The 130,755-nt window shown below is 41.5% G+C and overlaps 5 protein-coding genes across 6 annotated transcripts in view; 2 read left to right on the top strand and 3 right to left on the bottom strand.

The window, feature by feature from the left end:
- Positions 1 to 15,313: 15,313 nt before the first annotated feature.
- On the top strand, positions 15,314 to 22,478 carry LOC143280162 (ankyrin repeat domain-containing protein 66-like). Its single transcript, XM_076584746.1, has 4 exons — positions 15,314 to 15,409; positions 17,402 to 17,604; positions 18,515 to 18,743; positions 20,141 to 22,478. The coding sequence occupies exons 2-4, from the start codon at positions 17,454 to 17,456 to the stop codon at positions 20,232 to 20,234; spliced, it is 474 nt and encodes a 157-aa protein (XP_076440861.1). The 5' UTR covers positions 15,314 to 15,409; positions 17,402 to 17,453; the 3' UTR covers positions 20,235 to 22,478.
- A 3,050-nt stretch (positions 22,479 to 25,528) lies between these two features.
- Positions 25,529 to 34,627, bottom strand: LOC143280161 (squalene monooxygenase-like). Its single transcript, XM_076584745.1, has 8 exons — positions 34,185 to 34,627; positions 32,832 to 33,054; positions 32,199 to 32,376; positions 31,689 to 31,785; positions 30,753 to 31,038; positions 29,416 to 29,751; positions 29,097 to 29,184; positions 25,529 to 27,445 (listed from the first exon to the last, which is right to left on the bottom strand). Exons 1-8 carry the CDS (start codon positions 34,314 to 34,316, stop codon positions 27,253 to 27,255), a joined length of 1,533 nt encoding a protein of 510 aa, XP_076440860.1. The 5' UTR covers positions 34,317 to 34,627; the 3' UTR covers positions 25,529 to 27,252.
- Positions 34,628 to 34,853: 226 nt separating this feature from the next.
- Positions 34,854 to 65,358, top strand: LOC143280160 (uridine-cytidine kinase-like 1). Of its 2 annotated transcripts, XR_013054998.1 has the most exons (14): positions 34,854 to 34,933; positions 41,315 to 41,574; positions 42,155 to 42,261; positions 43,925 to 44,095; positions 45,733 to 45,804; positions 46,548 to 46,799; positions 49,389 to 49,507; positions 50,474 to 50,567; positions 51,894 to 51,956; positions 52,358 to 52,480; positions 53,815 to 53,980; positions 55,071 to 55,169; positions 56,867 to 57,192; positions 63,290 to 65,358. XR_013054998.1 is itself a non-coding variant. In XM_076584744.1 (13 exons), exons 1-13 carry the CDS (start codon positions 34,884 to 34,886, stop codon positions 56,917 to 56,919), a joined length of 1,629 nt encoding a protein of 542 aa, XP_076440859.1. In that variant the 5' UTR covers positions 34,854 to 34,883; the 3' UTR covers positions 56,920 to 57,701. The 2 variants fall into 2 exon arrangements, 1 of the variants encoding a protein (XP_076440859.1); XM_076584744.1 differs by lacking the exon at positions 63,290 to 65,358 and having other exon boundaries at positions 56,867 to 57,701.
- A 9-nt stretch (positions 65,359 to 65,367) lies between these two features.
- On the bottom strand, positions 65,368 to 81,883 carry LOC143280394 (serine/threonine-protein kinase mos-like). The gene is made up of 5 exons (XM_076585027.1): positions 81,615 to 81,883; positions 79,111 to 79,272; positions 72,098 to 72,297; positions 68,652 to 68,770; positions 65,368 to 68,237 (listed from the first exon to the last, which is right to left on the bottom strand). Exons 1-5 carry the CDS (start codon positions 81,881 to 81,883, stop codon positions 68,016 to 68,018), a joined length of 972 nt encoding a protein of 323 aa, XP_076441142.1. The 3' UTR covers positions 65,368 to 68,015.
- Positions 81,884 to 113,806: 31,923 nt separating this feature from the next.
- LOC143280393 (uncharacterized) overlaps positions 113,807 to 130,755 on the bottom strand; it is a 17,814-nt gene continuing 865 nt past the window's right edge. Inside the window, exons 2-3 of the mRNA XM_076585026.1 lie at positions 127,568 to 127,682; positions 113,807 to 116,016 (exon numbers count right to left, since the gene is read on the bottom strand). Of these exons, the coding sequence (XP_076441141.1) occupies positions 114,675 to 116,016; positions 127,568 to 127,682 (1,457 nt within the window). The 3' untranslated portion in view covers positions 113,807 to 114,674. The remainder of the gene's footprint in view (positions 116,017 to 127,567; positions 127,683 to 130,755) is intronic.

Genomic DNA, 130,755 nt, shown 5'->3' with positions numbered 1-130,755 from the left:
AGCCACAAATTATCCTAGGGGTCATTCCTACCAGGGGAAGGGAGGAGGGGGGGGTGTAGTTTGAGGCTGTTACACCGGTAACCAGTGGTTGTGCCAGGGCCAGTGCTGTTTGTGACAACGAATGGAAACAGATGTCTACGAAAACAAATGGCTGTACTATTTTCTTTCTTGTTCCCTCACCAGGGGATTGTTTGTGTTTCTGCTGTTTGCTGATTTTTTACCTGGTATGGATATGGCTGTTGACAGGGCAACAGAGCAGCAGCTGAATCATTTTTTCTCAGCAAAGTCGCCATGTCTTATTCCTGTCTAAACCACACACTTGGTATGGTCATTGTAAATGACTGAGCCTAGCATGGCACTAAATGCTATTCATGTTGTGTTAGTTAATGAAATATCTAATGTTTCCGTGTGCCCCCATGGGGTTTCCTGAAATAAACACGTCTTGTCTTGTCTTGTCTTGTCTTGTTGTGTTTCATAGTGTGCAAATGGTAAAAATTGAATGAAAAGGTTACTGCAGTGATATCAAATAGTGTGCAAATGGAAACAATTGAATGAAAAGGTTACTGCAATGATATAAACTGCCTTGAGCTCAGTATATTTTGTTATAGATGATTATGGTTTGTCTCGATGTTATGCCAGCATTAAAACCATTATGACAAGTTCATTTTCAGACAGTTTGGAGCACCTGCTGACTTTCTTGTTGTAAGCTGCTTCGTTGTTTCATGACAAACATGGTGTACTGAACACAGGATGTGGTGATGAGTCACACACTCAGGTGATGGCCAGAGCCAATCGCGTGCGTGCTTACTCTGAACATGCACTGAGCAGACCAATCAGCTGATTCATTTGATTGAACAGGAAAGGATGTGACTTTACTGTCCGTCAATTTTTTTTCTATACTGATATCTCTTGGGATGTGAGTATTCCCCCTCGCTCCCACCCCCACCTCCCTCCCCCCAGAAAAAAGTGTTTCTGAAATAAAATTTTTAAAATCTAAAAAGAGTTTATAATCATTATGCAAAGAAAGATATTTATATAGTGCTACATCTTGTGCAGCGACAAATAAAAAAAATTGTTCACACCAGCCATTCACCCCCATGTGTCAGATGAACGACAAACTTTAATATACATGTAAATGGAAAACTGTAGAAACTCGATAAGATGGAGGGAAGTGAAAGGAGAGCCATTTTTGAAAGAGGGAGATTTTAAGGCCAGGCTTTATAAAGAGTTGTGTGCAGAGATATGACAAAGCAAAATAGGGAGATTGTATCCAAATGTATAGTCCAGAGATGGAGAAAGAATAGCGGCCAGCTGTGGAGTGTTTGAATCTGGCAAGAGAGATACAGGGTGGATCTGAAGCTGATTGTAGAGAGCGGGACAGGGTATAGAGGTGAAGGTAGATTTGTGAATACATTTATAACACAAAGTGCTGATCTTGTATTTTACTCTGTGGGGAGTTCACAGGGGTTGACATCACTGTTACTGCTGTCAGTATTCATTGCCAGGAAGGCTGTTTGTGGCCAGTTGATTCAGTCTTTATCTTGTTAACACTGGGATGGGCACCAGCTGTCCATTCTGCAGTTTAATTTGCCAGTATGGCCTTTCATATTTAATTCATGTGTGGCTTTGAACTATTTTGTATCATTTGTAATCTGGGGGTGATCATTGAAGCAGAAGGGCTGACATTCTCAGCACAGTATGGTCTCATTTGCCTTTGGGAGCTGAATAGTGAAGATGATATGTCATGAAATGTATTGCTTTGAAGGGTGTTTTTTTTCCAGATGTGACAAGAGTTGTGTGTTTAACACGGTTGATTTTTAAAATTTTACTTGAGCAGTCCTGATATAGCCCTGTGCAGTCAGCTGCACTGTAAGTAACACTGTCAAATGTCAGATGTATGTGGCCAGTGATGAGACAGTGAAGAAAAGTGCAAAAATACTTTGTGTGGCAAGAGGGAAACTAGAAGGGCCGGAATGATTTCTCTTTGTGACCAGTGTGTTATGAAATTAAAATGGTGATTTGAAATGAAAAAAAAGTGTTTATATTGTGTGAACAACACGTGCAGAAATTGAATGTACAGTGTATGAACCAACATGCACAGAAATTGAATGCACACTAACCTTCATCAGCTGGTTAAAAAAATGGACAGGGTGAAGAAATTTGCCAGAGTAAAATTAAAGTTGCTCCACGACTAAAGTGGTTTTTCCTCGTGGTTCATCTGGTTGATGTGTTTAGATGTTAAAAATATGTGCAACAAGATTTTGTAATGAAACATTACAGGAACAAATGAAAGATCTCTGATATGATTGATCATCTCAAATGGCCCACTCTCTAACAGTGACAGGAAACGGCAAGATGCTGTACAAACTGCAGCATGTCAAAGTCAACATACCTTCCTTGAGGCAGAAACTCATCCCCCCATCGCTGGGACAATGACGAGCCCACCAAGAACAGCTGTCCCAGATCTACTGCAGGACACAGTACAGACAAGCAGGGTCTCTCCCAAGAAGAACTCGGGACTGAAATGCCCTGCCTCAGACAGCTGTGGAGGCCAGTACTACTGACGCCTTTGTGTCAAGGGTGTCTTGGTGGCTGCCAGATGCTAACAACTGACTTTCCTCCTTTCTTTTTTATTTTCATTTCATTTTTGACTCACTTGTGTAAACAAAGTGAGTCTATGTTTTAACCCGGTGTTCGGTTGTCTGTGTGTGTGTCTGTGTGTCCGTGGTAAACTTTAACATTGACATTTTCTCTGCAAATACTTTGTCAGTTGACACCAAATTTGGAATAAAAATAGGAAAATTCAGTTATTTCCAGTCATCTTGTTTAAAACAATATTGCGCTTCTGGGATGGGCACAAAAAAATAAAGAATGAAGCCTAATTATATGCAAACTGCATTTACTGTTATATTTATATTTTTTGTATTCTCTAAACTTGGCACTTTCATCTGATATTCTGACCCAACAGCTAGAGCAGTCATTATTATCATTTTTTGTTCAAACAGGAACTTCTTTTGCTAAGCATGGAAGTTTTATTTATTTTGCAAACGTTTTGGTGCAGATAGTAAAAAAGGGAAATTACTCTGTAATTAATGCTAGGGGAGTTAATTTGCTTTAAACTGATCTTTCTTCTCTTAAACATTACATTTTGAAATTATACTAAATACATAAAAAGCTTGGATTTTTTTTTTTAAGCGTATCACAAGTGAGTCTTGAAGGCCTTGCCTCTCTTGTATTTAATACATCAGTTGCTGGAAGCATCCAAGAGGAGTTAAGTAATCTATTATTTTAAATTCTTAGTATAGGAATCATTGATCAAAGTAAATGACAGGCTGGAGCTGTCAGTTCGGATTTTAACGCTGGGGAGGGCTTCGCTAGCCGGAGTGGTCTAGCCTAGATACTGCGAAATAAAGTCCTTTCTTTTTTTCTTTTCTTTTTTAGGAATAGGGCCAGGGATACAATTAGGGCTTCTTTCTGCAGATTCCCCCATTAGCGACAGAATAGTCAAGAAATGATTGTGATCACTCCATGGAAGGGAGGAAGAAATTCACTAGATTCATCCAGGTCTGTCGGTTGTGTGTCAAGCCCTCTGGGTCTTTGCAAATGGCTTTGCCTTCCATTTTTTCGGTATAGTTAGTCCAATGTCTTTACAGTCTATCCCTGTGGCTCAGTAAAATAAGTTTTACATGATTTTGATATCCTAAATAGGAGATGATGCGTATATTATAGTTCTTAAGCCCACAAAGAGTACTGTGTGAATACCCAGTTTTCTGAACACTGATTTTCAGCTTTTGGCCAGATAAGAGTTGCTGTGATGACGTGCTGATTTTCATGATGGTCAGACCTTCCTGCATCAGGAAGTCATACTTTTGTCAGGTGTTTATTAGCTCTGTGTCGCACTTTAACTACATAAATGAGTCCATTAACTGTATTCTATCAAGAGTTCTTAATTAACAAACAAATGGAGAAAGTCTGTCACCACCACCCCCCACACCCCCTGCAGCCCCCCTCCTCCCCTCCCCCCCCACCCCCCTCCAAAAAAAAAAAAAAAAAAGAAGAAAAACTCTGGGTTGTGATATAACACTTTTGATAAGAAATGTCAACATGTTTGACCATAGGTTCTTCTTCAGAGACTTGTTCACAAGCCTGCAGTTTTTTGTTTGTTTTGTTTTCTTTTATTGTTGTTGTTTTTACAGAGTTCCTGTCTTTGTTTTATAGAATCAGCATGTCAGCTTTTGTTTTATAGCCAGTTCATAATTATTTATTTTGTTGCATACTGCTTCTGTGTGTGTGGAATGTTGCACAGATCTGTGTGTAGCATGCAATAGATATGAAATTTATAATTGTATTGTGGTTTGTAAAAATGAATTGCTGATGGTGGAGCTCAACATTCATATACTTGTATATATGTACAGTTGTACACAGTTGTTGTTTGTTTGTTGTTGTTGTTTTTATTCCAAGAATGTTGTATTGTTAATCATTATGTTTGTTTGTTTGTTGTTGTTGTTTTTAATTCCAAGGATGTTGTATTGTTCATCATTATATTTTGAGATTTAGACCAATCTGGGGATGATAAAGTAAGCGGAAGGGCTGTTGTCCTTGTCCTCAAACAACCAAGTCTTGTTTGCCTTCAGGAGTTAAATTGTTACGATAATATGTTATGAACTGTGTTATGTTTTTTCATGGTTGGTTTTGTTTTTGTTTTTTTCTCTTTTCATGTCTGACAGAGTTTTGTATTAAAAGCAGTTGAATTATGTATTCATTTGGGTGGTCCTGATATAGCTGTGTGTGTAAGCTTTACTATAAGCAGCAATGTCAAGGTCAAGTTGTTCATTGGTCAGTTAAATTATGAGGTATAGTCCAGTGTGACTGGGTGGGGTTTTTTTTTTGTTTTTTGTTTTAACTTGCTTCACGTTCATTTTGTGAATAGATGGTTAATCAAATAGAACACAGGCATGCAACACACACACACACACACACACACACACACACACACACACACACACACACACACACACACACACACACACACAAGTATTACCCTTTGAAGAACAGATGAAATTTGCATCAGCAGAATATATCTTGAGAAGTACAACAGTTCAAAATTCAAATATTGCCAAGATCAGTTTAAAATCAAACCTTCATTTCCTTTAAAGAGCACATGCACAGTCTATTCACTCCCTCACAATTATATAGGTACTTATACCTCTAGCATATTTAAAACATCAGGAATGAACCCAAATCAAACTGCCCCTCAGTTATCATACACGACAATACCTAAATGGGAGATGAACAATGCAACATTTGACATTGATTACCTAGATTTAAAGAAAGCTGAAGGCCCTGTTTTTGTTAAATCTCGCATTCAAGAAAATTATCCAAATCACCATTTATAATTCCGTCATTAAAAATAGAGAATCACTATCATAATTATCGGTAAACATTTTTCCATATTCACAGCAGAACTTATGGCTATATTGATGGGATTAAATCATGTACTAGATCTTCCCATTACCATATTTCAAGTTTTATTTTGTGTCGATTCAAAATCTGTATTACAAGCATTAAAATCTTTTGATTTGAAGACAAGATTAGAACTCATAACAGAAATTCATTATATAATTCATGTTTTGACCATCCGTGGTGCAAAGATTAACTTTTGTTGGATCGTGGGAAATGAGCGAGTGGATCGTTGTGCAAAAAAAGGCACAATGAACATTTACAGTGACTTTGAAATTTCGTATTCTATATTCATTACAAAAAGGTTATTATCTACTGGAGAAAACGTGCTGGAACCTTGTCAGTAAACTAAAACTGGAGTCTGACCCTGACAGAGAAAATACTGACATTAGCTCGCGCAGAACTTATCGCATGTTTTCTTTTAAAACAAAAGGACATCACAGTAGCAGAAGGCTCACCAGTCTAATATACAGACTATGACTAGATGCCATGAAAACAAAACATACTTCTAATGTGACTTGCATTTGCAGCAATTAAATTGCCCTGTGCATATCATCCATAGATGTGAACAGTTAAAACCATATTTACCTGTGTCCTTTCCAAAATCTGCAGTTCCATCTGCTTCCATTAGAAATGTCTTGTATGATAATCAACATGTGTTTGAAATAGGTCAGAGTTTAATTTGATGCCCAACTGGCTCTTTGTTGTAATTCTACTAGTTGACTAGTTAGTTTAGTTTATTTCGTTTATATTCTTCTTTAAAAAAAAAAAAAGAGAAAAAAAAGCTAATTGAGGAGAGAGGAACAGAGAAAGTTGTGAGGATTTAAGGCATGGGTAGGGTGATGGATTTTCGTTTGAAATCAGAAATGTGGATGGACTTTAAGGAAAAGAATAAACACACACTCTTATGTAAGTGTAATGCTCATTTATTACTGTGTGTAAGTGAAATGCTCATTTATCAGTTATAGTACTAATAAATTTTGCTTCTGGTTTGGTTTTTTTGTTTTTTTCTATTTATTTTGTTTTAGTTTTGTGCAGATTAGAGTTATGATTTTTATTCCTTCATGATTATAAACAAATCTATGCAGGACAAGACTATATTAATTGACAATTACTGAATATCTTGGCTGTCTAAAAGAAGACAGAAAATTGGTTGGATTTATTATGAAAGCTTGTTTAATCAAAGCAAAACAATACAATTTTTTTTTTTTTACCATGACTCTAAGCACCAAAGATGTATGGATGGGACATATTGTTTCACCTTCTTCGTTTTTTTGTTTAAACTCAAATGGCATATATTCATTGTTCCACAGAAATTATGAAATTTATGAACAGAATTGTTGATCATTCCCCTGTGAGGATTGCAGGGGATCTTTCGGTTTAAACAGCATCCCCACCTGCTGGAAATTCTGTGCTTGAAATCTCCTCTTCCTCTTTTCTATCACTTCGTGTCTGGCTTTTTCCTTTTCTTTCTGTCGTTTCTTCCCATTTCAGTTTCTGTGTCGCTGATCCATTCCCTTCTTTTTTCTTCTAGAAAGCCTTTGGTATATTTTATATATATATATTTATATACGTGGGGGGGGGGGGGGGGGGGGGTGGTGTTGGTCTTTATCAGGACTTCATATATCTTGGCATTCTTACTACATTGTATTCTTTTTGGCACCTGGGACATATGAGGTGCCAGTTGGCAATTTCTTGGTTTTGTATACCTGATATTATTTGTTATTGCCTTTTGTAACATTATCTTTTAAGTTCAGGCTAATTTTTTTAATCTTCCGTTTTAAAAAATTGATGAAATGGTCAACGCCAGAGGCATGTTCTAGGGTTATTATGCATGAATTTAACTGTACTTGTGCCTGATTTTCTTTTCCATGTGTTTGTTGTTGTTTATTTAGGTTCCACATGACTGGCATTGACAGTTTCTTAAGCCCTGATATGGCTTTGTGTGGTCTGTATTGTGTTGTATAACCCTTTCGTCATAACAGATTTCTCTGCGTAAAATTTGGGCTGCTCTCCCCTGGGAGAACACATCGCAGCAGTGAGATTGCCACCCTTTTATACGTTTTTTTTTTTCTGCCTGCTTGTGTTTGTTTTCCTGTCAAAGCAGGTTTATTTCTACAGAATTTTGTTGTCATGGGTTCTTTTACATGCACTAAGTGCATCCTGTACATGGGACCTCAGTTTATTGTCTCATCCAAATAACTAGCGTCCAGATGTCCAAAGTCCCAGTGGAGGGGGAAAAAATATTGGTGACTGTGGGATGCGAACCAGTGCACTCAGATTCTCTTGCTTCCAAGGCAGACACGTTACCAGTGGGTCAACATTCCACTTGGCTGGGCTGGCAGCAACAAGGATAAACATCAGGAATATTTCTTACTGTTCTTGTTTTAGAATAGTTTTTATCGTTAATTAGTAGGTCATTCAGAATTGTCTTGGATAGATGAACTGACTGTGTAATGGATTAGGAAGGCCAGGTCAGTACAGTACTCCTCTGTCAGAATGTGAAGCATGTGCTATGGTGTTGTATTGATTGAAACCAAGAGCTTTAACAATTGGTGTTTCTCAACATTTGATGGCCTTATTGAAGCAGCCTACCTCTCAAAGCTCTTCCTTTTCTTTTTTTCTTTATAAGATAGTTGATGTTTTTTCTGAATTTTTTTTCTTCTTCCTTTTTTTTGGTGTTTTTCTTCTTCTTTCTTTCTTTTTGCTACTCTTGAAAATTAGAGCATTAGGAGAGAAAAGTGCAGTTCAATCTATATTTTCTGTCAGTATTTGGAAGTATGTATGCCTGTTTTAACCCTCTAGCATTCACATGTGTTACTGAGAAACTCTTCCATCTATTAAAAAATTTCCATACTTTTAAAAAGTTCATTCGGTTCCTCAAGTACACACAGTGCCAAAGAGTTACTGTGGAGCATTCATATTTAGCTGAAGTTACACACTAAAATTTGCCCACCATTGTCATATCAGCAACATTTTATCTGTGGCTGGTGTGGTTGTGTTAATGTTGTTATCATCATTGTCATAATTATTTCAGTTGTTGTTTTATAATTATCATCCTCATAGGTTAGGAGATGCCATGACAGAACAGTTACGCATTGAATTTCTGATCCAGTGTTCACAATGGTCAGGGTTCAAGGTCCTGTTTTGGCATGGTGTTGTGTCTTTGGGAAAGCCACTTTTCTTTGATTTTCCTCACTCCACCCAGCTGTGAATGGGTACCAGAATTTGGTTGAAGAAAGAGAGGATTGGGCCCCACCTTCCTATGCCTAGCCCTATGACACAGTTGATGTGAATTCACTAGCACTGTCCCAACAGCTTTAAAAGGCTGTGTGACGTTTAACCTTTAACTTTGAAGTCATTTATCGAGCTAGTGTTGAAAATGTTGGTAGAAGAGGGAGAAGGAGGGAAAAAAAAACCCTGTGAGCACTTTCACAATAAAGGAGCACCTCATCCAGCTAATGCCAGAAAGCTTGCCTCTGATTGATTGATTGATTTAAATTGCTCTGTCACTGATCATCTGTGATGTCATGCTGATCTGGCAGATTGTCCTTCAGTAGATAGAGTCTCCCGTCGGACCAACGGATGAGTAGGCAGGCAGGTTTATCTGTCTGTGTGTGTCCTCATATGGGAGAAGAGGCCGATTCTGGATGTCCAGCACTTCCCACAGGTGTTGCAAGGGAAAACGTCTCCAGAAGCTGAGCCCTGCTTCCTTCGCTCACATTTCTCCTTAATGGCCAGCGTTCTCTTGTTTTCAAACGTCTTTATGCCACTAGAGCACAGCATCCTTCAGCGAGAGCGGTCAAGGGCATCAGTTTCCCAGGAAGCGATGTCTGTGTCACAGGCTTTGAGGTTTGTCTTCAAGGTGTCCTTGAAGTGCTTGCAGGGTCTTCCAAGTTCGCGGTGGCCTTCCTTCAGCTGGCCATACAAGAGCATCTTTGGGATCCTGCTATCTGTCATGCAGACAACGTGTCCTGTCCAGCGTAGCTGGCACTGGATCAGCAGGCTTTCGATGCTGGGCAGGCCACTCCTCTCTAGTGACCTGGACGTTGGAGACCCTGTCTTGCCACTTTATGCTGAGGAACTTTCGTACGCATCTCTGGTGAAACTGATGTCAAGCTGATCTGGCAGATTGTCCTTCAGTAGAACATGATTGGTAAAAGCAGCGCCATACCACCTCCCTCAGCTGCAGTCTGTATCCAAGCCAAGTCAGATTTTGCATGGTAGCAACATTTGAAAATCCTGGCATGGTCCATTGCTCATGTATTTTGACTTTTCAAGCTTGTGGAATTGTGTGATGATTGATCAGAATCTGTTTCAGACAGTATTATCTCTTTCTGCAGGGAAATGAATTGTATTATTTGGTGGAGGACTATGGTCGTGCGGTGATTTGATTGGTCAATTGAAGAGGACCACAAAAGGCTTTGTGGATGTGCAACAAGGAGAGACTGGGTAGTTCTCTATGTATCAGCAACAAATGTCTTCTTTATAAAAGTGATATGGTATCCTTTATTGGTTCTTTTTTTTTTTTTTTTATATTGAGGACCTCAGAAATTTAAATTGCTTTTTCTTCTTCTTCTTCTTCTTCTTCCTCAGCTCTGTGAAGAGTCATTGGGGCACCAGACAGAAAAACTGTTCACCAGATTCCTCCAGGTCTGTTGGTTGTGTGTCAAAGCCTGGGTCTCTGTAAATGTTTGTCCTGTCTGTTCTGCAGTGTTGTTGGTCCATTGTTGTTGTTTTACTGTCTCCCTACCTCATCAGTTCCTTCATGGATCATTTCAGCAAGATCATTGGATCTTGTTATGTTGCCATAACAACATAGCTTTTTTTTTTCTTTACTGATGTCAGCACACCTTCATAAGGTCCAGTGTTCTACTTGATGGTTAGGCGCACTTATTCAATGGTGATGTTTATCAGTGTATTGGATGTTTTAGTATCTTGCAACATCGCCTCATTTCCATGGCTTGCATTTTTCGTGCAATGTGTCTTAGGGCAATTCTTCTTCTTCTTCTGCGTTCGTGGGCTGCAACTCCCATGTTCACTCGTAAGTACACAAGTGGGATTTTACGTGTATGACCGTTTTTACCCCGCCATGTAGGCAGCCATACTCCACTTTCAGGGGTGTGCATGCTGGGTATGTTCTTGTTTCCATAACCCACCGAACGCTGACATGGATTACAGGATCTTTAACGTGCGTATTTGATCTTCTGCTTGCATATACACACGAAGGGGGTTCAGGCACTAGCAGGTCTGCACATATGTTGACCTGGGAGATCGTAAAAATCTCCACCCTTGACCCACCAGGTGCTGTCACCGTGATTCGAACCCAGGACCCTCAGATTGAAAGTCCAACGCTTTAACCACTTGGCTGTTGTGCCTGTCGGGGCAATTCAAATCTGACAGAGCCCACCCCTCTCATCTCCAGACTGGATTTACTTGTCGGGGTTTCTGCCCCATGTGTGGCAGGTGGTTCTGGGTTATATGGTTACCAGTAGTTGGGAAACTCTGACCTGGTTCCTCGTTACAGACACTTCATTTCGGGGTCTGTAGTTTATGTTGAGAGAAAGTTTGGTGGCTTTAATCTTTTAAATGCATTCAGTCAAGATATTTGTCTTGGTTAAGCCTACACATTTATTTTTTTTTATGTTTGTGCACATATATGTAGTAACCCCTCTTCACGCCTTCCCTTCCAATCCATACACGTGCACCAAATGTTATTTAGACTAGAATGATACATGGTAAATATACTGATGGGAATGCACACACCTGTTGACTGGAGATTCAGCAGTATGTATAACAGCTATACATCATTTTAATCAAAACGAACTTTGTAAGTAGCCAGTCTGGTAGTTCTGTACCATTAGATCTTCTCATGTAAGATTTGTAGAAGAGAATTACTCTCACACATGTGCATGCATGCACACAAAAACATGTATACAGTTCACTTTGTTTTTGTTAGTGATTGTTTTGTTTTGTGAATTTTTTTGTGTTTTTGTTTTTGTTTTTTGGGAGGGGAGGGGGGGTTGCAGAATCAAATGTATCATTGAATGTTACCTTTTTTTTCAAATTGTATTAATCTTTTTATGTGTTTTTATGATTTTTTTTTTAGGGGGTGGGGAGGGTCTTCATATACAAAATTGATTCAGTAATTTGTAATTTTCTGCATGTAAATTATTTACTGTTGTATTTGGTAAATAAATATATAGTCACCAATATAAGTGTACCTATGTATATATTAATTAACCTATCAAGGTGATGTGAGGGTACTGTATAAGAAATATTGAATTCATTATTACCTAGTTCATTATAATTTACCTTAATGGTTATTTTAGAAGCATGCAATGATAACTTAAGCAGAAGTACAAATATGATTTGGGATTAAGAATATTCAAATTGATTATCTACAATTTTGTTGTTTTCAGTTCACGTAATTGTATATGAAACTATGTCATAGAAATGTTCATAATTATGTATGTAATGTATGTTTCAAAAGAGATAATCAAGATGACATACTGTTCTCAGAGAAGATTATATTTCTGTCAAATAACTTTCAAGTTTATTCTTTATCTTTTTAATTATGCGCAGAACACAACAAAGTATTTTTAATACCAAAGAAAAAAGGCACAGACTGGTTTTGATATTATATTTCAAAGAAAAAAAACATCAAGATGATTATGATTATCATGAAAAGCCAGTTTTAATGGTGATGAGATATTGAAGATGTTGTTATGGGAGGCAGCTAACATTATCAATTCAGTGGTGCATCCATCGCATGTGTGATGACATTTCTGTCACATTCCCATTCATCGTTTTTTTTCTTCTGTTTGACATTATACAGACTTCACTAACTGTTAAGGACCACTCCATAAAAGTAAGGACTCTTTCTTCAGATCAGCCCAGTTTCAACCCAAAAGGAAGGTATGTAACTGCTAAAGTTGCGTGCCTTCGAATATTTAGCCTTTGCCAAGCTGAGTTCTGACCCCATGAGCCCGTAAATATTTCAGAGCGCCCTCTCATAGGGTACAACTCCAGATAAGTCTTGTTTAATCAGTCAAGTATGTTTTCATGAAATGTTCTAAAAATAAAAAAATAAATAAACAAAAAACCGAGTGACCATTAAAGTATGCAGCATGCATTGGGTCTACAACTGGCAACTTTGACAAAAATAAAATGTTATAAAAAAATTTTAAAAAAAAAAACACAAAAAAAAACTGACCTCACTGAATACATGCATGGCTGTTTTTGGCAAATGTGCACCATTAACACTATAACAGCTTGAAAAAATGTGTTTTGAAAAAAAAAAAGTTTTGTTTAAAGTTTTTTTGTTTTTGTCTTTTACTTCTTCTTCTTCTGCGTTCGTGGGCTTCAACTCCCACGTTCACTCGTATATACGCGAGTGGTCTTTTTACGTGTATGACCGTTTTTACCCCGCCATGTAGGCAGCCTTACTCCGTTTTCGGGGGTGTGCATGCTGGGTATGTTCTTGTTTCCATAACCCACCGAACGCTGACATGGATTACAGGATCTTTAACGTGCTTATTTGATCTTATGCTTGTGCATACACACGAAGGGGGTTCAGGAACTGGCAGGTCTGCACATATGTTGACCTGGGAGATTGTAAAAATCTCCACCCTTTACCCACCAGGCGCCGTCACCGTGATTTGAACCCGAGACCCTCAGATCGAAAGTCCAACGCTTTAACCATTCGGCTATGGTGCCCGTCAATTGTCTTTTACAATTCATAAGTTTATAAATGACAGCTATATGTGTTTTTCCAGTATAACAAATGGAAGTGCATGTGCAAGAAAAGCACCTCTGGTTTTGACAGAGTGGTGCCCATTGCATCGGCTGCGTCCACCACTTGTGTCTCTTTGAGAGTCGGCATCACTTCACACCATGCCTCCATTGGCTGAAAACTGGGCATGCAAGTTCTCCAAGTGGTCCTTAACTTTTTGTGAACCCTGTATGCGTAATGTTCAACAACGGAGTGTGCTCTTGACACAGGACAGTAGCTTAGAGTTAGGATTAGAAAATGTGATTGATAAAGTAGTGCACATGTATGACTTTTTTTTCTTTTCTTTTTTTCTTTTTTTAAGGGAGATAGTAGTGGTGCATGTAGTTGTAGTAAGTGAATAAACAGAATCAGTTCATGCTGGAAATATTTTGATGATTTGTTTATAATAAATTGTTGAAGAAATGCAAATGTGTTTTTTTAAGAATGATCTGGACTGAAGAACATGCACATGTGGAACACGTTCCCTCTTCCCCATCGTCCCCCCTCTCCCTCTCTCTGTCTCTCTTCTTGTCCTTCTTCTTTCTTTCTTCTTTCTTTGAACCATAGCACTGTTTTACTTTTTTTGTTGTTGAGTATTTTGACTTTTACATGCATTGTAATGTGATGTTTATATTTGATATATATATATATATATATAAAAGAATAATGTTCACATACCCTTTCCTAAGGGGCCTAGTCCTGTACATGAATAAATCATCTGGAATCTCTCTCTCTTCTCTTTCTATGATGTTTCTCTCTCCCTCCTCTCTCTCTCTATGCTGCCTGCCCTCTCTCCCCTTTCTCTTCCTCTCTCTCTCTCTTACTTTCCTCCCCCTTCACCACTCTCTCTTCCCTCAATTGCTCACCCTTTCTATTTCCCTCTACCCTCTCCTCCCTCTCTCTCTATCCCTCCCTCTCCTCCCCACTCCCTCTCGCTCACCCTTTCTCTCTCTCTCTCTCTCTCTCTCTCTCATCCCTCCCTCCCCCTCTTTCTCCTCACATTTCTTGCACACCTTTTCTATCTCTCCCTCTCTCACTTTCTCTCCTCATTTCACTCTCTCCCCCTCTCTGCCCCACTCTCTCGCAGGGTGCCAGGACAGCACCGATCTTACATTCAGAAAAAAAAAAGAGGTTGAGTCCCATGCTATATAATATAATATAATATAGGCAGACGGCCAAGGTGTATGAGGTGCGGGGGTTGGGGGGGGGGCGATGTTGAGAGGAATACGGTGTGGGGAGAGGTGTATCGAGGGAGTGAGGATAAACGATTTAGTTATGTTTTCGACTTTGAATTGACATCAGGTCGTGGACTGAGGACGGGCTCCAAGCAGTGAACTTGGACCTGTTGTTGTGTGGGCGGACAGACCACAGTGCATCTTTCTGGATGTTGATTCACTCGTTAGTGTCTCTGTCGTGTCTCGCTCAGTTTTGTGGAGTCCAACACAGAGGGAATGTTTGAGTGGGACGGTACGCGGTGGGAGGGGAAAATTGAAAGAGTGTGGGGAGTGGTGGTGAATGCACGAGTGTATGTGTGTGTGTGTGTGTGACTCACGCGCGCGCGCCCTGGGTGGTCGAGGTGTTGATCAATTTAAAACTGATAATTAATTCAGTACTTGGTGGTCGAGGTGTTGATCAATTTAAAACTGATAATTAATTCAGTACTTTTTTGTTTTGATCAGTCACTGTTCTTGTTATCTGTTCTCCCACGTCATTAATGGCTGAAATTAAGGTATTGATTTCAAATATTTCTTGTTTCAGTGTTCAGTGTTTGTACGTGCAGTGTTCAATGCACTCTGTCTGTCTGTCTGTGCGCCCCGGCGCGTGCGTGCATATGTGTATGTTAATGATTGTGTGTGTGTGTGTGTGTGTGTGTGCAGTTCAAGAACAACAAAAAAAAGTCATATACCTACTTCTCCACACTGAGCATACAAAAGATCTGTACTACGGAGGGATCGAACATGTCCCGACCTGTCACAGCAATCGCGTGACACGCGAACAGGTATCGCTGGCCCACCACGCAGTGAGAGTCGACTGTTTTCTATCAATAGCGTTGCCTTCACCCAAAACACACATATACAGGTCTACGTCGCGTTCACTCACACTTCGCACAAGCGACAACCTTTCACACTCGCGGCCATAGTGGTTGCGAGGGAAGCGAAGCTTGCTGTTAGAAAGGTATGGTTTGACATTCATTTTATTGCTTTCTGTTACCCAGTACGTCCAAGGTCGATTCTGGATGCATTAAAGTGTTCTTTTTGCTATTCATTACACGAACAACATCAGTTTCCTAAAGATTCTTGTATTGTGGTTGGATGTTTTTGCTTCAGGCGTTTCGTATAACTACTGGGTAGTGTGTCTTGTTGGTTGTTGCTATCGATGTCTGTTAGATAGATTTTCATATCGTTTTACATGTTTCGTATTATCACATGGCTTCAGTGCGTTCGTGGGATCGTGATTCATTGATCAGTTACTGGAAACAGCGGATCGGGAGCCAATATACCGATTATCAGTGTGGATCGATCGAATCGAACCTGCATGGCTGACTGTTTCGTACGTGCAGTATTGTTTTGCTGTAAGTTGTTTTGCTGTTGTTTGGGGATGGCTTTTAGTGCAGTCATGTTCTTGATAGAGATGTTTTCTGACAGGGGTTTAGAACTGACGACAGTTCTAGCGGGGTCTTTGTCTTTGCGCTTCTTTTCAAACGAAAAAAACTGACAGGGGATTTGCTGTTGTTTTGGGGCGGTTTTGTGTGTGTGTGTGTGTGTGGTGTTTTGATAGCAGTGTATCCGTGTGGGGGGTTGGGGTTGGGGTGGATGGCGATTGGGGGTGGGGGAGTGAGGTGGAGTGGATCGAGGGGGGTATAAGTCGAGATGTGTGTGTGTGCGTACCGTGTGTATGTGTGTGTGTGTGTGTGTGTGTTTGCCGGTGTGCTCGTTCCCCAGCGCCTTTTAATGTGCGGGTGCGTGACTGAGCTTTAGCGTATGTGTGTACGTGTGTGTGTGTGTGTACGTGCATGTGTGTGTGTGTGTTTGTGCCAAGGTGTGTGTGCGTGTGTGTGTGCCAAGGTGTGTGTGCGTGTATGCCATGGTGTGTGTGTGTGTGTGTGTAGATCAAGGAAATTACTAGTGTGACTAGCAAACAGATATATAGGGACTCTGATGTAACCAGCAAGAAACACATCGGGAACCAGAAAGAAAAGTCGCCTGCAGGCTGTAATTATAATTATAGCCGTGCCAGCTGAGAAGACAAACAATGTCTGACGTCAGAGTGTAAAGAGTGAATCATGTAAAGAGAGCTGGTTCCTTAGAGTTAGCCGGCTCTTCAGTTCACTGTCGTATTCGCTCTTTGCAGAGATTGACCTCTCCACGCCACCTCACCCCCCTCTCTCTCTCTATCTGTCTATAATACGCACACACACACACACAGATATATATATATATATATATATATATATATATATATATATATATATATATAATTATATGTGTGTGTGTATTATAGATATAGCTGTGATGTGCTATTATCCACTATCGTGTCTGTGTTGTTCCGTATGAGGCGCTTAGAACTTAGAGCCGATGACATGTCATCAGTGGGGAGCAGTTTGTGCCATATCATTACTATGCATCATACCAACCATCAAATCATCGTGTATCACAGACTTCACCACACGCATTTCTCTACGGATAATAAAGGTATTCTGATTCTGATACTGATTCTGGAGTGGAGTGATGGCCTAGAAAGCGAGAGAATCTGAGCGCGCTGGTTCGAATCACGGCTCAGCCGTCAATATTCTCTCTCCCCCCCCCCCCCCCCCCCCCTAGACTAGACCTTGAGTGGTGATCTGGACGCTAGTCATTCGGATGAGACGATAAACCGAGGTCCCGTGTGCAGCATGCATTTAGCGCACGTAAAAGAACCCATGGCAACAAAAGGGTTGTTCCTGGCAAAATTCTGTAGAAAAATCTACTTCGATAGGAAAAAAACAAATAAAACTGCACGCAGAAAAAAAAAAAAAGAGGGTGGCGCTGTAGTGTAGCAACGCGCTCTCCCTGGGGAAAGCAACCCAGAGAAATCACACAGAGAAATCTGTTGTGATAAAAAGAAATACAAAATACGAAATTCTGATCATCACCATTATCATCACAATCATCACCATCATCATTACAGTCAGACAGACCACCAGCACCACAGTCAGTCAGGGAGGACGGGAGGAGTGAGGATGTCCGGAACGGGGCTGGAGATCCATGATGCTGCCTCCACGGGGGATTACGACTCCCTGGAGGAGCTCATCAAGACGGGCAAGTACGACCTCAACCTAAAGGACGTCGACTCCGGCAATCGCACCGCTCTCCACTGGGCCTGCCAGAAAGGTCTGTACGTGACGTATGTAGGAGCCTGGGGGGAGGGGGGGTGTTGGGGGGTGGATGGGGGAACCGGGGCGGGATCATTGCTGAGCGTGCGTGCGTGTTTGGCGACGGTCCCGGCCGGGGAAGGCCGAGAGTCGCATCGTATGCATGCAAATAACAGAGAAAAACAACAACAACAAACAGCAATATCAAGAAGAAAAAAGTGAACGGAGTATGTATTTGTTGCGATGAAACCAAACGGTTTCATCTGCTGTTTACCCTTTCTTTTTTTTTTTTCTTTGTGTGTGTGTGTGTGTGTTTTCGTGTGTGTGTGTGTGTGTGTGTGTTTTCGTGTTTGTGTGTGTGTGTGTGTGTTTTCGTGTGTGTGTGTGTGTGTGTGTGTTTCCTGTTTACACTAGTTTGCGTAGCTAGCTCGTTACCGAGCGCTTCAATTTTTGTGGTATTTGCGGAACTTGTTCTCTAAGAACAAACAAACAAAAAGCAACAACAACAACAAAAAAACAACAACAGTTGAATGATTCCTCGCATACCCTTGATAAGCTTCTTTCTTTCTTTTTCTGTGTTTATTTACAAGTTTATTTGTTTGTTTAATTCTTTCTTTCTTTCTCTATAAATGTATTTCTTTATATATCTCTTTATTTACTGGCTTTCTAATGGTAACCGTGGAACTTATTCGTTAGAAAAAAAAAGTGAAAAATAAATCAACCTCTCATACACGTTTTCTTTCATCTATTCATTTATTCATTCACTTTATTTACTTTAATTAGTGATTTTTTTTTCAAATCAGTTGGTTTTTTTGTTGTTGTTGTTGTTTTAACTACAGGCTAAGCGGTGGAACGCATCCACTGGCTAGCTATTGTATTCATTCATTCATTCATTCGTTCGTTCGTTCGTTCGTTGTTCAACCACAAAGGCTACGTGGAGTGCATACGCCTGCTGCTGGAGAACGGTGCCAAGGGCACAGCACGTACCACCACAGGATGGACCCCGGCGCATTGTGCGGCAGAGAGTAACCGGGTCCCTGCCCTGAGGGCGCTGCACGCGGCGCACGTGCCCGTTGACCTGAAGGACAAGTACGGAGACACACCCAGACGTCTGGCCACCATCTACGGCCACGTGGACAGCGTCCGATACTTGCTGCAGTCAGTATTGTATATTGTATTGTATCGTATATTATCGTATCGCATAATCTCGTATCGTATTGTATTGTATTGCATTGTATTGTATTGTATCGTATTGTATTGTGTCACTCTTTTTTTTGTCACAACAGATTTAATAATCATTTCTCTGTGTGAAATTCGCGCTTCTCTCCCCAGGGAGAGCATTACAAAACTGCATGTAGGCCTATACCTATTCACCTGTTCTGAATTAGATTGAACAAGACATACCTCTATCACCGAGTGAAATTCGGGCTTCTGTCCCCAGGGAAAGCATTACAAAGCTGCATGTAGGCCTGTACCTGTTCACCTATTTTGAATTAGACTGAGCAAGACATACCTATATCAATGAAATTCGGGCCTCTGTCCCCAGGGAGAGCATTACAAAACTGCATGTAGGTCTATACCTATTCACCTATTTTGAATTAGATTGAGCAAGACATACCTCTATCACTGAGTGAAATTCGGGCTTCTCTCCCCAGGGAGAGCATTATTAAAACTGCATGTAGGTCTATATCTATTAACCTATTCAGAATTAGATTGAGCAAGACATAGGCCTACTTCTATCAGTGAAATTATGGCTTCTCTCCCCAGGGCGAGCATTACAAAACTTCATGTAGGCCTATACCTGTTTACCTATTCACAATGAGATTGAGCAAGACATACCTCTATCAGTGTATTTTGCTTTCCACAGACTGCCATTCTTAGTCCGTCATGTGGACGGATTCCCCAGTTCAGTAAAGCTGAGACTGAAAGTCTTTCAAAGCACGTACAGATGTCAGTTCCATTCTGCTACCGTCTTATTGATTATAATGTGCTTCTGGAACTTTTGCTGGCTGTGTGTGTGTGGTGTGGTGTGTGTGTGTGTGTGTGTGTGTGTGTGTGTGTGTGTGTGTGTGCGTGCGTGCGCGCGCGCGCGCGTGCGTTCACGTATATCAGTGTATCTGTTTACACGTTTGTATTTGTGTATGCACACGCTTGCGTGTGAATGGTATGCCATACGTGAATGCATGTATAGGCTACTCTTATGTTTGTCAGTACAACTTTTATTGAAAACACCATCAGCTCTTTATTGTCTGGGGGATGTGAGCGTTGGTCTTTATTTTTATTATTATCATTGCTATTATCATTATCTACTAACAATTATTGACAAGGACATCAGTTCGTTTTTAGGGCGGAATCAGAGTTGGCAGAGAGACGATGGATATCATTATTGATATCTACCAAAAAATATTGACAAGAGGACATTCGTTTGCAGCCCAGCCCCGGGGCGGAATTAGAGTTGGCAGAGAGACGAAGGATACTATAATATCATCATTATTATTGTTATCATTATTATTATCTACCAGTTATCATTGACAACAGAGGACATTCGTTTGCAGGGCAGAATCAGAGTTGGCGGAGAGACGGAGGAAGAATGGCATCACCGAGGAGGAGGAGGAGGAATACAGCGATGACGACAAGGACGCATTATGACGTCATTTCCCCCAGACGTTGACGTCATAGCACTGATAGCGCCATCGCTTCATGGAGGTTGTATTGGGGAGAGAAGAAGCAAACACTGTGATATGTAAAAATGTGTAATAATCACTAATTGTTTGCGCCAGTCCTCAGACGCCAATGCGTTACTTTAGTTGTTTAAGTATTTATGTATTACGTGTATAGCACCCTCCCCCCCACTCCCCTACCACCACCACTCCCATCAGGGTGTACAGTCACTGTCAGCTGTAGCTCTCTGTTCACATACATCAGCCCAGTTTGTAGAAGTCATTTGTATTACGATCAAGTATAATAATTGCTTCAGTTGAAAATAATGTTTGACTGAATTTTATATTCCATTTTATTTTAATACATGTAACACACACACACACACACACACACACACACACACACACACACACACACACACACAAATATGTGTGTGTATATATATATATATATATATATATATATATATATATATATATATCGCAGTCCACTACTACGGGCAATGCTTTGTGCTATGTTGAGGGACTGCTATGCTAACCAAAGTATATAGCAATAAAAAGTGGATCCATGCATTTAATCACTGTTCAAATTAATCATTATCATTGATTTCAAAGACAGTCACACCACATCGGTGCTGGGTTGCGGGTTGTAAGGGGGGTGGGGAGAAAAGGAGTATTTCGTTGCCTTGAAAATAGGAGGGGGGCTTGGGGGGGGGGGGAGCTAGGGATCTTGACATACATCCATCATATGAGGAAAATGTAGTTATGAATAATAGAAAACAAGACCTAAACACAAAAAGGTGTGGGGGTAATGTTGTTTTTTTTCTTTTTTCTTTCTTTCTGTGCTATGCAGTGCTCATTGATGCTATTGATTACTGACTACTATCCTGAGACTTCGGCATGCTCATGGTATTTCCACCACCTACATATTATAGCTTTGCCTGCCCTTTATCTGAGAATACTGACATGCATGGGCAAACACACACACACACACACACACACACGGCACACGAACCACGTTATTATTTCACAGGGTTTGATTACGGTCGGATTAGTTGTGCAATAAACACAGGTGTGGTTTGTCAAACACTTTAGTAGAAACATTTCCATATTTGTGTGTGTTGATTTTTTTTTCTTCTTTTTTTTTTTCTTCTATTGATGATGAAATATGCAAGATATTCGTTTGGCCCGTTCATTTTTACTGGTGTGGTAGTCGGTTAGTTGCTTTCGAATTTTTTATCTAGATTTTGCATAACCATATTATTATTATTATTATTATACGGATGAATAGACCGCTGGAGAGTTCCGCGGCCTTAGATCTTGCGCATGCGCATCAGTCTAACTTTTGCTCGAAATCGCGAGCAATGCCAAAGGCGATCGACTCGGACACAGAAAAGAGCAGCAAACATGTGTTGTCCTCCATTAATTTTCTTCAGCTGACAGCATCCATTACCACAACCAAATTCTGTACAAAGGAGTGCCTTGTGTGCGCAATGAAAGACAAAAATGAAGCAAAAAGTCGAAAAAAAAAAGAGCCTGGTGTTTCGCACGTTCTACCCCTCACGAGGCCAACAGGACTGCTGCAGCTGTTCAGAAGAGGCAGGCCAGAAAGTCACGGGCAAACAAGCTCCCTGACAATGATATGCCTGTCTTTGTCTGCCCGAACTGTCAGCGAACATTTCGTGCGCAGATTGGACTATTCAGCCATCTGCGCACTCACAGATAGATTCATGAGCATCCTTCCCCCCACCCCACCACCACCCTCCCCCCATCCCCCATCTGGATGGTCATCATCGATCTCGATGGACACACCACCACCACCCCTCACGATCGCCTTTACTGCTCGCACGTTTGGAGAGCCAATCAGCTTCGAGAGCACAGATCATGTGACGCGCCTCTTTTAAGTCATGTAACCACGGAATTCTCCGGCGGTCTGTCTGGTGTATTTTCTTTCATTCTTTGCGGTTCTGTGTAGTCAGTCGCACTAATCGGTTTTCATCAGCCACATGCAGTTTTCAGCGTCATGTGACACTCGTCACATGATAAAATTATATTTGGGCATGCGCGCAAGCTAGTGACATGGACGAAGAAAGGACTTAATCCGAAGTGCCAAACTGTACAGCAATTTTAGTGTCAGTATTTGTGACATTTACGAACACTTGCGCTTAGCTAACCGTTTGGAGTGGAATATAGATCTATATAACTCTCACCCATGAACTGTTTGTCAGGGGTTTTTTTTTTTTTACCCTTTTTTGTTGTTTGTTTGTTTTGTTTTTTGTTTGTTGTTTTTTAAGAGGGTGGGGGTGGGGGGAGGTTTGGGGTACTGGATTTCTGTCTATGGTGTGGAAAGAGAGAGAATTAAAAAGCCAAAAGTGTATGCTGCATAGCTCGTTCATGACAGAGTATATATACTGTGTGCAAAATGTCAATCTTTTCTGTTGTATCGTTGTAGGTTATACCTTTAATATATTAATCTTCCGATAAAAAAAAAAAAATCCCCTCTCTCCCTCCCTCTCCACTTCTCTCCGGTCTCCCTCCCAGCTCCCTCTCTTTCACTCTCTCAAGTTCCCCTTCTCTCTCTATCCCTCCTCTCTTTCTCCGTGTGTCTCTTTAGGGGATAGGGTGGGGATGAAAGGAAAGGCGACAAACAACACTATATATATATATATATATATATATATATAGTGGAATGATGTTGCTTTTCTTTGTTTGCTTGTTTTTCGTTTCCACATGTGTTGCTTTTTTTTTACTGATGCGATTTTTAAAGATAATTAAACTTTTAAGGAATAAAACCATGCATTTAATTTTTAGCGTTGATTCCTTGTAGTTTTTCGTTTGATTTGAAGAGTGAATATCTTTTGAAAGTTTCTGGGCTTAATTAAACCAGTTGTGAATCTGAATTCGTTGAGGCTAACAGTGGATAACATACATAGAGAGAAGAGAGAGAGAGAGAGAGATTGACACTATCTCCATTTCTTCCTTTTTTTCCCACGTGGACCGCACTCTTGAGAGAGAGAGAGAGAGAGAGAGAGAGGGGGAGAGAGAGATCGAGTATTGAAACCACCGCGGCTATCAACCATTTTTCATTTGGTCCTGTAATGATTGTTCCGGTGTGTGTGTGTGTGTGTGTGTGTGTGTGTGCGTTAGCGTGAATGCAGGCGCGAGCGTGCGTGCGTGTGTGTTATGCGTGTGTGTGTGTGTGTGCGCGCGCGTGTGTCAATTAGTGTATGTGCGTGCGTCAGTGCGCGCGCGCGTGTGTGTGTACGAGTGTGTGTGTGTGTGTGTGTGGGTGTGTGTGTGTGTTAGCGTGCACTTTGAATACAGGCACGCACGTAGTGTGTGTGTGTGTGTGTGTGTACAATGAGTGATCGGGATGACATGAGTAAATTAGGACCCAGGGCTGGTGAATCGTACCACCAGTCCAATATTGCATACTTTTTGTGGTGCAGTGACACATTCTCTGCAAAAAAAAAAAAGCCAACTGAACAGCATATGTTGCCATCTCATCTTCCATCAGTTACAGGAACTATAATGTTCCTCATTTGTTTTTATTGCAATGTTAAAGTTTCCGATAATTCACACCACATTTGTCGCAATTAAAAGCACAGGTCACACCGCAGAATTCTAAGCATGATCTGTTAGGAAAAAAACAACAACAAAAAACAACAAAAAAACCCACACACACCAAAAATAAAACATTGAAAGTGCTTACCCTTATACTTTTTGCAATATTCCCGACATTTTGTGGTGTGGTCTGTGGGCCAGTATGTACAAGTGAACTGAGTTACCAGATCATGCAAGGGACGGCCAAAGGCACAATTTAGGAGAAGGTATAGGGTTGGTAGGCCTAACTGCGAACGATCCTGTCGAAGTGACAAGCTCAACGTGTGTATTGTAAACACATTATAGGTCGTATGATCGTCAAATGTGTGTGTGTAGGGGTGGGGGCACATGCATAATTATCTGTAGTATATATGCACATATTTAAGCAAGTATAAACACACACACCGGCAGACCGTGCACACGCTTACACACACACTGACAAACACACACACACACACATACACACACACACACACATGCATTTCCCCTTTCATCCTCTCCTCCTAAATCACCTTCCACATCCCCCACGTATCTTGTCACGGTAGTACACCTTTCCTTCCCTGATGTTCAAGCATGCAGGCACGATCGAGACAGTCACAACTTAATTAACACGTGTAATGAAGTAGCGAATGATAATAATAATAAAAATAATAATAGTAGTAATGATAATGATAATAACAGGCCCAAGCAATGAGCCGATCACAGAGGCAAGGCAAGAAGTTTATTTCATGTGCCTCCTCAGGCTCTTAGGCCAAAGTTCGCACCACCGACGCCCCTCCAGTGTCCACAACCTGACTTCATTTTGAAGTCCAAGGAAACAAACTCGTCCGTCTTTCCATCCGCCCCATTCCTTTCTCCTCCCTACACCCCCCACGTCCTTCCCCACACATCCCCCCCCCCCCCCCAACCCCCTCCCTCTCTCCTGTATTCAAAACCATTGCATGCCAAGGGATTGAATGACAGAACTACTATGTCACATCTGTGCACAGGTACATGTACACAAATTAATTTATAGGTGTAGACACACGCAGGACGCAAATTGGTACACAGACACATATCACTCGCTTAATTCACTTCCCATGTGTTCGATGCCAAAGAATAAGGCACACTTGCTTTCATGTACATGCATGCCTGTACAGGTGTACACATGTGTGCACATGTGCACACACACAAATGACCCCCCACCAAACACAGATCAAACACACACACACACACACACATACAAATGACCCTTGAGTCTTGTCCACAGCATAGTCCTGAGGATAGATAGACACATGATACAAAGTGCAGCCATAAAGATTTGGGGACGAGTTCAACCTTTGAAAAAAGCAAGAAAAAAATAACAGCTAAAAAAAACAAAAACAAACTATCTTTGGAAGTAAAGAACTTCCATTCATTATTCTAGAGTAGAAATAAAATTTTAATGTATGTTGACCAGTTTATTTGTTTTCTTTTAAATCATCTTAGATGAACAGACTATAAATAAATAAATGAACACACATGTAAGTGAATAGATCTCTCAGGCTTTTAAATTTGTGAGATAAGATTAAATGTTCAGTATAGCAAGCTATCAACTAGTACACATGTACCCCTTAGGTAAGACAGGCTGGAGAGAAAGAGACAGACAGGATGAGGACAACCATCCAAAATAGAACACTGAAACAACGCATTTCAGTCAACAGAACATTTACTCACAATTCAATGTTCATGTGAAAATACTGAATGAATTTCTTTTTCTTTCTCAAACCTTCACAGTGAAAATTTAGCAGTTTTTCTTTATACAATCAAGCACTTACAGTGACAGATGAAATGAAAAAAAGAAAACTTCATAGTTACTGTATTTGAATGGACTTCAGATGAACACACACCATTCTATTACTAGACACACAAACACTGTCCTTAAAATATTTTAAATGTAGTAGCAAAAAACAAAGAGTTAACACCAGTCCATGAGACAAACCTAAAATAAATCATAATATATCACTTGTATCAAAAGACCCTGAGAAACATCAAAATAAACACAAAGTGATAAACAAATCCAAAAGAGAATAAATCTGAGATAAATGAGGGAATAGAAATATGTTTGTGTACAGACAGGACATGTCTAAATCATCTGCTCCATACTAACATGAAACCTATTATAATATTCTAAAACTGGCAAATGTAAATAAAGTGTTATGATCACAAGGGGAAAAAAAAAGAAGAGAGAAACCAGTATTTCGAAAAAAAAACAAAAAAAACTCAGACAAAGTTATATATAATTTTCATGATTCTTTCCAAACATTTTAATTAATTTTTCAACACACATATAAGAGAAAAAACACATAAAAAACAAACAGTTTTTACCACATTCTTTTTCCTTGGAATGATGAAATGATCAATAGGAAATGTAAACAGGGATACAAGTTCAGATAAAAACATATCCTTGTTGGAATGACCAACACCCTGACAAAAGATAAACACACACACACACACACACAGACAGATATATATATATATATATATATATATATATATATATATATATATATATATATTCATGGCAACACAGTCCTCTGCCTATGTAAACTTCACACTGGGTACAAGCAGCTGTGTTCATAAAAAAAAAAGAATTTGCAACCCCTGCAGGCAAGATGGTGAGTTATCAATCATTCAAGCATCAAAGACTTGTGAGAAGCTAAATTCTAATGCATTCAATAGTGTGTCTGCATAAAACACAGTGTATACATATTAACATCCTCCAGTAACAATTAGCAACAGCTGATGATATAAAAATCAATATTATATTTCATAAACAAATCCAGTATTTTAGATCAAGACACTTTCCACAAATTCTCATTGTATTTTAGATAAAGTAAATCAGTCATAGGCACGATTCCAAAAAATCAATCTTTTTGCCTCGTAAGGGTTGTGGAGGATACAATAACAATATGTACACATTGAATCACAACTTCATTTCAGCAACATAAAATGAAACAAGCACAAAAAACACATTTCATATTTCCACAATTTCTCACTGTATGTTAGATCAAATATAAATCACACACACACACACGCACACACACACACACACACACATACACACACTATCTGCAACAAAAACGTTAAACAGTTACAACCCAAACACCTTCAAATGAAAAAGACCCCCCCTCCCCCCCTAAAAAAACAACAACAAACAAACAAACAACAAAACAAGATCAACCCCCAAAACAAAAAAAGACCACACCTTAAATCTCACTTTCCCAAATGCATAAGGCAGCTCACAAAAGCTGAGCTGTGAATCATTAAAGTCCACACCGCGCCACAGAAAGAGAGTAGTGTGTAACTAAAGAGCATACAATTGAAACACAAAAAAACTGTGCCCTCTTCAACCAATCATGGCCAAGCTCACAAAAATGAACCAATCACAGCAGCAGAGACTTGACCTCGGTCCAGATGAGAGGCACAATGACTTGAAGGGCGGAGGCGAAGATCATGAAGGAACGATAGACAGCTCGGTGCACGCCCCACACCCTTTCACTCCTCACCACAGAGAAGACGGCGTACAGCGCCACAGCGAAGAAGTGACCAATCAGAATGTGAGGCTTCGGGGACAGGCTGTAAAAGTCAGAACGACAGTCATCAGCATTATCAGGCTGCACAGAGGAACAAAACCAATCAGGCATTATCAGGCTGCACAGAGGAACAAAACCAATCAGGCATTATCAGGCTGCACAGAGGAACAAAACCAATCAGGCATTATCAGGTTGCACAGAGGAACAAAACCAATCAGGCATTATCAGGCTGCACAGAGGAACAAAACCAATCAGGCATTATCAGGCTGCACAGAGGAACAAAACCAATCAGGCATTATCAGGCTGCACAGAGGAACAAAACCAATCACGCTGCGACATGAAAAGCAATGTACTCTCTAACAGACATAAAATTGTTATTTGATTACACATACTATAATGTGACCCACTAGTGCTGACTCCAGCTGGGGTCTTACTGTTGTCCTATGCAAAATACTACTCTGCCCAAGGAAATAAATAAAAAGAAGCAACGACTAGTGACCTTCCTTACTATATTACCTCCCTTCTGCATGCCTCTGCAGTGCCCTCTTTTCTTGCAGCCATCTTCTACTCCTGCAAGCTGTGCATCCAAGCTGCTTTTTTTTTTCCAACTGTTTTTCCTATCAGCTATATCAGACTGTACAGAGGAATAAAATCAATCATGCTGCAACACCACAGGATCAGATTGAGACTTTCTGTTTCATTCAGAAATTGCTGCATCACCTCCATTGTTATTCATAAAACAGAAAAAGTGCCACTTTCCAAATCTTTCTTTAGTCTGATTTCAGCCTATAGTCTGAAGAATCTCATGCCTGATATTCACAAAAAGCAACACACTCTGTAACAGATCGATAGAATTTTCAATCCCTCTGACACATGGTCTGACTTGGCACTGGACTGACTGGTTGGAAAGGAAAGATAAACCTCTCTCTCTCATCACCATCCAGTCCCAGGTGAAGTGATGGTCTAGTGATAATGCACCCGACTTGGAAGCGACTGTCCATGGATTTGATTCCAAGGCATGAGCTGAGAATTTTACTCACCCAGCCACCAGACCTTGTATGGTGATCTTGGTGATAATCATTTGGATGAGACAATGAACTGAGGAACTGTGTGCTGCCTGTATTTAGCAGCCCAAATTTCACACAGAGAAATTTAATGTACTGTGACAAAACGTAATACAATACAATCCATTATAACATCTAAATGAAATGGAAGAGAAACTGAAAGTATTCCAATTCATTCACAACAAGGTGTTTCATGATATGAATGTGATTGTGCTACTTGTCTATTGTGAAACAAAAATTACAGAATCAAAGTATATATAAAATCATTACAATAATCATACTGTTGGGCTTATAAAACCACAAGTCACCAAACATCTATGTTGATCTACTGATACATTTGTTTTACAACACCTTCTGAATTTGACTGATTAAATTGGATACTTAAATAGCAACTGTCCTCAATCAGAGACCTAGCTCTAGGTGCTTTTCGGGGTCATTTGCACAACATGCAAACTACCTGACTAGAGCTAAGTGCCTACAGTAACAATTTCTTTTATGTGGTCCTATCATATCTCTGGATTCCTGTTTCAGCAGTGAGTTTTCTCTGTTACATTTGATTGCTTATTTCTGTCATTATACAATAGTTTTATAAAACATTTTCAAAAAGTATATAAATATATATGTACTTACACAGACAGAAGGCCAATTGGGCCCGACACACACTGGCCTCCGAGTTTGAAGTAATCAAAACAGGCTCTCTTCAGACTTTGCAGGTGCTCTGGAATAATAAAACATCCTTAGTTTCAATACCAGTTTCAAGGAGGCGTAAAAGAGTGTGGACTGATCCACTGATGCCAAACCACACCTACGTTAAATAATAAAATGAAAAAGAAGCAGATGCCTAATCTATGCATTAACTGGTCAGGCCTTGAGAGTCTACCATAGGTATGTATGAAACAGCCTAAAATTAGTTGTAGGTTTTACAAACAAACAAAAAGCAACTGTTTACCATTGTTTGCTGCAAATAGTTCGTATAGCGCCTGGGCCAAAACATTCACCACGAAGGAGTGGTTGTTCTTCCGACGCAGGTGGAACACACGCAGGGCGCCCAACACCTCTTCGTAGTGCCTCAGGTCAGCAATGGGTCGGAGTAGCTCCCTCCAGATGGCCACGTCATTAAGAGCCACGCTCATCCCCCCTCCAGTCAATGGGTGTCTCATGTTGAAGGCATCGCCCAGCACCAGCACACCGGGCCGTTCCATTGGACTAGGGGGGAGGAAGCTGTTGGGCATGCTGCGCACACGCCCCTTCTCTATGCTGTCTTGGAAGGGGTTCTTTATGTGGTCTGCAACAACAACAGTCAGTTTACATAAAATTATTATATTGTCGCGAATGGAGTTCTTTACGTGGTCTGCAGCAATGATGGTCAGTTTACATCTTATGTTGTCATGAATGGGCTTTTTTATGTAGTCTGCAGCAATGATGGTCAGTTTACATCTTATGTTGTCATGAATGGGCTTTTTTATGTGGTCTGCAACAACAATGGTCAGTTTACATCTTATGGTGTCGTGAATGGGGTTCTTTATGTGGTCTGCAGCAATGATGGTCAGTTTACATCTTATGCTGGGGTGAATAGGATTCTTTATGTGATATTACAGTTTACAACTTAATCAAACATACTGATTAGGTCATGTTCATGGTAATGAGGGACATTATGTGATCTGCTGCAAGGATACTAAAATACATGTGTTATGATGGATTGAATTTTTTCCTTCTTTTTGATGTGACCTGCAACAAAAATGTTTAAGTTTATTTACATCTTGCACTTCAAAATAGGTGGGGTTTAAATATTGGATCTCTTACAAAGATGTTTTTCTTTTTATGCTGTCCTGGAAAGGATTCTTTATATGATCTGTAATACAGATGGTTTAGTTTTAATTACATTATGAGAGTCCATTTTTCTTACCAAATTATACCATGCAGTGGTATATTCTTTTCCTCTTTAGAATTTTTTTTTTTACTGTTTTTTTACCAAAGATAAATCATGCAATGAAGTTAACAGTGTTCGGCAATGCTTTAGTTGTCATCTACATTTTGTTTTATTCCTGTATCTATCACATAAATTTCATGATGTTTTATTAATTGACACAATTTTGCTCGTGACATGAAAAAATACTTCAATTCCAAAGTAATGATTGATTTTTATGTCGGAAACAAAAATGACTCAGAAGTAATGGGGAACCCTTCAACCACCAAGGATGTGGAAGAAATAGCTTAAATTGTTTTGTCTTTTTTATCTAAAAGTTGAAAAAAGGTGACATATTAAAGAATATCTCACTGGCATACCTGGAAGCTGAGGGAGCACATGTTCCAGCAGATGACCCTTCAGATCACGAGGCATCTGACCACGGATGTCCACCAGCACTCGCGTGTCACTGGATGATATCTGGTAGATCAGCACTGGGCTAGCTGATGATAGGACCAGTTCTGCGTGGTTGGCTTTCACCTGTGGGCAGTTGTGCATGAGCGCCCCCACAAAATGGGAGGTCACTCTGACTGGTTCCTTGACCAACTCCTTGCGGAATTTAGAGAAGCATCCATCCACTACGATGGTCAGCGGTGCAAAAACGTCCTGAAATAATAAAGGTATAATCTCATGAAAGTCAGGAAACAAAACCAAAAACCTATACTGCATGCTCTTACAACAGTTAAGAAACCAAAAGAAAAATATATATGATATATTCATGGAATGAAAAAAAAAACCCCTGTTTGGTATGCTCTTATGACAGTCACCAAATGACATAAACATCTTGTAGGCTCTTACTACACTAACAAAACAACAATTAAATCTATATGGTATGCTCTTACAACAGTTACAAAAAAAAGAGAGAGAGAAAAAAGTATGCTCTTACTATAGTCTCGAAACAATGATTGACATCAATGTGGTACCATGCTCTTACAACAGTCACAAAACAACAACAAAAATCAATATAGTATGCTCTTACAACAGTCATGAAAGAAAAAAAATAGTATGCTCTTACAACTGTCTTTAAAGGGCAACAAAAATCTATGTGGTAAGCTCTTACAAAAGTCACAAATAAACAACAGAAATCTATAGGGTATGCCTTCCTATGCCAAACCATAGACACAGCATGACAGTGAATATAACTTCACTGTCCTTTTGGCCATAAAAGACTATGGGACATTTAACTTTTTAACTGTCAAGAGAGAACACAGGAGTGAAGAAGACAGACAGGCCAGAGACAATAAAATCTAAATTACCTGCTTCTTTTCATTGTCCTTCTGTCTGTACTGCACTCCTACGACAACACCATTGTCTTCAATCAGCTGTGTTGCTGTTCCCTCTATGTAGTGAATGCTGCAAGCAACAGAACAGAAAAAAAACATGTTGCAGTTACATGTTATGTATATATCATATTATATGTAAGATAGTCTGTCAGACTATGACCATCAGAACAGCTGAGGAGGCAAATGCTGTACCAAGTATATCATATAGAACTTGATTATAGTGGAGAGTCTTGCCCGAACCTATGCGCATAAGAATTCTTCTATCTACAGCCAATGAAGAGTCTTAACTGAGTCTTGAATATAGTAACAGAAATCTACTTTCACTAGATACAAGATATTATGTTCAAATCAATACTGCTCTACAGCTCCTTAAGTGAACAACAAAAAAGGTCTGGACTTTACTTTTTTCTCTTGTCTGTCTGGTTCTTTCTTTTTTTTCTTGCCTGTCTGGACCTTACTTTTTCTTGTTTGTCTGGAACTTACTTCTTTTCTTGCCTGGCTGCATGTCTCAGGGCCATGATGAACCTTCCATGATGGAATGCTCGTCCTACTTTCTGCTCCTTAGCTGTTTCTGGGTAAGGTATATGTACTTGTGTGCTGGACTCCAAGTTGTGGATGACGTATCCCTTGACCATGTGAGCATCAAACCCTTCCACACAATCTGGTTGAGTAATACAGAAATACTGAAAACATACAATAATGTAAGCACATGTACAATGCAGGAACAGCTTAACACATGCACACACACACAGACACACTCAGACACACACACACACAAGTACACATGCACACATACATATGTACATACATAAACACACACCTCCACACACAAAATGTCAACTTTTTTTGAACAAGTGGCTTGTATCCAGCCATCATAAAGTAGAACAGCCAGTGATGAAAACTTCAAAACACGTAATAAAATGATACAATTCATCAACATGCACTTTTTGACACTCAGTTTGAAAAATTACAAACTGATTCCATCAAAGACACCAGAATTTTGAAACTACTCTTCATTCAGCCTTCCTCATTCAAAGCCACACGCAGCAGTTATAAACTTCAGTTCAATACAATACGAAAATTAAGATGTACAATATAATGTGACACAACACTAACCTTTCATTCCTAGTCTCTCCAAAACATCCAGTCCTCCAGGCTGCAGCAGTTCTCCCACAATTCTGTCTGGCTCTTTCAGGTCTCGCTCAATCACCGTCACTCGCCGCCCATCACGAGCCAGCACCGTAGCTAAAGCTGAGCCAGCAACACCAGAGCCAATGATGACAATCTCTGGATCGCTGTCCTTGAACTCTTTGCTTGGGGCTTTGAGCTTGTGTAAGATCTGTGAAAAATATCATACTGAATTATATAATGAACAGTAAATTATATTTTTGAATTTCAGTACACATTTGTAGTATTTCTAAAGCTGCTGTGACAGTTGAACTTTTCCATTCTGAGGACAGTTTAACCCCGGCCTTGACTACTTATCCTTGGTGAAATGAGATAAGTGTACGTGGTTTTTCTAAAGCTACTATAACAACGGAACATCCATTCTGAGGACAGCTACTTTTCCTTGGTGAAATGAGATAAGTGTACGTGGTGTTTCTAAAGCTACTATAACAATGGAACATCCATTCTGAGGACAGTTTAACCCTTTCACTGCTGAACCTTGTTGAAGTGAGACCAGTGTGGAGCAGTGTGGCACGAGTTTGAAAAGATAGCCACTAACTTTTTCTGTACTTATCAATCCCAAAAAGTCCAGATAAAGAAAGATGACTGACATATACTGACTGTGACCTGTATTGCTTCAGTTCCAGTTTATCTCAGTGAGGTGACCACCCTTCACTTACAAGCAAACTCATCAGCAGCAGACAAGGGTTAATGGATTCAGTTACAGTGGAAATTAGGATTGATTAGTTGGTTGACTGATTGAATGAATGGTTGCTTAATTGGTTGATAACTGCATTGGTTCATTACTGCACTCTGATATAATCATTCTACAAAAATCGAACCAGTTGATGGGTAAGGCGTACAAATTTCCATTTTTAATTTGTATGCATTATACTGTGTGTTTTTTTAATCACCATTCTAATTTTCTGGTTTTGTAAATATATATTTCTTAAAGGTTTCTGTGCATCAGTCGTTTCAGTGTTATGCAATTTGCGTCAGAATTAAACATATAACGTCAGTTGCCATATACCCCTTTCATAATCGAGCATGAATTTAGGACTGAAATAACTCTCTCACAAGGAAAACCTTTTTTAAAAAATTCAGTAATATTTTCTGTCACGCAAAAGTTAAACGTTTATTTTATTTATTTATTTATTTTTCACGATTATCCATTCAAGATTGTTTTCAAGCATCACATGCATCAATAGCAAGCCTGTTGCAATAAGAACAAAAATGTCTTTTGTTTGATTATTGAATAAAAAGTCTTTCATCACACGTCCTTAGAATCAAGAAAAAATTTACCTTTCTTTTTCTATAGTAGCTGATCATGTAGAAGGTGCCTATAATGCATGCGCCAAGTGCTGCAAAAGTTGACAGTTGCCATGGCACTCCAGTCAAGATCTTTTCACCAAACCTGATGATTTTACTGTGCATTTTCTTTGGAGACACAAAACACTGCACAGAAAGATGAAGAATCTGAAACGATAGAAAGGGGTAGCAGGTTACACAATCCTCACAATCGAATGATTTTGTCTGCTGTAGTTTCGCTTTCCACTCCCTTTGGTGGGGTGACACAGTCTTTGAATCAATTCAAACAAATAAAAAGCAGTTTAGCTTCAGAGCAATATGGGTAGATCACAATGTGATTTCTCCCTTTTATTAAGTGTTCGATCACGCTTGCCCGCTGGACACCGATTCGTTTTTAAAGGGCCACCTTTCATAATCTCGTGCAAATCTTCAGCCTATCACCTCATGGTTCGTCTGCTGATTGCTGTAAACCAATCAAATTGGTACAAACAGTGAGTCCGGCGATCTTTAAGTTCTAAAAAATATTTCAAAATATATTATTATCTGTTTTTCAGATATCAAAATTTAAACGGCTTTATATAAAAATATTCAAATTGAACAATTTTGACAAAGAAAGATCTGAGAAATCTATTTTTGCACTGTTCACTGCAGAGTCGTCTGCTCACAAAAATAAAGGCTCACATCACTGGGAAAATGACGGACAGCGTTTTCAAGTTTAGCACCAACAGTTCGGCCTCTGACAGGTATGACTTATTATTTTTTTTAAATTAGTACACGGAAACTATCTTTATTGTGTGTTTAATCAGTCCAGTGTGTATGTTGTGAAATCCGATTTAGGCTGTGTTTTTTTTCTCTCCATCTGTGCTCCACATGGCATATTCATATTGCATCGCACGTGAAATGATTCATGCTGCCGCTGTGTGTGAATGCCACACTGTCTCAGTGATATTTGGCAGATAGGTATTTATTTGTTGTTTTAACTTCGAACTTATATCAGCCACACTTTACCGTGCAACGTTTAAGCTGTTCTCTCACACTGTCGCTGTTGTCTGAACAGTTCTTTGTTCGGCGCTGCCCCAGCCGCGCAGTTGCAAGTGCCTTGCGGCATTAGTAAGTGGGTCATCTAAAGAGGATACTCGTAAAAATTACAATTTATCACAATTAGTTTTTCAAAACGTTATCGAATGAATGGAAAACAATGAAGAAAACTACATGTAACTAAGTTACCAGTCCAGTGCAGTTTTCAAACGGGTATCTGAGAACCAGAGAAAAAATTAAATACAAATTTGTTGAAAGAAATCTAAACAGTTTTTAACAAGGGTGAGATGCAGTATTATGTATCAAACGAATTGCTAGTTTGTATCACAAAGTCCCATTTTATCTGAATTGATCAGTTCTAGAAAGAAATCTGGGGACTGTTACAGACCTGCCTGTTAGGAAAATACCTTTTTTTTCAAACTTTTTTTTTTTTTTTAAATTCATTTTTGCATTTACATTTTTTACATAAATAACAGAATACATTTACACAACAAGAATATATGCATCATGAATATATCAACTGTGTATTCAACATTTTATGTATTAATGTTGTAGATGAATAGATAGGTAAATAAATGAATAAAGATAAATAAATTAGGGATGGAAGAGAAATCTCAGAGAGAGAGAGGGGGGGGGGGATATATCGCAGATATATATATCAGGGATCGTGCTAGACTTTTTCAAAACGCGTGCAGCTTACGCAAAGTCGGCAAAAAAACGCGTAAGTCAGAGTCAGAATTGCGTCAGACCTATGACACTAAATCAAAGGTTTACTCATCTATTTTCGCCGCTCACGTCGGCGCTGAAATTCACCGCAAGCCCTGACAATCAGTTCGTTGCACTGGCTCAGTGCTGGACCTTCCATTGCAATGCGCAACAGCGTGTCCACATGCGCATCTGTCAGTCTTGATCGGTCAGCAGTTTTGATCATATTTTGCCAGCTGAAACCTCTCTCACAAGGAACAGAGCTGACAGGGACTGTCAATGCAATGTTCGCCAGCACAGCAAAATCATGATATGCTGCGTCATAATCCATGATGACGACTTTGCAGGGTTTCTCGAAACTGGTCACGCCCTGTAATGACGCCACTCTGTTCCAAAACTCGTCAGCTAAGCAGTGTTGTGTGCGCGCGTACTCTGTTAATTGGCTGTAGCTGTTGAGAGTCACGTAGGCATCTCGCAGTGCTCCGCATGCACAGACACTTTGTCTTGTACCGTCTGATTCAGTATCGCAAACCTAGCTGCCAAGTCAGTCCTAAAGTTGCATTGATATGGTTGGAGTAAAAGTTGTTTTGCGTAAGTGTTACGCGTGAGCGCTGTGAAAATGCGTCAGCGAAAATCAAAATGCGTCAAATATGCGAAAAATATGCGTTAACGCGATCCCTGTATATATATACATACATATACATATAGTATACGCATACATATACACACGTATACATCTGTCTCTATATTCGTACATTAAAAAATATATTTTGGTGTTATCATGAAAACAAAAGGAAATAAGCAATTTAGTATGCAAGCAGGTGTATTACTGTTGTCACATAATTCAATGTGTTTTACGTAAGTATCAGAATTCAAGTCTTGTATTGCTTAATAATTAAACCTTCTCGACAGTTTCGTTTCAAGATGTCAAAGCATGTAAAATGACCCATGTGTGCTGCACCACATCTGCAGTATAAAAAAAAATAATAATAAAAAAACAAAAACAAAAAAAAACAACAAAAGGAGCAGATGCCTGATCCTTGCATTAACCCACTGCATTGGTCAGGCATTCTAGAAAACCATTTAAAATGTATAGAATTTTCAACATCCAGATCTACATGCACATATATGCTTGATAATAATAATAATAATAATAATAATACATAGTTTTTCTACGTCGCGATAACCAGCACCAATGCTGCTCAAAGTGCCTTACATCATAGTTGACTATAAACATGCCTTAAAAAAACATATCAACCGCTACCTGACAATGGAAAACATCCAGTGTGTTCATATGAATGCAAAAGCACACTAAAGATTATAAAAGCTATGAAATGAATAAGGCTTAGATTAAAACAAAATGCATTTTATAGAACACACACACACGCACACACACATGCTCACACAGAGATATATAAATGTCCCTCCCTTACAGACACACACACACTGACATTAAATATCAACTGCATTAAAAACAAAATTGCATAAGAATTAAAATATTTCTTATTTTTTAACATAGAATTCTGTTCAGACACGCTAACATGCCTACACACTTACACACGCGTACCAGAGCATTGTAACCTAACAAACACATGCACGCATGCATGCACACACACACACACACACACACACACACACACACACACACACACACACGCCCATTAAAAATAACCAGATAGAAAAAATGACATCACATCTAAGACCGAAATTACATAAAATACACAATCGACAATGCATTAAAACAGGTCTGTAAAAATACTAGCACAAAGATACTTGCCAACAAGCATACCTTGGTTTAACCATTCCGCCCAGAACAAAAATGCTTACGGAAAAGGTAAGTTTTCAGATCTGACTTAAAGGAGTGTAGATCAGAGGAATTTCTAAGAGATGAAGTTAGAGAGTTCCACACTTTGGGAACCTGAGCTCTGAAAGACCTATTTCCAGCGCATTTCAGATTAGTCCTTGGAACTTTAACTAGTTTAAGCAGCTTTTCAGAACTGGATCTTAATGTTCTGTGCGGTTCATATGTTTCCAATACAGAGGAGAGATACAATGGAAGACACTTGTCAGAATGTTTGAAGGCGAGTGTTGCTAACTTATAGTGAATGCGGGACTCAATTGGAAGCCAGTGTAACTGATTCAGCAGAGGTGTAACATGATCAGATTTCTTTTTGGCGAGAACCAGTCGTGCAGCATTGTTCTGGATTTTCTGTAGTTGATGGAGGAAGATGGTAAACCTGCAAGAGTGGAATTGCAGTAATCCAGTCTGGACAGGACAAATAAGGAAACCAACTGAGCCATATTTTTCTTTGTTATGTAGGGTCTGACTGAGGCTAGCCTTCGGAGATGAAAATTACATGAGCGACACAAGATTGATTGTAAACAATAATTAAGCAGTTGACTGCTTATAAGATGTCAGCTGACGCCCTGTAAAAAGTGTTGCCACAGCGCCTGTAAGACGTCCACTGACGTCTTGCATGTATTTCAATTTTTCCATCATCAGAGTTTGGTACAATGAACATTAACAGACTCTGAATGGTTAGTTTAATGTGTCTGGATTATAAAGATACTATTTAAGTGAGCATGCATTAGATGGAAGACCCCTTTTTCTCTCAATAATGATTTGCTTATTGGAACCACTTGGAGCATGCGTGTAAAAGGAGGTTTGCCTCACATGCCAAAAAGGCGTCTGATTCTTTAAGTGAAGACAGTGCTCCCAGTCAGTGGATTTACACAAGCTGTGCTGATCGTGTATGAATATGACGATGAGAGATGGATTTTGTCTTATGGTTGGTTCCAACTTGAAGGTGATGGCAATGACAGTGACGAAACTGACAGCAACATTCGACACTTTCTTCAGTCCATCTGTCCAGTCCGACATCATTTCTGATCGACTGACCATGACTGACAGTGAAGGTGTGGGACTTTATGTAATTTGAGAAGAGGGGAGGAGAGATAGAGGAGTGATGTAAGACAATAGGTCAAAGGCCAGACAGAAGGCAGGGAGGGGGCGTGGTACCTGCCTGTCACTTTGCTGTCTTTTCACAGTGATCAACGATTTTCTCAAAATTCGGGTTGACAGATGATAGACGTGAATCACATGGTTGTTGTTGTTGTTTTTTTTTTGGGGGGGGGGGGGTGTTTTTTTTTGTTGTTGTTGCTTTTTCACACTTTTTGTCACTGATCAGTTCACTAAGTTTTGTTGTTGTTTTTATAGAGGAGACAAATCAGATGCACAACAGACACTGGATCAGTTGCTACCAGGAGGAGTGGAAAATCATCAAAGTGTTCTCTCTTCTAAAGGGGGCACTGTTAGGTGTAAGAAAAGTTTGATGGCTTACGTGCAGAGAATATGATTGATTTTTTATCTTGACCAAACCCACGTATGTCGTTGCTGGAACAGTTATTCACTTACATGACTACAAGTGTTGTGACTGTTATCATAAAAGTATTTGCTGTTTTATTTTGCAGGTGTATATCAGACAGTAAGCATGCATTTCCAGCTGTATTTTGAGGTGGAAATAGACTTTTTTAAATGCCTGAAAATTAATATCTTCGCTTTCAGCTGCCTAAATAGTTATCTGGGTTCAAAATATAGATTGGGACATAAGCCCGGATTTAAAATCGGCATTCATTTTTATTCACAAGAATGTTTACTTTTGTTCTGTATCAGTGTATCTCCTATAGTTTTTGTGCTAGAATTTAAAAAAAAATAAAACATGTACCCCTGAATCCTCAGTATCCTCTGGCAAGGATGAGCTTTTTAAATTATTTTTTATAGTTTTTTTTTTGTTTGTTTTTTTATACAAAATTCTCTGGCACTGAACTGGTTAATATGTCCCAGTCTCTCACCCATGGAAAACCAAACTGATAAAACTCTATAAACATGTTATATTGGCCTCACAAACTCCTGATGAGTCGTTGAGGCCAGTATAACATGTATATAGTTGTTTGTTGTTGTTGAAAAGAATAAAGGTCCCATACATACAATACATATCTACTGTGTCCAGGGCTTGGCATAAGGTGGGGTCCAATCCTCTTTTTTCTGGTGTTTTAACCTTCTCCACATGAAGAAAGGAACCCATTCACACATGAGTGAATTCAGGAAAATCAGAGTTAAGTGCCCTTCCCAAGGACACAACACCAGGCTGAAAGGGGCCTGATCACTAGTGATCACTGGATCGAAGTCCAGTGCCAGACCGACTTGACCACAGCACCTCTCTAACATAGAACTCTGTTATTGTGTTTACCATAACCTGCATCTAAATATCAGTACCTGTAGATCTGTTTAGTTCTTTTCTGATAATTTTGATGTTAAGTGTTGTAAGTACTTAAATTTATAAGACAGCAAGTTTTTCTGTAAGAGAGAGAAATGCATTCACATTTTTTTCTGGAAACCCCCAATCACTGTACAGCAGATCCTTTACTCTGGTGAAATTAGCTACCATATCTAAGAAGACACAGACATGGACTAGGAAGAAACATGAACCTGAAAGTCAATAATTCTCCGTTTCAGCTCAGTGCTCAGAGTGCTGTGTATCTTTTGAACATCGATTTTCTGATCTCTGTCCCAAACTAAGCAACCTGCCCCCACTAGGTTGTTTTCATAGTTGCCTGTCACTGTCACTATCAGTGTCAGTATAAAAACCATCACCAAAAATTGTATGTCACATCAGGTGATGGCTGTGAGTTAAGTGGTTCAAAGCATCTGTCAAAACAACCTTTCCTTCAGTCTGCATCAGTGTGAGTCACTGATGGTCCACATGGCACTGTCAAGTGCATTATTTGTTTTGAATGATACAGTTTCCTAGAGGTGCTTGGCAGAATGAGGCGTTGGATTTCTGATTCAGTGTTTACCAGTGATCAGAGTTTTTAGGCTGCATTTTGGCAAGATGTTGTGTCCTACTCCATGGTAAAGACACTCTACTGTGATTTTCCTCACTCCCAGGAGCTATGCCGGTGGGAGTTTATGCTCCTGGTAGGGCTGCCCAAGCCAGGCCAGTAAAAGCAGAAAAAGTGTGATTCACTGGTCCTCTGGTTGGAGATAGGGCACACGGCTAACAGTCCAGTTCCATTAAAAAGCTTTGTTACGGAAATAGCAGCATCTTCATTGCTGCTCTACATTCCAGAAGGCATAATGGGCAGCAAGTAACCAGGGTGGTAATGAGTACCTCACTACGGTTGGGGAAGGTTAAAACAGCGGAAGGAGAGGATTAGGCCCCACCTTCCAGTGCTAAGCGCTAGTCACTGTGGAAACAAATTCACTGCTGTAATTGCTATAAAAGGCTACTGGACATTTAACCCTTTCAACCCCTTTTGATACATTTTCCAGAACTGACAAAGAAGTGGTTAATCATTGATACTGTATTACTATGTTCCAGTGGCAGTGGGGAAGATGTAGCCAATGATCGTGACACCCCTTCACCGCACATGGGAGGAGAGCAGGGGTTGATTTCCCCCACTATCAAGGCTGTGCCCCCCAAGAGTCCTGCCAAGTCTGGCAGCATCAAGAAAAAAGGCTACGCTGGCACCGTCACAAAAGCAACACGTGTTGTGCACACTGCTAAACGCACATTGTACACAGCGGGTCGCCCACCCTGGTACGACTCACATGGACAGCTGAAAAATGCATTTGTTATTGGTAAGTTTTCTTTAAGAGGTGTCAAAGCATGTGGACTGATCCAAAAATGCTGCGCTAGATCTGCTGTTTAAAAAAAAAAAAAGGGGGGGGGGGGGGGAACAGATCAGATGCTTGACCTTCGCATAAACCCAGGCCTTGAGATCAGTGGGAAAACAAAGATCATATTGTAGTCTTTGGCTGAAGTTTGCCCTGTGTTAAAAAAAGAAATATTTGTTAGCATAACATTAGTGAAATAAAAAATTTCATGAAACTGTTACTGCTTGTTTAAAAGTCAGGTTTCTGATGTATATGCTCAGCATCAGTTTTGGGAACAATTATCTCTAACAAAGTGTATTTACGTTAATTTTTTTTTTTTCTTTTTTTTCTTGTGTGTGTGTGTGTGAAGGGACATCGGTGGGGGGTCCTGAGAAGCTGAAAAGTGAAATGTAATATATACATGTATATGTACATAAAATATTGTCAGTGTTTTAGCTTCAATTATTATGAGTTATATGGCTTAAATCTCCATTCATGTAACATTTGATTTAGTTTATCCTGTGATAGACTACAGAAAAAAGAGTTGTTTGTTATTAATGTGCAGGTATATGTGGGGGCAGTGCCTCTGGAAAAACAACTGTGGCCAAGAAGATAATTGAAGCGCTGGATGTGCCATGGGTCAGCTTGCTAAGCATGGACTCTTTTTATAAGGTATAATTGAGAGAATGATACATACACACACAAAAAGCATGCATATGCATGCACACACACTACACATGCTCACACACACGCGTGTACATTCATTCATTCATTCACTTAGTTATTCATTCATTCATTTATTCTTTCAAATATATGTGAAATATTAAAAAAGGCAACAGTATCTGCTATTTTAGCCAGCAGATAGTGTTTCAGTGTATAGCTTTTTCAGTTCGAACTGTAAAGCCCCCACCTTGGCATGTATGCATATTTACTTTGGTGTGCCTCAGGTGTATGTCTGATAAAAGCGAAGTGGAAATGGCATCGCTGTGTCAACAAATGTGTGTGTGTTAAGGACAGTCCATGGGAAAGCTGTCAAAAGGGAAGAGGTGTTGAAAGAAAATGTTATTCAGAAAGCACAGTTGTGTGTGTGTGCAGAAGTTTTGCCACATCTGGAGTACACACACACACACACACACACACACACACACACACACACACAGAAAACACAACACCAACACACACACACACACACACACACACACACACACACACATATATATATATACCCCCCACACACACACCCTCACACCCCCCGCCCCCCATACAGTGAGTCACAGAGGTAAGTGGCAATCAGGTTTTACACTGACGCCCATCTCAAGTGATACAGTTTATAGGGATAAACATTCCAGGAAACTGGGGACAGGGGACATATCTATCACCACATTGACATCACCAGAACAACACATTGTGATTGACAACTGGAATACTTATTTTTATATTGGGTGCAATTATTATCAAGGGCTAAATCATCCGCCCGTGGGGATGCCGTTGGTCTTTCAGTATAAATAGCATCCCCGCCTTCTGGAAATTCTGTGATAGAAATTTCCTTTGTTCTATCACTCTTTGTTTCTGCCTTTTTTCTTTCTTCGCTGTTGTCTCCTTTTTCTGCCTTCCCAGCCCATTCCCCTTTCTTTTTTCAAGCAAGCCTTGACATTTTTTTTTCTCTTTTCCACAGTCTATGATGTACTGTCTGTGCTGTTTTACTCTGGCGATTAGGTATTAAGGTGTAAACAGTGGGATGGGCACTAGCTGCCCATTCTTCAGTGTTATTTGCCTGTATGGCCTTTTTGATGCATTTTTTGTTTGGCTTTGAAATTGAAATATTGTTTTTTTTCCTTTTTTACGATTTTTTGTAACATGGGGATGATAAATTAAGTGGATTGGCTGGCGTCCTCAGCATGGCCTAGTCTTATTTGCCATAAGGAGCTAGATGGTTGGGATACTGTGTTATGAACTGTGTTTTGTGGGTTCATCTGTATGTTTTTTGTAGATGTGACAGTGTTGTGTTGGTGCGGTTAAGCATTTGTATGTTTTGACAGTCCTGATAAGGCCCTATTTGGTGTCATATACTGTACCATGTCAAACTGATGCAAACTAGGCCTATGGTTTGCTCTGTTTTTTGGTCAGCTCTTCTATAAGCAACAAAAACAAAATGAAACAAAGGGCTGAATCATATGCAGAAACACATCAAAATGCTCTCAAAGTGTTGAGTGTGTATGTGTGGTTTGATGGGCACAGATATTTATCTGCTGTATATTTTCCCATTCGGTGAGTTGAAGAGGTATGTTACTGTGTAACGTGCAGCAACTTAGACCTCATTGGGTTTTTTTTCCAGGTATTAAATGAGGAGCAGCACGAGAGAGCGGCGTGCAATGAGTACAACTTTGACCACCCTGATGCCTTTGACATTCCCCTGCTGGCGGCCACACTGCAGCGTCTGAAGGAAGGGAAGAACATCGATGTGCCTATCTACAACTTCTCCACACATGCCAGGGAACCGCACATGGTTGGTGTTATAATAATCATGACAGTTTATGGCATTTTGGGGCGTCATGATAACTAGAACAGCAGTCTCTGGTATTTGGGGGTGACATGATGACCATGACAGCAGAGTTTGGTATTTTGGAGTGTCACAAGGATAGGAGTCTGTGGTATTTTGGGGCTCCATGATGATTATCATAGCAGTTTGTGGTATTTTTGGGTGTCATGATGACATAACAGCAGTTTGGTATTTTGGGGCAACATGATGACCATGACAGCAGGCAGTGTTATTTTGGGGCATGACGACCATGACAGCAGACTTTGGTATTTTGGGGCATGACGACCATGACAGCAGACTTTGGTATTTCGGGGCATGATGACCATGACAGCAGGCTTTGGTATTTCGGGGCATGACGACCACGACAGCAGGCTTTGGTATTTTGGGGCATGACGACCATGACAGCAGTCTTTGGTATTTTGGGGCATGATGACAATGACAGCAGGCAGTGTTATTTTGGGGCATGACGACCATGACAGCAGTCTTTGGTATTTTGGGGCATGACGACCATGACAGCAGTCTTTGGTATTTTGGGGCGACATGATGACCATGACAGCAGGCAGTGTTATTTTGTGGCATGATGACCATGACAGCAGGCAATGGTATTTGGGGGCATCATGATGATAGCCATCTGTGTCATTTTGGGGCATCACGATGACCATGATGAGTCTGTGTTATTTTAGGGCATTACGATGACCATGGCAGCAGTCTGGTATTTCAGGGTGTCATGATGGCCATGATAGTAAGTAGTCTGTGATGTTTCAGGATGTCACAATGACTGTGATGGCAGTCTGTGGTATTTCAGGGTGTCAGGATAAAGAAGACAGCAGTCTGCGGTATTACCTTATACCTCTGAAAAAGTTTGGTTGCCTATTAGGTGGGATAAAAATGGTCTTACATGTAAAAGCCTTACCTGTACTTGTATACAAGTGAACATGGGAGTTGCTGCCCATAAACTCAGAAGGATTAGTACTACTAGTGATGATGTTGTGTCAGGCCCAGGAATAATGTATTTTGTGTTTGACATTGTTGTTCATATGTGTTCATGGGGGTTCACATGAGCAAGCTTGCTGGGTTGTTTCAGGATACCTTGTGTAAAATACAGGTGATAATGGTGAAAAAGCAAAATTAGTGTGCAAAGTCACTTTTCCTAAATGGGTATAGTCAGTTTTCCTTTCTTTCCTGGCCCATAATCGGTGAATATGGTATATGTTTTCATTCTTTGTTAGGTATAGATGATAGAACATAACTTCAGTTTTTCCAGAGATAAGTTCATTAGTTCTGTGCACACAACAACAGCAGGTTCTTGCACTTTCTGTGTATACTTTAAATTCTTGATGATGCATGGTTGTGAACACTCTTTACATTTAGTTTCTTCTTGCCATTACGGAAAAAAGGTGTTACATTTTACTAAGAAGAGGGTGTGGGGAAGGTGTGTTCTGTTTTTGTTGTGCCTTCATGCTGCTGCTTTTTAGTCTTTGATGTGTTGACCCAGTGTGTGTGTGTTTGTGTGTGTGTGTGTGTGTGAGAGAGAGAGATTTTTTTTTTTGTTGTTTTGTACTTGTTTTTAAGAAATGCTGAGGATATCTTTGCTATGTTTTCAGAAAACAATTTACGGCGCAAATGTGGTCGTGTTTGAAGGCATCATGGCCTTCACAAGCAAGGACTTGTTGAAGGTGAGGTCATTCGCTCCACCACTCTTCCCCCTCCCCCTCCTCACACTCCCATTCAGATTCTGTTTGATGCATAATTTTCATCATGAAACATGTGTATTCCTGGTTTGCCTACTCACCTCTTCCCTTGGTTAGTTTTCTATATGAAAAAAAAACAACAACAAAAAACATAAGATTATTGTGAAATAAGTCTTGGCTTGGTGATCACCTTGAAAGCTAGAGAAAATTTGAATTACAGTTTATAAAAAATACTGTCCTTTGAAAATGCACTTCAGTATCTCCTATACTTTTCTTAACATTTTGGTAAGCCCAGGACTGCTATGATTTAGGTGAGGTTGATAGATAAAAAATTTAAAAAAAAAGAAGAAAAAAGTATTTACCATGTGGCAGTGTTTTTTGTTTTTTTTCAATATTAATGTTCTTGGGTGGGGGAAGAGTTTATGGATAAATGTATAGAAAAGGTCAAATACATATTCTGATTCATTTAAGTTATTGCACTGATGGAGAACATAACGTATAATGGAGTTAACCAGCAAAAGATTATCTGGATTTATCTGTACTTGAAGGGGAAAAATGGAATTTTTCTGTTACTGATTGTAGACTTTGAAGAAAAACACCATTTTTTTTTGTTCTTTTTTGGTTGTTTAGAGAATTATTTCTTTGAAGACTTTTGTTTGTTATTCTTTTCTTTTGTTTTTATACTTATTTGGTTGTTTAGTGAATTACTTTTTGTTGTTGTTGTGCAGCAAATGGACCTCAAAGTGTTCGTGGACACAGATTCAGATGTGCGCCTGGCCCGTCGTCTGAAGCGTGACATCTCAGAGCGGGGTCGTGACCTGGAGGGGGTGTTGAAGCAGTACAACAAGTTTGTGAAGCCATCATTCGAGCACTACATTGAGCCAACGATGAGTTGCGCTGACATCATTGTGCCCCGGGGAGGGGAGAATGACGTGGCCATCAACCTCATCGTGCTGCATGTGCACACACAGCTCCTGGCTGTGAGTCCTTGTTGTTTGCTTTGGTGATGTTTGGCGTGACTTTGTTCAAGCATGTGTGTGTGTGTGCGTGTGTGTGATATGGCTCTGTGCGGTCAGCTGGACTATAAGTAACAATATTCATTGTCATTTGTCAACTCAAGTCTTGGAAAAGTCATGGAAAAATAAGAGAACCATTTCCAGGGCTGGAACAGTCTTTGGAAAACCTGTTTTGCCCTTCAAGGTCAAGAAAAAGTCTTGGAATTTTAATGAAACTATTTACCAGTACCGTTCAACTAGCAGTAAAATCAAAAATACAAAATATGGTGAAAATTGATCATCTATTCTGGGATATCTGCTGAACTGTGGGAACCCTGTTGTGATGTGTTCCTGTGTGGTCATCTTTGGTACTGCTTTTACAACTCGGTTTAACCCCTTTCCTTGAAAACAAGTGTCTAAAAAATTCCCTGCATCACAATTAATTCCAGGATTTCCAGTCCATTTTACTTTTATTAGGTGCCTGTGGCACAGTATTATACCAGGGCTTGATGAGAAAACTGGCCTAGCTGTGTGTTGGCACTCAGCCAACAGATACCATGCCCCCACCCCCCTCTCCCGTCCCCTGCTGGTGTCGAGTCTGACTGTCCACCCCCCTCCTTGCCCCACTTCCATTTCCTCAACACATGTAGAATAGACAGTGATTGTGCAGGCAGCTGATTCATGTTCGCTGTCACTTCACTCCTGGCCTGCTAAAGACACAGGCTGATAGTCTCAGGCACAAAACTTACATCACTGTTACTTTCACTTGTGTCATGAAGTGGGTTGTGACTTATTATCATAATCTATCTGCACCGGAATCATCACCCTCACCACTACATATGGTTTCTTCCCCACTGTCCATAACTTTCTGTATTTCCTGAGCCACTTCTGATATAAGGCTGTAAACCTTTGAAAAATGAGCAGAGAAGGATCTTTGCTAGATAACACCATTGACCGGCCATGTCAGCAAGTGACTTCAAAATTTTCCACTGCTTATGAGTCATACAGTATAGACTGTACAAGACCAAGGGATGTAAACAATCTTCAAACATTCTAGAAGACAGAGAGAAACTAAGTAATTTCCCTTTAACTATCTGTGAACTGCTGGTGAACATAGGATGTGAGAGATGCATCTTGTAGACGCATCATAGTGCAACAAAAGGGACGCGAGTCTCACATCCCAAGGCAGGGAATGGGTTAAGTGCATGTATTTATGTGTGTGTGAGTGTGCATATGCATTTATACTCTTATATATGAGTGTGTGTGAATGTTGTGTGAGCATCTGTGTGCAAAATAAATGAATTTTTAAACACTTTTTGTGTGATGACTTTGTTGATGTAGCTTTTATTGATTGAAGTTTTATCTGACTGCTGCAAGTGGACTTGAGTACAGACACTATAAAACATCTTTGGTTTTGTAAAGATAAAACATAGCATTTTGTGTGCCTTTGTTTTCATGGTTAATGGTACATGTTACAAGAGTGGCAAGTGCAGTTCCAAAGCTCAATAATAAGAGAGAAAACCAAACTGTATATTAGAAAAGAAAAAAAAGATGCTGTTTCCAGGTTTTGAAAAAAAGAAAGAAATAAAAAAGAAAGAAACAAAAACAAACCGCATTACTATTTTTAGGGTACTTTTTTTTTTTTTTTAGAAGTTCTCACCAACTACCAGCTATTCTGATTCACACACGAAGATTTGCAGGCACCCTGAAGGAGACATGCGTACAATTAAAAGAATATATAAAATGCTTGAGACAGAATGAGAATTTGTATTTGATGTATTTCTTTTTTTATGACATGATTTCGCTGTGTAAAAGGATAAGATAAACCAGATGCTGAACACCAGTCCTTATCTTGATCCTCCTTGGGAGTTCTACAATTTCGAGTAATGTCATTCTGTGATTTTGTTATGTCATTTTTTCGCACCACTTTATCTTTGATGTTAATTCTCAGTCAAATTTCATTGGTTACTTTGTCATACTGATCACACTGCCAACATGAGATCTTTTGTTATTATGGCATAATGTACTCATGACATTCCTGCATGTCTGTCAGGAATCGAGGATGATGACATGATGTGCCATGTTGATGGACATGCATGTGTTTTTGGAAGCACACATGCGATTGCATTTGTCACAAGCTCAGTAAGCAATGTGACATTTTATTACTCTTTGTCACAGCAGATTTTTCTGTGTAAAATTTGGGTTGCTCTTCCCAGGAGAGCATGTTGCTACAGTGCAGTGCCACCCATTGTTTCTTCCATTGTTCTTTTTTCGGCCTGCAAGTGCATTTGTTTTCCTATCAAAGTGGATTTTTCCACAAATTTTTGCTAGGGACAACCCTTTTGCTGACATTGGTTTTTATAAGGCACTAGGTGCATGCTGCACATGGGACCTCAGTTTATCGTCTCACTTGAATGACCAGCTTCCAAACCAGCGCTCAAGGTCTAGTGGAGGGGGAGTAAATACTGGCGAGTGTGGGATTCAATCCTGTGTGCCCAGATTCTCTTACTTTCTTGGGCGATGCGTTTCCACTAGAATACCAGTCCACTTGACCTGATGTGTGGTGTGCTGCAGAGAGGTTTCAAGCTGCGTAACAAGCTGGCCAATGTGGAATACAAGGACGCCCCCATGCCCAACTCTCTGCACGTGTTGGAGAAAACACCCCAGGTGCATGGCCTGCATACCTTTATCAGGTGAGGAAGGAAAACACCTGAAGTTTAATTTTTGTGAACTGGGTGGCTTTCGTTTTTGGTTATGTGTAAAGAACCATAACAGGGTCATTTAAAAGACCATGTTTAAACTTTTGTGTGTTGAAATGAGACTATGAAATAACCTGGTTCTGATTATGTGTGTGTTTCTGGGTCTGTTGTCTTTTATACATGGATTTATACAGTCAGGTTTTAGGATAGTTGCTGAGTGGATAATTTCTTGTCATTTGTTGAAAAAGAAAAAAAAAAGGTTGGTGGGGGAGGGTTCACTTAAGTTATGTTTAGTGCAGACTTTGTTTTTGAGCAAATATTTAGAGCCTTCTGTGTTTTGTTGGGCTAAAGTAACATGATTTGATTAGACAAGGACACAGCTGTTCTGCTCAGTTTTCTTAATTAAGAACTGGTTGTAATTTTAGACATTGCTTGTAGTCGAGGAGATGCCCCTTCATTAACTTAATCATTTATAGTTTAACTCTCTCCATACGAACGGCGAAAGAGACGACGTTAACAGCGTTTCACCCCAATTACCATCATCAAAATATTGCAAGCGGAAGGCTCTTATACTGAAGAGGTGAATGTTGACAAAGAATACCACAATTCTGATGACGGAAGCTAAAGGTTGGGTCATTCAGACACCCACTGGACATCCGAGGGGTCTGTGTAGAGGAGAAGAGAGGACTGGCCGTACTGAGTGAGTTAAACCGTAGGTCCTTTTTTCCCCCAGACCATTTTGGTGTACTTGTGTGTGTAATTGATGTGTGAGAGTTGTCAGTGATGTTACTCTGTTTTCAAATAGGATTGTTAGCAACTTTTTAATCTTAATAATATTAATTTTATTCATGTGATTTATTCATACCACATGTATTGTTAAACTTGCTTAGAGCAGAAGGGTAAGTGGTGCATAAATGCACATTATGCTGATATGTATTATCATGTGTTGTGTTGTTTCAGAAACCAAGAAACAAACAGGGATGAATTCATATTCTACTCTAAAAGGCTGATGCGTCTGCTGTTTGAATGTGCCATGTCTTTGTTGCCTTTTAAGGTGTGTACAACAGTATGTGTGTCTTTTAAGATGTGTACAACAGTGTTTGTATCTTTTAAGGTCTCTAGAACAGTGTGTGCATCTTTTAAGGTGTGTACAACAGTGTGTGTATCTTTTGAGGTGTGTACAATATATGCATCTTTTAATGTGCATACAACTGTATTTGTGCCTTTTAAGGTGTGTACAACAGTGTTTGCATCTTTTAAGGTGTGTACAAGATCTTGTGTTTGTGTCTTTTAAGGTGTGTACAACAATAAGTGTGTCTGTTCATGTTCTTTTTCCATTCTGTTCTGTCTTTTGTTGTTTGTAAAGAAAATAAGCATTGCAGTTATTCATTGTGTGCCTGTTTCAAAATGTTGAAAAAAAAAAAAGACAAACACAAGTGGAATGCACTCATATATACTCCCAGTACTGTCATCCAGTTCTTTCATTTCCCACTGAAGCAGATCAGTGAGCTGTGAACACATGTAAAATGCTGATCCAGCTAATGATAACATCTGCCTAGAAAATATGCAGACAACATGGTTCAAACGACACGTCAGATTGTTTTCCTTCACCACCCTCTAGTCATGTGGTGGTTTGGGTACTGGTGTTTTAACACGATAAACAAAGGTTAAAAGAAATCTGACATAATCAGAAAGTTATCAGTGACCATGGCTACACACAACAGTATTTGTATATGTATTTCTTTTTATCACAACAGATTTCTCTGTGTGAAATTTGGGCTGCTCTCCCCAGAGAGAGCACGTCGCCATACTACAGTGCCACCCTTTTTTTTTTTTTTTTTTTTCCTGTGTGCAGTTTTATTTGTTTTTCCTATTGAAGTGGATTTTTCTACAGAATTTTGCCAGGAACAACCCTTTTGTTGCTGTGGGTTCTTTTACGTGCGCTAAGTGCATGCTGCACACGGGACCTCGGTTTATCGTCTCATCCGAATGACTAGCGTCCAGACCACCACTCAAGGTCCAGTGGAGGGGGAAAAAATTTCGGGGGCTGTGCCATGATTCGAACCAGTGCGCACAGATTCTCTCGCTTCCTAGGCGGACGTGTTACCTCTGGGCCATCACTCCACCAATCAGCATATTGCATTGGTGTTTGAACAGAAGTGAAGTCAGAATAGTTAATTCAAAATTGTCAGTGTGCAAGAATAATTGTTTAGACTGTCACATTGGGAATACAGTGTGTAATTTTTTTTTCTTTTTAAACAAAGTTGGAATGGTTGATGCTTATTATTACATGTTGTCACAAAGTATGTGATGGATTTATGTACGGTGGATTCATGTATTTACTTTGAATTTAACTAAAGCAGGGTGTTATTTTTGACAGGCTGTGAATGCTGAAACACCTCAGGGATATGAATATTCAGGGAAGAAGTTGTCAGACATTAAGGTGAGTGAAGTGATGCTGGAAGGATTTCAGTGTGAGAGATTTTATATACACATATCGTCAAACCATGAGCAGAACTCCTCTTGAAGAATTCAAGCTTGCATAAAGATACAATATACAAAATATTTTATTGTTTCTAGAGGAGATATTGTACATTTGACAAAAATGCAACATATGTATTACCTCCACAGAACAGCACAAAGTCTGTGTTCTCACATTCCAGCAAGAAAACGCATTCATAGTATGCCCATCACAGCATAAGTCATATAAGCCATGTCGTGTTATGTCCAGTGATCAAGACTGCATAGAGCAGAAAATAAAGAGATATAAACAGATTACATATGAAATTTAAAAAACACCTTTATTATTATGATGATGATGTATGTGTGTGTGTGACGGTGCAGATAGCAGGCGTGTCGATCCTGAGGGCAGGGGAGACAATGGAGCAGGCTCTGCGTGAGGTGAGCAAGGATGTCAGCATCGGGAAAATCCTCATCCAGACCAACCTTGACACTGGGGAACCTGAGGTCAGTGTGCCCTGTGTGTGTGTGTGTGAGTGAAAATGTGTGTGTGTGTGAGTGTATCTCTGCGTGTGTGTGTTGGGGAGGAGGGGCACGCTGTAGCCCTGTGGTTACACCAACTAGGAAATGGAAGATTGTGGGTTCTAGTTGCCTGACTGGGAAATGGAAGATTGTGGGTTCTAGTTGCCCGACTGGGAAATGGAAGATTGTGGGTTCTAGTTGCAGTTGTTTTGTTGTTGTTGTTGTTGATTTTGTTGTTTTTTTGTTGTTGTTTTTTGTGTTAAATCCCACTCTCCATCAGATCTTGGGTGGAACAGCCCAAATGTGATAACATTGTTTATATGGAGCAGGGCAGAGGTTAAGCAGTTTTTAAGCAAAACAGGCCTATTATGGTGCATTAAAAAACATCTTTTTTTATTCAGTTATTACATTATACAAAGAACAGAAGCCCATACAACGGATAAAGAAAAAAAAGACATGCGCATGCTATGTTGAGAGTATCAACTTAGATGTTGTCTTAGACGCATATGTACATTATTGGTTTATTATGATTTTTTCCTGAGCATTTAAGTGCACACACACACATATATACACCCATCCACAAAAACATCAACAATACCATTGTGATGCATTTGAAGATAAACAGACTTTGGTGCACTTTTGAGACAAATGATCTAAATTTGAAGAATGTGTATGTGTTTGTACTGTAATGGCCAACTTTGCTTTGTAAACATAAAGAACAGGAAAAAGTAAGTTCATTTCAAATTTACTTCACTGTTAACTTTACACAGCCAGAGCGATTAACTTACCCTTTACACAGTTGTAAGCTTTTCTCTTTATACAGCAGTTAACTGACCTTGTTCACAGTTGTAAACTGTTGTATTTACACGATGGTAAATTACCATTCACACAGCTGTTAACTGTATTCTTTACACAGCTGAAGCCATTAACTGACACTCCAAGCTGTAAACATTGTTTCTGTTCACAGGTGTGTTAATTCAGTTCAGTAATTCAAAATACTTTATTGACTGCTTCAACCAAAAAAGGAAATTATCTTTTGGCTCAAAATGCCCACCAGCAAAGATCAAAGAGAAAACAGAATGAGTAACTGACCCACCCTTCCCTGATCACCATGCACACATCAATTATGTAAAAAGAAAGACATTCAGGTAAGATAATATTACATTTTAAGATAAAGTGTAACAACTGTGTGTGTGCATGTGTCTGTCTTTGTGTGCATGTGTGTGTGCATGTGCGTGAGTGTGTGTGCGTGTGCATGTGTTAACTCTTTGTTAATGGTAATCCTGTGCACAGCTGTGAATGTTGTTCCCTGCCCACAGCTGCATTACCTGCGCCTGCCCAAGGACATCAAGGACTACCACATCTTCCTGATGGACGCCACTGTGGCCACGGGGGCCGCGGCCATGATGGCCATCCGCGTGCTGCTGGATCACGATGTTCCCGAGGAGAACATCACTCTCTGCTCCCTGCTCATGGCCGAGTCTGGTGAGGGGGGTTGTGATGGGGGAAGGGAGGATTATAGGGTTGAGGGGAACTCGGGGTGCTGGGAGCAGGGCGTTGAGGGTATGGGCTGGAGTTGTGAAGGTGGGGGAACAGGCTAGTTGTGAAGGTGGGGGAAGAGGCTAGTTGTGAAGGTGGGGGAAGAGGCTGGAGGGTTAAGGAGAAGGGGGTGTTGGGAGCAGGGGGGTTGAGAGTATGGAGTTGTGAAGGGGATGGTAGTGGGGGTGTGGGTGGTGGAACCACGCCCAGCAGCATTGGTGTCAACGCATGGTTTACTCTCTGTGACCAAACATCTGTTTGGCAAATATCTGTCACTGAGCATAGAATAGGCTTGGCACTGAAAGGGTTGAGTATTCATTTTTCATGTTGTTGCTGTTGGCAAGCTCTGGGATGTCCCTCCCACCCCCCACTCGTCCCCCCCCCCTACCCCCACACCCCCCCCCCACACACACCCAAGACACTCTTTTTCAGTTCCTGAAATAATGAATTTAAACTTGATTTTATTTTTACATGGAAAGAAACATGTGGGTAAATTAGTCATTTTATGGGTGTTATTTTTTTTTGTTTTGTTTTTGTTTTTTTTTCAAAAAGTTTAACTCTTTCAGCACCATAAGTGACTTTAGTTGACCAGGCAGTTCACCACCACTGGCGACTTTAGTGGACATCAAGGGGTCATCTTAAAGACTTGATCACATTGTAACAAAGCTTGACAGCTGCAGCAAACTTCCCCTGCATAATAGAACAATGACTAACCTTCACCCCCTGACCAAGTTTGAAATGAACAAGTCCATTGTATTATTTTGACATGAAGTTGTGTGACTAAGAGCATTGAACTAAGAGCATCGAGTCTATTTGGTGCTTGGAAGTGTTTTTCACACAGAACCTTGATGGTAAAAGAGTTAATTTGATTCTAATTTTACCTGGACAGAGCAAGACGTGGGTGATTGGTCTTTTTAACATTATTTAAATTCCCTTTAACATTTTCAACTGGAACTGACAGGTATGCAGCGCTGAAATGGCCCCTTTGTGGTCATCTTGGCTTAAAATGGCATCATTTGATTTGATTTTTTGGCAGGTGTGCACTCAGTGGCGTATGCCTTCCCCAAGGTGAAGATAGTGACCACTGCTGTGGACAAAGAGGTCAATGAGAAATTCCACATTCTCCCCGGCATAGGTGAGTGATCTGCCATTCTTTTTCATCTCTCTCAAAACTTTTAAAAAAAAAAATTTTTTTTTTAGGAGAAATCAGTGGATGCCTAAAAGTTCTGCAAGTGAGCAGGATAGATTCAGCATCCCTGGAAGGTTCTTTCTTTTTTCTTTTTTTTTTCTTTTTTTTTCTCTCTCTCAAAACCTCGTTTTAGGAGAAATCAGTGGATGCCTAAAAGTTCTGCAAGTGAGCAGGATAGATTCAGCATCCCTGGAAGGTTCTTTCTTTTTTCTTTTTTTTTTCTTTTTTTTTCTCTCTCAAAACTTTGTGTTCTCTGTGTTTGCTTATGTTGTGTTGTTTGTGTGTGCTTGTGTGTATGTTGTGTTGCGTTTGATGTGTGTGTGTGTATAGTTGGTGGCTTTTTGAAAAAAAAAACATTTAAGCAATATATTTGTGGATTTGCATGAAAGAACTTAGAAGAGATTTGAACTTTTTTCACATTTATATTAAATATCATGTTCTCTATGTGTGTATGTTTCGTTTCTTTTAAACCAAGATGTATCCAGGTGCTGTGGCAGAATCGGTTAGGCATTTGACTTGTGATCCAGTGTTCAACAGAGATCAGGGTTAGAGGCTCCTTTGCAGTATGGTTGTGTTCCTGGTTTGGTGCATATCTGTTATGCATGTGTGGGTGTATGTGTGAATGTGTGTCTTTATGTTTTACATTTATTTGCTTATTTATCATCATTGTTGTCTTATTTATTTATTTATTATTATTATTATTTTATTATTATTATTATTACTACTACCTCTTTTTAAATTACAATAATTATTTATTTATTTATTTATGTAAGCTTATCTATTATTTATTCACCTTTTTTTTTTTCTCAAGGCCTGACTAAGCGCGTTGGGTTACGCTGCTGGTCAGGCATCTGCTTGGCAGATGAGGTGTAGCGTATATGGATTTGTCCGAACGCAGTGATGCCTCCTTGAGCTACTGAAACTGAAACTGATACTGTGTTCCTGGGAAAGGCATTCTACGCTGATTTTCCCCACTCCACCCCGGTGTGAATGGGTACCTGATTTTGGTGAGGGAAGGTTGAAACGGTGGAAGTAGAGGATTGGGTCTCACCTGCCACACAGTAGATATGAATTCACTGCCCTAATTGCCGTGGAAGGCCATGGGACCATTAACCTTTTTTAACTTAATTTATTGACATGCATGAAGAGACTAGAATTGAATAAAAAAATAAAAATAAAAAAAAACTGATAAAAGAACATTGCATAGTTAACAAATCCACTAATGTTCTTTAGATGGGATCCTTAAGGTTTTAGAGCAGGATCATGTGCAGATACATTGTGATTATTAGACAGTACCAAAAAAAGAAAAAGAAAAGAAGGAATGTAGGGATTGTTTGGTGTCATATACTGTACCATGTCAAACTGATGCAAACTAGGCCTATTGGTTTGCTCTGCTTGGCCAAATTTCGCGCGGCTAACAGTGAAAAGACGGGCCCGCCCGCTCTCAGCCAATCAAACGTCTCTAAAAACTATAAGCGCTGAATCATTTCCTTTGGCCAAGGCGGATTGATTAATTCTCATTGTGTAAAGATGATCACACATGTGTGTATATATGTTTGTGTGTGTGTGTGTGTGTGTGCAGTGTTTGAATTTCGCTACGCTCATAATAATACTGACTGATGCTATTGATGTGTGTGTTGCAGGAAACTTTGGGGACCGGTTCTTTGGCACAGACTTCACAGAGAGTGTGGCATAACCCTTCTTGCTGATTTCCCCTTTTGCTGACCAAACAATTCATTGCCTTGGCCCCTTCACTTCATGGTGACCGACTGATCTCAGGAGATGCTTTGCATGGGACACAGGCAGCTGCACTCTGCAAAGAAAGCTACAGCCCGCAGCCTTTCTGTACCCAGTTCCAAAGAAATTAAATTCTGCAAGAAAAAAGGAACCAATGCTGACCTCCACCTGCTGTGGACCTTCCTGCCAGGTTGATCAACAGCAGAGACTCTTCAACTCTTGCCACTGCCAGGTTTGACCAGACAGAATTGTTCCGTTCACTGCCGTTTTCTGTTCAGGTTTGAGTTTTGAAAAACACTCACTTCAACCACACTGCATCACTGAGAGTCTAACACCATAGCACTGAGTTTGAAAACCTGTAATTAGTGTATATTGCTCGGTGGGATTATACCAGTTTTTAAATAAGCACTTGTGTGATTTGAACTGATGGAAATGTTATGGGACGCTAGGTTGAACAATACCAGTTTTGAAATAAGCATGTGTTATTTGAGCTGAAGAGACTGGTGTAAATAATATTGGGTGCATAGCAGTCAGTGCACATGCTTGGGTACTGATAAAAGTGAGGGAAATTTTGCTTGTTTTTATTTTGTTATACTGTGATGAAAGATCTGATGTAGGACCAAGGGAACACCTTGGAGCAACAAGGGAATATGTTGTGTCTGTGTTGAAAGGACAACCATTTTTTGTTCAGTAGAACATGATCTTACAAAGTTGAATTTGCTTTTTTGATACAGACAAAATAAAAAAACAAACACATGTAGATTTAATTGGTTTATGTTTATAAGGTGTTTTTGTTTTGTTCTGTTTGTTTTTTTTCATTATATATATATATATAATATATATATCATATAATTAGTAATTATTTATGAAGGTTTTTTTCATTTTCTCTTGCTGAAAAGTTTTTTTCATTCTCATTCGTATCATCAGTATTGCTTTTCCCTTCCAAGCAGAAAAAAGCAAAAGATTTTGGCTGAGGTTAGTTTTGGTTTTCATTACAGAGGTTACTGGTATGTGGTGGGGGTGGATGGGATTCTAGTTTTTGTTTCAGGTGTTTTTTTGTTTTCATTTGTTTTGTTTTTTGGTTTTTTTTTGGTTTTGGTTTTGGTGTGTGCGTGTTTACTTTTGTGATTCTTTCCCCACTTGGCTGGAAGCACAGGTAAATGGAGCAGGATATACAATACGAAGAAGGTATAAGCACATCTTGTCAGCAGAGTGAAGGTAGTTTTACCCTAATCCTGGACTTAAAGGTTACATCAGCATGTTAATCAGCATCCTGTGGTGCTTATGGTTGCTGTTGATTCTCTGTTGTTTTTTTTAGAGATCTGACTGCTGACATGACGAATGATTGCAGAACGAAATGTGCGTTAAATATATACCAAGGAAAAATGTGCGTTAAATGTAGACCAAGGAACAGTTGTCTAAAATTAAATATTGTGCATGTAAAAGTATGGTTTAACTCTTTCCATATGAACGGCGAAAGAGACGACGTTAACAGCGTTTCACCCCAGTTACCATCATCAAAATATTGCAAGCGGAAGGCTCTTATACTGAAGACGTGAATGTTGACAAAGAATATCACAATTCTGACGACGGAAACTAAGGGTTGGGTCATTCAGACACCCACTGGACATCCGAGGGGTCTGTGTAGAGGAGAAGAGAGGACTGGCCGTACTGAGTGAGTTAAAAAAACAAAAAACATTAACAGTTTGTGGTATGTATGATGATTAGTATGCTCATTAATCACTTAAAGATCTATCTTGGACTGATCATACGAAGTACTCAAGTAAACGTCTCTCAAATAGAATACTTCAACTAGCAAAAATCAAAAAGATCCTTAATGTCCATTCACGAAAGCTCTTCTTCTGTGCACATATTCTGCCAGTAATCGATTATGCGTCAACTTTATGGGACAGCTGTAGCCTCTTAAACTTGAAGTTTATTCACCGTATGTATAAAAGAGCACTGAAAATAGTATTGTTAAAACCGAACTCCCTGACCCCAATGGACTATAAACAACTTAATATATTATCCTTTCACAACAGGCTGTACTTCAACATAGCTGTTTGCATGCATAATGTTTATGTATGGAAATGCTCCAAAAAAGATTGCAGACACTTTTAAAACTAATGAACACAGACACGACCACATGCTCTGCATACCCAGACCAAGAAACAACCTTTACAAATCCAGCTTTCTGTATTCTGGTGGAAATTTATGGAATAATCTCCCACTCACTCTGAAAAGTATCATAAATAAAAACGTGTTTAAGAAAAATCTGAATAATCACCTCATTGAAAATAATTAACAGTAATACAAATTTTGATCTGTTTGTCCAATATTCCTATTATTAATTGTGAAATGTTTTGTATATGCTTGTGTTGACAAGGATTTTGCACTATATCCTCAAGGGAACATGTGCATGTCGGTGGGATGGGCATGGTGTAATTGTGTCCAAGAATTTGTGTTCAGTGGTGTGTGTGTGTGTGTGTGTGTGTGTGTGTGTGAAATGGAAATGCGATTGTGTATTTCTTTATCACAATATTCTTGTATATATATATATGCATTTTGTTGTTATTATTGCTCTTCATCTGCTTGTTTCTGCTCTCTCTCCCCTATATTTTTTCTCTTTTTTTTCCGTTTTTTAATTTTTTAGTTATTTATTTTCTTTTTTCATTGATGGCTTGATGTAAAAAAGCAATTGTTGCTTATTCAATTTACCATCATGAAATAAAATCTTGACTTGACTTTACTTGATATTCTTCTCAGTTGCCAATTTAGTCTTTTATTTTTCTGTATGCATTTCATGTCTCCACAAATTTTTAAGAGTAAAAAGGGACCTGAACTTTCCTATATTTTTCATATTTCCCATATTTTTTTCTGTTTATAGGTTGCAATTTCAGATTTTGGGAGGGTTTGAGGGGGGGTCTATATATAAGGTACTCTGGGCTGTTACAGATCCCATGGAGGGGGAATCTATACATTAGGTACTGTGGGCTGTTACAGATCCCATAGAGGTAGAATCTATACATAAGGTACTGTTGGCTGTTACAGATCCCATGAAGGGGGAATCTATACATAAGGTACTGTGGGCTGTTAAAGATCCCATGGAGGGGGAATCTATACATAAGGTACTGTTGGCTGTTACAGATCCCTTGAAGGGGGAATCTATACATAAGGTACTGTGGGCTGTTAAAGATCCCATGGAGGAAGAATCTATACATAAGGTACTCTGGGCTGTTACAGATCCCATGGAGGGGGAATCTATAATCTATATAAAAGGTACTGTGGGCTGTTAGAGATCCCATAGGGAGGGAATCTATATAAAAGGTACTGTGGGCTGTTAGAGATCCCATAGAGAGGGAATCTATATATAAGGTACTGTGGGCTGTTAGAGATCCCATAGAGAGGGAATCTATATATAAGGTACTGTGGGCTGTTAGAGATCCCATAGAGAGGGAATCTATATATAAGGTACTGTGGGCTGTTAGAGATCCCATAGAGAGGGAATCTATATATAAGGTACTCTGGGCTGTTACAGATCCCATAGAGAAGGAATCTATATAAAAGGTACTGTGGGCTGTTACAGATCCCATAGAGAAGGAATCTATATATAAGGTACTGTGGGCTGTTAGAGATCCCATAGAGAGGGAATCTATATATAAGGTACTCTGGGCTGTTACAGATCCCATAGCCTTTTACAGCCGTAGAAGCAGTGAGTTCATATTCTGGGGCTCAGCAGAGGAAGGCAGGGCCCAGTCCTCTCCTACTGCCCCTTTGTCCTTCCTGACCAAGTTGAACTCAGATAATGTGTGAACACTGGATCTGAAGTCCAATACCTGACGGCTTCTGCTGCAGAGCTCTGGACTGTAGGCTCACTGAATTCATAGTTCAAAATAAACTACCACAGTCTCAGCCCTTACATTGAGTCAAAATAGAACTATATGTGTAGGCTTACATGATGTACATGATGGTGGGAAAGAAAATGGGAACATGTGTCCAAACACAGTGAAAGGAAAATATAATCCAGAAAATGTCCCACTGTAAGTCTGATGCCGACACTGGTGAAAGTCAATATGGTGTGTAGTTTGTCTCACTGATAGGATGAAGGATGACATGTTGTGTAGTTTGTCTCACTGATAGGATGAAGGATGACATGTTGTGTAGTTTGTCTCACTGATAGGATGAAGGATATCGTGTGTAGTTGTTTCACTGATAGGATTAAGGATAATATGGTATGTATTTTCACAAACAGGTTAAAGGATGACATGGTGTGTAGTTTGTCCCACTGATAGGATTAAGGATGATATGATGTGTAATTTGTATCAGTGCTAGGATGAAAGATATGGTGTGTAGTTTTTCACTGATAGGATAAAGGATGATATGGCGTGTAGTCTGTCTCACTGATAGGATGAAGGATGACATGGTGTGTAGTTTGTCTCACTGGTAGTATAATAGTATAAAGGATGACATGTGAAGTTCATTACATTGATAGGATGAAGGATGGTGTGGTGTGTAGTTTGTCTTACTGATAGGATGAAGGATGATATGGTGTGTAGTTGTTTCACTGACAGGGTATAGGATGACATGGTCTTTTGTGAGAAACTGTAGTGAGTTTAAAGTGTAAGTCTGGACTTGTTTATTCCGAACTTCAAACAATTTGAAATACTTTTTGACAGTGACAATCAGTGGTCTCCCTCTCAACATAAGTGTAAATGTTGACACTAACAGCAGTACCAGTCTGTCTGATGACAGGCTTTTCAATGTAAGTGTGATGATATTTACCTGTAAGTTTCTGTTGTTTTCATCAGGTGTTAGCCCAGACGTCACATTTTTTGTGTAAAATTCAGGTGCTGGCCATGCATTTGATTGTTTTCATTTCTAGGCTGTATTTGTCAGAGGTTCTCAGGTAGTTTGTAACCCAGCATTGTCTGCCTCATGTAGGGAGTAAACCCAATAAGAAAATCTGATCTGGAGAGGGTTAGGTTCCAACACCAGTTTTGACTTGCCCAAGATACACCAACTGCTTGTATTGAGAAATGATGGATTGCCAATTACACAATGGATGGGAAAAGCGTCTGCAGAGACCCAGGCTTTGATACACATCTGACAGACTGGGGGATTCTGGTGAACAGTTCTGTGCGGCTCTTTGCAGTATAAAAGGACTTGAAGAAGAATAAAGAGAGGGGGTAGAATGCAGGGTCTGACTTGAAGCGCACACATGAACACTGAAACGACAACATGAAAGGGGAGAAGGAATGGACAGGCAAGTCAGGGAGGAGGAGAAAGTTAACTTATTCTCACAACACAGACCAGTGTTTAAATGATGGGCAAGATATGACCTTTCCTCATCCCTTTTTAATTATCTAATTTTATCTTTGATATTTTAAAAATAGTCTTAATCTTTTAAATAATGTTACTGTGTGACCTCTGCTGCTGCAGCCATTTGCTGTCTGTGACCTCTGACCTCATTCTCACATGACCATCATGTACCTCCAGAGTTCTAGTTCGGCATTAACATCTTCCTTGAATTGTGCATTATAATGGATATAGGGTAGATTGCCATGGCCTGACCAGTGTGTTGGTCAAGCATCTCCTCGGGTCTTTTTTTTTATGTGGATGTGGAAGATGTGGTATAGCATTTATCAATCAGTCTGCACGCTTTGAGTCCACCTTGAAACTGGAACTGGGCATTACCTGTTGTTTGAAATCCTCAATGAAAGTCGCTGTTGTTTTTCATGTGTGGAGTGCAACTTGGCATTGGCAGAGAATTTGGGTCATACTGTACTGTTGTGGTCATTAAGTTGACAGCCACGGGGGAAACAAATCTTTTGAAAAGGATCCTGTTAACATACTTTTAAAAATCATGAATGGTCTGAAATGTTGTTTTCGCCTTCAGGGCTGTCTGTTTAATTCTATTTTGACACTTGGTAGTTGTTCATCTTTGCAATGTCAAGTGATGTATTTTGGTAGAAACCATATGGTTGTACAAATTGGGGGAACAAGTGTTTTTGTGTTTTTTAAAGTCTGTTTTTGACCATTTTCTTTCTTCTTCTTTTTTCAGTCAGTTTTGGGTCTCCATTTTCTTTTTTCTTTATCTTTTCTTTGGCTTGAATTATTTGAGATAATCCAGATATTATTGCATTTGCCAACAGTTATTCTGCTTTTTGCTTTCATCTTATGTGCATTATTGATTACGCTTGGTTTGGTGTTCTTAAAATGTTTATTGCTTGTGTCACAAAGGCTTTAAACTTACTTTTTGAGTAATCCTTGGACCAAAATTTGGTTTTACACATGTACTGCATGATTTTATCTTTTTGATTTTGTTCCAGTGGTGATATGGAGAGCAATTCACTTTCAGTTGGAAATGATGAACACCTATTGTATAGAAAGCCCTGGGAGGAGAAAAACAAACAAAAAACAGTTGCCTTGCAAAGGATACTGACAAAGATGTCACTACCAGGGTGGCCAATGCATAAGGAGCCTCTGTCATGCTGGAGAACATCTGGTACTCCCAAAGAATCCACACAGCCACAAAAAATGACTCATCACGAGTATCAAATCAGTCCTGTTCCATGGCTCTGGGACATGTGAGTCAACCAAGACAACGCAGCAAAAGATACAGACATTCAACACCTGCCTGAGGCGGATTTTTTTACCATCTGGTTGGTCAGACAAAATCAGAAACGAGGAGCTGTGGCAAGTTTGACACAGGAGCCAGTCACCAAACTGTTCCAGAGGAAGAAGAGGGGCTGGATTGGACACACCCTGAGGAAGCCGACATCCAGCATCTGACCTGGAAACCCACATGGGAAAAGAAACAGGGAAACAGCTGGAGGCAAGACATTGAGGTGGAGCTGAAGAGACAGGGGACCAACATGACAGATGCATAAAAGACCGCCCAGAGTCAGGTCCAATGGAGAAGAGTGGTCAATGGCCTTTGCTTCTTTGGGGGCCAAGGACCTGAGTTGGAAAGATGAAAGGATATTGTGTTGCAAAGATGATGTTAACACTCGCTTTAAAACTGTTACACCCATTGTTTAAAATCTCCTGGAAAAAAAATTGTCTGAAGAAAGTATATTGCATTGCAATCAGGATGGCTTTTATGTTTAGTAAGGTGGTGGAGACATGTTTTGAAAAGTCCTGCCCTTTGTTTTTGATAACAATCATATCCTGGAACAATATATTTTATTTCCAGCACAAATGCACTGAGATGTTTTTTTGTTGTTTTTTTTCACAGGCACAAATAATAATTATAATTTGCATGTTTTGTGTTCTGTCTCGATCCTTCTAGAGCCATACACACAGTTGCTTTGTTTATGTGTATGCTTTGAAGGTGATGGATCTGCAGTTATTGTGCGCAGTGTTTGTATGAGAAATTTATAAGCCAGCTTGTGAATGAGTAGGTAAACGTCCAGTATTTTTAAAATGATTGGGGGAGGGGAGGGGGTGAAGGGAGAAGGATAAAAAGGTTAGTACAGGAGTTACCCTGTGGGTGATCCATTATGTGCCTTTCCCTCTTCACCCCCCCACCCCCCTGGCCCTCCCTTTTTTTCCCCCCCTATTGTTTCTCATTTTATGTTTTTAAATTCTGAATTTCATGATTGTTATTTTAAATAACATTGGTTTGGTAGGTTTTGTAATGTAAGATACCACCTTTTTGACTTGTTTGTTCACTAATGAGTGTGTGTGTCAGTGGTAAACTTTTACACTGATTTTCTCAGGAACAACTACTGATAGAAATTTACTAAGCAAGCGACAGATCTTGATAGACTGTATCTGTCCACCAACTTACTGAAGATGCTATGCATCAGCGGAAGGCATAAACCTTGAACAGTATGGGAATGATGTTTATGTTTATGAAGATGCCATGCATCAGTGAAAGTCATAAACCTTGAACATTTCAGGAATGGTGTTCCTATTTGATAATTGTTGTTTGAATTAAACAGAACAAATTTAGAAGTATTCCTGCAGCTTCCAAATGAATGAATCCTTACCTTCTGGAAATTCTGTGAATATTTTTCTATTGTGCTGTCAGTGTAATCTCAATCTAAGTGTAATCTCAATGTTGGTCTTAAGCAGTGGTGGGGAATGAATTATTTTCTGCTTTCATGTTATTGTAAACTGAATCTTTCAGTCTTAATGAGAATTAATATATTTTTCTGTTGTTCTGCAAGAGTAATCTCAGTAATAAGGTAAATAGCCTAAGGGAAATATATTTTTGTGTTGTCCTTTTTGTGTAATATCAGTATTAAGGGGAATAAATTATTTTTCTGTTGTCCTGTAAGAAATTTCAGGCAATTTGTTTTTCTGCTGTCCTGTTATTAATCTCAATTAATTTTGTGGGGTATAAATTTGTTGTCTTGGCAGTGTAAGTGTAATCTCAAACTAAATCTAAGTAAACAATCTAAGTAAACAATAAATTTTTCAGTTGCCCTTGTCGTAAGTTTTAGTCCATCTGTCTGCAGGGGAGGATAAAAATTCTCTGCAGAGACTGCAGCATATTCACTGCTGTCCCCTTTGTAAATAGCTGCTGTGTACGCGTGGAAACTGTCCATGTTGACAGCAGGTCCCTGTTGTACAGATATTGTCACATGGCATTCAGCATGCTGCTGGTTGCCCTTTGTTTGCACACTGCTTTCATTTGGTGTTAAGATCGTTATGAGGACTGCTTATATGCAGAAGAATTGATAGACTAGGCATTTATTCATTAAGTTTTGTATACACTTTGTTGTTGTTTCAAAGGTTGAACTGGTGGCCATAACAATTTTTTTTTATGAATTAACATTGTGATATTTTTTCAAAAAAATTAAAAACATCTCATGATTATCAGAATAATGTAATTAATTTTGAGGAGGAAAAAAAAACAAACAAACCCCAATATATATCAATTGCCATCATTGTATTTGCTTCTTTGATCTGGAAAGTTCTGAGTAGTGAGGAAAAGAATTAAAAGATTGTGTGCTTGTAACAATTTTACATGTTAATGTTGCAGTGGTTTGTGTGCGTTTGCGTAAGCATGTGTTTTGTCATGGTGTTGAAAAAATGTTTAGCCAGCATTAATTCACGTATGTATCCTTAGATAGAGACTGACCATTTTGTTTTTGGTTAGGAACTGGCATTCTCCAGGTGCAGTATGTTATGTTACATTCAGCTAGGATGGATTTGACATGAAAGGGCATTATTATTCAAATTGAAGTACAGGTTTGAAAAAAACAAAAAACACACATTTTAATTAGAATAAACCTGAAAAAAAAATCAGACTATTCTTTGTCTGTTCTGATATTTAATATGTTAAATTAAGTATTAGTAGTGAAATTGAAAGAGCACCTTGTCAAAATGATCCAGTCATTTATATTTGGTGGTGTGGAAATAGATAGAAAAAGGTTTGGGGTTTTTTAATTGTGCTTGTATTCGACTTTTACCATAGTGAAAGATTTTTTTTATTTAAATTTCTTTTTTTCTCTTTTTTTTATATAAATAATATTTTGAATCTTGTACACTGTATGGAGGATTACCGCAGTGGTGGTGTTGCAGCTTGAGTATAGACTATTTCAACATACATCAACTCAATAGTGATTTAAAGCTACGATTTTGTGTTCGGGATGATGGATTCTGTTGTACACTCTATTTGTCATTGTACATCAGTCATTTGAGTCTTTACTGGCCTCTGTGTTCATTGTACTTTCACAATCTTTGCTGTTTGTATGTGTCTGACATTGAGATGGTTAAGTGGTTTTTTTTTGTTTTGTTGTTTTTTAAAGAAGGAAATGATTTTTTAGAGGGAGGGGGTGTGTGTTTTTGTACAAAAAAGGAAAAAAATTTTCGTTTTTCTTTTTGCATGCCATTGTACAGAACTATGGAAGACTATCAGTCCCAAATGATGATGTAAAAAGTGGAAGAATGTTGTGCTTTTGTGTGTTACAGTGGATGCTGGTGGTTGTGGTAAGCTATGTTTGAGAAAAAGCCAGGGAGAAGTCTAAGTTTTTGCTTTTGTTGAACAGAGAAATACAGGGGGAAAAAATATACACCCGTCCCTGCTTAAAGTGCAGGTCTTAAAACCAAAACAAAGTAAAGTGAAAACTTTTTCTAAGCAGTGCCAAAACGGAAATATGTTTAATAGTATATAATACTCTCACCAATGTCTGATCTACTTTGAGTTACAAACTTGGACATTTCCTAACAAGAACAAATTCTTGTTGCACAGAAACCTATACAGAAAGCACTCAAACTCGATAAACTGGCAAATATCTGACTCAAACATTTGAAAATCGGATTTCCATAATGACCAGACGCATTTGCACCCATGACAATACTAGAGGAAAATACTGGAAAACTTGAGGATTTTAAGAGAAGAAAACAAAGAGGAAAGGAACACACAAAGACACACACACAGTGGGGAGAAAGCTACATGCTCCAAGTACACATATGTATGCACAAAAGGGGAAAAGGCACTCACACACCAAGGTAATCAACAATGAGAAAGAGAAATATGGAAATGAGGAAAGGAACACCACACACACACACACAGTGGGGAGAAAGCTACATGCTCCAAGTACACATATGTATGCACAAAAGGGGAAAAGGCACTCACACTCCAAGGGAATCAACAATGAGAAAGAGAAATATGGAAATGATACAATGAGGAAAGGAACACCACACACACACACACAAAAGAGGGAAGGAACGTACATGAAGGGGGAACACAGAAACACACTAGTGATGAAGGTACTAAAGAGAAACCATGAACCATTTGAGTCACCAAGAAAAACAACAAACACATACACACATACAAACAGGGAAGGAGCACACAAAACAAATGAATGATGTGAAAGGGAAATGATGGACCATTTGAGGGAAGCATTCCAAGTGTGACATGACCACTTAATCTTCCCATGCTAAGTGTTCAAATTATGCTTCAACTGACCACTTATGGGCTACATATAACTGTGACTAACTGAAAACTGCCTAAAGCTGTCACGACATATAGGCACAGCGGACTTCTTGGGACAAGGCATCCTGCCAAGCACACATGGTCATCGGCAAATGGAAGTCAGCCTACATGTATTCCAGCCAGAGATCAATGGTATGCACGATGTGCAGGGAAGAGGGACGGTCATCCCCGGAACTGGCCCAGCACTGGGTGTAGAGGTCAGCAAAGATGACTTCAAAAGGGTTGTCCTCATCCTCCGATGGCAGTCGGGGTCGGAGGTCATTGGACACCACCTGGTAGACGACTGCATGGGCAGGAACCCCTTCATACGGTCCCTGGCGAGTGCGCTAACCACCACACAAATTAATTTCTCAAATCTTTTGATTACATTGAAAGGAAAACTATGACACTGGATGACTCAGTCAGGTCAGTTGGAATATTCCAAAGTGTAAACATGGACAAAGTAAATTCAACAAGGAAAAGAAATTCTCTATCAATGTAATTCTCTGTGTGTGTGTGTGTGTGTGTGTGTATCACACTTTCTCATCACATTTTCACAACCTTCCACACATTTGAGACACTAGCTCAAAAGTCTCTCCCTTCTCTTGTAAACAATAATACTCAAATGAATATATTAATTCTCTGACAAAATGTCTTCAGTCACTGTGTGACAGGACATAACACAAAATTCCTCCTCTCTCCCTTCTCTCCCTGTAGAGCTTCAGTCAAAACGTAACACGATACCCATAGAATGCACTCACCATTTGCCACAGTGTGATGCCAAGCGAGTACACGTCACAGCACAAGGAGGGCTTCTGTCCCTTCAACAACTCCGGTGCTCTGTATGCCAAGGTTCCAACCAGCTCATTCTTCCAGGCACCTTCACAAAAGCAGAAACAATTAAAAACTCACTATCATCATCTCACACCTATACAATTGTTGCAATAATAAAATAGTCAGGAACCTACAGAACTGGCAATGATATAAATCATCATCAATGTCATCATTATTATATGAATTTCAGCTAGTTACCGAACTTGATCTTTGGTCCTGGTCTAGGTTGCATAAGCAATCTTAGCAGTTTGCTTAGCATTAGGAACATTCTTAATGCTTAACAAATAAGTGATCTTAGCAGTGTTCAGTTTGCACAGCATTATCAATTTTCCCAGGTCTGTAGAATTAGCATAGAACATGTTAAATTGAAGCAAACATAGTACTGCTAAGATCACTCATGCAACCCAGCTCTTTCTGGTTATCTAGCACATAAGACATGGTCATTGATCAGCTGGGTTTTACTTTGTACAATGCCAGCATAGACAAAGTGGGCCCCAGCACAGACCCTAGGGATCAGACACAGCATTGCAAACAATGACCATTCTGTGTTGTATCATCATTAGACAGAAAGCAGTTATAAACAGCTTTTTTTCCTCTTTCAATTATCTAAGATTTTATAATTCAAAGATTCTTTATCTTTTGTCCATTATTGTCCAACCAGCCACCCAGGAACATACCTGGGGCAAAAAACTAAATATGGATCTTGAAGAAACCATTAAAAACCAACCAACCAAAAACAGAAAATTAGGCAGAAGTACAGTCATATTCATACACACAGAGCTAGGACATGCCTCTGATACTGACCATTCCATCAAGTTTTCACCACAGGATTTACAGAAGTAACCAGAACTTTAACATCAATTATTATACAGAACAGAAAATTGCAAATGGGCACCTCGCATATAATAAGCAATAGATAAATAGATATACAAAAATAAAAAGTAAGAACACCCATTTTCATTAAGTTAAAAAATATATATATATATATATCTATAATTACATTCATGGCTTTCTTTAAAAAAAGAAGGAACAAAAAAACAGGTGAAGAGACCAGCAAGGCAGAAAACAAGAAACAGATGACAGAAAGAAAAGCAAAAAGCCACAAACAAAACAGGCAGAAAAGTTGGAATTTCTAACTAGAATCTAGTCGGTGAAGATATTCATCTTGAAAGAGCCCCCAACATCCCCACAGAGTTAAAGATCCTTTGCAGTGATCAAGCATCCGGTTGATTAAAAAACACAAACAACTCAACGTGCTCTCCCTGCAAACTAAAGAAAAGACCAATGTTGTGGGAGCATAAAGTAAACAGTGATAGAAGAAAGGGCTACAGAGGAATCTAAAGGTGGATCGAAGGGTGGAGATTTTTACGATCTCCCAGGTCAACGTATGTGCAAACCTGCTAGTGCCTGAACCCCCTTCGTGTGTATATGCAAGCAGAAGATCAAATACACACGTTTAAGATCCTGTAATCCATGTCAGCGTTCGGTGGGTTATGGAAACAAGAACATACCCAGCATGCACACCCCTGAAAACGGAGTATGGCTGCCTACATGGCGGGGTAAAAACAGTCATACACATAAAAGCCCACTCGTGTGCCTACGAGTGAACGTGGGAGTTGCAGCCCATGAACGCAGAAGAAGAAGAAAAAGAAGATAGGTGGATCATCACTTTAGAAATCCAACTCTCAGAAACAAGCAACCACTTAAATCGCAGCCCACACGGGAGTTTAAACTGCATGTTAGTATATGTAACACTGACACCCATGCATGGGACAGAATGAGTTAACTCTCTCCATACGAACAGCGAAAGAGACGACGTTAACAGCGTTTCACCCCAATTACCACCATCAAAATATTGCAAGCGGAAGGCTCTTATACTGAAGAGGTGAATGTTGACAGAGAATACCACAATTCTGACGACGGAAGCTAAAGGTTGGGTCATTGAGACACCCACTGGACATCCGAGGGGTCTGTGTAGAGGAGGAGAGGACTGGCCGTACTGAGTGAGTTAAGAGTCCAACCAACAACCCTCCCATGACACCCCCACCCCCCTCCTTTTATTCAAATTCTTTTTACATGAACCAAATGCAGCAGATCACATTTCAACTGTGCAAATATTTGAAGTAAATATGTCCCTTTAAGGTCTCTCCACTCTTCCACTGATCACAGAATTTTTTTTTTAAGTTCCCAAATTCAAAAGAGAATTATGGTGGGGGAGTTTTTACCTCTTCAGGTGTCATTCATTCATTCATTTTGCCCATCGCTCCTGGTGGAGCATAGGCCATCGACGACCCCTCGCCGTCGCACTCTGTTCTGGGCTGTTCTGGCCATTCCAGTCCAGTTGGTCCCTTGCTGCTTCAGCTCTGCCTCGGTGTCTCGCCTCCAGCTGTTGCGAGGCCGGCCTCTCTTCCTCTTTCCCTGTGGGTTCCAGATCAGGGCTTGGCGTGTGATGCTGGACAGTGGCTTCCTGAGGGTGTGTCTGATCCAGCCCCACTTCCTTCGCAGTATCTGCCTGGCCACTGGTTCCTGTCCCGCTCGCTCCCACAGATCTTCGTTTCGGATCTTCTTCTGCCATCGGATCTTGTAGATGCGCCTCAGACAGGTGTGGAAGAATGTCTGAATCTTCTGCTGCATTGTCTGTGTTGTCCACCATGTCTCGCATCCGTAGAGCAGAATTGACTTCACATTGGAGTTGAAGATGCGGAGTTTGGTTTTCATACTGATTGCTCCAAATGCCCAGATGTTCTTGAGCATGATGAAAGCCGTTCTTGCCTTGCCGATTCTGGCTGTGACGTCTCGGTCCGTGCCTCCCTGTCGGTCAACCACGCTTCCCAAGTAGACGAAAGACTCCACCTCCCTGATCGGCTCTCAACCAACTGTGACTGGTGTGTTGGCAGATGTAAATACCTGAAATAACTGGGGGGGTTTCCCAGTCTGTCACAGCCTCTCACTACTCTAAAAACAAATCTAAAGACATTCCTTTTCAAGTAGTCTATGCATAACTTAGGCACCCCTTTCCATATTTTTATTCCATGGACCCAAACTTTTCTTTGATATGTATGAGTGCGATATGTATGAGTGCGTGTGAGCATGCATACATGTCAGACTGATATGCTACTGTAAAGTGCAATAAGAGAATGGAACACACTGTATCATATTGTTGCAATTACTATCATCATTATTTGTATCTGTCCAGGTGTTTTCTTTGAGTTTCTTTTTTCTTTTCTTTCTTCTTCCTTTTGTAAGTTACTGCGTATATGTGTGTATCAGTTTAATGTTTATTGTAAAGCATTTTGAACTCCCTTTAGATGAGGAAAGCGCTAAAAAAGTATCCATTATTCATTATTATCATTATCATTATTAACACACTAACCTGGCGCTGGACTCAACCCCTCTGCCACCACCTCCTGCCCCCCTCTCTCCCTCCCCGGCACCAGCTGATGACAGCATCCAAAGTCAGTGATGCGGAGTTGCAGTTCATTGGTGACCAGACAATTGGCGGGCTTCAGGTCCAGGTGCATCAGGCCGAAGGAGTGCAGGTAATGCAGGCCCCGCGCCATCTGTAACGCCAGACTATAGGTACACATTGAAAACACCTGATGCAGTACATTAGGCTAGACTGTACAGATGCACACTAAAATACCTGATAAGGTACAGTACATCAGCCAAGACTGTATAGGTACACACTAAAAACACCTGATGCAGTACATTGGGCTAGATTGTACAGATGCACACTAAAAATACTAATAAGGTACAGTACATCAGCCAAGACTGCATAGGTACACACTGAAAACACCTGATGCAGTACATTAGGCTAGACTGTACAGATGCACACTAAAAATACTAATAAGGTACAGTACATCAGCCAAGACTGCATAGGTACACAGTGAAAACACCCGATATTACACAGTGCATCAGACTGTGTAGGTACACACTAAAAACACCTGATGCTGTACAGTACATCAGCCCAGACTTACAGGTGCACACTGAAAACACTGATAAGGTATAGTACATCAGCCCAGACTGTGTAGGTACACACTAAAAACACCTGATACTGTACAGTACATCAGCACAGACTTACAGGTACACACTGAAAACACCTGATACAGTACATTACACCCTACCAGACCAACCAGGTACACTCTTTAAAATGAAACAAGTTCCCACAAATGTGACTAAACAAATTTCCATATTTTTCAATATTTTTTTTCAAACCAAATAAAGTAAAATAAAATAAAATAAAAACAATGTCTGCAACACCACTGATGAAGGGGAATGGGAAGTTCATATTTCATAACCTGTTTGTTCAAGAGTATTCAACCGAGTTGAATTTTTAAAAATAGCTTATAAACTCTTTGTTGAAAGGTACTGGTCAATGGTTTATGAAAATTCCAAGACTTTTCCAAACCTTGACCATTAACTTTCTACCCATTATATACCTTTCTAAAAGTTTCTGAAAACCTTTAAAACTTTTTTTTTTAATATCTGAAAAGGGCTAAATGTATCCACATTTCAAGAGAGCTAACTTATAAGTATAGCACAGCAAAGGCACAGACAGTATTGCAATGTACTAATGCACAACAAAAAAGTTAAAAGTTAAAGGTACCATTGCAGTTTAAGGCAACTGAGCCAGTGAATTCCTGTCTCAAGGGTTTGGCACAGTGAAGTGGGTGAAAACCTCTTCTTCCACCATTTTAACCATCCCCAACTGAAGTCAGATGTCCATTTATACCTGGGTAAAGTGAGGGAAACTGGAGAAAAGTGTCTTTCACAAAAATACACCACACCATGCCAAAACAGAATGAACCCTCCCTGTCATGACAAAGCACGGCACAAACACGCACTCAAACAATACTACATGCATGACATTAGCACTGTAGCAGTGTTGTCAACACAGTACAGCACATCACTGCACAACACGTAAACAGTCACACACACCATGTCTATCTTATCTTCACCTCAGTCGTGTCATATTGAGTCTGTCTATATTGTCCATATGTCTGTCTGTGTTGGCATTTGTGTAGTAGCTGTCGTTTGCAATCTGTTTTTTTGTTTTTTTTTTCAACTCAAAGTTATATGAGGGGAGGGGGAGGGGAGGGGGGGTGTGAAGTAGAGATGAGATAGGGAAGGGAGATGGGGGAAGGGAGAGGGGGAATAGTGTAATGGTGTGCGCTTGGCATGTCTTGTGAGTTGTGTATGTGTATGAATGCCTCTGTGTGAGAGAGAGTGTTGTGTGTGTGTGTGTGTGTGTGTGTGTGTGTGTGTGTGTGTGTGTGTGTGTGTGTGTGAGAGAGAGAGAGAGTGTGTGTGTGTGTACATGCATGACTGAAGCCAAACTAAACGACACAGGTAACAAATGACAAGCACCAAAAGGCTGGCGTCAGCTGGCTCATTGCAGGTAGACAAATGACTGTGTTTACAAAAACGCTGAGAGCTATAGGTGCTATGTAATATATATGTATCCATATCAATCGATCTATCATGCAGTCCAGTTGTCTATCTACACCTTAATTGTGTGGTGCAGTCCAATATTCTATCTGTACTTCAGTTATGTGGTGCAGTCATGTTGTCTGTCTGTTCTTCAGTTGTGTGGTGCAGTCCAGCTGTCTGTACCTCAGTCATGTGGTGCAGTCCAGCTGTCTGTCTGTACCTCAGTCATGTGGTGCAGTCCAGCTGTCTGTCTGTACCTCAGTCATGTGGCGCAGTCCAGCTGTCTGTACCTCAGTCATGTGGTGCAGTCCAGCTGTCTGTCTGTACCTCAGTCATGTGGCGCAGTCCAGCTGTCTGTACCTCAGTCATGTGGTGCAGTCCAGCTGTCTGTACCTCAGTCGTGTGGCGCAGTCCAGCTGTCTGTACCTCAGTCGTGTGGCGCAGTCCAGCTGTCTGTCTGTACCTCAGTCGTGTGGTGCAGTCCAGCTGTCTGTACTTCAGTCGTGTGGCACAGTCCAGCTGTCTGTACCTCAGTCGTGTGGCACAGTCCAGCTGTCTGTACCTCAGTCGTGTGGTGCAGTCCAGCTGTCTGTACCTCAGTCGTGTGGTGCAGTCCAGCTGTCTGTCTGTACCTCAGTCGTGTGGCACAGTCCAGCTGTCTGTACCTCAGTCGTGTGGTGCAGTCCAGCTGTCTGTCTGTACCTCAGTCGTGTGGCACAGTCCAGCTGTCTGTACCTCAGTCATGTGGTGCAGTCCAGCTGTCTGTACCTCAGTCGTGTGGTGCAGTCCAGCTGTCTGTCTGTACTTCAGTCATGTGGTGCAGTCCAGCTGTCTGTACCTCAGTCGTGTGGTGCAGTCCAGCTGTCTGTACTTCAGTCATGTGGTGCAGTCCAGCTGTCTGTACCTCAGTTGTGTGGCACAGTCCAGCTGTCTGTACCTCAGTCGTGTGGCACAGTCCAGCTGTCTGTACCTCAGTCGTGTGGTGCAGTCCAGCTGTCTGTACCTCAGTCGTGTGGCACAGTCCAGCTGTCTGTCTGTACCTCAGTCGTGTGGCACAGTCCAGCTGTCTGTACCTCAGTCGTGTGGCACAGTCCAGCTGTCTGTACTTCAGTCGTGTGGTGCAGTCCAGCTGTCTGTCTGTACCTCAGTCGTGTGGTGCAGTCCAGCTGTCTGTACTTCAGTCATGTGGTGCAGTCCAGCTGTCTGTCTGTACCTCAGTCGTGTGGCACAGTCCAGCTGTCTGTACCTCAGTCGTGTGGTGCAGTCCAGCTGTCTGTACCTCAGTTGTGTGGTGCAGTCCAGCTGTCTGTACCTCAGTCGTGTGGCACAGTCCAGCTGTCTGTACCTCAGTCATGTGGTGCAGTCCAGCTGTCTGTCTGTACCTCAGTCATGTGGCGCAGTCCAGCTGTCTGTACCTCAGTCGTGTGGCACAGTCCAGCTGTCTGTCTGTACCTCAGTCGTGTGGTGCAGTCCAGCTGTCTGTACTTCAGTCATGTGGCGCAGTCCAGCTGTCTGTACTTCAGTCATGTGGCGCAGTCCAGCTGTCTGTACCTCAGTCATGTGGTGCAGTCCAGCTGTCTGTACTTCAGTCGTGTGGTGCAGTCCAGCTGTCTGTCTGTACCTCAGTCGTGTGGCACAGTCCAGCTGTCTGTCTGTACCTCAGTCGTGTGGTGCTGTCCAGCTGTCTGTACCTCAGTCATGTGGTGCAGTCCAGTTGTCTGTCTGTCTGTACCTCAGTCATGTGGCGCAGTCCAGCTGTCTGTACTTCAGTCATGTGGTGCAGTCCAGCTGTCTGTACTTCAGTCATGTGGTGCAGTCCAGCTGTCTGTACTTCAGTCATGTGGTGCAGTCCAGCTGTCTGTACTTCAGTCATGTGGTGCAGTCCAGCTGTCTGTCTGTACTTCAGTCATGTGGTGCAGTCCAGCTGTCTGTACCTCAGTCGTGTGGCACAGTCCAGCTGTCTGTACCTCAGTCGTGTGGTGCAGTCCAGCTGTCTGTCTGTACCTCAGTCGTGTGGTGCAGTCCACCTGTCTGTACCTCAGTCGTGTGGTGCAGTCCAGCTGTCTGTACCTCAGTCGTGTGGTGCAGTCCAGCTGTCTGTACCTCAGTCATGTGGTGCAGTCCAGCTGTCTGTCTGTACTTCAGTCATGTGGCGCAGTCCAGCTGTCTGTACCTCAGTCATGTGGTGCAGTCCAGCTGTCTGTCTGTACCTCAGTCATGTGGTGCAGTCCAGCTGTCTGTACCTCAGTCATGTGGTGCAGTCCAGCTGTCTGTCTGTACCTCAGTCATGTGGTGCAGTCCAGCTGTCTGTACCTCAGTCATGTGGTGCAGTCCAGCTGTCTGTACCTCAGTCATGTGGTGCAGTCCAGCTGTCTGTCTGTACCTCAGTCGTGTGGTGCAGTCCAGCTGTCTGTCTGTACTTCAGTCATGTGGTGCAGTCCAGCTGTCTGTACCTCAGTCATGTGGTGCAGTCCAGCTGTCTGTCTGTACCTCAGTCATGTGGTGCAGTCCAGCTGTCTGTCTGTACCTCAGTCGTGTGGTGCAGTCCAGCTGTCTGTACTTCAGTCATGTGGTGCAGTCCAGCTGTCTGTCTGTACTTCAGTCATGTGGCGCAGTCCAGCTGTCTGTACCTAAGTCATGTGGTGCAGTCCAGCTGTCTGTCTGTACTTCAGTCATGTGGCGCAGTCCAGCTGTCTGTACCTAAGTCATGTGGTGCAGTCCAGCTGTCTGTACCTCAGTCGTGTGGTGCAGTCCAGCTGTCTGTACCTCAGTCATGTGGTGCAGTCCAGCTGTCTGTCTGTACCTCAGTCGTGTGGTGCAGTCCAGCTGTCTGTACCTCAGTTGTGTGGTGCAGTCCAGCTGTCTGTACCTCAGTCATGTGGTGCAGTCCAGCTGTCTGTCTGTACTTCAGTCATGTGGTGCAGTCCAGCTGTCTGTACCTCAGTCATGTGGTGCAGTCCAGCTGTCTGTCTGTACCTCAGTCGTGTGGTGCAGTCCAGCTGTCTGTACCTCAGTCATGTGGTGCAGTCCAGCTGTCTGTCTGTACTTCAGTCATGTGGTGCAGTCCAGCTGTCTGTACCTCAGTCATGTGGTGCAGTCCAGCTGTCTGTCTGTACCTCAGTCGTGTGGTGCAGTCCAGCTGTCTGTACCTCAGTCATGTGGTGCAGTCCAGCTGTCTGTACCTCAGTTGTGTGGTGCAGTCCAGCTGTCTGTGTGTCTGTACCTCAGTCATGTGGTGCAGTCCAGCTGTCTGTACCTCAGTCATGTGGTGCAGTCCAGCTGTGTGTACTTCAGTCATGTGGTGCAGTCCAGCTGTCTGTACCTCAGTCGTGTGGTGCAGTCCAGCTGTCTGTCTGTACTTCAGTCATGTGGCGCAGTCCAGCTGTCTGTACCTCAGTCATGTGGTGCAGTCCAGCTGTGTGTACTTCAGTCATGTGGTGCAGTCCAGCTGTCTGTACCTCAGTCATGTGGTGCAGTCCAGCTGTCTGTACTTCAGTCATGTGGCGCAGTCCAGCTGTCTGTACCTCAGTGGTGTGGTGCAGTCCAGCTGTCTGTCTGTACCTCAGTCGTGTGGTGCAGTCCAGCTGTCTGTACCTCAGTCGTGTGGTGCAGTCCAGCTGTCTGTCTGTACCTCAGTCATGTGGTGCAGTCCAGCTGTCTGTCTGTACCTCAGTCGTGTGGTGCAGTCCAGCTGTCTGTCTGTACCTCAGTCATGTGGTGCAGTCCAGCTGTGTGTCTGTACCTCAGTCATGTGGTGCAGTCCAGCTGTGTGTCTGTACCTCAGTCATGTGGTGCAGTCCAGCTGTCTGTACCTCAGTCATGTGGTGCAGTCCAGCTGTCTGTCTGTCTGTACCTCAGTCATGTGGCACAGTCCAGCTGTCTGTACCTCAGTCGTGTGGTGCAAAAGGAGGAAGGTGGCAGCATGGTCGATGCTCAGCTGCCAATACAGAGAGTCCCTGAGTTTGAGGGTTAGAATCCCGCTCTCACCCTTTCTCAAATTTTTTTTTTTTTTTTTTTTTTTTTTTGCTGCCCCATCATCTACGCCGTTTCAGTGGCATTACTCCCACACCGCTCATTTAGATTCCCCCATACACGGCCACACCCGGGTTCGTCCGTTGCAGTTCCAGTGTCGGCAGTCCACAGGGAACCATCAATGTTTGGTCGCCTGGAGGCCACACATCAGAGGAGACCCTGCACTGCTGCTGAGTCACTTCGGTGGTGCTCAGTGGTGCCTGTTCTGTTTTAACGTACTTAGGACACCACCTACTAAGCCCCCTACTAACGACAATAATGGCTTAGTCGCGGAGCCAGACTGAGTGAGCGTCTCTCCCAGAGTGGAGACCGCCACCACGTCCCTCAAACAACAGCCGCCCATGAATCTGCCGACACTGACGACATTGACAGGACTCACCCCAAGCACGGAAGTGGAGGGGTATCGAAACTGAGGTCACCATGCCTTTCTCACAAGTTTGACTGGAAAATGAAATTGAGCATCTAGTTTTTCGGATGAGACGATAAACTGAGGTACTTGGCACATTGAAAAAGAACCCATTGCAACGAAAGTGTTGTCCGTCCATCCGTATGTCTGTCTGTGTTAGCATTTGTGTAGTAGTTGTGGTCTGCAATCTGTTTTTTTCAACTCAAAGTTACACGAGGGGAGGGTACTTGGCACATTGAAAAAGAACCCATTGCAACGAAAGTGTTGTCCTCTGGAAAAAAATATGTAAAAAGAAATCCACTCCAATAGGAACCCAAATATACAAGCATGCACTCAAGGCCTGACAAGTGCGTTGGGTTATGCTGCTGTCAGGCATCTGCCTAGCAGATGTGGTGTGGCGTATATGGATTTGTCCAAACGCAGTAACACCTACCCTGTATTTCAGTCATGTCGTGCAGTCATGTTGTCTGTCTGTATCTCAGTTGTGTGGTGCAGTCCAGCTGTCTGTCTGTCTGTACCTCAGTCGTGTGGTGCAGTCCAGTTCCTGCCGGTGGTCATTGAGGAGGGACTGCAGTGTGTTGGGCCCCACATAGTCCATGAAGATCCAGGCCCCGTCCTCAAAGCCATGCAGGGTTGTGGCGCCCAGAATGCTGACCACATTGCTATGCTTCAGGCCTGTCCTGCAAGTATCAGACATGTATGCAAGACAGATAAGCCATTAAACTTCATTGTACAAACCTGCTAGTATCAGACACATGCAACACTGATAATTAACTTCATCCTTCAAGCCATTAAACTTCATTGTTCAAACCTGCTAGTATCAGACACATGCAACACTGATAATTAACTTCATCCTTCAAGCCATTAAACTTCATTGTACAAACCTGCTAGCATCAGACATGTTCAACACTGATAATTAACTTCATCCTTCAAGCCTGCAAGTATCAGATGTGTGTGCAACATAGATGAACCATTAAACTTCTTTGTTCAAGCCTGCAAGTATCAGATACGTGTGCAACACAGATAAGCCATAATCTCATTGTTCAAGCCCCACATCTCTTCGTTTTTGATTTTGGAATCGGGTGAGATTCAGTTTGGAGGTGTCAAAGTGTTCACACTGATCCATAAACGCTACACCACATCTGCTGGGAAAAGAAAAAAAGGGAGTTGATACTTTATCTTTGCATAAACCCAATGTGCCGGTCAGGCCTGGAGAGTTTACTCCAGCCTGGACTGATCCATATGCACTTCACCCACATCTGCTTTAAAAAAATTGATAAATTTTAAAAAAAGGAAAAAAAAGGAACAACTGCCAGACATACGCATATACCCAACAACACTGGGTAGGCCAATCTAGATTTGTATAAATATTTAACATAAAATATTACACAACAAAAATGTGTCAACACATCAAAATATTGTAAAATTAAAGATATATTGAAGGCAAAAGTTCAAGTGAACAGTTATGCAAGAACAGGAATGTCAAGAATGCCCAGCAACTGATTAACAATATCAATATCAACAGCAAACTTGCATTTTAAAGACTGAATTTATAATAAATCTAAATATTCTATTTGCTTTAAAATTTTTACCTATGTAAATTTGTCCTCATTAATCCACACTTTTGTTCATTTGTTACCATCTGCATGTTATGATAAAACTTGCACGTAAAAAGGCTTGGTAATAATATTCTTTAAAAGTAATAAATAAAGGTCAGATAAACACAAAAAGCAAACACACAGCAAAAATATCAGCTCTGGGAAAACCTCCTCTGACACCCTTCCACCTTCGTATATGAACTGCTTTTCATGCAATCAAAGTTAATGTGGCATAAATATCCAAGCTTTTTTTTTATTTTGACATTTTAGGGTTTGATATTGGCTATAGAAGCTGAATGTTTTTGAAGGAAAGAAGCATACAAAGGGCGGGAAAAAGTTTGGGTAAGGGGACTGAAAGGAAATCTTTTCCAGCTTAACATTTTCCAAATGAAACTTCTATTGCAAAGAGAAGGTAAAAAACCTCTTCCTACACCCTTCCACCTTCGTATTTGAAATGCTTTCCTGAAAATTCCTTCCCATAAAAGTTGAACTAAGAATATAGCGTAAACATTTAAGTTTTTATTTTGACATTTTAGGGCTTGATATTGGCTATAGATGCTGAATGTCTTTGAAGAAAAGCATGTGAGGGGAAAACGTTTGGGGGTGGGGGACAGAAAGGAAATCTTTTCAAACTTTACACTTTGCAAACAGAAAAAAAGGAGAAATTCAAACTTATGAAATTTCTATTGCAAAGAGAGGGAGAGAGAGAGAGAAAAAAAACCACACCAAAAAACATAGATTATGAATAAAACTTCACTAAGCTTTCAGAAAACAGAATTACACATGCAATGAAGATGTGTTGAGACATGCTACTCGATCGTGACTCACTGAAAAACATACAAACTACAAAAGGAAGCCAAAATCTCCACGCGGAGCTGGTCAGTTAACTCAATTCCAAAAACACGATAAAATTGAGAATGATGCTGCATGCAACACTGAGGGAACTGAATATCCTTTCGCAGCCTTTCTTTCCTGAATTAGTCTTAATTACAGCATTTAAAAAATACATAAACATATCGAGGGTAATATTATTTAGAATGCCAGCTCCCCCCAAAGCGCATATAATTTGAAAGTTGAATGAAACCAACTCGCAGCGTTATCAGTCAGTCGGCACCAAATGGTGAACTTGGGGTCAAACTGGTACCGGACTGAGGAGCGGAAGGTAAGAAAAATATATGTTCCTCCAAACACTGAAAACAACTGGTTCATTGGGTTCCTATAATTAGCATAATAATTTCTGGGGCATATTCAAACGAAAATGTTCGTGCGTTCTGCAATGTAGGCATCTGAGAAATAACATGTATCATGTAACCCATCCATATAGAAAGAGTTAGGCTCATTAAAACGATGGGAAATGACCCAAACCATGAACACGAAAACTGCAATTTAAAATAGCGAACTAAGAAAGGAAAATATCTCGTTACCTGAACGCCAGAAGCTCGTTGCTGTACGACTGTCGCACGGCCCTTGGGTTGGCGCACCGTTTGTGGTAGGTCTTCACCGCCACGGTCCGTCCCCGAATGCTGGCTACGTACACTGACCCGAACCCTCCTGTGCCGAGAAGACTACCCAGGATCACCTCATCCCGATGGACTCGTCCACAGCGAACAGGTGTTCCCAGTCTGGAGATGGGCGAGCCTATGTAGCGGCCGTGGGAGGATGGGCTGTACTGAAGGAGGGTGTCACTGACCATGATGATTATGATGGATGGTCGTCAGACTGCGGTGTTTATTGTTGTTCCCTTGAACACACACACACACACACGCCTTGTCAGTTGTGGATTCCCTGACAGGGATGACTCGAGAAGAGGGGTATGGAAAGAAGTCACGTTGTTTCACAATGATTTTAAGATGGAGTGACGGAATAAGTCGTGTGATCAGATTGACCAGTCACTGAGAGAAGAGAGTTTAGTTTAGTATCACCACAGTCAACAATGAAGGGGTGGGGAGAGCAGCCTGAATTTCACACAGAGAAGTCTGCTGTGATAAAAAGAAAGACAAATACAAATTACAGTCAACTCAGTTCGAACGCAGTATTATATAAATGGCACAAAGACGACCAGGTGCACGCCGTGGGTGAGAAATTAATTACATTTCCACATAAAATACGGCCGGCTGCTGTTGTGTAAATACGTGCGTGCGTCAGTGTGTGTGTGTGTGTGTGTGTGTGTGTGTGTGTGTGTGTGTGTGTGTGTGTGTGTGTGTGTGTGTACTTGTAAATGGGTGGCTGATTTAGGTGATGCTGGGGGAATCCTGGCACAACTGAATGCTCGATTTTTGACTGGGAAGTAAAAGAAAGAAAAAACTTAAAAAAATCAAACACACACAAACAGATAATCTGGTCACCAGCCTGTTTTTCTGTGCGGCTCACTAGTGACTCTTCATCGTGTCATGGGAAGAGATGAAGAAGAAGCTGAAAATGTGATAATGTACCACAATGGAGACTCGTTTGCCGGTGCTATGGAACGAGGAAATAGGGGGAAGAAGGGAAATCATACTAATGTAGAAGGTACACGGTGGAAGCGCTGGCACCATGGCTCTTCCTCATAGAGCTGGAGTTACATGACCGATAACATGAGCAGAACCGTTTCCTTTGCGTTATCAAGGGCGTTCCTAATTCCACGCAAAATCCATATAGTCACCCAGGAACATCATGTTAAGACGGTTGCGGTGGTCGAACAGTATACCTTAGACTGCTGGATGCTCACCCGAGTTCCTGAGTTCGATGCCCGGCTCGGCGCAAGTGGTGGGTGAGGGGTAGAGATTCTTCCGATCATACAAGTCAACATATATGTGTATAACTGCTTGTGCCTGAATCCACTTCATTGTACGCATGCAGAAGATCAAATACGCACGTTCAAGATCCTGTAATGCAGGTCAGTGTTCGGTGGGTTATGGAAACACGAAAATACCCAGCATGTGCATCCGTCAACCACGACCGAGTCATCAGCAAGTTGATTTTGGTCGTGTGATGGAAAGAAGAAGAAAGAAGAAGTATTGTCAGAATCGCTGCAAATCTTCGCTTATGTAACCCAGCCCGAGGTTTCGCAAACATGGCTCAGTGGGTTTCATGTATCGAGCTCATTCAGCCCAGTGGTTTCACGAGCACTGAGTCTTTGCAGCGCTACGCTGATTCCATTCACTGAAGCAAACGGCAAACTATTGAGCTGTCAAGATCGTTCATGCAGCCCGGGAAACACTGCCCTTTTCTATCATCCTAGCTCCTCCTTTTTCAAACTTAAAAAAAGAAAAGAAAATCTAATACCGCTTAAAAAAACAAAGAAACAACCGTGAACAAAAATAACCACACAAAAAACAAAACAAAAACAAAACAACAACAACAAAACAACAAAAAAACCAAAAAAAACAACCAACCTTGTGACTGTAACTGCGCACACGTAGTTACATGTGTACATTTTGTTTTATAGGCGCACGCACGTGTGTGTGTGTGTGTGTGTGGGTGAAGTCATTGAGGCGTCGCACTGAACAGTTCACCAGATTCCCCAGGTATGTCGGTTTTGTGTCAAAGCCTAAGCCTTGATCTCTGCAAACGATCTTCCAGTCCATTCTGCAATGTTGTCCGTTTTTTTTCCCGTTTGTTTGTTATTTTTTTTCCTCTTCGTTTCCCTCCCTGCTCCACAGTTCCTCTGAGGATTCCTCCACCCCCCGCGCCATCATATCTTGTTACGTGGCCACATCAACGTGGTTTTCTTTTCTGAACTAAGTACATAATATCTTCATAAATCATGCTCCAATGTGCTGCATGCACTTGTTCAATGATGATATGATCAGTGATATACTTAATAAACACCTTATACTACTGACTACTAATAATTATGCATTTATGATCATGTTGACGATGACCATGACTGACAATGGTAACTGACTCACCTAGTTGTATTTTGGTCCACGGACAGGACAGCAAACTGTTTTCTTTTGAATATGTGTATTCTGAACTTGTTGAAAACGGTTTGATTTCCACAAACAGGTTCTGCTGCAGCAATGAACTCAACTCAGACTCTCTGTCACGTGCACTCTTTCGTTGTTCGTACTTGGCAGTTTGTTTTTGTTTTTGTTTAAAAAAAATTCAAAAAAATTCGATGGCTTGTCCAACTCTTGCTGTTATTTTTACAGTGTGTTACTTTCGGTGAAAATGTTAACATTCCTTTCTTCTTTCAGTCTACCGCTTCAACATGTTGTGGGGAGATGGAGCAGGCGATCTACGGCAAGACCTTCTTCTTCTTCTTCTGCGTTCACTCGTATGTGCACAAGTGAGCTTTTACGTGTATGACCGTTTTTACCCCGCCATGTAGGCAGCCATACTCCGTTTTCGGGGGTGTGCATGCTGGGTATGTTCTTGTTTCCATAACCCACCGAACGCTGACATGGATTTCAGGATCTTTAACGTGCGTATTTGATCTTCTGCTTGCATATACACACGAAGGGGGTTCAGGCACTAGCAGGTCTGCACATATGTTGACCTGGGAGATCGTAAAAATCTCCACCCTTTACCCACCAGGCGCCGTCACCGTGATTCGAACCCGGGACCCTCAGATTGACAGTCCAACGCTTTAACCACTCGGCTATTGCGCCCGTCAATGCGGCAAGACCGAGTTGCGTCATGTCATGCTGTGGACGTGAAGCGTATCTGGAACTTCACAATACGCCGCCGGCATGTATGTCAGGTTTTTCAGCCGAGCGCTCCACACACCTTTTATGTTTGGCCTTGCAAAAACCATACTTTTTTCTGACGTTCCAGCATTCTGAATTTTTGATATGTGAAAGGACAATGTTTGTTGAATGCAAAACACTTGGAATTCTTTTTAATCGATTTTTTTTTCTTCTAAGTTTGGCCATAATATTTATATGGTCAAAATCTGATCAGACTAATGGTCTTCCTCTAACTGGCTCTTTTGTAGGCTTAAAGGGCTGGCTTATTGACTGGCGTTCATGTAAGGTGACCAAACCACTTTATGCTTTGGTCCGCTATGAAGCCTACTGGTGAATAGTTTTCTTTAAAAGTCGATTAATCCGTACACATCCTTATAATGCCACCAGACGCATAAGCATTTCCATGAATAGCCCTTCGCTGGACACCGGAGTGCGAAGAAGAGCAAATAAGACCTTAGCACAGTACAGGTAAAAAGAGCTACGACAACACAATGTGGTTCGTCCGTCGGGATCGACGAGGACCATCTAGTCATCCTGGGGGTGGGTGGGTTGGGCTCTGTGGGTGCGCAGATGACTGGTCAGGCCAATCCGCGCCCGGAAGGTTCTGACGCAGTGTGGACAGGGGATGGTGGCGGCTGTCGGGGACTTGCTGGCACTGCTTTTCCTGGCCTGTCTGCGTTGCTCTGCTGCAGCGATTCTGTTGGCCTCACGGGATTTGGCGCCTTTGTGGACAGCTGAACGCCACTTTGGTCTGTCCATTGCATTCAGCTCCCATGTGTCGTGGCTGATGTTGAAGGCCTTCAAAGAAACTTTCAGAGTGTCTCAGTGAAGCGCTTCTTTTGGCCTCCATGGGAGCGCTTGCCATTTTGGAGTTCGCCGTACAGCAGTTTCTTGGGGAGCCGGTGGTCTGGCATGCGAACTACATGGCCTGCCCAGCGCAGCTGGTGTAGATGCTGGGCAAGTTTGCACGAGTGAGCACCTCTGTGTCAGGGATCTTCTCTTGCCACTTTATGCCGAGAAGTTTTCTGAGGCTGGTGGTGTGGAAGTGGTTCAGCTTTTTGGCGTGGCGTTTGTAGACCGTCCATGATTCAGATCCATAGAGCAGTGTGGTGAGAACTATGGCCTTGTATACTTTGAGCTTCGTCTCCAGGGTGATGCCTCTCCTGTTCCAAACGTCCTTATCGAGTCTGCCGAAGGCAGCGCTGGCTTTGGCGAGTCTGGAATTCACTGTGCGAGAGAGTGTACTGCCCAGGTATGCGAACTTGTCCACCGCGTTCAGTCGTTGCCCGTTGATGAAGATGTTTGGTTCAACGTAAGGCTTTCCTGGAGCTGGCTGGTGCATCACCTCAGTCTTCTTTGTGCTGATTGTGAGGCCAAAGTTGTCACAGGCAGCAGAGAACTTGTCGACACTGTGTTGCATGTCAGCTTCAGAGGCAGCGTTGAGAGCACAGTCATCAGCAAACAGGAAGTCGTTGACGGTGTCTGTCCTCACCTTGGTTTTTGCTTGAAGCCTCCTGAGGTTGAAGAGTGAGCCATCTGTGCGGTACCTGATGCCAATGCCTACGTCAGCGTCTCTGAAGGCATCTGTCAGCATGGCTGAAAACATGAGACTGAACAGGGTGGGGGCAAGAACACACCCTTGCTTGACTCCGTTGGAGACAGGGAATGGTTCTGAAGTCTCTCCTTTGTTTTGGACTTGGGCCAGCATCCCTTCGTGTAGTTGCCGTATGATGGGTGCCGGTGGGGACTGACAGAGGACGAACCACTCCCGGAAGAGCGTGACAACCCCCCCCCCCCCCCTCTAGAGGTACTACCCCTCCCGTGCACCCCCTAACCCCCACGACAACACAATACACTTATACACGCAGCAGTGGACGAAGATCTCTGGTAGCGGCCATATTGTGCCACAGGACACAGAGGGTTAACACACTCAGTACGGCCAGTCCTCTCTTCTCATCTACACAGACCCCTCGGATGTCCAGTGGGTGTCTGAATGACCCAACCTTTAACTTCCGTCGTCAGAATTGTGGTATTCTTTGTCAACATTCACCTCTTCAGCATGAGCCTTCCGCTTGCAATATTTTGATGATGGTAATTGGGGTGAAACGCTGTTAGCGTCGTCTCTTTCGCCGTTCGTATGAAGAGAGTTAACCCGACTGTATCTGTGCGAAGCTGTGCCTCCGCCTGCTCGTCCCACATGCAATTAAGTGTTGAGTGTTTTGATTCATCTGTTGTTTCCATTGTCACAGTAGTAGCGAGTGGTGGTAGCAGTATAATGCCACGCGGTTTATAAGCATCCCATCACCCATTCCACTACCATAATGAGATCGGAAGACTGTTTATCAAATTCCAGTGAAAGTGTGTGTGTGTGTGTGTGTGTGTGTGTGTGTGTGTGTGTGTGTGTGTGTGTGTGTGTGTGTGTGTGTGAGTGAGAGAGAGAGAGAGAGAGAGAGAGAGAGAGAGAGAGAGAGAGAGAGATCTGCACACTTGGAGGACACAACCTTTTACACCAATCCCTTCCAAACATCAGGAAGTAACACTAAACACATATTTCTGTCATTAAAACAATCACTTGCATTATTTATTTATGTTCATAAAAATCCCACTTACTACAACATCAACAAATGTGGTGGAACAATACAGCTTTAAAGTATCAAAAACAAAAAAGACAACAGAAAAAGGGGATGGGGGGTGTCCATGAACTACAAACACAATCATTTTGGCAAGACCTGAGCCAAGCTGCATGCACGATCACATCAGCAGGTCTAAGTTTGCTCAGCGTTTAGAATGTTCTATGCCAATTCCATTAAACTTAAGGCAGTTCATGATGCTGTGCAAACTTAGCGCTGCTTACTGAGATAGCTCATGCAACTCAGTCCTGCTACAGAAACTGAACCACCAGCTTCTCTACCACATCATTCCAGTCAAAACTACATCTCTGCTCAGCTCTTTGCCCATCCAGCAAACAGTAAATTAACCAACACACATGTAATGCACAAGGACAGGAACCAAATACCCCCCACCCCCCATCAAACAAGAACCTGGCTTTTTGTACATGCATCCAACACAATTCACATCATTCACAATATGATCCATGACATTGTCAGTCATTAAGTATCAGCTTCAAGGAGCTGACAAAGCTTGTGGACTGACCCATACACACTAAAAAAAAGCCCCCCCCCCCCCCCCAAACAAAATAACCAACCAACCAACAATGACAACAACAACAACAACAAAACTGTTGAAAAGCAATTCATGATTTTGTTCTCTATGTCTCGAACAATTCAGCACGTCAAGGGCTGATTTGAATACAAAACTTTAGGTATACTATATACCCTCAAGAAATGTTCATATCAACCCCCCTCCTCCCTTTTTGTTTTGAACACAGTAGATTCAATATTCAGTCAACACTGCACATTGTACAGCACAACTGAGTGTGTTTTACATGGAAAGTTGCTATGTACACTGGGTCATTATCAACATTTCCATTGGTCTTTTTACACTGTTGACAGTACATCTGTCAAATGAAACACTTACTTTACTTTCTGTAACCAATCTAATGCTTTGTGAGAAACTCCTGTTTTTATGTACATATTACACACACACACACACACACACACACACACACGGAGAAACACACATAGAAGATAAATAAAGTTTTTTTTTTCGAATCGTAACATTTTTTTCTTCTAATTCTACAGAATTTGAAAAAAAAAGGAGTATTAAAGAAGTGGCAATTTTCAAATATTCAGCTAATCAATAATGAAACAAGAACATCAAGCACTGAAGCAACACAGGTGGCAAACCTCCCTGCTCAACTAATGCAAATTATAAAAAAAACAAAAAACAAAAACAAAACTAAACAACACAAGAGACATAAAAAAAAGAGTTCAACTAATTTGAAGAGTTAATACACAAAAAGTGAAATATATGGAAATGATTGAATGGAACTGACTCTGAACTCCTAAAATGCAGCACCCACGTAACAACATGACTCCTCTAATGTGCAGTCATCTGCATGAAAAGTGATGAATGATGTGTATAGTTACATTAAATACAGTTATACTTTCAAGAAAACTGAACATTCATTACTTGTTCCATGCCTACCACATAACCCTGCAAAACCAAAACCAAAACCAAAACAACACACTACCAAGCAAAAAAACAAAACCAACCAATCAATCATTTCAAAATATCAAATAATGAACCTGCCCTCAGTTTGAGTTCAAACATGATAATCATCTGAATGAATGCAAAACTGTGTAAAGTCTGTGTCGTTTTACAGCCTGGCAGATTTTGACTTGATTTAGACTTGATTTAAAGTAAAAGATTATGTATAGAACATGGACTGAATGACATGTGGGTTGTTTTTTTTAACATTATTTCTATCTTTCAACATTATTGCAGTTTCTCTTTGACTGGTTTAGAGAGCTGATGGACATTCAGTCCTGGCCTCTTTGCAGCAACCTGGGCAACAACAATGCAAGCAACTTGATTTGATTTGACTTGTGCTCCAAAAAAGAAAACTTTTATTATTCATCTATTTTTTAAAATTTTTTATAGTTGTTGAGATTTTGCAGCAACTTGGTTTGCCTATCTTTGGTGTTGACGCCCAGTCTCTATCTTGGCAGAAAGCACAGTCACATAGCCATTGTTTAAGTCAGATGTGTGGATAATATGACAATGATACCACGCATAGTACTCTGTACAACTACATTTATCATCATGGAAAATACTATGATACTGGTACTGTTTTTCATACTGGTCCAGGTATTATACCTATATATCTTGTTTGTTTAACTGGAACTACTATTATTCAACAAGCAAAAGAACAAGAGCAACTAAATCCATTTTTATAACACAAAACACCCAAATCATCCTGACAACTGACATTTTCCTCTATTGCCAATAATGCATCAGAAAAGATCAATACCACTAGCCCCACACCCTCTTTTTTCCAAGACAAATAAAACCCTGAATGTTGCTTTACTTACGAGAACATGTTCCCCAAACTGGATGCAGAAGAAGAATATATAACTGATGATGCGCGAAAAATGCAAGAAAATGCCAGCTGAGTAGTATATCATTAATATTATCAACAACACTTTAAAAATACAACACTAAATACCCCCCCCCCAACCCCCAAACACTAAAATGTTTTCTTCATAATAAAAAGAAGAAAAAATGATCATCTAGTGCACAGGCATCTACAACAATATTTTGGTCCTCACACGGTCAGTTAAAAAACAAAAACAAACAAAAAACATAGCCTTTAATTTCAAGAAAACTGCCACTAAATAAAACAACACAATGTACAAAACCCATGGTTAAAACACACACACAAAGTCTTTGTTGTACTGTAGACATCCACAATCTATAAATTACCAAAAGGTTGAAGACCCCATAGCTTGTCACAGCCATCAGGGGAGAGAATTTATATCCAGTGTCCAGGTGTGCTCCCTTCCCCTCATCATTTTTACTTTCCCAAACTGAAGGTACCCACTCATTCACACCTGAGTAAGGCTAACTGGAGTAAAGTGTCTTTCCCAAGGACACAACATCATGCTGAAACAGGTCCTCAAACCCTGATCACTACTGAACACGGGATCAGAAATCCAAAGTCTGATTCTGTTATGCCATCTCAAAATAATATAGTCACAAACATAATGCGTATATATATATATATATATATATATATATATATACACACTGATACAAGCAACACTTATACATGTGTGTACACACTTTGATTCATCAAACAGCACAGGCAGCACATATGCTTGTGTGTGTGTGTGTATGTGTGTGTAGTGTGTATAGATTCTTAATTGTTAAAATTAATAATTATTTCTTAAATTGAAATATGTTATAACCCTTTTATTTTCCTTACTACGAGCCTGAAAGTAAATTTATGTACTCTGTCTCAGATAATAAAGTGACTGATTGATAGTGATAGTCTCACTATTAGCATTACCAGCTCTGTTTGAACACCATTCTTACCTCCCTTAGTTCCACATCAACCTATGCTGAGCATACCCAGTCACCTTGCTCAGAACCATACATGAACTGAAGACAACAGTTAACTCCTGAACTTATTTAAGGTCCAGGGCTGGGCTGCATGAGTGATCTTAGCGGTCTAAGTCTGCTCAGTGTCAAGAATTTTCACAAGCCTGTACAGAAGTAACTGGAGTAGACCTCAGAAGATTCTTAACACGAAGATGTGGCACTGCTAACATCGCTCAGAGTACAATACAATCCTGCTCAGGTATTAAACAGGCAGAGGCAGCATACACAACTATCAGGTTCCATGCTTCATCTCATGTCCATCCCGAATACCCAGCACTAGTTTGTCCACCCCTCCGCCATAACATAGTATTGATACCTCAGTATGTTCAACAATACACACATACACACGCATGTTCTTCCTGAACCCACCCTAAAAAAAAAAAAAAAAAAAAAAAAAAAAAAAAAATCAATGCACAATGTGTAAATAATGATAAAAAGGGCGTGTACACAAACTGACAGTGGTGATGGGAGGCCTTTCCTATTTCATGGTTATTACACATTCATGAAAAATGAAGGCACAAGCTTTTACATCAATGCGAATGTTTACTTTCAAATAATTATTATACTCCTCACCCCATACTGATGTCTGTTTACCCACAAAAGCTAAAAAAAAAAAAAAAAAAAAAAAAAATCACTATAAATAAAAAACAAAAACAAAAAACCCCAGAAACAACAAAAATCCCAGTACAGATAGATAAAAAAAATTATTCTCCCTGCCATTTACTTGTTTGTTCTTTTTCAGTTTTTGTCTGATTAGTAACATCAGTAATAAATCATTGCAAAAAGACATTAAATTCAAAACAAAATTTATTCATTCATTCATTGCTGTCTTCTTTTTTCATTTTCTTTTTTTGGGGGGTAATAATTTTTTTTTAATTTGGAAGATTTATGAAACAGAATTAAGATCAGTACGACAGTAGTCATTTTATCAAGTTATGAGATTTCTCACTAAATTTCTATCCGCCTGAAGCCACAAACATGTCTGTGCAAGTCTCTTAAATCAGAAACAGAAAAAGGAAAAAAAGCTCTAACTTGTCTAAGTCTATTCATTAATAAAGCATTAATCAATGTCTTGAAACTAAATTTTCTGACAATGGTGAAATGACAATGTAGACAAACACTACACACAAGATATTGCACAAAATTTTCTTCCCCCAAAAGTTGTAATTTTACTCCTCCAAGTCTGCGAACAAATTCTGTCACACATTACTGACAATGTGCACCATCATGATCACTCACACCACGAGGTCTGCCATCACATGCAGCAGATTGAGGTACTGTAAATTGTGTGAGAGTCCATGTCTTCTCTACTTCTGAAATGAGATACTTGATTTAATGCTATAAAGATTTTCCTCTCATTGTCTCAGTTCAACATTTGTGCTGACGTGTTAAAGGAACTTCTACCTCTGTGTGTGCACATACAGATGATTAAACAGATTAATACACACGCTGCAATCAAGCATCATTAAAAAAAAACTTAGGTCATGAAGATCACACTAAATTAATATTCACAGGATTATGAAAAAAATGTAAACCTGGAAAAAGAGTTGATTGCAAGACAAACTCTTCAAAAATTACATCAGAAACTATTATTAGTATTTATATTTATTTTAGTATACTGGTCGCACTTCAAATACATATGAAGTAGAACTACATTATTTAAAAAAAGAAAAGAAAAAAAAAGCACACTCCATGAATTTGCAACTTGTGTACAAAACTACACATAAACAAACACTGATACAGCACAATTACAAATAACCAAACTTAAAACAGGGAAATAAATAATCAAAATGTAAATTATACATGTGCCATGTTTTGGACTGTCAAATCACAAAAAGCTTGCATGATAACTGATATCATTCAACATTTCATAAAACATTACAGTGTTTTACACACAACAAAAATGTTTACTAAACAACCAGTCAGTCATGCCTCAGTCTTTACTTTTCTTTAGATAATTTATGTTAAATGGCAAGTGACAGAATCTACAGACATGTTCAATTTTCAAGCATAATGGAAAGACGCAGTTTTTCTAGATGATGGTAAGTCAGATAACTGATATACTGATTTTAAAGCCAAATTATGCGGGCTTATAAAACTATTAAAAGCGGTCATTGTCAAGTCCAATGACAACTTAATGAATTTTACACACCCCACGTGTGTTTTCTTGTGACAGTTCAGCCATGCAACACAAGAGCAAGTCTGTTCACATACATTTTGACTGTTAACACAGAAGAAGCAAAAAACAAAAATTGTGGCTGATATTCATGTTCATAATGAATCAACAGCTCTGAGAAAGGATCCCCCCACCCCCAAAAGATGATGATTTTTACCTTAAAAATAGTCAGGGAACCTTATTTTATAAATGTGTTATACAGTCAACACACACATACACACACGCACACATAAAAAAACCCTGAAATAATAATAAATAATAATAATAATATTGTTTCAAGTGTTAAACAAAGACTTAAACTGGTGTCAAAGTCAAATAAAATCACCCCCTCCTCCCTCAAAAGACCCAGAACAGGCTGCTTTGGTGTAAAACCACATAAAATACTACAGAGGCTAAAACAGTAAAAGTAAAACTGTATAACTAAGGAAAATCGTGACTATGTTTAAAATTAAAGTCTAAAATCTGAGCGACTGTCTAGGTCTAGATACCAACACTGGGACCTTTCACTTACATGCAGGTGTAGAAACGCCAAGCAAAACTGGCTACACAACTTTTCAATCAGGCTCTTACTAGTTAATAATTCTATTATTTTAATTTCTATTCAATTTTTTGTCCCACATGCACAGTGTTTGTGCATACCAGTGAGTTTGATTGTGTGTATTATCTGTTTGTGTGCAAATGTGAATGCGGGATAGGGGTGAATGGAGTAGACAGTGGTAATATTTGTTTGTATTACTATTAGTGACACTGATATCTAGGTGTATGTAAAGCATTTTGAGATATTGGAAAGTGCAATATAAACGATTAAAATACTGACAACAATAATAATTTACTAATAGTTTCAGTTTCAAAAAGATGTCAAAGCATGCGGATTAATGAATTTAATCCATACATGCTACACCACAGCTGCCGCTTTTGTTGTCAGAACACAGTGATGCCTCCTTGAGAAAATGAAACCACCGTTAAAAAAGAAAAAGAGAAAAAAAAAGAAGGAAAATAAAAAGAGTAAAGACCTGATCTTAACATACACAGATAAAAGCACTGATCAGACCCTGAAAGTCAACTTATATCTTTGTAAAAACTGAATCAGTGAATGGGAAAATAATAATAATATATATCATAATATATACCTTGCAGTTGCACTTTCCAAAATCTCAAAACACTTTACAACAACATCTTATTACAGACAGTATTAGAACAAATAGCAAGCTTGTAGGTTTGCTCAAGCCTGGTTTGGTGCTGAGTAGCTCTATGCATGACAGAGAACACCAATCAATGTGTGCCAGTGATGTACTTCTAGATCAATCATAAATCTATCTTCATTGATAAGTCAACATGCCTATGTAATGACATGAACACTGAACAGCAAACATGAATGCTTTCAGAAGGGAGCAAAAACTGACATATAATTGCTCCTGTGACAGATTAAAAAATAAAAAGTTCTTTACCCACAGATGCACTTAAACTTTTTTCCTTATCGAAATTAAAAATATTTCAGTATTTTGTGAGGACATGTAAAATCTGTATGACATCAAAAAATAGGTTCAATAAAAGGAAAGCATAAAAATGAGCATGTTTTGGTTGGGTGGGTGGATGATTTTATAACAAATTCACTGAACATATACTTTTGTTTGGACACACAGCCATACTGACAAGCATCACTGCCTGTTTAACCTAAGAAAATGAAGTACTCCACCCCAAACCAAAACACACATTAACACCAGACACAAACTTGCTAGGTCATTGAAGTTTTTTGAAGCGACTGTACTTCTTTCTATTCAACATTATTTTCACACAGTCACAAACACTCAAGTTTTTTACAGGGAGTTCTGGTTTTCATCAAAATGCACAACTGGTCACTGATCCATGCGCGCACACACAAAAATACCGTTACTACCTTGACGACTGATCTAGCACACATCACAACCACACAGGGCCTGGTCACCGCCTGATCTGGGGAGACTGCATCACGCGGAAGTCACACTGTCCGGTCCTGGGGAACCCGATCTGGTCCTCACGGGCTCTGAATCTGAGTTGTTCAGACTTGCGACACCTGAGAAGTACGCACGAAGACGAGCAGTATGGTCATCGTTGGCAAGGCTCAACGCACTGTTTTCTGCTTCTGTGCTGTCCATGTCGCTGGAATCGTACTGATCCACTTGGATATCTTCAACCACTGGCAGTGAAGGATCGCCTTCCTCGTGCTCTGCATTTTGCGTGGCACTGTCAGTGGCGACTGCCACTGGCACTGACGATTCCTCTTCCTCGTTCTCCGCGTTCTGCGTGGCTGTGTCACTGGTGGATTCCCCTCTCTCCGTTTTCACCTGAGTGTCCGTGTTTGTCGTTCCGTCAACGCCATTGCGGCGGGTCGATCCCCAACCATGTCGCGCACCCTCATCCATGGCATGGGAAAGGGCAGGATTGTAATGCCCCACTCCCTGACTAATGCCCACTCTGTCCGCCATAGTTCGCAGCCCCATACTGTCAGCAACTTTGTACCGTAACTCCGAGATCAAGTCTGCTTTGTTGGCTGCATATTCATAGTACATGTTCCTCACACCTTCAGACACTGCCATGCGTAGCCGAAGAGAGTAGCGGAATGAGCGGTGATTTTCGCGAGAGGCTTTGTCGTAGCGTTTCGCCATTTCGTCCAGGCGGCGGTTCAGATGGATGATTTGTTCGCAGGCCCTTTTGAAGGACTTCTCCGCTTCTGTCAGTTGAGTCTGAAGATCCGAACTCATTGCGGCTGTCTTTGGAAGTACCCCCTTGTCCCTGATGTCACGTTAAGAAGTGTCAGGTTCCAGAGATTTTTTGTTTTGTTTTGTTTTCACTCCCAATTTTGCACCTTTCCACAAGCTCAGTAAAGGCAGCTGCTTCGACTTGCTCCCGACAGTGGACAAGTCCAAGTTGAGCACACAGGGGTGTCAGCACCAATGCTTTTTTTCTCCTCCGAAACAAAGAGCAACAAGGGCATTTTTGTCAGAAATTGGCTCAGCAGCATGTTACTCGCAATTTCAAGAACGAATTTTTTTTTTTCTAAAGTATTCACAGAATGTTTACAGAGGCGAATCCAGTCATCAGATCCGATATGATAACAAATGATTACGAAAGGGGCGTAAAATGGCCGCAGTGTTCCGCCGACACTGATATCCGGCAGTCTTTCAAAACTCTTCAAGTTAATGCAGAATTACTGATTTTTCATAAATGTGTTTGATTGTGCTGCACGCGTGTTTAGCTTATCTTATATTTTCAGTGTCAATGACATGCAGTTTTTTCCTTACCTAGTCAACATCAACTTCATTACTTTAGTTATTGTGTTGCATATTCCACGACGTTAACTGACTGGCTGACGTGCGCTTTATGTAACTGATGTTCACTCGAGTAACCCCCCCAAAAAACAACAACAACAACAACAACAAAAACAACAAACAAACAAAACAAACAAACAAAAAAACAACAACAACAAAACAACAACAAAACAACAAAAAACAAACAAAACAAAACAATAACCAAAAAACCCAAACCAACAAGTAATTTCTCAGCACTTACAGACAATAAAGTTGCATTATATCTTATCTTACCATACCTTGTCTTAAATCCAGCAAGGCTCAGTGGCCGGCCAACTACTGACTGCTACAGATAGAGACCCGCGGAGAGAGAGAGAGAGAGAGAGAGAGAGAGACAGACAGACAGACAGAGACAGAAAGAGAGAGAGAGAGAGAGAGAGAGAGAGACTGAGAGAGAGAGAGAGAGAGAGAGACAGACAGACAGACAGACACTGAGACAGAACGAACGAACGAACGAAATTTTATTTTACGAGGGTAAAGGAGTAAGCACAATTAAAAAGTACTTGTTTACATCCAGCCCTCTGGGCAAGAAAAATAATTGAGAAAATTAAAAAGAAATAAAATTAAAAAAAAGAAGCGAGAGTCAATTCACAACACCAACGTCAAAATTACACAAGCATGTCGTGCAAAGGAATAAACATAGAACTCAGTTATGTACAATACAATAGACTGAATAACAACGAGGACAATAGGGTAGGGGCGTGGTGGGGAGCGGAAGGAAGAATGGACAAAGGGAAGAGTAAAGAAGGCAGGGGAGGCGGCTGACTGAACAGAGTATAGTGACAGTGACAGTGGAGACAGACATAGAGAGAGACTGACAGGGGAGGAGAGAGGCGTATATATATTGACAGTCTATACATGTTTGTTGTTTATAATTGATATGTGTCACATAATCACATGTTTTTCAATAAATATGCACGATATATATATATATATATATATATATATATATATATGTATTTGAAGTTAGGGATGCTTTTTACAGTGTTTACATTCAGGCAGGATAATATTTCATTCCATAAGCAGCCCCCTGAATTAGACAGACTAGATTTTAAAAGATCGATCCTTGGAAGTGGTACCATAACTTTATGAACATGACGATGAGTGTTGGTTACAAATCTACTCTTTAGTGGGAGGATATCGAGAGCTTTATAATCAGATATAGCCAATGATGAAGATTTTAAAAGAATCAGTTTTACAGCTCTTCTATGCAGAGGCTTTATAATACTGTCATTCGCCGAATCCCACACTGTCGAAGCATAGTTAATGTGTGATTCTATACTAGACAGAGACAGAAAGAGAGAGAGAGAGAGAGAGAGAGAGAGAGAGAGAGAGAGAGAGACAGACAGACAGACAGACAGACAGACAGACAGAAAGAGACACAGAGAGAGAGAGAGAGAGAGAGAGAGAGAGAGAGAGAGAGAGAGAGAGAGAGGAGAACAAGAACAAGAACAAAACTTTAATCTCCAGGCCTCCGGCCCCTAGAAAGAGGTCAAAAGTACACAATATGGTGATCACTCAGCCACAACAAAATGTAAAATACGTACTAACTTAACCTGTAGAACAAAAGTGCTTCTCGTGCATAGTAAATTAATTCTAACTTTCATCATTGTTGTCACAGAATTCCTGTCGTATCTTCAGGGCATTAAATATATAAATGCATAGTTTACGAATACTGTAAACAGAACCATTCTTCATCAAGTGAACATACGTTTGACCTTCAGAGTTCAGATGTTTTTGCCGCAGGTCATTGTAAAGGACACAATTGTTTATAAAATGGTTTTCATCTTCGATTACATTACAACGTTTACATGCGTAATTTGAATTACATTTGAATGTTCTTCTAAAAAAATGATCCATTTATTGGGAGTAAACCAAGCCGTAATTTTACTAAACAGTCCCTAAAACACTTTTTATCCACATATTCAAAATATTGCTCACACTGAAAACCAGTTTTAAACAGTCTGTAGTTATGATATATATCTTTAGACATTACTGACTCGTCCCACTCCTGCATAAATATATCTTTCATTCTTTGCTTAAATAATGACAAAAATGTTTGCTCACAACCAACGCCTTAGAGAGGAGAGAGAGTGTGTGTGCCGTCAATTAATGTGTGCATGCACGCGCGCGTGTGTGCCAATGTCACGGTGTGTGTGTGTGTGTGTGTGTGTGTGTGTGTGTGTGTGTGTGTGTGTGTGTGTGTGTGTTCTTCAGTTTAACGTCTATTCACTATAAGTGTTTTTAGACGGAAAGGAGTAAAGTAGTGGATAAAGGAAAGGGAATGCATGTGAATATTAGTGTAAAAAAGTGTTCATGTTATGTATCAGAGGAAAAGTGTTTTATAAGAAACAGTCTAAAGAGATTGTGGTGTGTATTGAATGAGGTGTGTGTGTGTGTGTGTGTGTGTGTGTGTGCAAGGAAGAAAATAGCTCTATTACGTCACAGTGTGTTTTCTGGAACCCCTGGCTGTTTATAAATTGTGGCAGTAATCTACTCAGTGCTGCCATGGGACTGGTCCGCTCAATTGTGTCACTGACATGGTCAGGAAGTCTGTTTCACTGCTTCAAACTCTGATCTTCATAAATTGACAAACATTGATTCCTTAGCTTTTAAGATTGCACTCGGCCGGGTTACCGCGACTGACGGACTACAACAGATCGACAAGACATACAAAGAAGCTGGGGTTTTACCATTACTGACATGAACACATGATGAAATTAAGTGGCTGTAATTAAATGGTAAGGGCCAGAGCTGTCCCAAATTCAGTTGTCTCTGAACTTGATGAGGAAACACTGATACATCTGTAGAGAAATTCGTATACACACGTCCTTGCTCGGTTTTACTCGGTCAGTTTTTGAGAGTTGCAATCTGTCTCAGTCTTACTCCGGCAGATTATAGTGCGAAGATTCCGCATTGTTTTCATCCGCTTTCTTGAATCTCAGTTTCGTTGTCATATCTACTTATTTGTTTTCAGTTTCATGCACTAAGTTTCTTTTGAATGAGTTCCATGATCGCCGGTATACATACAGGCTATGATAGCCTGCTTTCTAGGCCGCCGTCAATAACCAGCACTACAAGCGTGCGTGTGCGTGTGCGTGTGTGTGTGCAGTCAGGGTGGAGGGGAAGCAGGGAGCGGGGAGCGGGTAAACTCAGTTGACACGGCACAAACGGCAGTATTTCTCAGCCGGTGAAGAAACGCGCTGCATAAAATGTCCATCAATATTACTCAGGCTGGACTTTTCTTATACATTTGTAAAAGTTTACCTCTTATACCATTCCTCAGAAAAACTGGCCACAGAAGATTACGATTAACAGATTCAGCGGGTTTTTCCCCCCTCTCTTTTAAGGGTTAAAAGAGAACTGTTTTTGTACTGATGCAAGCAACATCAGTAATCATATGGTACACGGTAGATCGAGTATCCTTTAAACAACAACAACAAAAAAACACAAACAAACCCGTACACACACAGAGAATATATATATATATATATATATATATATATATATATATATATATATATATATATATATATATATATATTAAAATCCAGCGCTTGATGCTGAGTGATGGTAATCTTCCTCCATCCATTCTTGCAATGTCTTATTAATAATTATTCCATACAAAGTACCACTTCAGAATCACTGTCATTTCGGGAATTTCCTCTTTAGTGTATTATCTATGTAATATATATTTATAAAATGATATATTATTCACAACATATATGATATATTCATACTATATTATATTTGTAATAATATGTAATATACATACATACAAACTTTCTCATAAATGGGTAAAATTTCTGATTCGATCCAGTTATTTGGGTAATATCACAGCCATGCCTTTTTCAAACAATTTATTACAGTATAAGAAAGAAAGGTACTACCTGACCAGTGCCATTTAGATGAACAGTTCACTTATCGTATATATATTTATATAATTATATCATTCCATCAGGACCAGCTGCCTTACCATTTCAAAGTGCTCTCATTGTTATAGCAGAACGTCTTCTTTAGAAATTGGTCTATTCATGTATTGATCTGTTTCATCATCAGCAAGGTGTAGTGTCATCATGTGCAGCTTCATTTTCCTCATTGTCTACATTTGATTGTAACAGCTCCCTTTCACAGCCAGTCAATTTAGACTACAAAATTCCCTTGTGGCATAAACACAGAAAAGACAGTGGCTAAGAATAGCTGGGGATTCCCCCTGCGATGTATTGAAAGTATTGCCCATCCTACCACCGAACATTAAGAGCAGTAGATTCATGGATAACAGACCAATGAATGGTCACCTTTCAGTTACATGGGTTCTCTACCACGCCTGTGCATAAATGCGAGCTTGGCGGTGAAATGGTTAAACCAAGTGTCTATTCAATGTTATGTCTTGGCTGTTTTCCTTTAAACGAGTTTACTGATATTATTCCAAAATTCATTTTGACAACTGAATCTCAGCACAGGCTTATATCTACTAAAGATCTATTAAATTATTTCATTTTTCTCTGTATTAAGTGTTTATACTGCCGTTTCGCAAATGATATACATCTGTGAGTGCTTTCTCCTTTTATTGTCCGTCGACTACTTCGAAACAAAGTCTTCACCTTTCTTTCATTCAATGAACACTCTTGATCACGACTGGAACCAATTGCTGGGATCACGTGCCTTATTCTTCATGACACGCACACATGATCTTTTCGCACATTTTGCTCTTTCTTTTATACACCCATTAAATATCAACAGTGCATCATTTAGACCAACATCTACTAAATTTATTGCATTATAAATTTCACAGCTCATTTCATCATTCCTGTCAAATAAACTTTACAAACAACGCCACCTTCGACTGTTTTAACAAGGGGAAAAACTCTAATCAACTGTGTGCTCAAGGTTCTTACCAGTTGTTACTTCCCTTGGATTAGGCTCTATTTTTGTTTTCGACCACATTTCCTCAAAACCAACAACGTGTGTCTGACTCCCTTCCTGTAGATCTGTATGTCCCACGATTGTGCGTTTAACTGTTAATGCCAGGAATAGACAGACTATCTACCTCACGGAACAAAACCAGACCTACACACTGAGTGATATACAAGACTACCTGTTACATTGCTAGTGGTTTTGCTGTTGATTTTAACATTACGTAGAGTGTTAAGATGTAAAATTGAAGACTACTACTACTCTTCTAATAGTTATACTACCACACACAAACACACACGGGCACGCTACGCGCATGCACGCACACACACACGTCAGCCACAGTGAATGAGTGGCACTCTGTGTGTGTGTGTGTGTGTGTGTTATTTGCAGTCTATCCGCCTTTTGTACACGGCAAGTTTGTGGTTCAATGCCTTTAATTATACTCAATGGATGGACTGTGGCATTTTCCCTCTGATTGCGATTTTATTCAAGATCATAGTTTATTAGACTGTTTACACACACTAACACACACACGCACACACACTGACACATACATACACACACGCCAACTCTTCCCCTATTTCCACACTTCTCCCTGATTATTTAACACATACCGTTTTACTGACGAATTAAATTGTCAGTTTCTCTTGTCAGCTTTAAATTGCGGGAATTAATCGACTGACGAAGACACTGGCGAAGACCACATCGGATCGTCTGACATGAGGAATAGATAATCATTATCATCATCAATATCATGCCAAGCCTAAGCTGATATAATTATATAATTTGGAGCTTTGCTGCCGACGCGGGCCCGCCGTCTTATCGATCGGTGGTTAACTGCCAACCACTTCGCCGTGCTGATATACGTCACTTTGAGGAGGGCAAGTAAGGGAGGGCGTGGAGTGAGGAGGGTGAGTGAGGGTGGGAGGATGAGAGCGATGGGTGATAGTCGAAATGTAGATATACTTGAAGCAGTTCATATTTTGTACAGTCTTCTGCATTTGACGTATCTGCATGCCTCAGTCGGTCCCCATCCCATGATTCCTCCCATCGGTTTCCCTCTTGGTCCTTGTATCCAGAAAGACATTGCACAGGGGAAAAAAACAAGAGTGGCGACTGTTTCGCAATCGGGCACACACTGGTCCCGTCTTGTCTTTCGAGCTGGGCGTCTTTTGTTATCCGGGGTCTTCCTTTGTGTGGAAAAAGCCGATGTTCCGTCAGTGTGTGTGTGTGTGTGTGGCGCGGATTGGTCTGACCAGTCATCTGCGCACCCACAGAGCCCAACCCACCCACCCCCAGGATGACTAGATAGTCCTCATCGATCCCGACGGACGAACCACCACTTGTGTGTGTGTGTGTGTCCTCTTCTCCCAGTCTCTCTGTACCAGAACTCTTATATGATTATGTCCTGTCGTTTCGTTTATTTGCTTTACCGGACTTAGATGCTCTTGCATGTTGTCAAGGCGCTCCAAAATATATGACAGACTCCGGGTGTAAGCAAGTTTGCTGGTGTCACCCATGGACTTGTATAGAAGACCGTGGTGTCACTCAATCTGGTCTGTCGACAATCATCATGACACCGCCTGTCCGTCTCTCTTCGGCCAGTTTGCCGCCAGTTTATCTTGGGCTGTCAGGACATTCATGCAGTCTTTATAGAGCATGTCAAACAGCCCTGAAACTATCTGCTTTGAAAAAATTAAGGGGGCCAGGGAAAAAAACAACAAAAAGGGGTGGTGTGGTGGTGGGTTATTCGTGAACAGATAGTGGCACAGAGACGTCCCGGGGCCTTAGTGAGAATGTGTTACGTGAGGCTGTACAATGAAAGAGAAGTGTTTTGAAGATCCGTTTTATGTTTGTGATGGAGTGTACTATACTATCCGTATCATTTCAGCAGTATTGCAAAATAGCCTGAAATTGTCTCCCCCCCCCCCCGCCCCCTCTCCTGCAAAAAACAACAACAACAAAAAACAAAACAAAACAACAACAACAAAAAAACCACCTGTGTTTGAACAGCCAGCGAGCCAGCATGCCGGCGAAAGAGAGAGGGGGTATAAAGAGAGAGAGAGAGAGAGAGAGAGAGAGAGAGAGAGACAACAGGCGAAAGAGAGTGCGTGTGTGTACGTGCCCACCGACGCGAGCGTAGTGTGTAGTGTCTGTGTGTGCATGTCAGTGTGTGCGAGCACGTGTGTGTGTGTGCGCGTGCGTGCGTGCTGCGCGTGTGTACTAACACTCTACAGACATCCGCAGTAAATCCGACCCGGGTCCAACACTTCCTCTTTGTAAAACACGCGCCGCATGACAACGATCGTGATCAAACTCAAGCTCATGAGAGGCTGTGTACATCAATGATTAATTCTTTCTTTCCTTGCTTTCTTCTCTCTCTCTTTTTTTTCCTGTCTGAAGAACCGAACGACTTCTATCCCTGTCTGGCTAACTGTACGATAAAAAGGAAAGGTCCTTGTATCCAGAAAGACATTGCACAGGGGAAAAAAACAAGAGTGGCGACTGTTTCGCAATCGGGCACACACTGGTCCCGTCTTGTCTTTCGAGCTGGGCGTCTTTTGTTATCCGGGGTCTTCCTTTGTGTGGAAAAAGCCGATGTTCGTTAAGTGGAGGCTCCGTCAGTGTGTGTGTGTGTGTGTGTGTGTGTGTGTGTGAGATTTGGAAGGGTATACTGGAGAGGAGCTGGGAACGGTGGGTGCTTGTATGTGTGATAGCGTGCGTTATCATTTGTGAGTGAGTGTGTACACAAAGACTGACACGTTCGTTTGTGTGTCATGTGTGTGCTTATGAGGGAGGGAGGGAAAGAGGCAGGAGAGAGAGAGAGAGAGAGAGAGAGAGAGAGAGAGAGAGAGAGAGAGATCCTTCTCAACACCAGATCACACACACGTTCCTGATTTACGCATTCTCCCATACAAGAATCTCTCACACAGCCAAGACGGCTAGCAACGAGAGGACATTATAACTTAGTCATATAGCTTATCATTGTTTTAAACAACCAAATGAAATATTTCACACACACACACACACACACCAACGAACCGCTCCCAATAAAGAATCCATCAATGAAAATCAAAGAGACGACGAACCAATCAAATCAACTCATAGTGCATGTTTATTGCTCAGCCAACCACCAGAGCTTTTTCAGGACTGATCCAAACAACCAGCCATTCAGTCAATCATGCACACACGCCCCCCCCCACCCCCTCTTCCCCACCCCCTCCAATACCCCACAAAAAAGTTGCTGTTTATATATTTCAAAGGAATATATCTCATACTTTTTTTTTTTCCAACAAAACATTGTGTAACTTCTCGGATAGATAACAACGGCATAATAATGTACACACGAACAAACTAAAAAAAAGTATTATTACTTACACAAGCCATCACCACCAGCAGAATCTGAATAAAGATAACATGGAAAGACACGTTTACTCTTTATATAAGCAGGGTTAATACAAACAGTATAAAGCAAAAGAAACTAAACGTAAAACCCCCCACCCCTTATAAAAAAAGAAGAAGAAAAAGTAAAAAAAGAAGAAAACAACAACAAAAGCACAACAATTTGTCGCAGTTCAGATTACATTATATTCATAGTTTACGGGATCCTTCAGATTTCAATTAGCTTCACCCGTACACACGAGTGTTAAAATACAGAAGGAAAAATAGAGACACATTTGATTTACTGAAATGAAACCATGCAATGTTCATGGTGTAAGAAAACATTTCTGAAACAACAATCTAATAAACTTTTTGTTGATACGTTGGTTTTGCGATTAGCCACATGCCCATCTGTCTTCCACGACTTTACAATATTATCATCACTACTGACGTACTATTATCAGAATTAATGTCAGGTTCTCGTAGTTATCATCATTCTCTTGAACCATCAAGAAGGTATCACTGTAACCATATTTTAAAGGATAAGCAGGACAACTGATCCTGAAAAAGAAATCGTACATAATTTCTACGAACTTTGACGAGATATGCACACATCTCAACTTCAGTTTTTTCTGTACTTGATAAAAAAGGAAGAAGAAGAAGAAGAAGAAAAGGATCGCCTAAGTCTTATTTTCAGCATTTAGCCTGTAATAACAATAAGAATATAAAAAAACAACAACAACTCAAGGATCGCCCAAGTCTTATTTTCAGCATTTAGCCTGTAATAACAATAAGAATATAAAAAAAACAACAACAACTCAAGGATCGCCCAAGTCTTATTTTCAGCATTTAGCCTGTAATAACAATAAGAATATAAAAAAACAACAACAACTCAAGGATCGCCCAAGTCTTATTTTCAGCATTTAGCCTGTAATAACAATAAGAATATAAAAAAAAAAAACAACTCAAGCAGATGTGTTATTGTGTAATAAAGTACCATCACACGAAAGATAACTAAAAACAGCAAACAAATTGGGTCAAGCATGTTCTGCAAGACAAAATGTATTATAAACACACACACAAACAAATACACACACACTCCAACAACAACAAAACACACACGCACAGAATTAACATTGGCCGTTGCGAAACGTTCCCATGGTAACTTCTGGTGCCGAAATGTCGACCTCTCCGAAGACACACACAAACACACATACACACACGCGCGCGCGCGTGTGCACTCCTCCCCCCAAAACAACAACAACAAACAAACAACAACAAAAAAACACAAAAAAACCACACACAACAACAACAACAACAAACATCAACACCCAAATAAACCACCACCACCAAACCAAGAAACTGAACAAACAATCAAACCTTATCAAAACAATTAATAAAAACAAACTGTATATGCACCATTGCTGTCAATCTTCAATGTCAAGTCAGTTTCAAACGGTACAAAGAAGGAAAACTTAATGATAATAACCTGCATGTGTGTTCGTTTCTGTGGCAAGTCGCCTTTCTTGGAGTTGCAACTGCTGTCCTGACAAAACCCTGTGTTCGAACAGCCAGCGAGCCAGCATTCGAAAGAGAGAGAGAGAGAGAGAGAGAGAGAGAGAGAGAGAGAGGGAGAGAGAGAGAGAGAGAGAGAGAGAGAGAGAGAGAGAGACAGAGAGAGAGTTTCAAAAATGAAGTTTTATTTTACGTCTGCAGAATATGAATAGTCAAGAAATTAAAACATAAACACACACGCGCGCTCACACACATACATCTTGAGAAATTATCAATGAACGGAGGACCGGACCTGCAGAGTTGGAGAAAACGAACAAACAACAAACAAACCAACGAAAGGGAGGAAAAGGACCATGGTGGCCGAGGCAGGTGTGTGTGACGTCAGTCAGGAGAGGAATGGGGTGGGAGGAGATAGAGGAAGAAGTCCAAAGGGTTAAGACCCTCTCTCTTTCTGTGTGTGTGTGTGTGTGTGTGTGTGTGTGTGTGTGTGTGTGTGTGTGCGCGCGCGTGAATATGCGCGCGCTGTAAATAAATTATGTTCAATGCTTTCCATGCACGTGTGTACGTGAGATTGTATGCGCGCTCGCGCGCGTCCGTAGATTGCTAAAATCAATGTTCAAAGATCTGTCAGCTGAAATGTATTCCGTAGAGAATTAACAGCATAATAATAACCTTCCTAGAACAACTAACAGTCTAGACAACTGCGACCTACACTGATGGTATACTACAATCAATACAGCTTTGCTTCTGCTGGGCACGCACCACCCCATACACACACACACACACACAGATTCGGACAATTAATTCTTGTACAGGCCGTTTACCGGAATACTCCTAACGACAGGGTACCTGCAAACAAACGAACACCTCGATGTGTTTGATTTGAGCAGAGCGAATGAGCGTCCCAGCATGAGACTGAGAGAGAGAGAGAGAGAGAGAGAGAGAGAGAGAGAGAGAGAGAGGTGAGTGAGGGGGGGGGGGGGGGTGGCGGGGGGCTACAGACAGGCAGAGAGATAGAAAGACAGATAGAGAGATAGAGAGAGAGAGAGAGAGGCAGAGACACAGTGAGACAGGTAAAGAGAGCGAGAGAGAGAGAGGTACAGACAGGCAGAGAGACAGAGAGAGACAGGCAGAGAGAGAAAGAGAGAGAGAGAGAGGCAGAGAGAGTGAGACAGGCAAAGAGAGAGAGAGAGGGGTACAGACAGACAGAGAGACAGAGTGAGACAGGCACAGAGAGAGAGAGAGAGGCAAAGAGAGAGGGAGAGGTACAGACAGGCAGACAGAGAGAGACAGGCAGAGAGAGAGAGAGAGGCAGAGAGAGTGAGACAGGCAGAGAGAGAGAGAGAGGCAGAGAGAGTGAGACAGGCAGAGAGAGAGAGAGAGAAAGTGCTGAGGTACAGACAGACAGACAGAGTGAGACAGGCAGAGAGAGAGAGAGAGAGAGAGAGAGAGAGAGAGAGAGAGAGAGAGAGAGAGAGAGAGAGAGAGAGAGAGAAAGTGCTGACATGCCGAACGGCCGTGCCCGGTGAAGGAAGGATCGAAAAAGCGTGCATGCTGCCTGCCCTTGCAGTGGAAATACCTGTCCTGTCCTGTCCTGCTCTGTGCGAAGCGTGGCATTATTATTTGAACAGCTATAATTAGCGCCCGACAGACACACACACCTGTCCCGGCCAAACGAGTCCCAGCTTATAATGATAGCTCACGTCACAATGAGAAATATGCATGGGCGCTACTATTATACACCTGTCTCCTTCCTCTTTCCCATTCCCTAGTTTGTCACACACACACACACACACACACACAGGCACTCTCGCTGTCTCATTTCTGTCTGTGACAAAAATACACACAGACATGCATTACATACACACACACGTGCGCACGCACGCACGCGCACGCATCCCCCCCACAGAAGCATGCATTAAACACACTCACACGCACACTGACGCACACACAGACTCGCGCTCGTAAATACCTATATTACAGCTCACAGCACACAAATAATGCAACGTATTAAGCAGAGGATATGAGAAGAGAACGTAAAAAGAACAGTGAAAACTTTAAGGATCTGGAGAGAATCGTACATACTTCATAAAATCAAATAGTGTATAATCATAGTATGTATCAACGCCTCTTCACCATCATCACCTTTGAGCACACACACACACACACACACACACACACACATCCTGCTTATCTATCATTCACGGACCAAAGTCAATAAGACACGCCGTGGACACGAATAACATAAACGAACTGGAACAAAACCACGATTCAATGAGCAAAATTGCATTCAAAATAAAATATTGATTGTGCGTCAGTTAAAAACAAACAAACAAACAAAAAACCCAACCCCGCCCCTCTACCTCGCGCGCACTCATACAACTCGCACACAAATTTGAAGGTACATGCCAGATTAGCAGTGACCCGTGTAAACTAAACGGCTGACACATATTACTTCAAATCCATATTCCTCAACCTAAATGTGTCTGGATACGAAAGGAGGAGTTTGTATTATACTCCATGTTTGGTGTTACATATACTTACCATGTCAAACTGATGCAAACTAGGCCTATCGGTTTGCTCCGCTTGGCCAAATTTCGCGCGGCTAACAGTGAAAAGACGAGCAGTGCTGGCTCGGTCCGCTCTCAGCCAATCAAACGCCTCTAAAAGCTATAAGCGCTGAATCATTCCGTGGCCATCAAAGAAATAACAGTTTATGAGTGAGGTTGTGAACACAAAATGTTACGGGATTCTGCGTCTGTCCTTGGATAAAGAGTTACACACTATGGTTTAGAATCGTGCGTTGCTAACTCCATACCTGACAGTCACAACGGTCTTATCTTGATGAAATACTTTCAACATCGTTAACCCGTTGGCTGCTGATCCTTGGTAAAACGAGACCAGCGTGTTTTGAACCTGGTGTACAGTTATTACTTAATGTGTACGTTCCAGTTATGTAACTGGTTTTGCTGAACACAGGCAGTGCAATCCAAAGAGGGATTAGAATGGTCCAGTACAGAACATGATGGAGACACCCTGATCTGTAACCTCTGGAGACACCCTGACCTGTAACCTCAATATTATCATCTCAGTGGGACAGCCCTTCACTGACGACCATACTCACCAGCAGCAGTTTAAGGGTTAACAAAATGAAAAAAAAACAACAAACAACAACAACAACAAAAAAACAACCACAATCATTTTCAACCGATATAAAATAAACTGTTATTAATGCATTATTCCCGATAGGACAAAAGCCGCTCCAATTCATTGGAAAAGTCAAATATTAAGAAGACTAAGCTGTATATTGTGTGCTATCCTCGCGCCCTTCATAGGGTAGAACTTATTAATATAAGGTTCCAGAACAAAGCAGTTCTTTGGTTAAGTAATACAACTGATAAAAAGTCAAACCATTGTCAGCTGTATAATAAAATTAATGATTAAAATTACTGATAATTATTATGAAAAAAAGAAGAAAAAAGAACAAGAAATGATGACAGTCAAAACAACAATAGCAGCTTCGCCCCGCTCCCCACCCCCTCCCACTTCCTAACGACCGGCAACAACGCACCCCCAAAATTACTCCAGCCACACACTCACGTGAACCACTGGTGTTCAGTCAGCCACACACTCAACATGTATACATACGAACAAAGTGTTTAGTGGCAGTGCAAAAAGATGATCTCAACTGCCATTTTTCATCTTCTGAATTCACACAATCGTTGATGACGAAGATCGTTATGTCCACATGGATTGTCAGACATAATTCTGATCAAACTGACATTTTACATCCCCTTTCCAAGACGTGTACGTTCCCATCTTTCGTAAGACTGTACGCAAATGCGTTAGATAAACCAGGAGTCCTACGTCCTTTATACTAATAACAGCAGTAAAGTCAAATTTCAGTAGAACATTATAAGAAAGATCCAATGAAATTTTTACCACTATAAATGGGCCTCCAATTCCACTGATTGCCGACAACGGTGGTAATGAAGAAAAAGGATTTTGAACCCAATAAATGATCCGAAATGATCCCTTGTGTGAATTTGTTGGTTTTGGTTTCTCTTTCATTTATCGTGTTTTATGTGCCTGTGATGAGCTGTGATTGGCCTTCTTTCGTTAATTAATTTTCTGAACAACCTGGATCTGAAAAGGATCACCTTGGGAAATCAAAGAATCTGAAAGACTGAGTATAATGATAATAATAATAATCATTATCATCATCATAGTAGTATACTTATATAACGCTTTCAAACCTCTCAACACGCTTACATAAACAACACCAAAAGATCTAAAAGCCTTCATGAGTACAATCATATATACTTAAAGCATAAGCATTGTGTACAATAATCATGGAAAGAGATACCAAATAACAGTAACAATTAATACTCTTGCAACGACGTTAACGACAAACCTGACAAATAAGACGGTAACAGATCACATGAATTAACGCCGATACACGCGTGAAAAACGAGTAAAAATAGCAATGCAGTCTCGGTTCCAAAATATCCACAGCACTTAGTATCTTCTTGGCTTATCACGTCACATCTTTTCCCAAAATGACGTAAAAATGTACGCCCCGGGGTAAAGAAAACAACAAGTGCAGACATACAGGCAGACAAAGGAAACGCACGCAAACGTAAATACCCCCCACATGCACCGCGTGGACCTCAGCGTTTTGATTTTTATTGGGGAACAAGAATCAGTAAGAATCTGGCAACCACGTGGAAAAAAACAACAACCCCAAAACAGCAACATCAACAACAATAATAAAACAATAATGGTGGATATAGCCTCTAACCCCCCTTTATGTGTATCGGAAAAAAGCGAACATGGCCTAAAAGCTGCAGCAAAGCGGAACTACTGAACCAGCGCGCTTTGATTCAGCTTTAAATAAAATCAATATTAAAGGCAACCAAACCTGCCCATAGTGAATTTTTTTCCGCCTGATCTCTCCCGCATGAGATCTCGTGGCATGCTGACGGCAATGAGGCGACTGCCACAACACTGAACAATGAAACAATGACTCCCATTGGCTGACCACATCATCGAACCATAACTCGCTTACACAAAGCCCACACGTACGTTTTCATATTCATCCGATTACTTTTGAAGAATACTGACGAATATAAGGCCGAAAAAAAAACAAACCCCACAAAACCCCCCACCTATTTTGCCGTCTTCGAACTTTTAACAGCAGTAGAACCTAAAGCTCCCCTCTGCTTCGATAGTCCCGAAGGCAAAAGATTTCGAGAAGTTCGGGATGAAAAAAAAAAAAAAAAAAAAAAAAAAAGCAAGCAAGCAGAAGAAGTGGTTCATACAGTTGATTTCAGGTTCACTGAGAGGGAGAGAACAAATGAAGGGAAAAGGACAAAGAGACGGAAGAGGTGGAGAAGGAAGGAATAAAGGAAGAGGAGGAGGAGGAGCAGGCAGCCTCACCAGGTGTGAAGGAACGACGAGCGGCAGACATGAATGTTTGATGAGAACCGGGGATGGTAAAAACGAGCTCGTTAATGAAATGTCAGCAAAAACCTTCAAGGCTGTACACGTAGGCTCTTCATCTCGTGCAAACTTCATACTGGACGAATAAATATACATGTATATTCTTTCGTCAATCTGATGGCTTAATTATGGCGACATTGTGGCTGGATTAAAAAAAAAATTGCAAACTGAAAAAAAAAAGTATATAGGATAACTTGTCGATTCAAGCGGGTATCGATGGAAAGAGAAAAAAATCAATCAATCAATAAATCACAGATGCAGGCACTCGCGATTCACATACATGTACACTACAGCGGCACACGTTCACACACACACAGCGCGCACGCACACACGTAAAGATAAAACACGGCCTCATCCCCTTTTCTCTCGACGTGCCAAAGAAAAAAAAAAGTGGAAATTTACTTTCTCATAGATCCGGGACAGACCACATTACAACAGATCTGTTGTTCGACACCTCACACGTTAAGTACTCGTACAGACCCAGACGTAGAGAATCACATACACATTAGACAATATATGGATATATACGTAACTGCGAGCACACAGAAACACACATGCGCACGCAACACAAACCCCATCATGGTAGACGCATCCCTTGACGCAAGCTTCCTTCCTCTGTCAAGTTCCAGGGAAAGGTATGTCAGATTCAACTCACACATTAACCTTTTAACGAGGTGCCGCCAACTATACTAGCTTTGTTCACTTATTTGTTTTTTTGTAATTTAAATTCTTTTTTCATTTACTAAATGTTGGTGTGTGTGTGTTGCATTTTGACATACCAGTAAACGCCCTTGATAAAGACCAGTGGTCGAAATCGGTCGGGGCATCAAACAAACTGTTTAGTTGTCTTCCTTTTTTTCTATTGTTGTTGTTGTTGTTGTTGTTGTGTGTTGTGTGTGTGTGTGTGTGTGTGTGTGTGTGTGTGTGTGTGTGTGTGTATCTATATCTATATATGTATATCTCTATATATCTCCCTATATATCTGTCTGAGGGTCTCTCTGGCTGCATACACACACACACACACATATATAATATATATATATATATATATTCAGCCAGACACTGTGACAGACAGACAGACAGAAACTTGTTTATCCGCTTATCCTATTAATAATCGTACCTTGCGTCAACCACACAGGACGTCCGGTGAGAAAAGAACCCTTAGTGTCTGAATGTGACATAACAAATGCGTACAAGTGTATTCAACCAAGACAAAGCCTCATCCATAATGGAAAAAAGCCACACTTCATCGGAACACAGTAGAACAGAATCGCGCGCGAGCGCGCATACACACACACACACAATTGTTTATCGTTCCTACGACATTATCTTTTATCGATTTTGTCGACAAAAAAAACCCCACTCCACAATGCATGCATTCACAGGCAGCCTGGTAAACGACAGAAGGCCAGAATCATTGATTCAACATTTCAGAATGTATGCAAGCTCAGGTAGGCCACTGTCTCATTATATCAAAACAAAACAATCTATTCCCCCCAAAAAACAACTACAACCCCCCCAAAAAACAACAAAAACAAACAAAACACACACACACACACACACAAAACAACAACAAAAAAAACCCAACCAAACAAAAAACAACAAAAAAACAAACAAAAAACGACCCATTGCCAGTACACTATGTCCTTGTGGAAAAAAAATGTGATTGTTGCTGACAAATGCACGCGCATGAGGTTGATACTGGATCAGCAATTATTTTGCAAACAGCGATTTCGTTGTTTTCTCCTGTTGGTTTTAATATGGGGCGAAAAAAATGTTGTGTTGATTCTGCGGTGTGTTGTGTTGTGGATGTGTTTGTTATTGCTGTTTCTGTGTGTGTGAATGCATGCGTGCGCTCGTTCCATGCATGCATGCGTACACACGTGTGTGTGTTATTGCGCGCACACACACACACACAAACTATTGCTGGATTTAGATGAATAACTATTAGTGTCAAAGTTCCACCAACTATGTCAGTGCCTCCACTGCCTACGGTTGTTGAGGTGTAACCTGAGAAAGCCCCCCCCCCACCCCCCAAAAAAACATACAGATTCTAAGGGTCAAGTGAAATCTCGTTTTCCACTGCACTCTGGCTTAATTCCCCTCTGTTTTCAAGGATCGTTTGTTACTCAGTCTACCATGCCTTCCTTTGTTACTTTCTACAATATACAAGCATGGTGTGAATTGTGTTCTATGGCACTGGTCCAGTATCGTGCGCACAGCAGAAGACACAAGCGTGTAGTCTCAGAAAGACAAAACATGCACAGACAAGAATCCTACACACTGTTCAGAGCAGGATGTTCACCGTATGAACCCTCCACTTTCTGCGCAACAAAGGCTGCGAGATGTATGATAAGCCACGGTCGTCAATAGTCTGCACACAGCACTGTTTCTCTTCGATGTCTTTGTTGGTGAAGAAGAATTGGGTGCGTGTCTATCACAGTTAACAAAAGTTCTAGTATATACTGCGCCGGTCACGAAATAATGGTGCACAGCTTTCTGTGCAATCCTAAATGCCAAGAGTTTGACTTTTGTCAGGATGTGTCTTTTTCTTTTCTTTCTTTTTTTCCTGGACCTCCCCACCCTTACACACGACCTGGATTATTGTGTGGTCCTCATCGTTCCAATGGGAAAAAATGATTCCGTTTTGTACTGAGACTTCACTGAAAACAAACGGAAACTGCTTCCCTCGTCAACTCTATCAACAATCACTCAAGGTGTGACTGAGAAGAAACCACCATCACAAGCATTCTGTCAAGCACCTGCCGCACTCTTCAGAGAGTGACACGACCAGTCAGTCCTTCCACCAGGAATAATGATAAGAACACGATGAAGCAGACATCACCCATGACCCTGTCTGTCTCCACCCGCCCCCAGGCTCCCAAACACCCCCCCTCCCTGACCTGGCCCGGGCTAGCTGGCGGCGCTGCCCTGGACACTGGTGGTGGCCGGGGTCTTGGCCTTGCGCACGTTACACAACCACTTGATGATGCGCGCGTTCCTCTCCACCACCGACGTCTGCTGCTGGCTGCGCTCGAACGACTCCGAGTCGGAGATCTCCTTCTCGCTGCGGGACAAGGCACTGCAGATGCTGCGGGCGTCGCCGTGCGACTCCAGGGAGCTGATGCTGTCGTAGATGTCCATCTCGGAGCCCCCGCCGTAGCGGCGGTGCTGGAGCTGGATCATGGGGTCCAGGATGTCCCGCTCCAGCCCCATCTCGTTGAAGAAGCGCTCCAGGTTGGCCCCGGTGCTGGAGCGGGAGGCTCGGCTGGCGCCCCCGGAGGACACGTCCGACCCGGCCTGCGAGTGGCGGCACGAGATGTCCGAGAAGGACCGGGGCACGGGGTTGAAGTTACACGGGCTGCCCCCCACGCTCACGAACTCCCCGGAGCCCCTGAGGGACAGTCTGGGGGCGGGGGTGGGGGCAGGGGTGGGTGAGGGGCTGGAGGTTGGGGGTGCAGGGTCCACGGAGGTCACGGGGGTGGAGGGGGTGCTGCCTCCTACCCTCTCCCCGTCGGCACTCCCCTCCCCTTCCTGTACAGGTGCTGGCGGCGTGAAGAGATCGTGTCCCGTCAGATCCCCCCCTGTGGGGTTGGTGGGGGTCTTGTCCAGACTTTCCTCAGACATGGCGGGGGGGCTCAGGACGTGGCTGGCCGCGGGGATCACGCGGATGGTCCGGTTGACGGGGGTCAGGTCGCTGGCGTTACCTGTCCGTTGAGCGGCGTGTGGGTGTGGGTGTGGGGGAGAGGGAGCGAGGTTTATGTAGATGGGGCGGGCCGTGTACACAGCGGGTGCCGGGGTTTGCGTGCTGGAGTGGTTGGATAGAGACGCGGAGACGAAGACAGGCTTGGGGGGGACGGGTGGTGGTGTGTGGGCGGGCACTGACGCTGAGGCAGCAACGTTGCCTGCAGAACGGAAAAATCGTTGGCTTTCATCTTGTCTGTCTGCTGCACTATTGATTTTCCGCCCTTCTCCTCTTACTCCTCCTCCTCCGCTCACGCTGCCCCCTGGAGGGGTGGTAGCTGACCGCCCCTCTCCCTTCTCCTCCTCCTCCCCCCTCTCCCTGGATCTGGCTGAAAGGGGCCGTAAGTCGTCGCTCAGCCTTGTTGTGGTATCGTCCCCTGACAAGTCGTTGCCATCCACGTCGTCGTCATCGTAGACCCCGCCCTCCTGCGCGAGGAGCTCGTGCAGCTTGGACACGTCGAACTCCGACTTGGAGCGGACAGGGGGCTTCTCTATGGGCTGACAGATAGACCTGCAACAAACGTCGGTAACCATGACATCAATCATGCACTGTCGCTGCTCTGGTTCTTCTTTATTTTATTTTATTTTTTCCCCTGTGGGTTCATGCAGCTATGGTCATCGTTTGATGAATTGTCCTTACCTTTCAAGACTGTTTCCCTGTTCCTTCCTGTTTAACTGGACAGGAGACACAACCACCAGTGCTGCGCTGCTACTATTCATTATTGTTATTATATTTGTTGTTGTTGTTGTTGTTGTTATCATTATTATTATTATCATTGTCATCATCATCGTCATTTACCTTTTTTCCCCTTTTCTTTCTTTTATTGAAAATAAAGAATGCTGTCGACTGATTTTTTACGATATTCAACATCTTTTTTCTTTTTTTTTTATGTTGCCTTTGGTAAGTCTTTCATTGTCCGCCGTAATTCTTATGATTTTATCATCCACATCGAGATTCAGTATCCCCATAATGACAGCAACCAATTTACAAACTAATTTATAAGATTTTACAGTTACTGGACATGATCGATCTGGGCCTTTCTTTGCAGTCCGAAAAATAAACAACCTTTTTTTTGTTTCCATGAAAAAAAACACCCAAAAAAACACACGCATACCAAAGCTACACGGTGGATCAGACAGTAGCTTTGGTAGCATTAATTCATTGAGTCGCAACACTACTATCCCATCGTTTCACTGAGCCGACTCCAGATCAACAGTTCATGTTCAAATGTTCTTTACAATGAACTACATCCAGGACGAAAACAAATAAAATATCAAACAACACACACAAGCAGCAATTCTATCTTTTTTTTTTTTTTTTTTTTAACTCTCTCCATACGAACGGCGAAAGAGACGACGTTAACAGCGTTTCATCCCAATTACCACCATCAAAATATTGAAAGTGGAAGGCTCTTATACTGAAGAGGTGAATGTTGACAAAGAATACCACAATTCTGACGACGGAAGCTAAAGGTTGGGTCATTCAGACACCCACTGGACACCCGAGGGGTCTGTGTAGAGGAGAAGAGAGGACTGGCCGTACTGAGTGAGTTAAAGAACAAAAAAGCAAGAGTTACTGCGACTGTTTGTTGTTTAATATCTAACTCGCTTTGCTTCATTCAGATTTCATATGAGAACCGATGCTGAATATGCTGATAAATTATATGCACACTAATTTCAAACGTTTTTACCTCTGCAACGACAGTCTGAGAGGTTTTTACGTTCTGAAATACATAAATAACACCCAAATCATGGATTTTCCCTGTTCCGTTCAAACTTTGTTATCTATTTTCATATGCTATTCGTCAACACCCATTTTGCGAGGATTTGTCTAAAATCATGTGTGAATTAAAGACATAATAATGAACAGGTTAATAATCCCTGCTGATCATCTCTCTCTCTCTTAGCTATTCCACATACCCACACTCAAACATCAAACTCTTGCACCGTGGACGGAACTTGGGGGGTATAACAGTTAAAGCAGTAAAACAGCATGGCATGGACACCCACTTTCCCCGCCAGCAGACAAGGCAAGAGTATCGTAGTGAACTGACACCTTCTGTCTGTCGTCGCTTCTTGATCCCTTCTTCCTGTTATGACTCTCGCTTCCCACACAGACGGTGGGAGACGAGGCTGGTTATGTCTGAAGCACCACCAGCCTCCCATGCGCTCTGTTCAACGCTTTTCAAAACTATGTAGAGAATACACCGGTTTGGCCACAAGGATAATAATAGACGGCGGCAACAAACCTGGGACATGAAGGGGAGGGGAGGGGGGTGAGGGAGAGGTGGGAACGGTGCTGGACTGTGCAAAGAAGGGTGTGTGTGGGGGTGGGGGGTGGGGGAGAGATCGTGGAGGAGAAGAAATGGGTGGAGGGATGGAGGGTAAGGAAGAAAGAACGCAGGCGGTTGCCAAAGAAAGTTGTAGGAAGCCGGTGCCAATATAGCCTGGATGATCGATAAAAAAGTTGCCCCACCCCACCCCCTTCCCGCTCCCTTCACCCCACCCCCTGAGGCCAAGCCAGTTCAGTTCTTTCTGCGCCAACAGGACGCTGAGTCAATCACCTGAACAACGAACGAAACGGTCAAGCCATATTATTTCTTTTGCCTTCAGTTTGACAAAAACAAAATATAAAAAACCCAAAAAAAACAAAAAAAAAAAAAAAAAAAAAAACAAACAAAAAAACAACAACAACAAACAAAAAACAACAACAACAAAACAACAACAACAAAAAACCCACCACCGCCTTGCAACACCAGGAAATAATCTCGTTTTCCTTTGCGCATGGGCTGAGAGTAATTTCCCCCCACGTCTGCTATGATCGGCTTTACTTCTTCTGACAAGTTTTGTCTACGGTTGATGGTTTGAAAAAATCGATCAGGTTGTCATCTAAGTCGGGAAAGAGAGGAACGTAATTTAAATAAATCACGGTTCAAAGGAGTTCCAGATTCTAATACTAATAAATGTACAAGTGAAAACAATATACTTCGAAGAACTGTTAAGTTCCACAACATATTCATTAATGTGAAATACCAGAAAATAATAATAATTATTGTGTATGCGTACACGACAGTGTGCATGCGTGCGTGTTTGTGTGCGTGTTTGTGTGTGTTTTCGCGCGTGTGTGCCTGTAAGAGAGAGACAGAGAGAGACGGAGGAAGAGAGAGAGAGACGGAGGAAGAGAGAGAGAGAGAGAGAGAGAGAGAGAGAGAGAGACACACACACACAGATAAGCAGAGAGAGAGAGAGAGAGAGAGAGAGAGAGAGAGAGAGAGTTTCGCACACGTGCGTGCACACATGCACACAGATGTGTGACGGCACCTGAAGGGCTAGTGTCTCCTCGGCTGAACAGAAGGTTAACACGCAGTACATGGCTTTTATCAAACGGAAGGGGAAAGAGCGAAACGATTTCATCAGAAAATGTGAGAGGGATGGGGATAGAGAGAAGGAGGAGGGGAGAGAGAGAGAGAGAGAGAGAGAGAGAGAGAGAGAGAGAGAGAGAGAGAGAGAGAGTGACAGAGGCAGAGAGAGTGACAGAGAAAGAGTGGCAGAGTGAGAGGGAGAGGGGACATGAGGGGAGAGAGAGAGAGAGAGAGAGAGAGAGAGAGAGAGAGAGGGAGGGAGGGAGGGAGGGAGGAAGTGAGAGAGTTAAAATTATTCAACACATTATTCTCACATATCTCAAGAAACGCCGTGCACGCCAGTGGCTCCAAACTTCGTAAATTCACTTTCATATTCATTTTCCCCCATGAAAATTTCTTCACAATTGTAATTCAAGTTATTGTTGTGGTCCCAAACGGACCGTAGAATTCCAGACAACCAGAGGGATAAGCCGCACGGACCGGGGTCGGGTTGGATCCGTTTGCAGCGCTAAGTTTGCTTGAGTTAGGAATGTTCCTAATGCTTATGGACCGGGTTGCACGAGGCGATCTTGAGCAACGCTAACTTTGACTAGAGTTTAAATGTTCCTTAGCATATGGAATTTACCGTGGAGAGAGGAACGTTCTTAACTCTAAGCAAACTTATCGTTGCTAAGTTCGCTCATGCATTACATCCATGGAGGTTACCCGTGGAGTTAGGACAATTCTTAACGATAAGCAAACTTAGTGCTGTTTCGTTCGCTCAAGCGACCCGCATGCACGGAGCTGATTTTGCCTATACACTTAAGACTTGTTCCTAAGTCCATGAATGCCAGTTTCATTACGACGATTCTTTAAAAGCAAACTCAACGCTGCTAGCTAACATCGCTCAGAATGCGACCCATCAATCAATACAAGGACCCGCACAAGGGAAGATGCCCCCCAAACCCTGATGTACTGGTTAAGCTACACATCACAAGGCCCGATCCAACGGCCTCCCGAATAACGCTGATGACTATCACGTTAACTCATCCATCCCTCCGGGGTGATCTGGGTTCCAGTCCACGGCTAACCAGACAGCCGCAGCTGCCGACACCTGCCGTGTGGGGATAAAAACGGTATCGCGCTAGGTCTCCGGGGAGTCGCAGGAATTCGTTCTTTTTTATTTATTTATTTTTTGTACATATACATTAGACAAAAGGGAAAAAAAAAGTTATTCTGTGTGAGAGCGGATGGGGAGATGAAGAGAGAGAGAGAGAGAGAGAGAGAGAGAGAGAGAGGTGCGTGCACGTAGCGTGCGCGTGTTTTGCATGCGTGCATATGTGTGTGCGTGCTAGCGCGCCTGTGCGTGTACACATTGTGTGAATGAGTATGCCCGTGCGTGCAAGTGCGGCAATTAGAAAGGATGCGGGGGGGGGGGGGGGGGGTGGCAGGCCGAAACTGAACGGGGTCATCAAAACTGAACAGAAAAATAAAGGGCTGCAGATGAGACAGCCGGATCGTAAAGGTTCGAGATGAGTGATAAATAAACTGGAGATATGGAGAAGGAATGGGGAAAGGAGCGACTGTGGGGAGCTAACGAGAGTGTGGGGGGAGGGTGGCTGAAAAAAATGAGATGGGGGTGATTGATGGAGACAGAAAGGTAGAATGGAAGAGAGAGAGAGAGAGAGAGAGAGAGAGAGAGGGGGGGGGGGGTGGGGGGAGGGAGAGAGAAAGCACTACCCCTCGCACGCGTGAATGCAAGTGTGGTTTGCCTGCATGTCATATGTACGAGAAAGAAAACCTCCGAGAACTCACATCTTATCGCTCAACGACCAGTCACAAACAGACGGACGGACTGAAACTGCATTTCTGTAATAATGCAAGATGCGAGCGTGGGAATGCTGGCCCTGGGTAGATTGACTTTGGCTGGTGTTTTGATAGAATCAACAAACTGTTCATCCCTAAATTGACTAAATCAATGAATCTGTTGGAATTAATCAATTAATCTCGGCGCACAAATGCCATCGTATATATGCAGACAGAAATGCATACCTCCTTCCCTCTGCTCAGGCTTTCACACACTTTCCTCTTATCATCCTCCTATTTCTATTTCTTTTGTTGTATTCCTTTTATCTCCTTCCTTCCTTCAGTCTGTACGTATCTTTACTTGTGCCTTATGCATATTCATTGGTTTATTTTAACCAATAGCTGACTTGTTTCATTTTATTAGCTATTTGATCACCGTTCAGATACAGAAACCTTGAACTGACGACTTACTGATCTGATTAATTCCTTGACTGCTGCTGGTAAGTATGCTCGTCAGTGAAGGGCTCTCACCTCACCGAGATAACACCGAGATTGCCAGTCAGGATGTCAGTCACCACTCTTTACATGGACTTATTCCTCTTAGGATTTTGCTGCCTTTGATCATAAAAATCAAATGACACCATTGAAAAGTACACGTTCGGCAGGGATTGCAGTACCTAATGCCACGCTGATAGTTTAACAATAACAAGTTTCAGTACTCAAAGAGTTAAAAAAAAGAAAGAAAGAAAGAAAAAAAAATGCTGAGTAGCTATACGACGAAGGAAGCAGTATCGATTAGTTGATCTCTCCAGTCCGGCCGACCGTCTGGCCCCAGTGTCCTTGACCTTTGAAAACAAAGACAGAGCACAAAGAGCACTATCTCGTCTTCGCTCATTATGCATTTGATCGCGGCCAACGGCTTCAGCTTTCCCTTGCTCCTTTTTTTCCTGGCACGCTTCGTTTCACTTAGTGGTGGTGTAGTGATCGTGTCACCGCGTTTTAACTGTCCTCATTTCCGATCTGACCCCCCTGGTGAGTTTTTGCTTTGTTTTATCCGCTCTAGAATACGGTCCATTTTTCTTCATTCGTTGAATTTGTGTTCGATTATTTGATATTTTGTTAGAATATTGTTTATGACAGGACTGATCCGCGGAATCATTTTGTGCACATCACACCCACCTTCCCATCTCCTCCCTCTCCCTGGTCTGCAGTTTCTCTACCTTTTTTACTTACATGTATTTATATTTTTTTTTTCTTCTCCCCTCCCCTCTGAATCAGAGCTGTGCGTGTATGTGAATGACTGGTGTGCAAGCGCTCTGACTTGTCTCTGCACAAAATTCAGCGCTTATACCTTTTTTCTTCTTATGATGATGATTATGATATCGGTGATGATGATGATTATTATGATAATCAGCATTATCATTACTACTACTACTACTATTATTATTATCATCATCATCATCATCATCACAATCCCTAAGCAGACCTATCCAGCTTCACCCCCTCCTCTCCCAACCCCGCAAGTCTTTAAGCACCCCCTCCCTATCCCCTACACATCATCATCATCATCATTATTATCATTATTGTAAAGGTATCTGTCATCACGTTCTCAGTGCAGAGACACATTTCACAGTCACTAAGTGTTTCCACAGCTGAAATGCAATGGTTTATTCACCAAGACAGTCCACGAGCCAGCAGTCAATAACCAAAGACCTCCTTCCCTGTAAAACTGACCATACGTGTCGTCACAGACTGGTGTAAAACGTGGATATTTCAAGTGCCACAAGTCAAGCGGAGGTCTTGGCCGGGTGAATACGCCCGACCAGACATTTTATTCAACCGATTCATTTAATTCTATGGTTAATAATTTTCGCACTTTGAGCATGCAGCAAGAAAAGGACCCCGAGACAGTTTTGGACACTTGTTACATGAGACACTTAACAGCTCTGTTACAAGACTTTGATCCGAATGAATCGCATCATGTTATACTGCCACTTGGTGAGAAACTGTACCGTTTGCAGTGTTCCCAAAAACGTACATATGTGCGTAAATGACGCACAGATTTACAACTTTGACGCACAAAATTTTTACCCTGTGCGTCAATGTGACGCACACTTTTTCCTGAAACTAACAAGCATCTTACGGCTTCCAGGAAAACCGCGAAGCACGCATCATGGGCCTAAGCTTAGGCTAGTGCATAGCAGACGAAACTGAGCTGGCCAAAAACGTGTTAGAGTAACTTCCCTTGCCGATGCAGGCAAACGCTTCGCCAGCAGCCTAGGTCTACTTCACCGAACAAGTAGTTGACTGTGTTTTCATTGTATTCAAGCATTTCGAATGTCCTTGTTTGGAGAAGGTGTGGGTTTCTTTTCATTTTCATTGTACAATTGTCTTCATTGATTTTTTGTATGTTTTCCTGTTGACCCTCAGAAATGTGACAATGACCCTCAAAAATTCCAGTCAAAGGGTCACAGTGACCCTCAAAAAATCAGGCCCATTGGGAACACTGGTTAGAACTGTCTATCACTCTGGCATCCACATAACCGTCACACAGTCTGACAAGGAGGATACGGACCGGGGTATGGATACTTTAACTATGTACAGGCCATTACCCAGCATGCCAGGGTGGTGTTGGGCAATCATTAAACGTAACTGTCAATTTGTGTGTGTGTGTGTGTGTGTGTGTGTGTGTGTGTGTGTGTGTGTGTGTGTGTGTGTGTGTGTGTGTGCGCTTGCTTGCTTGCTTAGAGTTGACTTCATCAAGATTTTGCACCTTATAAATAGTAGCAGCAGTAGTAGTAGTAGTAGTAGAAGTAGTATTTTTATGTATTTATCTATTAATTTTTATTTATTTATTCATTTATTCCCCTCGAGGCCTGACTAAGCGTATTGGGTTACGCTGCTGGTCAGACATCTGCTTGGCAGATGTGGTGTAGCGTATATGGATCTGACCTAACGCAGTGACGCCTCCTTGAGCTACTGATACTGATACGGATACTCAGCATCAACGAGCAGTCTACTAACAGACCATCAAGAAACAGCAATAGATCGAAACATGAAAGATTTGTACACACAAATCGACGGGTTTCCAGCTAAACGCTGGTGCTTTGACGCTAGAAGTAAACTTCATACTTGCATATTTACAATACTAACGGCATTCAGCTCTTGACAACTTAACTCTCTCCATACGAACGGCGAAAGAGACGACGTTAACAGCGTTTCGCCCCAATTACCATCATCAAAATATTGCAAGCGGAAGGCTCTTATACTGAAGAGGTGAATGTTGACAAAGAATACCACAGTTCTGACGACGGAAGCTAAAGGTTGGGTCATTCAGACACCCACTGGACATCCGAGGGGTCTGTGTTTAGGAGAAGAGAGGACTGGCCGTACTGAGTGAGTTAACACAGAAATCACCTCATCTTTCTTTCATATTATTATGCAATGGGCAGATTAGGCCCTCTTCAGTGTAATAATCAAGGGGAGGGGGATGGTGAGAGGGTGCATGGCAGAATCCATGTACCGGAATAGTTTAATGACAAAAATATTCAAAGTAATTCCTCAACACGTTCCCGACACGTAAAAACGATTTTTGATACTGATTTTTTTTCACGCTCCATTCAATACCACATTGCATCAACGAAACATCATTTTGAGACAGGAAAACAATTGCCGTGGCAAATTTGGCACAGGAACATTTTTACCATACTTGTACGTTACCCCCATCCCAGTGTTGGACAGGGGAAGGGAGAGCAAGAAAATGATGCACGGAGTAGGAAATGATATCGGTGTGTGTATGTGTTGGTGGGGGGGTGGGGGGGGGGGGGTAATAGGGAAAGGAGGAAAGGGTGGCGGGGAGAGGGACTCAAGACTCGGCGAAGAAGAAAACACAGCACGGGTCTCTCTGAAGTCACACCTTCATCTCTCCTCCCCCCACCCCCACCCCTTCCCCCAGCACCCTCCCAAAGCAGACCAGTCCAGCTTCACCCCCCTCCTCTCCCTACCCCGGCAAGTCTTCAACCATCCTGCCCGTCCCCGTCCCCAACCCCCTGCACACCTCCCCTTAGCTCCCCCCCACGCCCCTCTGTTGGCATCGGTAAAAATCAATAGGTGTCCCGGGATAAAAAGCCTGCCAACACACAACAGGCCCGCTGGCTTGCTTACATTGGATGGAATGGGTCCTGGGACACTCTTCAATTACCGCACGCTATGTCTGTCTGTCTGTTTGTCTGTCCCGTCCGGCACGGCATGCAGGGGGCATGAGGAACTGGGTGGGGTGGGGTGGAGGGGGAGTGGGTGGTGTGGGGGGGGGTTACGAGTGTGAGGTAAATAGGGAGGTTTGGGTGGTGGTAAATCGCGCGCACGCGCGTGTGTGTATGTATGTGTGTGTGACTTTGTGCACGCGTGTGTGTGATTTTGTGCGTGCTTGCGTTCGTTTGCGTGTGTGTGTGTGTGCGCGCGCGCGTGCGTGCCCATACGTGTGTGTATTCGTGTGTGTGCGGGGGTGGGGAGGGGAGGTGGAGTGTTTGGACCACACCAGTTCTAACACTGGCACATTTCACTGTACTATGTCTTCGAGAATGCTGTGCTAACTTTTCTGGCCAGGAAACAAAGCAAGTGTCTGCATCTGTCGGGCCTGGTTTCCGCTTGACAGGAAACGTAGAACACTGCGCCGCCGCCCATTTCTCCAATAAGACTGGATCTCCAACGGCGTCATCTGCTTTTTATCTTCGCCGGTATTGATCGTCATAAACGTCTTCAGTTCTGCGGCCCCTCTTTGACCTGCACTCGAAGTGATCCCAGTTTGGATTGCCCCTCCACACCCCATCCCCTCTTATTCACTCCCATCCCTGTGGGTGTTTGGGATACGGCCGATTCAAGGGAGGGCACTTTCCAAGTCTCTATTGCGGTCCCGCCTATGTTGAATCCAAAGAGGCGCTACATACTGTCTTTCTCCGAACAAAGAGCCAATAGACAGGACCAGACTCTGTATACAGGGTCATTGCTCCATGGGGAGTCATCAGCGAGCAGTGCAGGATCACCTCCCTTTGTGATGTTCATTGCCTTTTTTTTTCTTTTTTCTTTTGGCAAGCGCTAGGCTTGAGAGAGAGAGAGAGAGAGAGAGAGAGAGAGAAGGTGTGTGTGTGTGTGTGTGTGTGTGTGTGTGTGTGTGTGTGTGTGTGTGCGTGCGCGCGCGCGCGCGTGTGTGTGTGTGCGTGCGTGTGTGTGTGTGTGTGTGTGTGCGTGCGTGGAGAAGGGAAGTGGCAGCATAAAAGGCTGTTTGAGAGTGACGCCGCTTGAAGATACGGGGAATGGAGAATAAGTTTCCCTCCCAACCCACCAATACTTCACTTCCACCCCTTCACGCATCCCTTGATATGATCAAAATCGCACTCCCCCGCGCGCGCACGGCACACACACACACACACACGCACGCACATACATCACTAACACAGCACATAACCTAAGAATAGACACACGAAGCAATGCAGCAATAAAAGTATATCTTCTACCTTCTCCTACAACTTTTGCAAAGACAGTTGTGCGCCGAACACAAACACACACACCTGTTCACCTGATTTCTCAAGGCATGTAGATAGTGTGTCAAAGCCAGGGTCTCGGCTGAAACCTATACCTATAATAAATGTACACAGTCCAGAGTGCACATTAGTTTCTCCCAGAACAACCCCATCATTTACCAAACTGCACTAATAGCCCTCCGTCCTAAAATTCCTGAATTCCCTTCATTTTATAAACCACGGGTTAACACAAAGACCTTCCCAGTGGCAATGATTATTCGATGGTGTCAGCTTTGGACCTTCATTTATCTAGTACCTGAATATTCATCCACAAATTCATTTTCCTGCCATGCACGAGCAGATGGGAGTATCCTTTTGTAAATCGATGTGAAAGCACATTGTAGTGTAAAGCCAGTATGGTGCGATCGATGAAGCGTGGCTGCATTGCTTGCATGACTGCAGTCTGCTGAGAGAGACAGAGAGAGAGAGAGAGAGAGAGAGAGAGAGAAATCGAGACAGAGAGAGAGAGAGAGGGAGAGAGAGGGAGAGAGAGAGAGAGAGCAGCGAGAAGTAGCGTGCATACCACTATAATAATCACCAAATCACCATCACCGACAAATCTTTTTCCTTTTATGAACATGAAGATTAATAACCTCGTGGCTTGAGTTTTTTGGTTTATTGGTTTTTAACAATGGACAGTACAAGAGAGTCAGCATTCTTGGGCACAGGAAAGACGTGCATTATGTCAACATAGACATTTCAAAAACTGCGTGGTATTGCATTTTTTGGGAGTCAAATTTCTATGTATGAAATTTGAGTGGATTCCCCTGGGAGAACACATCACCAATGCCCCAAAGTTATGTGTTTTCTGTAGAATTCTGTTAGGAACAACTCTATTGTTCCCGGCTGTTGGTTATTTTAAGTGTTGCACGGAAACGGGGTTCGGTTTATCGTTTTTTTTTTCAACAGATCAGCACCCAGTGCATGACTTAACGTCCAGAGAAAAAGAGGAGTGAAAACCCAGATCCATGTTCTTTATTCAGACGTTCTGACCACGAGAAAGACCACTGGCCCAGAATAAAGCAAGAACTGCATTCCATAACAATCGTTTTATGAATTCTGCTTAAAAAAAACTGCTCCCTATCATTATCAGTCGTAACACAGGAAAGGGACAACAGAAAGGAAGAATAACTAACATTAAAATATAACAAAGTGAAAGATACGCAGAAAGCAAAGGACTGAAATATCAAAAATACATAATATATGGGACCTTAACCTAACCGAAGACATACCTTCATGTCCTGATACACACGTGTAGTGGGCGAAACAGAACGAGGGGGAGGGGTGATGGGGGGGAGACAATAATATAAAAAAAACAAACAAAATTCCACGTTACCTGTAATGTCTGTCGGGCGTGGAAGCGACAGCCGAGTCGTCCAGCAGTGCAGCACTCTTGACGTACCTCGGGCGACTGGCTGCCAGCAGCTCTACGGCACTCTTGCGGCGGTTCGCTGCAACACGGGGAGACAGAGAGAGTAGAGAGTGGAGAGTGAGGCGGCGTGCATGGTTATGGGGGGGACTCTTGTTGCTAGAGACCGAGGATAGAGGGATTGTGTGTGTGTGTGTGTGTGTGTGTGTGTGTGTGTGTGTGTGTGTGTGTGTGTGTGTGTGTGTATGTGCAGGTAAAAATCGATTGTTTGTCGGGAGCCGGTGAGGGGTTGTTAATTTTCTTCTAGTTGTTGGTGCAGTGGTGATGTTTACTTCTTTTTTATTAGAGCCGGTGAGAGAGAGAGGAAGAGAGAGAGAGGAAGAGAGAGAGAGAGAGAGAGAGAGAGAGAGAGAGGAAGAGAGAGAGAGAGAGAGAGAGAGAGAAAGAGAGAGAGAGAGAGAGAGAGAGAGAGAGAGAGAGAGAGCTGAAGGGACGGACACATCAAAAGACGGTGTACACATACAAACCACGTGTGCGTGCAAAACACACACACACACACACACACACACTCTCTCTCTCTCTCACTCACTGACACACACGCACGCGCGGGCGAAAACACACACACACACACACACACACAGAATAAGGAGGTGGACCAGGATGACTTCATAGCTGTTGAGGACGAAACCTGATTGATGGACATGAAATGCTGATTCCCCCATTACCCACCAACACACCTGTCTCGCGCTCACGCAACCACCAAATTATTTACACACACACACACACACACACGAAACATACAAAAAGGACAGGAGCCAACAAGTTCTGCAAATTGTTTCCCCTTAGTATCAGTTTCGGCCTCTGGCGATCCTCAGGGGACTTCAATGCAACACACACACACACACACACACACACACACACGTACGCGCGCGCGAACACACACTGAAGCACACAATGAATAACGAGGTTGACCGGAAATGACACCATGATTATGGAGGGCGAAATCCGAAACGACAGGCATTAAATAAACCCCTTAACTACTTGCTTGACCCAGCGAATGAGTGACACCTCCCCATTTATTCTCATGAAGAACAAAAGAAAATGCGCGCGCGCGCACACAACACACAACCACAGACGAGTCTTGGAGGTGGTAGTGATGATGGGCGTGGTGCATGCGCGCGCGTGTGCGTGTGGGGACAGGACAGGGGTGATGACTGGAAGAGGTCACCATACATTCGCTCCTTCTCTGCATCAGTTACATGAGTCACACAGCTGGTTGGTTTACTGGTGTGTGCTATGGTGCTGCTATTATGTGTACCGGTCACAAAGATTCAACATGTGCGAATGCGTGAGAGAGAGAGAGAGAGAGAGAGAGAGAGAGAGAGAGAGAGAGAGAGATGATTTATTCATATAGGCCAAGGCCCCTAATGAAGGGGTATGTGAACAGACTACAATGAAAAACAAAGAAAAACAAAAAACAATTCACATAATACAACATAAAATGAAATGGACTTTGTCATTTGTTGTCCAGCTTTGAGGAGTATTCGAGAATCATTTATTAAGCCTAAATATTATAGACAACCAAATATGTTTAAATTGAACTTGTTAATGTCTTCAACCTCCTGTGAAATTGTTAGAAACCTTGCTTTGTATTTATATAAAGCTTTCAAAGTCCGAGAAACTATTACGTAATGAAAACAGTTTCGTTGCAAGGCTAGTTTTCATTTGGAACTTATGTTATGTATCTGCTCATTACAGCTACGCATATTCTTCATTCCATGTGATTTTTTCAATGACAATGTATTGTTTTTGTTCAGCTGCATCAAAATTCTTACCTTTAGGGAAAACAACGTGAAGTGTTACAGGTAGGTGGTAAGAGTCAATATGTTCTGATACAATTAATTCACATGAATCAAACACAATATGAAAGAGATCTTTTGAAAATATAAATAATCGTTGACACTGCATCCAGCATCCGAAATGTAGGTATAGCGACCTTGGAGGTCGCCCTCACATACTCCATTTAAAATACATAAATCTAATGCAGTGCACACATTCAACAACAACTTACCATAATTGTTCAAGAGATTATCTTGTGAGTGTCGTGACTTATTGACAGAATGACTTTCATGCCGCTTGTAGAAATCGGAGAAATATTAACATATGTTTGAGGTTCTACTATTTAAATCACCATTTAGGATAATATAAGCATCATGTAATAATAAACAATCAGAGAGAGAGAGGGGGGGGGGGACAGAAAGAGAGAGAGAGAGGGGAAGACAGAGAGAGAGAGAGAGAAGACAGAGAGAGAGAGAGAAGACACAGAGAGAGAGAGAGAGAAAGAGAGACAGACAGACAGACAGAGAGAGAGAGAGAGAGAGAGAGAGAGAGAGAGAGAGAGAGAGAGAGAGAGAGAGAGAAAGGGACAGAGTATACTATCACTCTTTTGTCCCGAAGAGCTCAGCAGCGGTGTGCTTCCACACCTCACAAACCCAGGACTAACCATGGAGGCGTGGGGACGCAAATTCAAAGAGAAAGAGATAGCTACAGAGAAAGCAACAGAGAAAGGGAGACAGCGAGATAGAGATAGTGCGCAGAGATAAATGACGAGCACCCCATACTTCACTCTTCTACGATAATTTAAACGGCAACAAGTACACATTGCAACAACAATATAACTGACCTTGAAACCAAACATAATGGAGCCCACAAACACACATACTGTTCACACTGCTTCCCCTTTCTTCCTGTCACGGAAGTCTGCCTGACACAGTTTTTCACTTCCTGAAGAAAGTGGATGGTTATTTTACTTCATTTCAATTTTAAATGGCTTTCACTTGATTTCAGTTTTACATAGCTTGAAACAACAAGTGTACTGGCGTTTTGAGCAGCTTTTTGTGCACAGTAAATATCGCTACAGAAAAAAATGAAGCATTATTAGCAATACCTGGTTTTGAGATAACCTTCTAACTTAATTTTAACCACAGTTTCAACATGATTGGGTCGCTCCTTGACTGATTTTAATTTCTGACGGGTTTTCAGCCCTGAAATGGCCCCTTGCGGTCAGCAAGGTTAATATGCAACATGATATGATTCCATCATGTAGGAACCTGACTCTATAATTATGATAATATAGGAAAAAGGGTTAACGGAAC

The sequence above is a fragment of the Babylonia areolata genome, chromosome 3 (assembly GCF_041734735.1).
Source record: "Babylonia areolata isolate BAREFJ2019XMU chromosome 3, ASM4173473v1, whole genome shotgun sequence".
Lineage (NCBI taxonomy): Eukaryota > Metazoa > Mollusca > Gastropoda > Neogastropoda > Buccinidae > Babylonia > Babylonia areolata.
The sequence above is the reverse complement of the archived record's forward strand: the minus strand, read 5'-3'. Positions and strand labels throughout refer to the sequence as shown.

What these genes read in the sequence shown, in the direction of transcription:
- LOC143280162 (XM_076584746.1), top strand. Translation starts at nt 17,454, where the DNA reads ATGTCCGGAACGGGGCTGGAGATCCATGATGCTGCCTCCACGGGGGAT. An exon ending in CCACTGGGCCTGCCAGAAAG is followed by an intron (nt 17,605 to 18,514) that starts GTCTGTACGTGA and finishes TCAACCACAAAG; the next exon opens with GCTACGTGGAGTGCATACGC. An exon ending in AGCGTCCGATACTTGCTGCA is followed by an intron (nt 18,744 to 20,140) that starts GTCAGTATTGTA and finishes ATTCGTTTGCAG; the next exon opens with GGCAGAATCAGAGTTGGCGG.
- LOC143280161 (XM_076584745.1), bottom strand. Translation starts at nt 34,316, where the DNA reads ATGCACAGTAAAATCATCAGGTTTGGTGAAAAGATCTTGACTGGAGTG. An exon ending in ACTATTTGCAGCAAACAATG is followed by an intron (nt 29,185 to 29,415) that starts GTAAACAGTTGC and finishes TTATTATTCCAG; the next exon opens with AGCACCTGCAAAGTCTGAAG. An exon ending in CCAATTGGCCTTCTGTCTGT is followed by an intron (nt 27,446 to 29,096) that starts GTAAGTACATAT and finishes TGACTTTTACAG; the next exon opens with CCTGTCCCCGAAGCCTCACA.
- LOC143280160 (XM_076584744.1), top strand. Translation starts at nt 34,884, where the DNA reads ATGACGGACAGCGTTTTCAAGTTTAGCACCAACAGTTCGGCCTCTGAC. An exon ending in GAAAAATGCATTTGTTATTG is followed by an intron (nt 41,575 to 42,154) that starts GTAAGTTTTCTT and finishes ATTAATGTGCAG; the next exon opens with GTATATGTGGGGGCAGTGCC. An exon ending in CCTGCTCATGGCCGAGTCTG is followed by an intron (nt 53,981 to 55,070) that starts GTGAGGGGGGTT and finishes ATTTTTTGGCAG; the next exon opens with GTGTGCACTCAGTGGCGTAT.
- LOC143280394 (XM_076585027.1), bottom strand. Translation starts at nt 81,883, where the DNA reads ATGGTCAGTGACACCCTCCTTCAGTACAGCCCATCCTCCCACGGCCGC. An exon ending in AACGAGCTTCTGGCGTTCAG is followed by an intron (nt 79,273 to 81,614) that starts GTAACGAGATAT and finishes TGATACTTGCAG; the next exon opens with GACAGGCCTGAAGCATAGCA. An exon ending in GCATCACACTGTGGCAAATG is followed by an intron (nt 68,238 to 68,651) that starts GTGAGTGCATTC and finishes TGTGGTGGTTAG; the next exon opens with CGCACTCGCCAGGGACCGTA.